The sequence below is a fragment of the Glycine soja genome, chromosome 3 (assembly GCF_004193775.1).
Source record: "Glycine soja cultivar W05 chromosome 3, ASM419377v2, whole genome shotgun sequence".
Lineage (NCBI taxonomy): Eukaryota > Viridiplantae > Streptophyta > Magnoliopsida > Fabales > Fabaceae > Glycine > Glycine soja.
The window spans coordinates 28,614,380-28,728,008 of record NC_041004.1 but is presented as its reverse complement, the minus strand read 5'-3'; the positions used below and the strand labels follow the sequence as shown (position 1 = coordinate 28,728,008).

Genomic DNA, 113,629 nt, shown 5'->3' with positions numbered 1-113,629 from the left:
TTAGATATTCTATATGCCCAGTGTCAAGTCCAAAATCACATTGGCAATCTTTGCCAAGGGAGGAAAATGAGTTTCTCAAGATTCAGGTCTACATGTTAAATTGTTTTTACTAGTTTTTTTTAAACTTTATTCAACTTACTAGTTCTATGTGTGTTTCTGAACATTATTTGGATATAGTTTTGGCCTAAATGTCACTCTCGACATATTTCTTTGCTTATTTTCCCTAAATCTAGGATCAATGTTTGACTACTTAATGGTTGGGTTCAGTACTTTAAATGGGATAAAAACAAAATTGAAGTGTCACATGAATCATCAGTTTTTCCCAATGATAAACCTCCACTTGAACTCACTGCGCATTTTTTGTGGATATTTTTCAGCTATGTCATGGATGAGCTAGGTTCAGCTTTGTGGCATAAGGATGAACCAAATTTCAGAGTGGCACCATTTATTTCTCTTGTTGCTAAGATAGTTTATGATTATGTTTTATGGTTAATGATCTATTATACAAGAATTTCAGGAAGTTTTGGAGCTAATTAGTTTACTGCTTTCAGGCATATGAGAAGCACCATCAGAAATTGTTGTCTAACTGCATAACTCATGAGAGTTTACAGGGTTCTAATCTTTTTTAGCATGCTTTTGGGATTCTAATGAGTGACTAAATTTAAGGGCTTCAAACACATAAGTAGGAGAAACTTTCTGCAAAACTAGAGATTGGTTAATGAGAGGAGACAAGGACACCAAAGCAGTGCTGCAACTTAATAGTTTGTGTTCCTATTTTCAATTTGTTATTCACTAGCATACAAGATATAAATAAAGTAATAAACCAATACATAGTATAAGTTGACCACTAAAACCTTCAAAATATAAATTCACACCAACCAAAATATCTTAAACAAGCATTATACAATATCATACATTATACAATACAAACCAAAAAGCCTGAAAACCAAATTTCAAACCAATATCAACTTCAACAAACAATTAACGCATAATTTGAAACTTATTTCATTACTCAATCGTACTCTACTTCAGCCTAAAACCCTCAAAACTATCCCTAAACCCTAATAAAAACAATTTTTCATAAATTATAACCTAATTGCCACTTTTAAAATTAAAATAGATTATTGTGGATCAAGTTTAGGGATCAACTACGTCCTATTGCGGATCATCTATTCCTATTGCGGATCAACTACATCCTAACCTATCTCTATCTCTACTGCAGATGACCTAAATCCCTATGTGGATCAACTACATCCCTACAAACTACACTACACAACCAAAAATGGAAGCAGAACGACACAAGAAAAGGGACAATAGGCTTACCTCGACGGTGGAACACCGCAATGTACGTCTTGCCGGTAGAGAAAAACCACCACGATAACGCTGCCAATAATGCTCACAAAGAACGGATGAAGAAGAGAGGTTAGGTGCGGGTTGAAGAACAAGAACAGGCTCAAGAAGAAGAGGCACTCGCAGTCACGGAACTGGCACTCAGGGTCGTGGAAGATGGAGACTAATGGGTCGCGGAAGAAGGAGACTAGCAGAAGAAGAAAAGGCTGGTGCAAAAAAGTTTTTAAAAAATACACATGGGTATTTTGGACTTTTACCATTAAGTGCTGGGTGCACCAGCAATAATTCTGGGTGCACCTAGCATCAGCCATGGCTCAGTCCTTGAAGGTTTCATGAAGGCCCGATAGTTGTTAGAAACGTTTTAAGATAATTATTTCTCTGTACATACAGAAAACACCTTATTTTATAAAGCATTGGATCAAGGACATGGATAAAGAAATAAGGTTTTATTATTTATTTGGTTCTTATATTTATACAAATTTTATATTTTAAAATTACCCCTTTTAACTTTTATAAATATTATTTTTAATCTTTTTTAGTTCCGGTGAATTTAAAAGGTAGGGACTTAATTTAAAGGGATTAAAAATGGTATGTACAAAAATTAAAATGGATTAAAAAAAAGGCATGTAAATGGAATAAAATGAATATTTTTTAAGTAATAGGAATAGAAGGTAAAGTTTGTATAGTGAGTCACTAAACCAAGAAATAAAAGTGAAGTTTTTATTAAAATAAATTTTTTTTTTTCTGGAAAAGATATCCTTCTTTGGAGGAATACTAATGTTATGTTGAATAAAACTAGCTGAAAAGTTAGTTAATAGTTGAAAGCTAGAAGCTGAAAGATAAAAATGTAGGTTACTAAATTGTAAGTATTTGATAAAATTAGTTGTTGAAGTAGTTAAAAAATATAAAAGTAATGAAACCATGATTTATTTTAAAAAGGTAATCAGAAAATTTGATAAATATATTAAAAATAAAAAAGGAAGGAAACATAAAAATTTAAAAGCTAGTATTTTAAAAGCACACTTCAATTAACATTTTAAAAAAGCTAGAAGCTATAAAAAAATTATTGTTTTTCAGCTAGTAAAAAAAATTAAAAATTAATTAAAATGTTTTATCAGCCTAAGACTATATTTAGCAAAACATTTCGGCTAGCTTTTAAATTTTTTTACTAGCTATTCGGTAAACAAATTTTTTTAATAATTTCTAACATTTTTTAAAATAATAGCTTCTAAGTTTTTATGTTTTTATCCTTAATATATTTTTCAAATTTCCTGATTATTTTTTTAAAAATAAATCACAATTTTATTATTTTTTTATCATTTTATATTTTTTAATTAATAATAATCACAAAATATATTAAACTAATTTTTGAGCTTTTCACTTTCGGGTAATTTTCATCTTTCAGTCAACCGTTAGATTTCTAGTTAGCTTTGAGAAACATAACTGCATGTCTCACATTTGTTTCTCATTATATGCCCCACGAATAAAAATATGCTATATCAATTAAAAATTACACATTGGATTTATTATCTTTTACGCACGCGTCCCCTTTCTCCATTGCCTAGATCCTCGTCAAACCACCAAATGCAAGGGGCTGCAATACGTTTTTGTCACTGATTTAAATATAACCGATCCAGATTTACCCTCTTGCATTGCAGATTTCCTCACATGCTGCACCGTTTGTAGTTCAAGCGTGTATTGATCCTTTTGGAATTCATTATAAGATGAACCTCAGTTCTACTGTTGAACAACAAAATCAATTGGACAAACCTCTTCCCATTGAACGACAATCAAAAACACTGGTTAATTTCTACCTTCGGTGCAGTGGTTTGACAGAGGAAGTAGGCATAAGTTTTTTACGGCGGAGAACACAAGGGGATTTTAATCCCTAAATATTATATGTTATAAATGTACTTTAATTGTTATATTTGATTCCTTAATCATTTCCTTAAAAAAGGATAGTAATAGTATTATTTTATTTGTTATAATTGTTAACGTCACTATCTCACATTTTTTTTATTCTTGAAATTAATTATAATCCATAAAATTTGAGTAGGAGTTATTAAACAAATAGTGAACCAGCAAAACGTTCATTATTTGGAAGGTTTTACGAGATGTGTAAAATAAAATTTAATGACTAGTTAAAATAATAATAATAATTTATTAATAGTTATAATTTGATAGGGAAGTGAATTTTCTCTCTAACTAGTGGTAGATTAAATTTCAATTAGTTTAAACTTAAAAAAATAACTTTAAAATAAGCGCTTATAAAAAATTAATAAAGATATAAAATTTGCTTCTTTAAAAAGAAAAAAATATACTTATTTTAACTATAACCAATTTAGACAAATACATGAGAATGATAGAAATCAACTTATTTTAAAAAAAAATGTTTTTTTAAATTAAAAAAAAACTTAAACAAACTGGCCCAATTACATTCAAAACTCATTTTTATTAAATTCTCTCATAATTAATAATTAATATGCATTCAATTGTAATTTGAAACGGGAATTATTTTCTTATTAATTAGCAAGGAAAATTGATGTTCTTAGTCAAGAAATTTACATCATTTTAATTGTTATTCTCTATTATTTAGTAACAGGTTTTAAAATTTTGTGATAGATCAAATTCTTCACAAGGTTTTAATCTCTCTCTCTCGCTTGTTTTATTATATTGAAATATGCATGGAAAGGAGTCAAGCAAGTTCGTTAGAGATGACAGTTCAAAACATGCTGAGGAAACTTTGATGGTCAAGTACATGTGTATGCTAGACTAATTAAGTTGTTTCTATTTAACAAAAAACTATTGTAGCTAATTACAAAATCTTGAAATGGAATAGAAACTATGCACAAGCCCATCACTCCAATCAAGTCCTTTTTTTTTCAAAAATGTATTTCGTCTGATTGAGATTGACGTCGTTAGATTATAAATTCTGACAGATTTTATTTACTAAGAATGACGATTTTGCTGCCACTATAAAAAAAACATTGTATCACAACCTGACAACATCAATTCAATTGAACAGAAAGGGTTAAATTCAATAAGTGTCTGGATGATGAAGTATTTTAAAATTTCAGGAATTTTAAAATTCAGCAAAATTAAAATGCATCAATTAAAATTCTTGGATTTTTAAAATTCTTTGTTTAGATAAATCAATTTAAATTTTTTGAATTTCAAATTTCTTGTTTGGATAAACCAATTTAAATTCCTTATATTTTTGAAGTCTTTTGTTTGAATTAACTAATTTCAATTTATTATATTTCATTTTTTTTTATTTTTTCTCCAATTATATTTTAAAAATATAAATTGTCATATAAATAAAAAAATTATAATAATTGCTTTAAAAATGTATATATATTCTTGTCCAATTATATTTTAAAAATATAAATTTAGAACTAAAGCATAAAAAATATATATTCCAACAAGAAAAACTAAAACAAAAGGAAGCATATATAAAGTACTGCTTTACATTTTATCATCATCAGTGTCATTAAAAATATAAAAATGAGAATAATTTGAACATTACTGATTCCAAAATACAACCTAAGACATCAATATATTTTGAAAAGCTTCATTAAAAAAAAGTAGCCCCCACATAAGTCAAAAGACATTATCACGATCTATCCCTGCACATCAACAAAAAACCATTGTATTAGTAATGATTGGTATAGAATTTTCAAACCTAGAAACATAATTAATCATAAGAAAAAATATAGGAGCTTATATTCATGAAAAGAAATTATAGGACTAAAATCAGATGGAATTACTAACTCGTGTAGAGTTTTCATCCTGAAGTACAAATTAGAATGTAGAATATATTGAATTAAATAAGTATATATAAAATGTACATATAGTTCAAATTTTGAACCAGGCAACCAGCCGACAACAACAATACTATGTCATGTGCTGATTAAAAAAAACAATACTATGGCATGTGTTATATATTAACACATTCATAATAACAATCAAAGACCAGAGTGATAAATTGAGGCAAAATGATGAAGGATTTCTATATATCATATTTTATGTATCATAGTACATAAATATGAGAAGATATAGGAACTTATTCATCCTATGAGATCTGCACTCATAAATATCTAGTGCTTCCACTACATATGATATGACTCAATGTAGATAGTGTATTTGCATATAATAATCAAACCATTGCTTTCCAAATGACCCAAAAAATGCATGGTGAATATGCCAACCACAATTAGAATCAATGAGGCACCAACACATGCGTCAAATTTCCAGTATGTAAGCATTCTATATGAGTGACTCCTAGCAAACCCACTTAACTGAAACCATAAATGCAGCACCGTGGTAATAACAGTATTAATTACTACTACTAGTGAGTGTCCGGGCAATTGGCATAACATAACAATATTGAACAGTGCATCTTATGGTAAGTCAGAAAAGTAAAAATAGAAATTCAACTCTTGCTGAAAAGTTTCACATTGATGACCACAAACCCAAAAATTATAAAACTGAAAATGGACTTGCTGAAGGATGAAGATGCATCTAAAGTCATGGTGGTTTTAACATTCCTATTGGTTAAGAACAGTATGGTTCAACTGAAAACTTTGTTTTCATTTCATAGAATCTAATTCTCCACCCCACCCCACCCCCTTCCCTTTCTGCATTTTCAAATATGGTGATTGGTATCTGTTAGCTACCTAATAAAATAAAAGGTACAAGAAGCAGGGTAAACAAAATAGTCAGAGGTATTATTAACTACACATTACTTCTATGCTGGGAAAGTATAATATTGTTGTATGTTCTCCCTATCTACAAGTTAAAAGCTTTTGAAATTAGCTCAGACTAATCTTTAGGATATCAACATTACATAAGAACAGTGGATAAGGACTAAAAATAAGTTACTATACATTTGAAAGAAAATGTACTTGCTACCAATTCTCAGCATTGATACTAAAATAGCAAACATACGGTGGCAGGCACAACGAAAGGCATAACCACTTAGACAAATCTTATAGAGCACTTAAAGTCATGATGATAATAAGGAATATATCCAAGGACTATCATTAACCTATAAAGTATTGTAACGTGTACAAACATACTTTATATGATAAAGATCGTTGCTTCAGCAAAATCAACAAAGGTGCAAATTGCTTGTTGGAATTTTCCATTTATGCACTTACTAGTGGAGGTGCCTTTCACTATGAAATAATATTAAACCTAATGGAAACTGAAAATAATATTAAACCTACTAGTGGAATTTAAATTATTTTCTCTCCCTCTTTCATGAATATTCACAAACACATGGTACTCACCACCTAGCTCAACCCCAAACAAAAAATAAAAATTTCAAACCAAAATAGAACCCCAAGCCCTCTCCCACATCTCCAATAGTGGAAGCAAATTTATTTAAAATTCAGATCCAGATAACACGACAATGAGAACAAAGCACAAATCGCAAATTAACCCTAGATAATTGAGATGAGAAACCAACCTTGTATGAAGAGAGTGTGCGATCTGAATCAAGAGAGAACGGAGGTCGTAGCCATTGTGAGAGTATGCAATCTGAATGAGGCAATAGCCACCGAGAGTGTGCGATTTGAATGAAGGTTTTCGTGACTGTGAGGGAGTGAGAACAAGGGTCGCAAGGGAGAGCGTGTGGGTGGAGAGGAATGAGTGAAAGCAAGTGAGGTGTAGGTGCAGAGTGATCGAGACCAGCCGTAGAGAGGAGTTGCAAAGAAATTGAAATTCTCTCATTTTTGCAAAGAATTTCAATTCATGCATTCTCTGTTGAATAAAATTCCTTATTAAAATGATTGAATTCAGTTTCTCTTTAAATGATTTATCCAAACGTGTAATTTCACCTTGAAATATTTCAATTACAGGATTAAAATGAATTACACAGTTAAAAGTCATCATCCAAACACACTCTAAAAGAATAATCTTTTCCCATAGATACTCTTTCACACACACAAACAACCAAACCTCATTGGGGAAGATCAGGTATTAACCAATGGAGAGAGGAGGACATTGTTGAGTGCTCAAAGTACACAACAACAAAGCAACAACAATCTTCGAGAAGTACAAGCGGCCATTGTCAACAGAAAAAAGGTACAAAGGAGAACACAATAAGGGATATGGAGTTGGAAATTAGGGAAGGTGAACAAAGTGATAAGGGGGACTTGATCGAAAAGGGCAAAAAAGCAAGTGAGAAGAGATAGGAGGCATTTGAATTTCAAATGCCTGCAAAGGAAAATGGTGAAAATGGGAACAAGGCGCAATCAAAGTGGAAAGGAGAAAAATGGGCCTATCAGTATGGGCCGCAGTCAATGCCAATTAGCGGAACGGGGGTTGTTATAATAGGAGGAAGGACGTGCCCATTGGGTAACCTGAACTTGTTAGGCCTAATTCTTCACTAGATAACTTCTCATGAGCTAGACTGGGTTATCCACACCACGGTTCTCCTTCAGTGGTATGCGAAACATCCCTTTGCCTTCTCCATTCACCAGTTCCAGGTAACCCTCTATCTAACAATAATGTGGTTAGATTTAGTGATATAAAGGTTGCAACAAGAAAATTATGGGGCATTGGGGTTAACATGAGGATCTCAGCAAAGCAAAATGAAGGCCCAGTTAAAGAAAAAATGGAGCTTATGGAGGTCAAGGATAAGGAAGAAGTAGTAGAGGCAGAGGGGAAATTTGAGAGGGAAATGCAAGAGTTATTAAATGAAGCTACTATCCTACAATGTTAGGGGGGTAGGGGGAGTTAAATGGAAATTCTTAAAAAAATTAATAATGAAGGAGGAGGTACAATTTATGTGTGTACAAGAAACTAAAAAAGAGGTGATTAATGAAGAGATATGCCAAGCTATGTGGGGTGATGCAGAGTTGCAATGGGTTTACCAACCAACCAACAATAAATGCAGTAGGGGGGTTACTTTGCCTTTGGTCTAAGGAGTCCTTTACTTTGAATAACTCATTTTAAGGTAATGGCTTTATTGGATTGGAAGGCATTTGGAAGGACGATGGAGTAGAAGTCACATTTATTAATGTCTATTCACCATGTGATATGGATGCAAAAAGAAGGCTTTGGGGAGATTTAATTCCGCATAAGGAGAATAAATCATGGTCTAATGTGGGCATTATAGGGGACATTAATAGTGTGAGAAGAATTGGGGAGAGGGAAGGTGAAAGAAAAGTGGATCATGGAAGAAGTGAAAGAATAGAATTTAACCAATTCTTACATGATATGGAAGTGGAGGACATCCCCTTAATTAGATGAAAGTTCACTTAGTATAGGCCAAACGGTAAAGCGAGAAGTCGACTTGATAGACTCATGGTGAGTAGAGAGTGGATTGTTAAATAGGGAATAAGTTCTAAATATGTGTTGGACCACAACATCTCAGATCATTGTCCAATTTTCTAAATACTGTGTATTGGGGGCCTAAGCCGTTTCATACACTCGATTGTTGGTTTGAGGACAAAGGGTTTAAGGGTTTTGTGGAAGAGTCTTGGAAAAATATAGTGATACATGGAAGATGAACATTTATTCTCAAAGAGAAATAGAAGGGTTTGGAGGTGTTGTTGAAGGAATGGAATCAAAATCAATTTGGTAATATACATAATAATATTGCTAGAATTGAGAAGGATTTAAATGACTTTGACAAGAAAAAGAAGGAGATGACCTTAACTATAGAAGAAATGGAAGCTAAAAGGAAATTGCAAGATTTTTGGAGCAATGCAATGTATAGAGAATCTTTACTCAAACAAAAATCAAGAATCAAATGGCTCAAAGAAGGAGCTTGGAACACAAAAACTTTTCACATTGTTGTAAATTAGAGAAGAAGGAAAAATATGATTAGTGGCATAAATGTGGAAGGGACTTGGAAGGATGAACCAAATGAAGTCAAGGATGAAGCATATAATTTTTTCAAAAGGAGATTTAGTGAGGAGTTTTTTTGAGAGAGGTCAACCCTAGAGGAGTCAAATATGAGAAAATCTCTTTGGAGGATAATAATATGTTGATAGGGAGATTTGAGGAAGAAGAAGTGAGGGAGGCAATTTGGGAGTGTGTCAATTCTAAAAGTTTGGGGCTTGATGGGTATAACGTTAAATTTTTTAAGGAATTTTGAAACATATTAAAAGTGGACATACTTAATTTCCTTGAGGATTTCCATGTTTCCGGAAATTTCCCAAGGGGTGCTAATGCTTCTTTTGTTGCTCTAACTCCAAAGGTCGAGGATCCAAAAGGTTGAGGAGATTATAGACCGATTTTATTGGTGGGATGTATGTATAAATTTGTGGCTAAGTTGTTGGCTATGAGATTACAAAAGTACATCATGGTGTCATTGATGAAAGACAAAGTGCCTTTTTGGGGGGAAGTAATCTCTTGCATAGTGCCTTTATAGCAAATGAAGTAGTGGATGAAGCAAGGAGAAAGAATAAAAAGTACTTGATCATAAAAGTGGATATGAGAAAGCATATGGTTCAGTATGTTGAAGCTTCCTCTTTTATATTCTACAAAGATTAGGCTTCAATGATATATGGATCAAATGAATATGTGGTTGCTTGGTATCTAGTTTGGTATCCATACTTGTAAATGGAAGTCCTTCAAAAGAATTCATGTTACAAAGGGGGCTAAGCAAGGAGATCCATTAGCACCATTCCTTTTCACAATTGTGGCAGAAGGTCTTAGTGGGTTGATGAGGGAAGTGGTATCTAAAAATCTTTTTAAAGGGTTTATAGTGGGGACGAAGGAGGTGGAGGTGAATTTGTTACAATATGCGGATGACACCATTTTTGTGGGGGAGTTTTCGTTTGACAATGTGATGGTATTAAAAAGTATGATGAGGTGTTTTGAGCTAGCTAGCTTTCAGTTTGAAAGTGAATTTCCATAAAAGTAGATTTGGTGGTATTGGTGTGGGGAGGGAGGAAGTGGAGAGGTTCTCAAATTTTCTAAATTATAGAATCTTGGCTTTCCCTTGTGTATATTTGAGAATCCCTATTGTCACAAACCCAAGGAGAAGAGAGACTCGGGAACCCATCATTGTTAAATTTGACAAGAACCTTGCAACATGGAAACATTGTTAATATTTGATTGTTGGAACTACCTAACAAATTATAGTAGATAAGATTTTTATGCTATTTTTTAGGAAAAAATAAAAGTCATGTTGACTGATAGGATAAAGCAGTTTTGATCCTATTCTCTAGGCATGATTTGTTAGTGGTGTTATCTTTCTGTTAGTGATGTTATCTTTTTGTTAGCAGTTACTATCTTTTCCATGCTTTTAAATACGTTGCTTCATATCAGAATAAAGCAAGCCTTTGCAGTCTCAATTTCTTTCTTTATGCTCCCTTTTATTGTTTAACATTTCTGCCTACTCTTATTAAAAAAAAAAAACAAATTGGTATCTAGAGCTCTTATCTTTAAGGGATCTGTGAGTTGAGAGAAATCACAATGGAGGGAGAAACATCATACACAGCAGGTTCACCACCAATTTTTGATGGTGAGGAGTACGAATTATGGGCTGCAAGGATGACTGCTCATCTTGAAGCTTTGGATCTTTGGGAGGCAGTAGAAGAAAACTATGATGTTCCTGAACTACCTTTAGATCCAACGATGGCTCAGATGAAGAATCACAGAGAAAGGAAGACCAAAAAGGCTAAGGCTAAAAATTGCCTTTTCTCTGCTGTGTCAAAAATTATTTTTACAAGAATTATGAACTTCAAGTCTGCCAAACAGATTTGGGATTATCTCATATCAGAATATCAAGGCTATGAAAGAACCAAAGGCATGCAAGTACTCAACTTGGGCAAAGAATTCGAGATGCAGAGCATGAAAGAGACTGAAACAATTAAAGGCTACGCTGACCGGCTGTTAGGCATAGCAAATAGAGTGAGGCTTCTTGGGAAGGACTTTCCTGATGAAAGAATAGTGCAAAAAATCCTGGTCACTATACCCGAGAAGTATGAATCGAAGATATCAGCATTGGAGGAGTCTAAAGACCTGTCAACCATCACCTTGGGAGAACTCATAAATGCTCTACAAGCCCAGGAGCAGAGAAGAATGATAAGACAAGAGGAGGTGGTACAAGGTGCGTTTCATACGAAAGCACAAAATTCAAGAGGTGGCAAAGACAAGAAGAACAACAAATGGAGGAACAAAAAACCAGAAGGCTCCAACAAGCAGTAAGGTGAGACCTTTCCTCCTTGTCCGCATTGCAAAAAGACAAATCATCCTGAAAGAAAATGTTGGTGGAGGCCAGATGTCAAATGCAGAAAATGTGGCAATATGGGACATGTAGAGCGAATATGCAAGTCCAAATCAGAGGAAGCAAAGGTGGTTGCGGAGGAACGAGAAGATGAGCAACTCTTTGTTGCAACATGCTTTGCCACAAGCAATAGTTCCAGTGATTCATGGTTAATAGAAAGCGGCTGCATAAACCATATGACCAATGACCTGAACCTCTTTAAAAAACTTGACAAAACCATTGTTTCCAAAGTAAAAATTGGAAATGGTGATTTCATCTCAGTCAAGGGAAAAGGGACTGTTGCTATTGAAAGCTTGACAGGTTTGAAATATATCTCTGATGTCTTATATGTGCCTGACATTGATCAAAATCTACTTAGTGTTGCTCAGCTTGTAGAGAAAGGCTTCAAAGTTATATTTGAAGAAAATTGGTGCTTGATCAAAGATGCAAAAGGAAAAGACGTATTCAAGGTGAAAATGAGGGCTAAAAGCTATGCTTTAAATCTAATGGAGGAGAAGCAAATAGCTTTTTCAAGCATGGCCACCAATGTTGAACTATGGCACAAAAGGCTCGGACACTTCCATCTTGCTGGACTTTTATACATGCAAAAACATGCCTTGGTGAAAGGTGTGTCAATGCTTGAAGACAAGTTAGCCGATTGCATGGCTTGCCAATATGGTAAGCTAGTCAGAAAACCATTTCCTCAATCAACTTGGAGAGCAACTCAAAAGCTGCAATTAGTTCACACAGATGTTGGGGGACCTCAGAGAGTATCATCTTTAAATGCATTGGTGGAGAATCAAAGTGATTGCAGGTTGCAAACAATAAGGTCTGACAATGGGAAGGAATACAAAAATGATGTTTTTGATAAATTTTGTGAAGAAGCTAGCATTGAGCACCAACTCACCGTACCTTACACCCCACAACAAAATGGTGTGAGTGAGAGAAAAAATAGAAGTATCATGGAGATGACAAGGTGTATGCTGCATGAAAAGGAGTTGCCAAAGGAGCTATGGGCGGAGGCTGCAAACACTACAGTATTTTTGCTGAATAGACTACCTACAAGAGTTTTGCACAAAAAAACTCCATTTGAAGGCTGGTTTGGTTACAAACCAGATTTACAAAATCTAAAAATCTTTGGTTGTGTTTGTTTCTCTTATGTTCCACAGGTTAAAAGGGACAAACTTGATAAAAAGGCAGAACCCGGAGTTTTCATTGGATACAGCAACACCTCCAAAGCTTACAGAATTTTCCAACCTCAAAATGGGAAAATTCTTGTGAGTAGAGATGTCAAATTTATGGAAGATCAACAATGGAGTTGGGATGAGCCAATAAGGAAGCAGCTGCCAGAAATCCCACAGTTCCTTGATGATGATGTAAATGACATTCCTGTCAGAGGTACAAGATCTTTATCTGAGATTTATCAAAAGAGTAATGTAGCTGTCCTAGAACCTGCAGAATTTGAAGAAGCTGAAAAGGATGACAAGTGGATAAATGCTATGAAGGAAGAGTTGAAGATGATAGAAAAAAATGACACATGGGAGCTAGTGGACAGACCTCAACACAAACAACCTATAGGGGTAAAATGGGTTTATAGAACCAAACTTAATCCAGATGGTTCTGTAAATAAATACAAGGCCAGGTTGGTGGTGAAAGGCTATGCTCAGGTGTTTGGAGTGGATTTTTCAGAAACCTTTGCTCCAGTTGCACGTCTTGATACAATTAGAATGCTACTTGCCTTGACTGCATATAAAAGGTGGAAAGTTTATCATTTAGATGTAAAATCCGCCTTTCTAAATGGTTACTTGCAGGAGGAGATTTATGTAGAGCAACCTGAGGGGTTTCAAATCAAAGGAGAGGAGCAGAAAGTTTACAAGTTGAAAAAAGCATTATATGGTCTTAAACAGGCTCCTAGGGCCTGGTACAGCAGGATAGATGATCATCTTCAAGATCTTGGATTTGTCAAAAGTCCAAGTGAGGCTGCATTATATGTGAAATTGGTAGATGCAAATTTAATCATTATTGCTGTCTATGTTGATGATTTACTTGTGACAGGAAGTGATGAGAAACTCATAAAGGAGTTTAAAGCTGAAATGTTTAAAGCATTTGAAATGACAGATCTTGGCTTAATGAGTTTCTTTTTGGGAATGGAGGTGAAACAAGATCATGGTGGAATCCTCATTCACCAAAAGAAGTATGCAAGGGAAATACTCAAGAAGTTTCATATGGAGGACTGCAAAAGCACTACATCTCCAATGAACCAAAAGGAGAAATTTAGCAAGGATGATGGAGCTGATAAAGTTGACGAAATGCATTACAGAAGCTTGATTGGTTGTTTAATATATCTTACTGCAACCAGACCTGACATTTTGTTTGCAGTAAGTATACTTTCAAGGTTCATGCATTGTGCTAGTGAAGTTCATCTTCAAGCTGCCAAACGAGTTATTAGATATGTTAAAGGCACTTTAGACTATGGTATAATGTACTCTCATTCTCATAATTTTAAGCTCCATGGATATTCTGATAGTGACTGGGCAGGTTGTATTGATGATATGAGAAGCACCTCTGGTTATTGTTTTTCCTTTAGTTCTGGAGTCTTTTCTTGGTGTTCTAAAAAGCAAGAAGTTGTAGCTCAATCAACTGCAGAAGCAGAGTATGTAGCTGCTGTTGCTGCAGTGAATCAAGCTCTTTGGATCAGGAAAATTATGACAGATTTGCATATGAAACAAGAAGAAAGCACACAGATTTTTGTGGACAACCAGGCTGCAATCTTAATTGCTAATGATCCAGTGTTTCATGGCAAAACTAAGCATTTCAAGATAAAGCTTTTTCTTCTAAGAGAAGTTCAAAGGGAAGGAGAAGTGAAGTTATTGTACTGCAAAACAGAGAATCAAAGTGCTGACATTCTGACCAAGGCACTTCCAAAAGCCAAATTTGAATACTTGAGACAAAAGCTTGGAGTTTGCAGTTCCAAAGTCAAGGAGGAGTGTTAATATTTGATTGTTAGGTAGTTCCAACAATCAAATATTAACACTCCTCCTTGACTTTGGAACTGCAAACTCCAAGCTTTTGTCTCAAGTATTCAAATTTGGCTTTTGGAAGTGCCTTGGTCAGAATGTCAGCACTTTGATTCTCTATTTTGCAGTACAATAACTTCACTTCTCCTTCCCTTTGAACTTCTCTTAGAAGAAAAAGCTTTATCTTGAAATGCTTAGTTTTGCCATGAAACACTGGATCATTAGCAATTGAGATTGCAGCCTGGTTGTCCACAAAAATTTGTGTGCTTTCTTCTTGTTTCATATGCAAAAAAAAAAAAAACAACAACAACAAACATAAACATCTTTTTTTTGCCGGAAGAATTTGCTTGGTAAATTTGGTAGTTACTTCTCTACCTTTTTTCTACTTACCCTTTTTTTTAAATACTGGAAAGTGTTTCTAGGAAATTGGATAGGTCTCAAAAGAGGTTTTAATGGGATTTTGAGAAGGGGAGGGAGAAAAATTCTTGGGTTGGGTGGAGAAAAATTTGTTCTCCAAAGGAGTATGGAGGTTTAGGGGTTAAGGGCATAAACTTGTTTAATTGTGTCTTGTTAGCTAAGCGGTGATGGAATTTATTCCATAATTAGGGGGAGGGGAGGGGGGGGGGGGGGCGGTGCGAGACTCTAAATACTTGGGTTGGCAAGGTTTGGGGGAAGGAGTTATGAGGTCTAGTGAATCTATTTGGTGGAGAGATACAAAATTAGTGTGCGGAGAGGGTGAGGATATGTGGTTTGAGGAGATGATGGAGTGAAAGATCGGAAATGGGTCACAAATTAGTTTTTGAAAGGATAGATGGTTGGGGGAAGAGTCCTTGCAACAAAAGTTTGGGAGATTGTTTCTTAATTCGGAACAAAGGGAGGAAAAAATACAAAGGATGGGAAAATGTGTGGATGGGAGATGGGTGTCGGGATTTAGATGGAGAAGAGAATGGTTTGAGTGGGAGAAACAAAGAGTGGAGGAGTTTTTGCATGAGATCAATAATGCTAATATTTGTGGACAAGGTGGTGACCAATGGATTTGGTGTGTGGACTCATCAAACAAATTCACCGTCAAATTCACTTACATTGCCTTGCATGATAGGAGGATCGGATCACATGAAGTGTATGAATTTAAATTCCTTTGGCAAATCAAAATTTCACAAAGGGTCTCGCTTTTTATTTGGAGGGTCTTGCATGATAGGTTACCTACAAAGATAACCTTTATAAGAGGCACATCCAAATTCAAGAAGAGAGTCTAACATGTATTTTGTGCAATCAAGTTAATGAAGGTATATCTCATGTTCTTTTCTTGTGTAAAATGGCACAAACAATTTGGTGGAAATGGTACAGGTTATTGGGCATCCACACTGTAGCCCCTGAAAAGGCTATTGATCATTTTAGGCATATCTCACTAGGATTACAAGGGGAGAAACCTAAATTATGGTGGGCAGTTGGATGGAGTTCTATCGTGTGGAACTTAATGGTATCACAGAAATAAGTTAATCTTTGAAGGGCAAGCGTCTGATTTGTAGAAGATATGACACAAGATTCTGTTTGATTTATGAGCATGGTTGAAGGCATACCAGAGCCATTTTGATACTTCTTATCAACAATGGCAAATTGATCCAGGTATTTGCCTAACTGTTTGTTGATGAGCTGCGGGCTGGAAGTCTTACACTAGTATAGGATTCGTATCTTTTCTTATGCAAATGCACTTGTATAGTTCAAGATTCCTTTTCTATTGTGTATAGAATGCCCTGCATCTATTCCTGCATGCACTCCCGAGAGCTAGTTACGTGCCTGGTCTTCCTTTCTCAGAGGTAATAATCTGTTGTTCATAGCTCTCGGATTCTATGTTCTTTTATATTTCTCATTTGCTGTATTACTTTGTGCACCCCTGGTGTTGTTATATAAATGCTTATTGCAGATTTAAAAAAAAAAAACAAAACCTCTAATCACATTTATGAGATATATACCATATCATTTTTTTTTTTACGGATATACCATATCATATTTGTACACCTCAAAAACAAAGTTAAATTTTGCTCTATGTAGAACGCTCAAACTCTTATTAAAATATTGGCACTCGTGTCAGCTCTTTAGTTCATCCAATAATTATGTTCCATTATATAGATGTAGTTCATCCAATAATTATGTTCCATTATATAGATGTAGTTAGTTACTCCTTCTAGTCTTAAATATAAGAAAATAATTTATATTTTTCTTAACTATAAATATAAAAAAATTTAAATTAATTTTATTTTATTTAATATTATTATCTAATTCATTAAAAAAATATTAATGTTATTATCTCTAAAATACTTTTTTATTTAATTGAGCTGATAATTTTAATAACTCTTATTTTTTATATCAAATTTTAACAAAGAATAAATTAAAGAAAATATTTTTAATTAAAATTAATCCAATTAAATGTGATTAGAAAGTTAACGTGACTTTTTTCTTTCTTTGGTCAGTACATGGATGATTGATAGTGCACGACTGTAGAATCTTGTTCGCCAATTAAAAAGAAATACATGATCCAAAATCTTATTCTACTAAACTCGGATTCGGTAGAGTAAATAAAAATTGTTAAACAAAGACATGCAATGAATAACAATCTCAACACACTGTTTTACAATATAGAAGACGACAATTGTATTAAGATTAAAATTCAATATTGATTTCACAATTTTCTTAACCGTACGAAAAAGTCATGCCTCTACTAATAAATCCGTGAATTAACAGCTTCATAATACAGTTCCTCTTTAGTGTTTAACAATGTATCAGGACTTTTAAGGGGAAAAACAAGAAAAAACAGATAAGAAAACCAGAACTCAACACAATCAAAACAAAAGACAAACAAGCAGGCAGTTTTCCCAACAAGATAACTGAAACAACTGGTTTTTGTTCATACTAATCACTGAATAGATAAAATGAAGAGTGTATATTCAAGTTTACAAATACCGACAAAAATTCAAGCAAGCAAAATACACTACCAAAACTATGATGAGGGTTAAAGTTCACCATATCTGTGAGAGCAGCTGGCCTATGCAGTGGCAGATTGCTTAGCAACACTGGAAAGCTTGGATCTCCTCTTTGCCAAACTCTCACTGCGGAGTTCCCTCTGCTCCTTCAATCTGGAGGCAAGAAGTTTCTGGTACTCTGCTGCCTCAGATTTTGCCTTTGCAATTCTCTTCTTCTTATCAGCAATTCTTGCCCGCTTCCTTTGCAGTGTCAGTGGAGTGATGAGTCGCTGAATCTTTGGAGCTTTGCTCACCTTTTTCCCTGCAACCAAAAATCCATCACTGAGACTTGAATTCATAATATGAACTGATCCAATTTTAATTGGATATCAAAGAGGTAACATCACATTTTGATTAAAGCGACTCTTCAATTCAAATGGATTTTGGTCGTAATTTGAAGTGTCATAAATATCCATGATTTTGCTTTTAAATTTGAATTGACAGGAGGCTGTTTCTTAACAGAGCATGGGATAAACTGTTGTTTCCCAAGGAACGAAGTCTCAAGCAGCATAATGATCATTTTTTATGACAGTAATAACTTCTGATACACCCTGTTGGAAATAAGGCTTTTTATGTTTAGGAAAAGTATTTAGAAATATTGGAGACTTTGAATAGAAACTTGATAGGAAGGAGAATTCTTTATGGAGGAGAGAACTTTATATTTTTGCTTGATACAAATGTGTAGGATTACATCTCTATTTATACTACTCTAAGGAGAACTCTAGACACACTAATTCTAGAGAGTTCTCAACTCTAGAGATCCAAAGAGTATTCTAGAGAATATTACAACTATAAGAAATATCTAGACACTCCAAACACTACAAGAATTCTCTAGAAACATGACCCATAATTACTTAAGCCCAATATAACTAAGTCCAAGGAACCAAATAATTAATTTGGGCCCAAATCAAGTTTATATTTCAACATCCCCCCTTAAACTTGATTTGTGACTCCAAGCATACTCCTTAGCTTCACGAAAGTTTCCAACTTGAGTGGCTTTGTGAAAATGTCGGCAGCTTGATCTTGAGACATCACATACTTTGTGAAAATGTCGGCAGCTTTGTCAATGTGCTTACTTTTTCCATGAAAGACTGGATTCTTTGCCAAAGCGAGTGCTGATTTATTGTCAACACATATTTCCATAGGTTCTTCTTGTGGCATTTTTATCTCTTTCAACAAGTTCCTTAGCCAAATTGCATGACAAACGCATGATGTGGCAGCGACATACTCGGCTTCACAAGTTGATAGTGTAACTATTGGTTGCTTCTTTGACATCCAAGTGAAAGCAGTATCTCCCATAAAGAACACAAAACTAGTAGTGCTATTTCTATCATTCAAGTCTCCACTCCAATCGCTATCACTATAGCCAACAATGTTATAATTGTCAGAAGAGTAATAGTGCAAGCCAAAGTTTGTTGTACCTTTAATGTATCGAAGGATTCTCTTTGCCGCCTTGAAGTGAGTTGTGGTTGGAGCTTCCATGTAGCGACTTACTACTCCTACAGCATAGAGAATATCCGGCCTTGTACATGTCAAGTAACGTAAACTTCCAATCAAACTTTTATAAAGAGTTGGATCCACATTCGCTCCTTTTTCATGCTTGCTCAACTTGCTGCCACATTCCATCGGGGTGCCAACTGGATTGGCGTCATCCATCTTGAACTTCTTAAGGACTTCTTTGGCATAGCCTTCTTGGGTGATGAAAATTCCTTTTTCTTCTTGTTTTACTTCGATGCCGAGATAATATGCCATGAGCCCCATATCCGTCATCTCAAATTCATTTGACATATCTTTCTTGAACTCTTCGAACATGCTTGGATTGTTCCTTGTAAAGATCAAGTCATCTACATACAAACACACAATCAAAATATATCCACTTTGCGCTTTGATATAGAGTGCATGCTCATATGGACACTTGATGAAATTCTTGTCTAGAAAGTACTTGTCGATTCGAACATTCCAAGCTCTCGGTGCTTGCTTGAGACCGTACAACGCCTTCTTCAACTTCAAGACTTTTTCTTCTTGCCCTTTTACTTCATAGCCCAGTGGTTGCTCAATATAGACTTATTCTTCGAGAAAACCATTCAAGAAGGCTGACTTCACATCCATTTGATAGATCTTCCATTTATTTTGGGCTGCCAAAGAAATGATCAGTCTAATAGTTTCAAGACGAGCAACAGGAGCAAATACCTCATCATAGTCAATTCCTTGTCTTTGACTATAGCCTTTAGCCACCAATCTTGCTTTGTATCTCTCCACATCTCCTTTAGCATTCTTCTTTGCCTTGTACACCCATCTTACTCCGATTGCTTTGTGTCCTCGTGGAAGTGTAGTAAGTTCCCACGTATCATTCTTCGTGATTGACTTGATTTCTTCGTCCATGGCGTCTTTCCACTTTATGTTTTCCGCTGCTTCTTGATAGCTTAGAGGCTCACAATCACCAAAAAGACAAAAGAGGTTAATGTCGTTTAGGTTTTTGGTTACCTCATAAATCTCTTCAATGCTCCTTAGTCGCGGTGTCCTCTCACTTGAACTTGTTTCATCCAGCCTTGGTGTCGGTGAGGCAGGTGGTGTAATATGTTCCTCTATGATTGGTTGTTCAATTTCATCATCTTCTTCAAAATAAGGAAGAAAATCATACTTATCTTCTTGAACACTCCAATCCCAACAATCTTCTTCGTCGAACTCCACGTCGCGACTTATGACGATCTTTCTACTATTTGGATTATAGAGCTTGTACCCCTTGGATCTGGAGTCGTAACCCACAAACACGTACTTCTCACTTTTATCATCAAGCTTTGTCCTCTTTTCGTCTGGAACATGGGTATAGGCAATGCTTCCAAACACTTTGAGGTGAGAGATCCCGGGCTTCCTTCCACTCCATGCTTCTTGTGGTGTCTTCTCATGCACGCTTTTTGTTGGGGAACAGTTTGTTAGGTAAACTGCACATGCCACTGCTTTAGCCCAAAACTCCTTCGGCATCTTCTTGCTCTTGAGCATGCTTCGCACCATGTTAAGTATGGTCCGGTTCTTTCTCTCTGCTACTCCATTTTGTTGTGGCGATCTTGGCACTGTCAGTGGGCGACGGATTCCATGGTCTTCACAATATTTGTTGAACTTATTTGAAGTGAACTCTCCTCCTCGATCAGATCTCATGGCCTTGATGGAAAGACCAGTTTCTTTCTCCACGAGGGCTTTGAACTTCTTAAAGTTTTCAAACACTTCTGATTTCTCCTTCAAGAAATAAACCCAGGTTTTTCTGGAATAATCATCAATAAAGAGGAGAAAGTACTTATTCTTACCAAATGAATTGGGTTTGATTGGTCCACAGACATCGGTGTGTATGAGCTCTAGCGGCTTTGTTGCTCTTGTTGTTGATTCCTTTGGAAAACTTTTACGAAATTGCTTCCCAATTAGACATCCTTCGCAAAGTTGGTCTGGGTGGTTGATGCTAGGCAAGCCTCTCACCATCTCCTTCTTCGCTAAACGTTCTAGACCGTCGAAGTTGAGGTGCCCGAACCGTAGATGCCATAGCCACGAAGAGTCGGTATAGCAAGCCTTGAGACACTTTGCCACATCATTTTGAATGTTCAAGAGGAACATTCTATTCTTTGACTTAGGCACCTTAGCAATCAAGTTATGTCTACAATCTCTTAAGAAAAGACTATGTTCTTTCAAATGGATGTCATAGCCTTTCTCTAATAATTGTCCCAAGCTCAAAATATTATTCTTCATGTTAGGCACATAGTAGACATTGGATATGAATTGATGACTCCCATTCTTCAAACGTATGAGAATTTTACCTTTGCCTTTGACTGGTATCTTTGAGTCGTCTCCAAATGAGACATCTCTAGTTGCCGCTTCATTGATCTCCACGAACATGCTTTTATCGCCGCACATGTGGTTGCTTGCGCCGGTGTCGAGGTACCACTTGTTTCTTTTCTCTTCAAATTTGTTTTGGCACGCGAGTAGCAAAGTTTCTTCTTCTCCGCCTTTTTCTTCTACAAAGTTAGCTTTCTCTTCAACCTTCTTCGAGAATCTACACTCGGATGCATAATGACCAATCTTGTTGCAATTGAAGCACTTGATTTGTGATTTGTCATACCTCGACCATGAATTTCCTCTTCCACGACCTCTTGTTACCTGTGGATTCCAACTTCTTTCTCCATTGTTGAATTTGTTGGAGTGGTTGTTGTAACCACCTCTTCCTTCTCCTCCATGTCCTCGTCCACGTCCACGATCTTGGCCGCGACCTCGTCCTCTTTGGCTCTTGTAATTTTCATAGTTTGCTTCCTTTACGTTGAGTTGTAGTAGTTGCTCTGTAGCCTCCTTTTGTTTAATTTTTCTCTTTTGTTTTTCTTCGTATGCTTGTAAGGAACCCATGAGTTGCTCAATAGTCATGGTCTTTAAATCCTTGTTTTCTTCAATGTTGGTAACAATGAAGTCAAAACTTGGATTTAAAGTTCGAAGTATTTTTTCCATGACCTTCACCTCATCAACATCTTCACCATTTCTTTTAAGTTGATTGACTACGGCCAATACTCGAGAAAAATAATCAGAAATTGACTCGGACTCCTCCATAAACAAATGCTCAAAGTCACCTCTAAGAGTTTGAAGACGAATCTTTTTTACCTGCTCAACTCCTTTGTTGCAAGTTTGAAGCTTATCCCATGCTTCTTTGGCCGTCGTTGCGTTGGATATCTTCTCAAATGTATCTTCATCCACCGATTGATAAATGAGAAAGAGAGCTTTCTTGTCTCTCTTTCTTGACTCCTTCAACGTCTCCTTTACACCTTGGCTTAGCGAGGCTTCATCTTGCTCCTCGAAGCCATTCTCTACGATATCCCACACATCTTGAGCTCCTAGTAGCGCCTTCATCTTGATACTCCAATTATCATAGTTGTTCTTTGTGAGCATCGGCATTTGGAAAGGAAAACCTCCATTCGCCATCTTTTGAGGATCTTGAAGCTCTGATACCACTTTGTTGGAAATAAGGCTTTTTATGTTTAGGAAAAGTGTTTAGGAATATTGGAGACTTTGAATAGAAACTTGATAGGAAGGAGAATTCTTTATGGAGGAGAGAACTTTGTATTTTTGCTTGATACAAATGTGTAGGATTACATCTCTATTTATACTACTCTAAGGAGAACTCTAGACACACTAATTCTAGAGAGTTCTCAACTCTAGAGATCCAAAGAGTATTCTAGAGAATATTACAACTATAAGAAATATCTAGACACTCCAAACACTACAAGAATTCTCTAGAAACATGACCCATAATTACTTAAGCCCAAAATAACTAAGTCCAAGGAACCAAATAATTAATTTGGGCCCAAATCAAGTTTATATTTCAACACACCCAAAGACTGAAGAAACATTCCCGAAAAAACATTACATGTCCAGCTCTTTCTTGATGCATGGACACGAAAAAAACAACACTAATGCAAATGTACCCCAGATGAAAAAATAAATTAGCCCTCTCAATGGTATGACTATCCAACTTCGGGACTAGATAAAAACTGGCTTATAGGCAAGATGATTATGACAAATGAAACAAAAAGATCTAGACAGATGAGTTACAGACAGGTTACAAAATATGAATGGTTCAACTCATTTTCTCATTATAAAATATCCATCCCCCCCCCCTCTATTTAATGGCTAGCACAATGAACTTTACCAGCTTTTGTTGTGAAGGATCAACGGTATGTGTTGACATAATTCCTCACATCATCTTCCTTAGACAGGTTGAACAGCTTACGGATTTTGGACACTCTCTTTGGACCCCTCATTCTTGGCTTTTCAACATCAGTCAGCCCTGGTAAATCATTTTCTCCCTTCTTCACAATTACCAAGTTCAGAACAGAGAGATCTGGGCTGACAATGCACCCAGGAACAGACTTCCTCCTACGCTCTCCATTGTGCCTTCCGTACCCACAGAAGCAAGGAGTTCCTGTTCACACAATCAGTGCAAAGAGAATTAAAAATACCTCTCAGGACCATCTTCAAAAGGAATAAAGTCATAGAATAAAAAGACATGCATCTGCCAGAAAAAGTCATTATATCAGTTAAAAGAATTATGCAACAAGTTCTTAAACAAAGGCAGTGCACATATTGTGGATGACAACCACAATTTACATAGCCACTTCTAATGCACAACAAAAGGGCTGCACAAATGCTACAGCTGATGCCACATTATAATATGTTAAATGCACACAAATAAAAAAATTGAAGCTTCATTAGTCATTACAGTTCTACCTCTGTGGAGCAAAAGACGAACATGGCCAGGTGTTAGCACCCCCTGCTTCATTGGGAATCCTTGTTTGCCACAACCACCAGTGATTTTGAAGACATATCCTTTAAACTCCTGTTAGTAGCAGAATTTTAAAGTTGACAAGATCAATAATTATCAATGCTCCTCAACAGATATCGAAACAGGTATTTGAATGTTCTGATCTATAGAGCATACCTCACCGAGAGCATCTCCGCTGACCTCCTGTGAAATCCTCTTGTCCCAAAAGGCCCGTCTGCAATTTCACATAGAATATTATATCAGGAAAATAAGTCACACAGCCCGATAATTATCACATGAAACAGAAGCAACTAGGTTGTATAACAGAAAAATTAAACTCCTATGAATATCGAGTCTGCTTTCATTTTCATTTCAGCACTAAAGGTTGACCAGTGCTTAAACCAACAAAATTTATGGTAGTTGGTCCAATCAACGCTTCTGTTAGAAAGGTAATACAGGCAAGAGTTCAGGAGAGGGTAAACCCAGTAAAACCAACACTGCAAGTAGGGGTGGGTAAGTGAGCCCGTCCACCCCGTGTAAGGTCCGCCCGCATAAGTCCGCATTGGCAGCGGACTGGGCCAGTCTGCCTCGCTTCTTACACGGACTAAATAAATTGGTCCGTCCCGCCCTGCGGACCCTGCGGGTCAAACGGGCCGGTCCGCGGGCCTAATTTTAAAAGAATTTCAATTTTAATAAAAATACAATACAATGAAATTAAGTTCAATACAAATATAAATAAAATCTCAATAATTAGTCAATTACATCAATAAAATAAATATTGTCTTAACAAAATAAAATCCAAACAATAAATCTAAAATATGAAATTTAAACATCTTCAACAACAAATGATTCCATATTTGAAGTAGCTTGAGCCTTCTCCATCTCTGATGTGAGCTATTTTTTATAATAAAAATATATTGAAATATCTTTAAAAATATTTATTTAACAATTATTTTTTGCGATAAGAATTGATATTTTTATTATTTATGGCTTACATATATGAAAATGATAGATTAAAAGAGAAAAAGATAGAGAAAATATCAAAAATGAAGATTTTTAACATGTTATCACTTATCTTTTTTATCTTAATCTTTTATTTCTATTATCTTTTATTTATCTTATCTTATCCATTTTTACCTTTATCATCTTTTAATTTAAATCTTTTATTTTTATCTTTAAATCTTTATTTTATCTAATATATTTCTTTATGTATTGTTTTAAAAGAAGAGTTTAAAGTGAAAAAGAGAAAATCAAACCTAATATAATTGGGTAAAGGTCACATAAATCAAACCTAATGCGGGCTGCGGGCAACCCGCGGACCCCGCGGACCAAACCCACATAGTCTGCGGGTTAAGCGGGGTGGGCCCAAAAATATGACATAACCATGAACCGTTTAAAAAAATTGGTCCGTAACCCGCACGGACCGCGGGCTCCGTGGGCCTGTTCATGGGCCTGGACCCGTTTATCCACCCCTAACTGCAAGCAGGATGCATGCTGCAGAAACTAATGAGGGTGTTTCCAATAATCACAGTTGAGGATGATGACAGTCACAAGGATCAGAGCCAACGTGAGGTCCAAGGACAGGAATGCATGCATCAACATTTCCTTTTCCCGATGTTCTATGTGTTACCTTTATAGATTCGGACAAAACTAAGATGCAGTTCCTTATAAGCTTTCAGTACTATTCTCCAATTCGAATCAGAGTTTCCCCTTAATAAACTATACTAACCTTTAATTCAAACCTTTATTACACTAATAACAAGGTGAAACTCTAATTCTAATTGGCTAACAGCATCAAGAGCACATAAAGAATTGCATCAAAGTGACAGTTTGGAACCACAGTGGACCATGTTGAAAAAAACATGGTAGCCTTAAAGCTATTCTTTGGTGTGGTGGGAAGTCGGTGGGACACCATGGTTTTTGAGTCCTTACCGCCAATCCAAACACACTGTAAAAGTATATCCTTCCTTTTCCTTTGTGCGTATCAAATTCATTAGCAGAAAGAAAACACAGTTCAAGGATGTCCCATTAAACCCACTTCCTCTTCAACACTTTTCTTAAGTTTCTAAGATACAATCAATTATACCCATAGCTAGAAGAAAACTCATCACAAAACAGTTTCATAAGCATTGTTCGATAGAAAGCTACCATAGCTCACTAACTACAGAAAACAACTCTAAGAAACTTTTAATTGAACTTAACAACTTTCTAGCTGAAATTACCATTGAAACGAAGCGTTTAACACGAAGAAAAACAACACACGCACCACATAACATTTGAAAAACCAAAATGAAGACAAAAAAACTGAAGGAATTACAGCTTCAGATCGTCATTGATCTCGAGCTTCTTCTGGCAGCTGTGGTTGGATTTGCAATGTTGAACTGCACAAAATAAAATTGCGGAAATTGATAACCCAACGCAACATGAATTAATCGAAGCGATACGATAAAAAGAAAAACTAGGGTTTGGGAATGAAACCTTCATGGTGTAGTCTCTTCCTGCAAGAAAAACGAAGAAACGAACGATAACTCTGTTGAGAGCTTCAACTCTGTTGAGAGATTCAACACTTGGAACATGCACGTGAAATGAACTAGGGTTTTACCCTACTTCGCGGAGTTTTGGGCACCGGAAACTGCAATGACAGTGGAGTTGTTTTGGGTGAGAAAAAAAATAGAAAGTTAGGGTGGGGACTGTGGCTAAACGTGGAGAGGGGAAGAAAACGAAAAAGGTATGCGAAAATGGAACTATGGGTAATCAAGTAATTGCAAACATTTGGTAGTACCAATAGAATTTTTTGATAGTGGCAATAGTAGTCCCATTTCTTATGACATTGTTTTAAAAGATACTTTGTCCGGGTCAAAATTAATCTCGCTCGTGGTGTATGGTTGCCGTTGATCCAAGAAAATTATGTAAACGGTGAAAATCGAACATGGGCTCTCTCGTTAAATTTAGTTGGGAAAAATGTTTTTTATTTTCATTTTCTAAAAACGGTTTTTATTTTTAAATTTTAGATAGAAAAGCTTTCAGTTTTAAAAAATAAAAATATTGAAAAATATATAGTTTAACTATTTTCAATATAGTAACAAAACTATTTTTAATAAAATTGTGAAATTTTTTTTATAAATATAAATTTTAAATAATAAGAATATATTTATGTTTTTTCATAATAAATAAATTTATAAAATATATCCTCAATAATATTAAGTTCAAGATTTAAATATATTTTTTTGTGCCCAAATTTTTTTCATATTTTTAATAATCTATGAAAAAATGCATTTATAGTATATATCCTCATAATATTAAATTCAAGGCTTTGATATATTTTTGGTGCCTCAAAATTTTTTAAATTTTGTATTTGGTGAAGTGAGAAAAGTACCAAGAAGGGGGTTGATTTGGTGTTTTGAAAAACTTTTATGACTTTTTTATTAGTTGGAAAATATTCCTAATGATTATTTAGAAGAAACTACTATAGCTTAAAAAATTGTTTGGAGCTCAAAATATAAATTCAAGTTGCTAAGAATGAAAATGCAACAATTCTATTAAAATAAACCCTTTTATTTCAAAGATGGGTATTCAACAAAAACCTTTTGATCAAAACCAAATTGTTTATGTTGTTTAAGATGTAGAGTAACAAATTTAATGTTCTTAATTAAAACCAGATTTTAGAGTTATGCAAAAGCAAAAAAGAAAGAGATGGAGAAGAAGAGTGCACAAATATTCTTATACTAGTTCACCCTAACCTTGGATTACATCTCATCCTTATCCTTTAAGATGAATTTCCACGAACACAACCAGTTCATAACTGCATCAGCAACCACTGGATTTCACAACCTTGCCAGCTTCCCATTGGACTTTCAACCTAGTTTTTGCCAAACCATCGCCACCATTGGATTTTACTCTTACTAGATAATTCTGGGTTTTACAGAATATGGGTATGTGCTTCTACTACACAGAGAATAAATTTTCTACTCACAAGAGGAATTATACTCAGGAGTCTCACTTATAACTAAAGTTATTACAAGTTATAGAGCTCGATACAAAAGTGGGTCACTCTCACAAAGAGGGTTGAAGCTAGAACACAAAATTTCTCACAAAGAGATTTTGTTCAAGATGTTGTAGAAATGGAGTGCTTTAACTTAGTTCTTCATAGCATTCGAAAATGCCTTAAAAGACTTCAAATAGACCATTGGAGAGGGCTCCGCACAACTGTCATACTTATGTAATAAGAAGAATCATTTCCCAACTATAATGATGTGATAGCTGTCAAAAACATTTTGAGGTTCCATTATGAGGAACCATTTTGAAGAACCTTTTTGATGGTCATTCTAAAAAACCATCACAATATTTATTCTGATGTTTTACTTAGAATGAATCTATGCTAGATGAATTCCTTTGATGAATTTTAGATTGATGTTTCATTCTAATGTAGTGTGACTTCATTACTTTTAACACTTCTTCATATCTTCAAGCATTCTAAAGTTGATTATTTCATAAAGACTCAGTAGAAATTATAATTGCTGGTGTGTTAGTGTTCTATCCAAGGTCAGACTGAGTATTATTGTTCAGTACTTTATCTTGAGGCTTCTTACCAGTGTTTTCCATGGACAACTATAGCTTTCAACAAACTTGCATCTTCTCATGCAGATAGATCTTACTTTATGATGTGCCCTCAATAATTGTGGCAGCATATGGAAATTGAAGAACTTTGAAACAACAATCTGGTCAAATTGTTCAAGTGATGCATTCTGAGTCTTTTTGAACTATTCTGATATTCAAGAAATCAGAGTCTTGGTCTTTATCATTATGATGTTGACTTAGAAGGTTAAGTGCTCCATTAGTTTTGAAGTTGAAATGCCAAATATTGATGACACCAATGGGTGGTAATGACTACTAAATGCATTCTTGACGATAGATGCCTATATACAGCACATGTGTTTGGTCCCTGAGCCCATCTTTCATTTTCGTCTGATACACCATCTACAGAGATAGAGTGAGAGTTTGGAAGAACCAAAACAAAGCAACTCTTTCATGACAATGACTGGAGGTATATTCTGATTCTAATTTCTGTATTTGTTAATGACTTGTGTTTCATTTTTGTTGTTTGTAACATCAAGATCAGCGGGACTTGTGGTATATAAAACAATATTATGCCTAATTCCTTATATGATCTTTAAACAACTTAATATATAATTTTAATCAAATTATAAATGTTGTGACAAATCCATAATTAATCAAAATTATAAAGATCACTTAAACATAAAACTTAGTCATATGAGAATAAATCATGTTATGCATTTCAAGATCAAGATATAATACAATGATGAATAAAATTCCCACATATAATTTCATAATTGAAACATAATATTATGCATTTGATTTCATATATATATCCATGGAATAAAATTTTTTCAGAATATATTCATGCATAAAATAAATCAAAACACAATAAATTGCAAAGGTAAATAGAAATACATAAGAATATAATAAATGAAAAACAAGTAAATATCAAGGAACTTGTAATGATCTAGTGGTTTGTGCAAATTCTAGTAACTTGTTGGTTGTGTGTTCAAAACCTAATTAGTGCAAAAATGGTGCATTTTCCTTTTTTATAGAACAAAAATACTATTCATCATCTTCAACCCCTGCTTCCTTTGGTTTTCTTTTAAATAAATAAATAAATAATAAAAATAAGATTAGGTCATTAGAACTCTCACTATATAAAAGAACTCTTAACCCTAGAGCAGTTCTACAAAACATTATGTTCTTTTTTCTTGGACTTTCAAGAACCCTAACAAAGCAACCGGATGAGGAGCTTTGGAGAGCACCAGAAATACCACCATTGCTAACAGAGAATGTAGAAGCAAATGACTTTGGTGTTTTGATGATGATCATGATGCAAATGATCCAAATGCGCTTTTCAAGTTTAAATTCAAGACAATGATTCAAGAATACAAGTCACAACATCAAGATGATCACTAGTATGTGAGGAATGGAATTCCTATTTGATATAGCAAAAGGTTTGGCCAAGTAATTTAAGTTAAAAAGTGTTTTTCAAGAGACTTACTCTCTGGTAATCGATTACCAGAGGATGTAATCGATTACCAGTGGCCAAAAATGATTTACAACAGCTACTAAATATTTGAATTCAAATTTTAGACTATGTAATCGAGTACACAATATTGGTAATCGATTACCAGCAGTTAATAAACGTTTTAATTCAAATTTTTAAACCTGTAATCGATTACACAAATCTTGTAATCGATTACCAAAGGAGAATTTCAGAAAATAACTTCCAAGAGTCACATCTATTCAAATGGTTTATGAATGGCCATTAAAGGTCTATTTATATGTGACTTGGAAACACAAATTGTGAGAGAGTTTTCATTGCCCAAAAAGTTTTATCCTCTCAAAAGATTAAGAGAGTTTTTTTGAATTGAAATGTCTTATCCTCTCAAAGATTCCTTGGTCAAACACTTGCATATTCAATAAGGAATTGTGATTGATCTTCATTGTACAATCTATCTCTTTCAAGAGAGATTTCTTCTTCTCTTCTTCTTACTTCTGAAAAGGGATTAAGAGACCGAGGGTCTCTTGTTGTAAAAGAATTCTGAACACAAAGGAAGGATTGTCCTTGTGTGTTCAGAACTTGTAAAACGATTTTACAAGAGAGTGGAAAATCTCCAGTGGGTTGCTTGAGGACTGGACGTAGGCACAGGAAGTGGCCGAACCAGTATAAATCAAGTTTGCATTTCTCTCTTCCCATAAACTTCTTTTATTTATTGCTATTTATCTTTGGCTTGAAAGAAGTTTATTTTAAATTGTCTTTTGAGTAATTCATGTTAAGGGTGCATTGTTAATCTAAAAAAAGAGAGTGAAATTTTAATTGGGGAATAGTTCTTGTTATCTTAATTCAACCCCCCCCCCCCCCCTTCTTAAGATAACTGAGGCCATTTGTCTAACAAGTGGTATCAGAGCAGGTTTCTTGTATAAAGTTTAAAAACTTGAAGAATAGATATGGCCTCATCCAACTTTCCATTTCTTGAGGGAAATTCTATTAATAGGCCTCTTATGTTCAATGGCGAGGGTTATCACTATTGGATAACCCAAATGCAGATCCTTATTGAAGCCATAGATTTAAATATATGGGAAGCCATTGAAGTTGGTCCTTTTATTCCTACAAAGGTAGTGGGAAATGCAACTATAGAAAAACCAAGAGAAGAATGGAATAATGATGAAAGAAGAAAGGTTCAATACAATTTAAAGGCCAAAAATATAATCACTTCTGCATTAGGCATGGATGAATTTTTTAGAGTCTCAAATTGTAAAAATGCAAAAGAAATGTGGGATACATTGCAAGTAACCTATGAAGGCACAATTGATGTCAAGAGATCTAGAATAAACACTCTCACACATGAATATGAACTATTCAAAATGTTTCAATATGAGACCATAGAAGATATGCAGAAGAGATTTACTCGTATAGTTAATCATCTTGCATCATTGGGAAAAATATTTCCTAATGAAGATCTTATTAACAAAGTGTTGATATGTTTAAGCAGGCAATGGCAACCAAAAGTAACAGCAATTGCAGAATCAAGAGATCTCACTAATATGTCTCTTGCCACTCTCTTTGGAAAACTTCGAGAACATGAAATGGAACTTATGAGACTCCATCAACATGAAAAGAATGATATAAAGAGAAAAGGAATAACACTCAGAGCTTCATCATCTTTTATTCAAGAAGAAAGTGACAAAGAGGACTTTACTTAAACAGAAGAAGAAGATGATGATTTCAGACTCTTTGTGAAAAGGTTCAATCAATTTCTGAGAAACAAAAGAAATAAAAGAGAATCAAACATCAATACAAAGAAGAAAGAAGAAGACTCCTCTTTAGCCCCAACATGCTATGAAAGCAATCAACCTGGGCACATGAGATTCGATTATCTTGTCTTTGAAAGAAGAATTGAAAAATCTGACAAGAGGAATCTCAAAGAAAAGAAAGCATAAATCACTTGAGAAGAAAATGACAAAAATTCTTCAAGTGATTCAGAAAAATAAAATCATAAATCTGGGTATCATGATGAAAGACTATGAAAACAGAGAAGAGCAAAAGCGATACATTGATAACAATTTCTCCAAACACATGGCATGCATCAAAGTTTATTCATAATGAATATGTGATTTATGGAGACAACAAACAAAGGTCACTTGATCAACAAGCCCAACAAGTAATATCAAATGATACCAACAGGTCACTTGTCTTTGATTGATTACTTTGATGATTTTTGTCTAACCTTTGATGATTTTTGTCTATTGTTAACTTTTGATTGAGTTTTGATGCTTGTTTACTCCTTAAATATTTAATTTTCATTAATATTTTTGATTGATAGTTATGTTGATTGTCTTTGATTATGCTTTGATGATTGCTTTTGTTTGATTGTGTTTAATTATAAATATTTGATTGGTGTGTGTTAATTGTTTGATTAATACTTGTTTGAATGAATTAAATACATATTAGTGATGATGATTGATAGTGTTAGATGTATTTAGCATAGACATAGGTAATTTTTTTTTAGGAACTAGCCTAGTTTATGCTTTGGTAATCGATTACCATCCAGTGTAATCGATTACACAAGAACAGGCAGCCTGTAATCGATTACAAAATCCTGTAATCGATTACCAGAAGGCTTATTACTCTTGTAATCGATTACCAAGCCTTGTAATCGATTACAACTCATCCTCGTCTATAAATACCTACGAAACCAGTGTTGCTACGCAGCCAAAGCTTCTCCTCGTGCCTCCTCCATCCCTAAATCTTCAAACCTTCATATCTTCCTCAAATCTTCACCAAAACACGTCCCGTATATCCCAATCTTCCTCTCTTTCACTCCTCTTTCACTTCCACCGATTGAAATTCACTAAAACTTCATCAAATGGCAGAACCATCGAAGAAGAGAAAGGGATCATCCTCCACCGCCGCTGCTGCTGCCCATCGCCGCCACGGACCATCCGAAGCACCCATAGCACCTATTCATCCCTCTTTGACATCTCCAAGATCATCCACTTTATTTTCATCCGATGATCAGCGTCTACGGTAACTTTCTCAATTTTCTTCTAGGATCATCTTAGACCCTAAATACCTAGACGTAGATTTCTTTAATGATGAAATGTTTGATTGCTATCAAGTGTTTCAAAATTCTGGCTTGGTTGGTTTCATGTCCTTAAAATTGCCACATTATCCTGAACTTGTAAAGGTCTTCTACTGCAATTTAAAAATTCAGGATGGCATTATTTCTTCTGAGGTGCATGGTATTCCCATAATCATTGATCAATCATTGTTCTTTTCTTTAACTCATTTACCCAGTCAAGGTGCACCTTTTGAGGGCACCATTGTTGATGACTGGAAATTTGATTATTCTAGTCATGATGCTCGCTGTATGGTCTGCAATGACCAGGCTGAAATGACCGGTAGATTGCTGGCCGGGTCATTAACATTTGATAATCGCATCATGCACTATATAATTGTTAGAATTTTTCTTCCCCAGTCTTCAAATTTGGCACAAGCCTCTGAGGAGGATTTGATTCTGATGTGGGCTTTCCTTACCGGTTGTCAGATCGACTGGGCTCACTTGGTTCGGTACCGAATGCATAAGACATTACGGGCCAATGCACCTCTCCCTTACCCTCAATTGATAACTTTATTTTTGCGTCATTTTCAAATTCCGCTTGATGATGAACCATTTGTTCAAGTCAAGCGTTCCTTTACAATTGGTGTTGGTGCAGTGACTTCCTTTGGATACCGTAAGGATCGGAATGGTCAATGGCTGAAGAAAGACGCACTCCCTCCTCAAGATGAGCGTACTCCTTCACCTCCTCCTCAGCGAGATGATTCAGCCCTCATGACTGAAGTTCTTTCTGAGTTACGGGGTCTTCGTTCTTATGTTGGTGAACGTTTCGACTCACTGGATACTCGTTTTGCCGAAATGGATATTCGCCTCACACAGCTTGAAGAAGATGTGAGTTACATTTGTCAGAGTTTCGATCTTCCACCACCACCTCCACCTTCTTAGAATTTAGTTTATAATTCTATGTTTCTTATAAGCCGTGTATTTTGGCTATGATATTTAGATTCTTGTTTTCAGTACTTTATTTATCTTTCAGTATTTGGGTTTTAGACTTTTATGCTTTAACTCTATGTGTTATGAACTGATTGGATTCTGTTTTTGGTTATGTCTTATTTATGATTTTGGTTGGTTATGATTTATAATTTGTCATTGATCTTTGTCCACTTCATTATTATATCTGTTTTGATTCCCACGTACTTTGGCTTTTTGATGTTGCCAAAGGGGGAGAAAAATGGGGTGTAGAGAAGCTTAGAAAAAGCTTAGAAATCAAGTGATCATCAATTCCAAAACATAGGGGGAGTGAACGCCAATTTTATACATTTACATTGTTTGCTTGTATCTTGATTTCAGGACTTATATTGTCATCATCAAAAAGGGGGAGATTGTAGAAGCAAATGAATTTGGTGTTTTGATGATGATCATGATGATTTGATGCAAATGATGCAAATGTGCTTTTCAAGTTTAAATTCAAGACAATGATTCAAGAATACAAGCCACAACATCAAGATGATCACTAGTATGTCAGGAATGGAATTCCTATTTGATATAGCAAAAGGTTTGGCCAAGTAATTTAAGTTAAAAAGTGTTTTTCAAGAGATTTACTCTCTGGTAATCGATTACCAGAGGATGTAATCGATTCCCAGTGGCCAAAAATGATTTACAACAGCTACTAAATATTTGAATTCAAATTTTAGACTGTGTAATTGATTACACAATATTGGTAATCGATTACCAGCAGTTAATAAACGTTTTAATTCAAATTTTTAAACCTGTAATCGATTACACAAATCCTGTAATCGATTACCAAAGGAAAATTTTAGAAAATAACTTCCAAGAGTCACATCTATTCAAATGATTTATGAATGGCCATTAAAGGTCTATTTATATGTGACTTGGAAACATGAATTGTGAGAGAGTTTTCATTGCCCAAAAAGTTTTATCCTCTCAAAAGATTAAGAGACTTTTTTTGAATTGAAATGTCTTATCCTCTCAAAGATTCCTTGGTCAAACACTTGCATATTCAATAAGGAATTGTGATTGATCTTCATTGTACAATCTATCTCTTTCAAGAGAGATTTCTTCTTCTCTTCTTCTTACTTCTGAAAAGGGATTAAGAGACCGAGGGTCTCTTGTTGTAAAAGAATTCTGAACACAAAGGAAGGATTGTCCTTGTGTGTTCAGAACTTGTAAAAGGATTTTACGAGAGAGTGAAAAATCTTGAGTGGGTTTCTTGAGGACTGGACGTAGGCACAGGAAGTGGCCGAACCAGTATAAATCAAGTTTGCATTTCTCTCTTTCCTTAAACTTCTTTTATTTATTGCTATTTATCTTTGGCTTGAAAGAAGTTTATTTTGAATTGTCTTTTGAGTAATTCATGTTAAGGGTGCATTGTTAATCTAAAAAGAGAGAGTGAAATTTTAATTGGGGAATAGTTCTTGTTATCTTAATTCAACCCACCCTTCTTAAGATAACTGAGGCCATTTGTCTAACAGAGAATGCTTGAGCGACTACCTCGAGGTAAATTATGAGTTACTCATGCTTGGGGATTAGAATGAACATGTGTAGGGATTCCTAGAAGATCAATTTTTGGGTTATTTTGGGTTGTTTTATGAAATGTAATTTTGTTCTTATATTTTAAATCACGGATTTATTGTGTTTGACGGACTAATTGGTATCCTGATGCAAAATTATTGTGAAATTGATGTGTTCCTCTATTGAGTGGGAATCCTAAAAAATTGGGCTTTTTTCTAATTGATGAATTAAGCAAGGAGGAATTTACCATAAGGGGAATGACCTCTTTCTGTTCCTCTATTGTATAATTTCTTTAGATACTCATAACATTTTCTCTTTTTTTGCCAAGGATATATTCTATCAAATTGTACTTTATTTCTGAAATAATTCTAAAAAAAAATTGTGATTAATTTCCGTGATGATGGTGCAGTGCTCGAAATCAAGCTGTTGTTTCTAATTGTTGGTTGAATTTTCATGATATATATATATATATATATATATATATATATATATATATATATTTATATTAAACTTACACTAATATTTTAATATATTTATATTAATGTTTTTAGTACATTTAATTACTTACATATATATAATATTTATCTAATGATATGTTTATTATTATCGTTATTATTAATTATATATATATATATATATATATATATATATATATATGTATGTATGTATATATTTAGTATTACATGTATTTGTATAGTGGGGTGTTATATATATTTGATGCATGTAAATATATTTATAAGCTTTGAAGTTAGATATATCTTATTATTATAATACATGTTTATCTATTTGTTAAGTATATTTTGTAGTTAATTAATTGTGGGATGTTAAATTATGGACATGGGATATAGTTGTGAAAAAGTGAGTAGTTAATATTTGATGTGATATTACTCATGTTGTGAATTGTGAATTATATAATAACCCGACTAGTGTTTATCTTGGAAAAAATGTTTATGTGCGAAGTGCTGAAAGAAAATTGTAGGTTCCAAGTTAGGAACCTAAAGTGTGAAATTGGGGGCAATGTGTTAAACATGTTTGAAACACAAGTGTGAGGTCATGGGTATTGTATAATTCATGAGCAGTGTATGCATGCAAAAGTTATTTTTAGGGGTTGGACCTAAATCAGGAAGGTGAGACCTTAATGGATTTTTGGAAGTCTAGGCCTTGGGGGTAAAGACACTTAGTTTGAGTGCTCCTTTAAACCTATGTTGATTCCATATGATTTGAGCAATCTTGCAAAATAGAATGACCCTGACTGGTCACTTTATGATTTTACTTTGTGAGAGTTATCTGACATACCCATTGTGTAGCGTGTCTTGTTATGTACTTCCAAGCGCGCTTGTGTGATTTTTCACTGACAAGGTACCACATTGCATATATGCTTGAGTCTCAGTATAATTGTTGCATAACGCTTGTGAATTGTTTATTATGAAATTGGTGAGTGTTGTTATGTCTTGACTCGAGTGTGTGATTAATGTGTAATGTGTTTAATGATTGAAAGATGAATTTTAAATGATAAAGTGATAAAGTAATGTGGATTGTATTAAGCTATGTTATAAATAATTGTATAATGTATTTTGCTAATGTTTTTGTTTATCCGTATTTTATTTAGAAATGTGATAACTCACTCCCTGTGTGTGTTTGTGTTGATTGCCATTTTGTTTCAGGTAAGGCAGCATATGATGAGTTCCATGATGAAAATGGAAAGGCTTAGCCTGTGCCAAGGAAATGCTCTGATAAATGTGACATCGGAACATAGGATTTTATTTCATATGTTATAATTTCATCAATAATATAGTTGTTTTATGTTTTCCACTTAAGTGCGACTTCTCTTCGGAATGGGCGACCTTGTTTTGAATCGAGATAATTTTATCATTTATTTAAACAAGTTCTATTATGATTTCACTAAGTGAATGTGAAAATTTTTACCCTTTTGAAATGTTTTTATTTAAATGTGTTTTAAAACTTTTAATCAATTCCGCATTTTTATTCCTTTTATTATTAGTATATATGTGTGTGTGTCACACAACACACCATAATTATAGACATCCACTTCGGCTGTGATAGGCATATTTTTAAACCATCCAAGTGCCCCATACCCTTTTGTTCCCCTTATGGCAGTGTTGGTTCTGCTTTGATCCATCTTCAAGAGCTTGGCCAATCCAAAGTCAGAAATTCTTGCATTATGATACTCATCAAGGAGTATGTTTTGTGGCTTTATGTCACAATGGATAATTTGAGTGATGCACTCTTCATGCAAATATGCAAGTCCTCTAGCAACCCCAAATGCAATCTCTAACCTTAGTTTCCAATCAGGTTTCATGTAACATCCCATTTTTTTCATAAATAAATTTAAAAAGTTTTTTAGTAAAAATAATAAAAATAAATAAATAGAGTAAATAATAGGTCTTAAATGCCCCTAGCTATAAGTAGCAATATGCTAGGTTTTTCAGACTGACTCATCAGCCTCATATGTCTCTCATTTTCGTTTTTCCCCTTCTCCTCTCAAAACCCTTTCTTTTTCCGTAGCTCACTAAACCTATCTCATAAAAACAACGATTTTGGACTCATTCACCGTTGGATCGTCGTGAAATTTAAACACCAGGTTCACAACCCAATTCCGAGAATTCTCACCGGTTGGAATTTCAAAATCATGTATGAGCTTATAGGAAAACCCTTCGCATTGTAGCCTTTTAATTTCCCGCAGATACCCAAAACTGTCTCGGTAAAACTATGATCCCGGTTTCTTTAACCGTTGGATTTTCATGAAATTTGGATATGTTGTTAGAAACCCAATTGTGAACACTTCCACCGTTGGGATTTGTGAGATAATATTCGTGGATGGAGAAAAAGGAATTTCATGAAGACAGTACAAGTGAAGGTTTCAATCTCTTCTACGTCTCTCTGACGTTTGGGAATTCTATCAGAGCAGTCGGAGGAATAACTGAAGGAATCTCAGGGAACCACTAGTGATGCTGCTATCGCTGGCTGAAGACACGTGAGTCCGCTCAGAGGTAAAGGATGAGTTATTCACAATTGGAGATTAGTGAGAACATGTGTAGGGATCCTTAGAAATATCAATTGGAATGAGTTTTGGGGTGTTTTTGCAATTTTCATTTTATCCTTATAATTATTACAGTGAATTATATATGTTTGACAGACCAATTATTGTGAAATTGATATGCTATTGTGTTGAGCGTGAATTCTATAAATCGAGCATTTTTCTAATTAATATGAATTGATGAAATACAGTAAGGAAAAATTTAGAGAGAGATATTGATTTTGTATTTTTTATTTTTCTTGCTTTTTTTAGGTTTTTATATATATAATTTAAAAAAAAAATAATATCATAATTGAAATTGACCAAAGTGTTCATATAATTATTTAGAATTTGTGCATTGAAAGCTTACTTTGATATTTGTGATTCAATATGATGTATGCTAGCTTATATATATAGAGGTAGTTATTTATATTAATAATTTATGTAAATAATATTGTAGAGTGTTATAGTATGATTCCAAAATTTATTAAGTGTTGGAGTTTCAGAATATTATGGTTAAATTTGATGAACATGTGTGTGTTGTACCTTATGAATATCATTAGGAATGTTATGAGATGGTTGATGTGATGTTATGAGATGTTAAAGTGTGGACATGATATTCGATTGTGAATAAGTGGATGTGTTTAACACTTGATGTTACATTAATTATATTGTGAGCTATGAATTATACAATAACCCGACCAGTGTTTATGCGCAGCGTTAAAGAGAAAGTATAGGTTCCTAGTTAGGAACCAGTGTTAAATTGTAGCGCAGTTGTGTTAAACATGTTTGAAACATGAGTGTGAGGTCGTGGTATTGTATAATTCATGAGTAGTGTTTACAAATGAAATATGTGATGAGTTATGGAATAATATGTTGCCTTGAGATTATAATATTGTTATTGAGATTAAGTAAAAGTGTAAAGTAGAACATGTGTTGAATTGTGAGATACGTGAAAACATGCGATGGTGGATGGTGACATTATGAGATGTGAAATTGTGAATGAGTTTTGGTTGTAAATAAGTGTGTGATTAACTCTTGATGTGACATTATTTGTGTTGTAAGCTGTGAATTGTACAATAACCCGACCAGTGTTATCATGAGAAAAGTGTAAATGCGCAGTGTTAAAGAGAAAGTGTAGGTTTCCTATTTAGGAACCAGTGTTAAAGAGAAAGTGTAGGTTTCCTATTTAGGAACCAGTGTTAAATTGTAGCGCAATATGTTGTACGTGTTTAACACACGAGTGTGAGGTCATGGGTATTGTATAATTCACGAACAGTGTCTGTGTGCTAAAATGATTTTAGGGGTTGGACCTGAATCAGGAGGGAGAGGCCCTGACGGACTCTTCGGAGTGTATGCCATGGGAGTCACTGGGTTTGAGTGCTCTTTTAAGCCTATGCTGATCCCATATGGTTGGAGCATTCTCGCAAAACATCGTGACCCTGACTGGTCTCCCTATGATATTACTTAGTGAGAGTGACCTGACAAACCCATTGTGTGGTGTGTCTTGTTATGTACTCCTAAGCGCCCCAGGGTGGTTTTTCACTGACATGGTACCACATTACATATAGGCTTGAGTCTTAGCATAACTGTCTCATGCACTTGCTAATTGTTTATTATGAAATTGATGTGTTATTATGTCTTGATTAGAGCGTGTGATTCTTGTGTAATGTGATTGATGATTGAAAAGTGAACTTTGAATGACAAAGTGGTGGAATTACGTGAATTACGTGTAACTAAGTTTTATTTGGTTTATATGATATGTATATCTAGTTGTCTTGCTTCTCTATTAGTTAGGAATGTGATAACTCACTCCCCGCGTGTTATTTGTGTTTGGATCCTGTGATGATCTTGAACTTTGTGTTCGGGGGAGCAGATGACTAGGTGAATTGCTTTAAGGTACCATGTGCTGAAGGACGTCGGGACACAACACTCTGATAGGATGTGGCATTGGGGTATAGGATTTTATAGATAGCCTTGTTTGAGCCGAAGTGAATTTATTATTTATTTAGAAAAGTTTTATGATGATGTTAGAAAGGTGAATGTGAGCCTCCTACCCTCTTGAAAGGCTTGTATTTAAATATGTGTTAAAAACTTGAATTAAGTTTATTTTTTTTAATTATTTCTATTAGTACATATATGTGTGGGGTAGAGGGTGTCACATTTCACCTTTTTGAAAAGAAGACTTGCCAAAGTGCCATTGCTCATGTAGTCATAAACCAACAATCTTTCTACTTCAACCTCACAAATAACCAATCAACCGAACCAAGTTCTTGTGATGAGTGAGACCAATGACTTGTAACTCATTCTTGAACTCCTTCTCAACCTGTTGGAAAAGCAAATTGTTCAGTTTTTTCACTGCTATTGGAATAGCTGAGCCTATGTTTATCACTCTTTCATAAACAACACCAAAAGACCCTCTTCCTAGCTCTTTTTGGAAACCATTGGTAGCTCTTTGAAGCTCTTTATAATTGAAGCAATGCAAATTAGTTTCAAGGGCCTTTTCACTTTTGCTAATTCCTCTAAGCTTCTTCTTGTACTGAAAAATGAAGAAAAAGATCCTACATAAGGCTCCAATTAATATGACATTGAGAAATGTAGAGCAGCCAAAAGCCACCCAAGCAACCACACTTTGTGACACCCTTTACCCATTACATATATACTAATAAAGGAATAAAAATTCAAATATTAATTAAAGTATTTTTATAATTTTTTTTTTCGAAACAAGTCTTCCAAAGGGGAAAAAGGCTCACATTCATTTTCTTCTACATCATATTCAAACTTGTCCAAATAAATAATAAAGTAATCTCGACTCAAACAAGGTCGTCTAAGCTTCATACAATTAATTTAGAACCTATATCCTAATGTCACATCCTATCAGAGTGTTGTGTTCCCGTGTCCTCTAGCATGAGGTTCTTCATAGTCATCCACCTATTCATCTGCTTTCCCGAACACAAGTTCAAGATCATCACAGGATCCAAACACAACAACACACAGGGAGTGAGTTATCACATTCCTAGCTAATAGAGAAACAAGACAATTAAATATACATATTATATAAATGAGATACCACTTGCTTAAACATAACTCACGTAATTTCACCACGTTGTCATTCAAAATTCACTTTCAATCATCAATCACATTACACAAGAATCCCACACTCCAATCAAGATATAATAACACATCAATTTCATAATAAACAATTAGCAAGCGTATGCAACAGTTATGCTAAGACTCAATCCTATATGCAATGTGGTACCATGTCAGTGAAAAATCACCCTAGGACGCTTAGGAGTACATAACAAGACACACCACACAATGGGTTTGTCACATCACTCTCACTAAGTAAGATCATAGGGAGACCAGTCAGGGTCACGATATTTTGCGAGAATGCTCCAACCATATGGGATCAGCATATTCTTAAAGGAGCACTCAAACCCGGTGACCTTCAAGGCCTACACTCCGAAGAGTCCGTCAGGGCCTCTCCCTCCTGATTCAGGTCCAACCCCTAAAATCATTTTAGCACACAGACACTGCTCGTGAATTATACAATACCCACAACCTCATACTCGTGTTTTAAACACGTACAACATATCACGCTACAATTTAACATTGGTTCCTAAATAGGAAACATATACTTTCTCTTTAACACTGGTTCCTAAAAAGGAAACCTACACTTTCACTTTAACACTGCGCATCAACGTTTTTCTCAAGATAACACTAGTCGGGTTATTGTACAATTCATAGCTTACAACATGAGTAATTTCACATCAAGTGTTAACTACACACTTATCCACAACTAAAACTCATTCGCAATTTCACATCTCATAGTGTCACAATCCATCATCACATATTTACACGTATCTCACAAATTAACACATGTTCAACTTTACACTTATACTCAATCTCAATAATAATATTATAATCTCAAAGCAACATGTTATTCCACAATTCATCACATATTTCATTTATAAACACTGCTCATGAATTACACAATACCATAACCTCACACTCATGTTTCAAACATGTTTAACACATTGCGTTACAATTTAACACTGGTTCCTAACTAGGAACCTACACTTTCTCTTTAACATTGCACATAAACACTGGTCGGGTTATTGTATAATTCATAGCTCAATATAATTAATGTAACATCAAGTGTTAAACACATCCAGTTATCCACATTTGAATATCATGCCCACACTTTAACATCTCATAACATTCCTAATGATATTCATAAGGTACAACATACACATGTTCATCAAATTTAACCATAATATTCTTAAACTCCAACACTTAATAATTTTTGGAATCATACTATAACACTCTACAATATTATTTACATAAATTATTAATATAAATAACTACTTCTATATATATAAACTATCATACATCATATTGAATCACAAATTTTAAAGTAAGCTTTCAATGCATAAATTTTAAATAATTATATGAACACTTTGGTCAATTTCAATTATGATATTAATTTTTAAATTATATATAAAAAACCTAAAAAGCAAGAAAAAGAGAAAATACAAAATCAATATCTCACTCTAAATTTCTCCTCACTTTATTTCATCAATTCATGTTAATTAGAAAAATGCTCGATTTATAAGGGTCACGCTCAACACAATAGCATATCAATTTCACAAAAATTGGTTTGTCAAACATATATAATTCACAATTATAACTATAAGGATAGAATAAAAAAAAAGACGGAAACACCCCAAAACCCATTCCAATTGATACTCTAAGGATCTCTACACATATTCTCACTAATCTCCAATTGTGAATAACTCATCCCTTACCTCTAAGCAGACTCACGTGTCTTCCAAAAGCGATAGCAGCATCTCTAGCAAGTTCCTAGGATTCCTCAATTTCTTCCTCTGGTTGCTCTGATAGGGTTCCCAAATGTTAGAGAGAATGAGAAGAGATTGAAGCCTCCATTTGTACTGTCTTTGTGCGATTCCTTTTTCTCCCTCCACGAATATTATTTCGCAAATCCCAACGATGAAGGTCTGCGCAATTGAATTTCGCACAACATATCAAACTTTCATGACAATAACCGGGATCATAGTTTTACCGAGACATCTCTGGGTTTCTGTGGGAAAGGAAAAGGCTACAATACGAGGGGTATTTCTCTTAGGTCAGACATGATATCTAAATTCCCAACGGTGAGAATGCTCGGAATTGGGTTGTGAATGTGGTGCTCAAATTTCACGATGATCCAACGGTGAATAAGTTGGAGATCGTCATTTTTCTGAGATAGGTTTGGTGGACTGCGGGAAAAAGAAAGAGTTTTGAGAGGAGAAAGGGAAAAACGAAAATGAGGCCAAGAGGAGACACCTGACTTAACATAGCTATTTATACCTAGGGTACTCCGCCTATTATTTTTTCTATATTTATTTATTTATTTATTTTTACTAAAAAGCTTTTTAAATTTATTTATGAAAAAAATGGGATGTTACACACTTAAAGTGCTCTTACTATTCTCATTCACTTTGGCTTGCGGAACAACCAAAGAGGAATTATCTTTCCTCACTTTCATGAAGGTCTTGGCACAATTAAGTCCAACAACATCAACTCAACCATTGGAAAGAGGTAACTTCTTCTTAAAGCAACTATTACCTGATCTGAAAATGGTAACTGCACACATCCAATCTTCTAAACATGACTGCTTACATTGTTCCTCAGTAAAAGGCTTAAGAAGCACATAATCTGAAAGAGGCCAATCTGTATTTATCAACACTTCAAAATCATATTCAGCCACATCTTCTTTCCTTCCAATCAGCTCATCTTCTGCACATCCTTGTATGAAATCAAGCTTGCTGCTACCATAGGGGTGATTAGGGTCAAGCAAAGAGTACCATTTTGGGCATTGACAACTTGACCTTTGATCACCTCCCAACGTGCAAAAACTATTAAACCCACAAACACCAAATAGGACTCCAAGCGTCACTCTCAGAGGAACTCTTTGCATGTTGATAAAGTGTGAATATCCCATCAAAATTAAGAGTTTCTCTAAAGGAAGATTCATTAGTAGAGGCTCCACTCCATGTTGACAAGTTGTATCTCTCATTGTTCTTCCTCAAAATATACACGTACCCTAATGGTTCAAACACCAACCGAGTTCCAGGACTCGATGTGTTGGACTCTTCAGTCCTAGTTTCACAGTAGTTTTCATTGGCATACTCAGAGGGTGAGTTCAAAGCATGAATCGAAAGAATACCATCCATTTGAAGAAGCAACTCAAACCTCCCCTTTGAGAAATTTGACTCTAGAAATCTCGATAAAAGCTTCTCACCCTTTTCAAGAGGTTGTGAGGGCAACAAGGTGTCCCTTGGATCCTTTAAAGTCTCCCACAACACACCTTGATGGTTTTCATCCACAAGCACAAAGTTGCCATTGTCCTTTTAGAAACCAAGTGAAACTTTACCATTATGGTTATCATTTTTCCACAATAGCTCACCATTTGGGACAGTGAGCACTGATTCATCATCAGCAGTGAGTTCAACCTTTGACCCCTTTGAAGCAGGAGTCTCTCCATTGGTATACCAAACAACAATTTTCTCAGGAATCTTAGCATACCAAATGAAAACCAAGAAATTATTAGTGTCCTCAAGTAGGACAAATCCAAAGGCAAAGTCACCAAGAGGTGAAACCACCCATGATGAGAGGTTGTTATTGTTGCTAGTTGTTTCGGCTAGAAGAGAATCACCAACAACTATGTTTCTTCTTGATTGACCATGAGGTGAAACCATCCATGAGGCTTTGCTAGTTTTTTTAAGAAGAGAGTGACCAATGATTTTGTTACTTCTGGTTTGAGCCACAACAAAGATTTGTAGCAAAACCATTGAGCAAGGCCATGTGGCAAGCTGAGGAGAAACCATGACTAGGTAGATTCATGTGTTTATTGAGATTCTGTTTATGTAATTCATGCAATGTTTTATAAACAAGCCTTGTTTTTTTAACCCACGATAATAATGTAAAGTATCCACCAATTTTGTTGATAACTAATTTCTATTAGAAAACCTAATTGATTATTTATAGTGAGATTTCTCCTTCCAATCACATTTTTTTCATCCATAAGTTCAAAGTTGACACCTTAGTTAAAAAGACCAATGATATAAACAAGCCTTATTAAAATATTAGTTATTGCTAACAATTATAATGAGTATTTATTTAATAAAAATTAAGTCTTTTCTTTCTTTCTTTTTACGGTATTATATCATGTTAGTCAATTCCAGCTGGATCCAAATTTGGTACGTATCCAACACGAATGAACAAATATGGCTAGCTATTATTTATTGCTTTCATTATGTTTCTATTGAATTCTACTGGAGCTTACTCTACTTTGTCAACAACATTATTTTAGTTACATACTAGTCATACACTCACACCCTAGACCAAATAAATCAATCAAAGATAACAAACTTCCATGATTATGATTTGTCATTTGCCAGCGGATTGAACACGCTTTTTCAAAGTAAACATGTCTATGCATCCTGGAAAGAAAGAAGGAAATTTAGCTTAAAACTTGTTTCAAAATTAAAAACTCTATTTTTGTTCCACATGCAATTAGTTTGGGAAGAGATCGAGGGAGAAGGAAATTAAGGCACGAAACTTATTTGTAAAGGTTAATTAGCTTCTCTTTTAAAATGTACTTTTTTCTTATTTTATTTTATAAAAATCAAGTTTCTTAATTTTTAAAAAGTTTTTCTCAACTTCTCTTTTTAAGAAGAAATATAAAGCCAAAAAAAAAGTTGGATTGATGGAAGTTATGAGTCTATTCAAACCTGTCATCACTCCAAGAGCTAGTCAACATTAAACCTTCCACCAAGCTAGTATTTACCTTTGCCTTTATTAAAATGGCCCCCACTTGAGCAAAGGAAAATAGACGGGCATGAATATATATATATATATATAAAATAAAAGAATAAGAAATCAGAATTAATTAAAAGTTTTAAAAAGATATTTAAATAAAAGTATTTCAAAAGGGTAAAAGACTCAAATTTACTCCACTATTACCAAATAAAACTTATCATAAACATTTTTGGTTCAAAACATCATGTAATTAAACAAAACTCATGCCCCAATGTCACAATCTATCAGAGCATTGTGTTCGATGTTCTTCAGCACAAGGTTCCTTAAAGCAATTCATCTAATCATTTGCTTCCCGAACACAAAGTTCGAGATCATCACATGATTCAAACACAAACAATACACGAGGAGTGAGTTATCACATTCCTAACTAATAAAGAGAAACAAGAAAACATGTAGATATACATATCATATAAATGACGATTCAACGGTTAATGAGTTTGAGATCATTGTTTTACGAAGACATATTTGAGTGTATGTGGGAAAAAGAGAAAGTTTTGGGAGGAGGAGAAGGGAAAATGAATTTGAGAAGAAAAGAAAGCGTAGTGAGTCTGACCTAATATGTTTCTATTTATAACTAGGATATACTCAGTCTTTTATTTACTCTATTTATTTGTTTATTTGTTTTATAAAAAAGAAGTCTATTTTATTTCTTATCAAATGAATAAATAAAATATCTTTTTTATTTTCTTTTAAACCATTATTTTAATTAATAAATATATTTTTCATTATTTATTTAATTATAAAAATCTCATCATTTTTCTCAAATTCTATTTATTTTTAAATAAAAAACTTTTTAAATTAATTTTATGAGAAAAATAGAGTGTTACACTCCAAGATTATGAGCTGTGTTTCACTGTTCTGATTTCAAATGCTAAGAAGTTTCTATTCGATTATTGTTGGAATACTAAAACAATGGTTATGATTGCTCAAGCAAGGATTGCTTGGGAGATTACTTAGCTGATTTGTAAGGCTTAAGAATATAAGTCTTGGTGCCTAAGTAGCGGATAATTAAATCAGAAAATTAATGGGAAAATAAAGATACGATTTCAATTAAATCATCTTGTAATCTTACTAATTGTAAATAAAAATGCATACCTCTTAATAATGCATGTTAGCATCTAAGATGCTAGTTTGTTTAGTTTATTTCTACTTCCTTCTCCCTATTTTTTCAGTATTTCTCCTCTACCAAACCAAGTGTAAGTGAAGATAATATAACAGCATCCTCCTTTAATTTTTCTTTTCATGTTTTTTGTATGGCAAAGATAATATATTGATAATATAGAAAAGCTCCTTTTTTCTTTTCATATCTGGTACTGCTGAGCTTATAACAGCATATATACCGTGTATTATTCAGCTAAAAGTGTAAGTTCCCTGTAATTACAAATCTTAATTTGATGTATTGTAATTGTGCTTGCATGTAGAACTTTAAAACTATTGGTAAATGGTAATTTGGGAAAGCTATCTAATAACAGTTATTTGTTCCATTTAAAAGAGAAGACTTCCATGTTCCAAGAGGAGAATATATAGTTGTGAGACTTTCAAGAATTAAGATGGTTTTGTCAAGGTTTAGTGGAGTTCAAGAATGAAATAATACCGCTAAATTATTTCAGCATTTTGAGAAAAAAGTTTTGTATTGTTTTAGTTTTATGTACTCTTGCAGAAGTTTTATTAGAATTCTGATATGAACTGCTACTATGTGAAATTGTTTAATTCACCAAGGTACCAGAACCTAATAATGTTGTTACAGTACAAGTTAGTGAGTAAACTTGGTTACAACTTCAATGAAGGAGTTTTAAGCTTTGGCCTTGCCTTGTAGGCTTGTACTAGTCCTTCAACGAAAAATACACACATGGAACAACAAAAAGTACAGCTAATTAAGAAAATGGAACATGTTAATAACCACATTTAAATTAGTGATGAATAAATATGATGGGAGATTAAATGGACCTGTGGCTAGTGAGTTTTGCATATCAGAAGTTGAACATAGTCCAATATCTTCATAGTACAATGAAAAAAATCATGTTTATCAAATTATATGTACAAACTATATTTTCAAACACTCGTTAGTTCTCCAACCCCTTGGCTGCTCTGTGATTACCAAAAATATATGAATCAGTCTCAAGTAATAAAGTGAGTAAGTCTATATTCTGAATTTGGTTCCTCTAAAGTGCAATGAAAACCTTATTTAATAGTTTATAGTTCTCATGCATGAACTTAATTTAATAGTCTATGCTCTATTTCTTTTGCTTAGATGTTTTATTGAAGTTATGCACATTTACTAAATCCAAAACGTGACTGGTTTATCAAGCTAGTTAATACAAAAGGTCAATTGATCTCAAACCCCGAATGCTATAATGCTGAAGGAACATAAAGCTTCAAATAGATACACATACATATATGTAAATTTTACAGTTCACACTAGAATCTAGATACCACAACTAGGATTAGCACCAACTGATTAGTCTAGAGAATATTGAATACTAAGTTGTGAGGAGGGGCATGGTGGAATTTGGACTTCAACAACACCTTCAAGCATCTGTGTCACATTTCTCATTGTTGGTCTAAGACCAGGATCCTCTTGCACACACCAAAGGGCAATCATCACCAATTTCTCCAAGGTCTTCATGTCATCCAATGCCTCTTTGTCATTCTCAACCAAGTCATGAAGAACACCTTCAGTGTAGCAGTCAAAAGCCCATTCAGTTAGGATTGCTTTCTCTTCATCTGCCTCAAATTCTACACTTTTTCTGCATGAAACTATCTCAAGTAGCAGCACCCCATAACTATAGACATCCACTTTGGCCGTGATTGGCATGTTTTTGAACCATTCAAGTGCAACATACCCTTTTGTTCCCCTTATGGCAGTGTTGGTTCTGCTCTGATTCATGTTCAAAATCTTGGCCAATCCAAAGTCTGAAATTCTTGCATTATAGTAATCATCAAGGAGTATGTTTTGAGGCTTTATGTCACAATGGATGATCTGTGTGCTGCACTCTTCATGCAGATATAGAAGTCCTCTAGCAACCCCAGTTGCAATTTGTAGCCTCAGTTTCCAACTTGGTTTCTCCACATTGAAAACAAGGCTTGCTAAAGTTCCATTGCTCATGTACTCATAAACCAGCAACCTTTCGTCTTGAGTCTCACAAAATCCAAGTAAACGGACCAAGTTCTTATGATGAGTGAGGCCAATGGCATTCAGTTCATTCTTGAATTCCTTTTGAACCTCTTCCAAGAGAAAAGTGTTCAACCTTTTTACTGCCACGAGAGTAAGGGAACCCATGTTGATGACTCCTTCGTACACAATACCAAAAGCTCCCTTTCCTAGCACTTTCTCAAAGCCATTGGTAGCTTCTTCAAGTTCCTCATAAGTGAAGCAACGCAAATTGGTTTCCACATTAGTGCCACTTTTGCCAACTCTTCTAAGCTTCTTCTTGCACCAAAAAACATAAAAACTGCTCAAGCAGATTGCTCCAACCAATATTAGATTGAGACAAGCAGAACCACTCAAAAGCACAATCAAAGTGTTCCTACTATTCTTTTTCACAATGATTGGAGGAACAACCAAGGAGGAGTTGTCTTTCCTCACTTTCATGAAGGCCTTTGCACCATTAAGTGTGGCATCAACTCTACCATTTGAAAGTGGCAACTTCTTCTTCCAGCAGCTGTCACCTAACCTGAAAATAGCAACAGAACACAAACAATCTTCCATACAAGATTGTCTGCATTGTTCTTCAGTGAAGGGTTTTTGCAGCACATAATCTGAACTAGGCCAATCAGTATCTATCAACACCTCAAAATCATATAGATCCTCTCTTTGACTAAGTTCATCTTCTGAACATGATTGTACAAAATCCGGTTTGCAGCTACCATTAGGATCATTAGGATCAACCAGTGAGTACCATTTTGGACACTTACAAATTGGCCTCTTATAATCTCCCAAACTGCAAATGCTATTATATCCACAAACGCCACTACTTGTAGCAGAAAGATAATCCTTACATATATTATCTGGATGAGACCACACTGGGGTCCAACCTACACTCCCAGAAGAACCCTTTGGATGTTGATAGAGTGTGAACACCCCATCAAAATCAAGAGTTGCTCTAAGGTAAAATTGAGTGGTGGAAATAGAACCCCCATCTGACAAGTTATACTTTTCTTTGTTGTCTCTCAAAATATACACATCTCCTGACCTATCAAACACCAATTGAGTCCCAGCACTTGATGTGTTGGACTCAATGGTTCCACTTGCATAGTAGTTAGCATTAACATACTCAGATGGCAAATTTATAGAGTGCATCACAAGATTACCATCATTTTGGAAAAAGAGCTCAAACCTGCCAATGTTGAAGTCATTCCTCCTAAGTTTAGAAGAAAGCTTCTGACCCCTTTCCATAGTCTGAGAAGGCAGCAAGGTGTCTCTATAATCATCAAAACTCTCCCAAGTACTGCTGGAGGCACCATCAAGAAGCACAAGGTTGCCAGTGTCATTGAACACACCACTAGAAACTCTAGCAGTGAAGCCACCAGTGTTCCATAACTTATCACCATTTGGGGCAGTGAGAACCAACCCATCATCAGCAGAAAGCTCAACTTTTGAGCCCTTTGGTGCAGGCTTGTTGTCCCTATTGGCAAACCAAACTATGGTTCTGTCTTGAATGTTGGCATACCAAATGCAAAGTATGAAATGATCAGGAGTGGCCTCAAGTGGGAGGAAACCAAAGGCAAAGTCACCAGAAGGTGATGAAACCAACCATGGGGTTGTGCTTTTTCCTGCAGTATGAGAATCACCAATGGCTATGTTGGTTTTGGTTTGAGCTACAACAAAGGGTAGCAAAATCACTGAGCAGAAGAGGAAAAAAAGAAGCAAAGAGGAAGCCATGGTGAGAAATGAGAATCAACTTGGTCCTTACGTTTTAGTTACATATATGGTGATGATTGATGAATAGAAATCAAATCAAGGACTAAGAAAAATTCCATTATGAATTTATGATGATGGTTTAGTCTTTGTCTTTGTTGAATATACTTGAATGCATGCGCTTGACTTTGTCAACGAAGGCTAAAAGTAAAACCAATCAGACACACACACCATATAACTCTTTTACTAGCAACAGTGTTCTGGAAATTTTGGTTCCTAATTACATCCACACAATACAAATTGGAAACAAAACCGTTATGTCAAAAGATCAAACACATTTTTATATATCAACATAAATCTTTTAAATGAATGTTACTAGAATCGATCTCCTTAATTAAGATTTTACATTTAAAAAATATGATTGAAAAAAAAAATTTAATTAAAGATAATTAGTTAGATTTTTCAACGAAAGTTAGTCATTGACAAATTCGACCATACTACGTGGCAATAACATACTAACATAATGGTTAAAAAAATATTTTTGTATCAGTAAATGAGAGAATTTCCTTTTCTGCATAGGAGACAGGTACACCTTAGATAATCAAATGATGACATCCCCATGGAAAACAAGCATCGCATACAACAAATTCCATGAAATAGAATAATTCTATTTTATCTTATTTTATTCTATTAATAACGTGTAAAAGTTATGTGAGTACCCTCCGTCAGTAAGCCTTATTATTAATTGAATAATTTACAATATATTTCACACAAATTACTTTATATTTTCTACGTGGCTGATTTAACATTTATTTAGGTCTAAGATCAATTTTAAGGTGAGATCTTTTTAAATCAATAAAAATTATATTAAAATTATTATTTTTATTTAAAATTTAATTTTTAAACTTTTTCAAATACAAAAAATCACTTATCTAGTTATTGGGTTTTACTCCTCTAAAGTGATCAAATGCACTTTAGAGAATAAAGTAAAATAATAACCTTTAACTAAAAAAGAAAATCATTGAGATTATAAACAATTTTAGATTTTGTTAATATGTATTTGTTTTTATCATAATTTTTAACCGTTGATTTTCTAATCACCAAATGTAAATGCACTTTATTTTCTTATCATCATGTTTTTTTATTCTTAGCCGTTAAAGTATTTTTTGTCCAATATAAAAGTAAAATGTAACCATGTGATATGAGAAAGTAATATAAACTAAAAAGGAGAATGATAGTAATTCATGAAAAAAAATGAAAAAGACAATATTTTTAGGGGATAGTAGAAAAGTTATTAAATTTAAAAGACTTATTCTCAGTTGGCCTTGTACATTGACGTGTATCTGTTTGAGTGTTGAGTTTTCAAATATATAAATCAGTCCCACCAGACCAGAACCGTCAAGTACTCAAGTTGGCCGAGTACGTACGTAACGGCTCTCATTGACCCATTTGGTCATTTACGCAAATTATTTTTTTAAATGAGATTTTCTTAAATTAATTATTGGCATGGTCTATTTTAATTCATATACCAAGTCAAACGATTTTTTTTTCTAAGTTTTATGGACAAAACACCCAAACTGGATATTAGTTAAATTTGAGTTTTGTACATCAGCACCCCCCGAATGATTGGGTTGCAAAACCAAACACACTATTATAAAAACATACATCAGATTGTATAGACAATTCATGTTTTGCAAATGAATATACTAATTTATTTGCTTCTCTATAAATATGTTTCAACATGCAGAGTTAGAATTTTCCTTGTAATTTACAATTCTTAGCTACAAGCTCTTTAAAGTACTCCCCCTCACTACTCCTTTCATCCAACACACTACTAAAAAAATGAGTTTTAACATCGTCCTATTAACATCGGTTATTTGAAAACCGATGTCGTTAAGCACTTACAACATCGGTTTTCAAATAACAGATGTTAAAACTGAATTTAGTATGATTTTAACATCGGTTATTTGAAAAACGATGTTGTAAGTGTTTAACCACATCAGTTTTCAAATAACCGATGTTAAATTAACATCAGTTATTTAAAAACTGATGTCGTTAAGCACTTACAACATCGGTTTTCAAATAACCGATGTTAAAATCATACTAAATTCAGTTTTAACATCTGTTATTTGAAAACTGATGTTGTAAGTGCTTAACGACATCAGTTTTCAAATAACTGATGTTAATATAATTTTTTAAATTATTTATATATTTTAAAAAAAATCATATATTGCGTTATTAATTATATTTTAATTAAAAAAATATAATAATTAATAAACAATAATAAATTCAAAAGGTAAACATTTAAAAATTAAACTAAATTTTTAAAATGAATTTCGTAATTTTAATTTTATTATTTCATGATTATCATTTAAATATAACACATATTTATATAAATTATTTGATATTAGTTAATTTGAAAAAAAAATTGTTTTTAATAATAGAGTTTAACTTTTATAGAATTTTTATAGAATGTTAGTAAAAATAATTATATAGTAAAAAAATTAAAATTTATTATTAATATATTATTATTTAATTATTATATTTGAAAAAAAATGATATTTTTATTATTTTTAAACAAATTTTTCAGAACAAAAATAAAATTATTTTCATGAGACATGGAAATTATGTTTTAAGTCTTTAAATATAGAGTTAATTATAATCCACATGTAATTTATTTTTATTATATTTGTCATTTTTTTATTATTTTTAACTTCATTTGTTAATTATGTGAATTTTTTGTTAATAAATTTTATAAAAAAATTATTTAGGAAAGAAGAAACAAAGAAAAAAAATTATATTTAAATAGTGATGAATATTTTTTGTCAAAAGTTATTTTAATACTCAATTAAATATTTTTTTTTTAGATTTACTTAATAAAACTTTAAATTTTAATTCACGAACTAAGTTTGAAAACATGAATAACATATTTGGTCTGGTAACCACGACACACTCAAATTTAGTATGATTATCATTTATGAAATGATTATCACCGAGTTCTTATTATAAAAAAGTCATCCTTATTAATATTTAATATTGTATTAAAACTTAAATTTAAAATCACTAGTTAAATTAAAACAATCTTATTAATTGATTTATATACTTAGTAGCAAACAAAAATTGTTACAATTTTTTTATAATATCAATTAATTGAAAAATATTTTGATATAATTTTTAATATAATTATTACAGAAATTTACGATACTATAACTTACTGTCAAAAAAGTCATAAAATGTATGCATACATTATTTATTTGATTAAAACGTATTTTTCGTTCTTCTAGTTTTTAAAAACTATAGTTTAGTAAAGGTATATCCTAATAAACATTAACAATTTTAGGACAAAATGAATCATAAGATAAATTCATTTTCTCTCTCGTGTGAGGATGGAAGAAAGTGACTATCATATATATATATATATACACGTCAATCAATTAATGAGTTAAAAAATAATAAAGTAAAAACACAAGATAATGAATCTTAATAATTTTCAGAGTAATTTTTAAAGAATAAAACAAATTATTTAATCACATTTCTCAAAAAATTTGAATGACATAAAGAAAATCTCGTATTGTATTAAGAATACAAATAATAAAATTTAATGATGCTATTTTAATAATGTAAAATAATTTAATTTTATTATTTAACCATAAATTAATATTGATATGATTTCTAAAATAATTTAAAATTCATATACCATATAAAATTATGTACACAGCAAATGCATAGTAAATTTTCTAAATCATAATAGTTTTAGAAAAAGTGTATTAGATAGTACCAACACTCCAAGGTACATCCACGCATCTATATAAACTCCGAGTTCATGATTTTTGTTTTTTTATTATTTAATTTATTGATTTATTGCTAGCTGCGTGAAGTGCACCTAACTAACGGGTTGATATGAATTTTATTAAACTTGGGGAATATACTATTGGGATTTGAAATGTTAAAAATGCTTATTTGATATTTGAAATTAATCATAAAATTGAAATTAGATTTATTAATTTAAATTTATATAGTTGAAACTTGAAAGTCTTTAAAAATCAAAATTATAATTTAATATCACGATTTTATCAATTAATAAAAAAATATTAATTTTAATTATCTAGCTGAAAGTCTTTAAAATCAAAGTTATAATTTAATATCATGATTTATCAAATAATAAAATAATTTTTTCACGTTCTTTCTAATTCTTACTTATGTTTGTTTCAGATTATCAAGAATTGATTTTGAAGAAATATATATTACATTAAAAATTCTTGTAAACATTTTACTAATTTTTAAAAAGTTTTTAAAATTTAAAAAAGGTTATCCTATATTAGGTTCAGTTGGGTCTACGTTAAATAAGACCCGAAACCAATTATAAAAATCATGGTGTCCAATTTTTGTCAAACCAAATTCTTAAATTGGGCCTATACGTCATTTCTCCTGTAAAACCCTAAACCCTCAAATTGGTCCCACAATTACTCCCACAATTACTGCAAGAACTCAGGTGTGTATTCGCTGCTCTCTCACAATTGCCGCCATAGAACAACCTTCTTCAAGCCAACATTCCATTTCCAAGAAAAGAAAAACCACCGCTTCCTTCCAGTTACGCTCTTCCGATACGCAGTTTCCCGACACTACCGTCTCGCCGGAAGCTTCCGTCAGTTCTACCGGCACGGTTGTTTCCGGCGATTTTTGCTCCGATCGCTCTTGCTGCAGCTCCAGCCACTTTAAGGACCTCCACTCCGTGCCGTCAGATCTGCAGGTTCGCTCCTCGAAATTCTGAATTATTATTATGAATTGTTAATTTACTTTCGTAATTTTCCGAGTTATAACCTGTCCAAATTTTCCTGTGTTTAATTTCTTTATATCTATTTATTTATTGATATTCCTCGCCGATTAATGCAGACCAAGGGTTTCCAAACGGTAGAGGACTCAACCAACCGCTACTTCAAACCGTTCAGGTTTTTATTCTACTTATTTTTTGTTCGAGTTCTTTCTCATGTACGCGCACACGATCAATCTTCTAACGAAACGTTGCCACCGAAACACTGCGTATACATACATTTATTTTATTTTATTTTATTTTATTTATTTATTTGCTTCGGTTTTGGTTGTTCAGTGAAAGTAGAGTAAATAATGTCATTTGTAGATAGAAAAAAAAGGTCAATATCCTATTATAATTATAATTTGACATATACGTGATATGGTGCAGTAAAAAAATATACACAATATTTTTTTTTTGGTGCTGATATATATGATGCTGATATATTCTTTAGTTCTTTGAAAAAGTGTGGCACTTGCGTACATATTTACAAAATCTTTTATGGAAGTCTATCCTGTAAAAATCACATCTTGAGTTTTTTATTGCTTAATTAATGTAAAAAGTCACATCTTTAGTTTTCTTTATTTAATAAAATCTATTTGACTTAACTATCAAGCACGATCAACTAGCATGACACATAATTTCTCATTTTAACGAGTGATTTCAAGCAAAATTATCTTCCAAAGATACACGTAGGAAAATTATATTTAACTTCCAAAGACAATATTTTTAGGGGATAGTAGAAAAGTTATTAAATTTAAAAGACTTATTCTCAGTTGGCCTTGTACATTGACGTGTATCTGTTTGAGTGTTGAGTTTTCAAATATATAAATCAGTCCCACCAGACCAGAACCGTCAAGTACTCAAGTTGGCCGAGTACGTACGTAACGGCTCTCATTGACCCATTTGGTCATTTACGCAAATTATTTTTTTAAATGAGATTTTCTTAAATTAATTATTGGCATGGTCTATTTTAATTCATATACCAAGTCAAACGATTTTTTTTTCTAAGTTTTATGGACAAAACACCCAAACTGGATATTAGTTAAATTTGAGTTTTGTACATCAGCACCCCCCGAATGATTGGGTTGCAAAACCAAACACACTATTATAAAAACATACATCAGATTGTATAGACAATTCATGTTTTGCAAATGAATATACTAATTTATTTGCTTCTCTATAAATATGTTTCAACATGCAGAGTTAGAATTTTCCTTGTAATTTACAATTCTTAGCTACAAGCTCTTTAAAGTACTCCCCCTCACTACTCCTTTCATCCAACAGATTTATAGCATCAAAAGAATATGTTTCCACCATTACTGATGATATCCTTTTGTCACAAGCCATATAAAATAGACCATAACTCTGCTTCTAAAATCGAACAGTGCCCCAACCTTCTAGAATAAGCCCCAACAAAGCTATCATTATTACCTCTTATGATATCACCTCATGAAGTTACTCCTACTGCTAGAAGATAAGCTCCATCATGGTTAAGTTTCATACACCCCTGTATAGGATTATTCCATATTCCAGACTCATCCGTCTACAAATTTGGATGAATCAGATTTAGTACATTCTACATATTTTGGCTACTCTTGATATCTCTCAATAGCGCCCAAACTTTGAACAAAATTTCATCTATGTTGTGCGAAGTATCTTGGAAGATAATCTCATTCCGTCTCCACCAAATACAATCAAGAATAACTCCAAATGCAATACTCCATTTGGTGTTTTCTAACATTTTAATTTATTGCTTTGAATATTGGTTTTTATCCAACTACTCATATATTGTTGGTAGAACAAAATAGTAGCAGTAAACTTGAAATGGCTCCAAATATGCTTCACCCAAGTACAGTCTCTAAAAGCATGTTCCATAGATTTAGCTTTATCATGGCATAACGGGCAAGTGTCTTCATCAGTCATATGGCATTGTTTCCTTAACACATCTCTAGGGAGAATTGTGTTGGCCTATTTTCCAAAGAAGATATTTGATGTGTTTCTGTCCATGCCTATGCCAAATATTTTGTTGGGCTCTGACCTAAATTCATATGGAAGTTTATTCTGTTATTTTTCTGTTTTGTCCTCTGTCTGTATAAGGCAAGAATGTCCTGTATTTTAAAAAAGCTTCCACTTGTATATTGCATCAGTAATAAAAAGCTTTATGCCCCCTCCCGTGGATGTAGCCTTGATCAAAGGTGAACCACGTAAATTTGTGTGTTCTTTCTCATCTCTCCCTCTCTCTTTCACCTTGCTGCAAAACTTTGTGTATGACATTTCTGTTCTGCTGCATCTCCTGATGTTGTTCTTGTTTGTTCTTCTTCACTTCCATATCAAATTGGTATCAAGAGCTCAAGTTGCGATCAAGGAAATTCAAGATTCTCGTTTGAATACGAAGATCAAGCTGTGGGAGTCTTGTTTATGGTATCTTTCGCTGCTTTACTGTGATCAAGAACACTTAAGAAATCATGTCAAACACAATCAAGATTGAGAAATTCAATGGAAAAAACAACTTCAATCTGTGGCGCATCAAGATGTGTGCTTTGTTGAAGGAACAACGTGTTTGGGCTCATGTTGCTTCTGCATCTGTGAAGAAAGAAGTGGCTTTTGAATCAAAAGAAAAGGTCTTTGTTTCAAAGATTGAAGAACTTGCAGAACAAGAAGAAAAGGCTCACTCACTAATCTTGCTTTCCTTGTCTGATGAAGTTTTATATGAAGTTGCTAATGAAGAAATTGCAAGTGGCTTATAGCTCAAGTTGGAAAAGCTTTATATGACCAAGTCAATCTGCAACAAGCTCTTCTTGAAGAGGCGTCTATTTGGTTTACACATGAAAGAAGGTACATTTCTTAAGGATCATCTTGATGAATTAAATTCTATTTTGATGGAATTAAGAGATATAGATGTTAAGATAGAGGATGAAGATGCTGCCATGATTCTGTTAGCCTCTTTACCACCATCATATGAGAGCTTTGTCAACTCTCTTAGTGTTGGTAAGGAATGTGTCACCATGGAGGAGGTGAAATCCAGCTTATACTCAAGGGAACTTCGATCTAAAGCACCTGGAAATTCTGAAGAATCAAATGGATCTGGTCTTGTGGTCTCTAACTCTAACAAAAACATCAAGAAAAAGGTGTTTAAAGGAAAGAAGAAAACTCATGTCAATCCAAAGGACATCTGTAACTACTGCAAGGAGCCAGGTCACTGGAAGAAAGATTGTCCTAAGAAAAAGGGCAAACCATCTGCTGCTATTGCCAAGGAAGGTTCCACATCTGAAAATGAGTTTGTTCTCTCAGTTGCTGATCATCACCAACATTCTGAAAATCAGTGGATATTAGACTCTGGTTGTTCCTTTCATATGTGTCCTAACAAAACCTGGTTTGACACCTATGAAGAGAAATCGGGTGGAAATGCCTTCATGGGAAATGTTGTCTTATGCAAGACAGTTGAAATTGGCACAATAAAAATCAAGATGCATGATGAAATTATCCGAACACTCACTCTGAAGTTAGGCATGTTCCAGAGCTGAAAAAGAATCTAATCTCCATAGGTATTATGGATGGAAAGGGGTTCAAACGCAGCACTGAAAATGGGGTCATGAAAATTCAGAAAGGCACCACAATGGTGATGAAGGGTATAAAGAGGGGTAATCTCGATATACTTCAAGGTACAACATGTATTGATGATGATCTAGTAGTTGTTGCATCAAAATCTAATAAGAGCATACCTGACTTAACTCAATTGTGGCACATGAGGCTTGGTCATATGAGTGAAAAAGGTCTGATGAGACTCCAAAAACAACAACTGTTGGGAAATTAGAAACTGGATGAACTTAAATTCTGTGAGCACTGTGTTTTCGACAAGCAACATAGGATTAAATTTCCTAAAGCAATTCACACCACCAAAGGAACTCTTGATTACATTCACGCTAACTGTTGGGGGCCTGCAAGAGTACCTTCACTAGGTGGTGGAAGGTATTTTTTGTCCATAATTGATGACTACTCAAGGATGACATGGATCTACATCATGAGTCAGAAGAGTCAAGATTTCAAATGCTTCAAAGAATGGAAGACATTGATTGAAAAACAAACTGAAAGGAAAGTTAAAAGACTCAGAACTGATAATGGCTTGGAGTTTTGCTCAACAGAATTTAACAAATTCTGCAGAGATGAAGGGATTGCTAGACAACTTACTGTTAGAAACACTCCTCAGCAAAATAGAGTTGTTGAACGAATGAACAAAACACTTCTGGAAAGAACAAGATGCCTATTGTCTAATGCTAGTCTCAACAGAAGTTTTTGGGGAGAAGCTATCAATACAACTTGTTTTCTGATCAATAGAACACCTTTTACTGCTATAGGACTTAAAACTCCTATTGAAATCTGGAATGGCAAAATAACAAACCACTCAAATCTAAGAGTATTTGGCTGCAATGCCTATTATCATGTCAATGAAGGAAAGCTGGTACCTAGATCAAGAAAGGGTCTATTCATGGGTTATGGTGATGGGGTGAAAGGTTACAGGATCTGGTCACCCTTTGAAAGGAATGTTCTTCTCAACGGAGATGTAATTTTTTATGAATCACATTTGCTCCATCCAAAAATTGAGATTCCAATTACTGGAACACAGAGATGCCACTCTCTTCAAGAAAAGGATGTATAATCTACAACCAAAGACTCAGAAAAGGGGGTCATACAGATACATCTCCTGTTCCTCAAGAAGGTGAGCAATCAAAAGATTCAAGTGCAAATGAGGCTCATCAGAATGCTAAACCCGAGCCTGCACACTTCAATCTTGGAATCAGTCAGAGACCTAAGAGGGTCAGTAAGCCTCCTGAGAGATATGGTTTTGAAGACATGGCTGCCTATGCATTACATGCAGCTGAAGAAATAGATTCAAATGAACCTGCCACCTACAAAGAAGCTATCAATCATCCTGAAGCTAAAAATTGGTTGTCAGCTATGAAAGAGGAAATGAAATCTCTATATAAGAATCAAACATGGAAACTTGTTGAACTACCTAAAGGAAGAGATGTGGTAGGTTACAAGTGGATATTCAAGAGGAAACCTGGTCTTTCAGAAAAGGAAGGGATAAGATACAAGGCTAGGTTAGTTGCCAAGGGATTCAGCCAGAAAGAAGGAGTATATTTCAACAAAATCTTTTCACCTGTGGTCAGACATACATCCATCCGGGTTTTGCTTGCTATAGTGGAAAACCAAGATTTGGAACTTGAACAACTTCAACGAAATCTTTTTCCAGTGTTGATGACTGTTGAGAAAATTTATAGGTCTTATCTGCGGCTATATGGGGGGCAAGCATCAAATCTCCCTTCAGATATTTCAAGCTTATTTGATTGCAAATACTGTTTGTAAAGGCTATTGTTCTTTGCATATAAGGTTATTGGAATGACATCAATTCCATGTACCTTGGTACCTGGCTCAAAATCTTTAGAAGCCTCTCCGACTTGAGACATTCTTGTTCCAACATTCTTAAATTTTGTACTAACCATAGACTGAAAATTTGATCTGAACCCTGCATTTTTTAGCACTAAATATTCATTCTTGTTGCACTTGAGAAGTTTCTGATCTGGCTGCTGAAGATGATGTAGAAGCAAGCTTCATTGCTTCATGATGATGAATCAAGATTGATTCAAGGTGTTTTGATGATAACAAAGATGATGACAAAAAGCCCATGAGAATGATTTCAAGATTGAGTCAAGAACAATTCAAGAATCAAGAGAAGTTTCCAGTTTCAAGTTTTCAAGAATCAAGAATCAAGAATAATCAAGAACAAGATTCAAGACTCAAGATTCAAGAATCAAGAAAAGACTCAATCAAGATAAGTACTAAAAAGTTTTTCAAAACATTGAGTAGTACATGAATTTTTCACAAAACCTTTTACCAAAGAGTTTTTACTCTCTGGTAATCGATTACCAGTTTATTGTAATCGATTACCAATAGCAAAGATTGTTTTCAAAAAGCTTTCAACTGAATTTACAACGTTCCAATTGATTTCAAAATGGTGTAATCGATTACAATGATTTGGTAATCGATTACCAGTGTGTTTGAATGTTGAAATTCAAATTCAAATGTGAAGAGTCACATCCTTTCACAAAAATGCTTTGTGTAATCGATTACAATAATTTGGTAATCGATTACCATTGATAAGTTTTGAACAAAAATCAAAAGATGTAACTCTTCCAATGGTTTTCAAGTTTTTCTAAAGGTTATAACTCTTCTAATGGTTTTCTTGACCAGACATGAAGAGTCTATAAAAGCAAGTCCTTAACTTGCATTTTCAAGACATTGATTACATCCTTTGAATCTCTTTGAACATCCTCTTGAATTTCTTCTTCTTCTTCCTTTGCCAAAAGCTTTCTAAAGTTTTATGGTTTTCCAAACCTTGAAAACAAAACTTGTGCTATTCATCTTTTTCATTTCCTTCTCCCTTTGCCAAAAAGAATTCACCAATGACTAACCGCTTGAATTCTTTTTGTGTCTTTCTTCTCCCTTTTCCAAAAGAACAAAGGACTAACCGCCTGAATTCTTTTGTGTCTCCCTTCTCCCTTGTCAAAGAATTCAAAATGACACAGTCTGAGAATTCTTTTGATTCTTCCCTTTCCCATAAACAAAAGATTTCAAAGGACTAACCGCCTGAGAATTCTTTTGTTTCCCCATTCACAAAGTTTCAAAGGACTAACCGCCTGAGAACTTTGTCTTAACACATTGGAGGGTACATCCTTTGTGGTACAAGTAGAGGGTACATCTACTTGGGTTTTTGTGACTGAGAACAAGAGAGGGTACATCTCTTGTGGATCAATTCTAGTGGAGGGTACATCCACTAGGTTATTCAAAGAGAACAAGGGAGGGTACATCCCTTGTGGATCTTTGCTTGTAAAGGAATTTACAAGGTTGAAAAGAAATCTCAAGGACCGCAGGTCGCTTGGGGACTGGATGTAGGCATGGGTTGTTGTCGAACCAGTATAAAACTCTTGTGTGTTTATCTTCTTCTTCCCTACTCTTTTAATTTCCGCTGTGCACTTTAATTACCGCTTTTACTTTTGGTTAAGTTTATATTTTTGTTCTTTACTTTCTTAACAACATAGTAAAAGCCTAAGAAGGGTAAATTTTAATTAGTAAAGGTTCATTAATAATTAATTCAACTCCCCCTTCTTAATTATTCTGAGGCCACTTGATCCAACAGATGATGATTAGGATTTTCAAGATTAAGAACCAAAGACTTGTCCTCATCTTGAGTTGATTGTGAGCATCCTTTGATCATGTTTGAAATCAAGTTCTTGAATGAGCTATCCGGTTTAACATAGGATTTAGAACATGTTTCTTGAGTTTGCTTTTTGAATTTTTTACTCCCAATTATCACTTGTTGCAACTTGCTTCTCTTCTTACCTGCCAAAAACAACCCAGCACTGTGGAAGCTTTCAACACTTAAATGGCACTCTTCCTTTTAGTTTCAATTTTTTATCTTCTTTATAACCAAATGCTTCTTTTTTAGTTTCAAATACTTATAACCAAATGCTCTGAAAAAGCAGTACACCACAAGCAATATCAATCAAGCTATTCCCTCCTAACTCCCTCCAAATTCAACAAGAAACATTGATAAATGTAAACATGTTGTGATATCATACACATATTACTAAACCGAATACACATAAGAAAATTATAACAGTAACAACCAGAATAGAACAATTGCTCAGGTGCAATTGGCCCTTTTCTCCTCAACCTGTTTCTTTGTGTTGTTAAAGAAACTTCCTAGTCACTGAAGAGGGGTATGTGAATTTACATGCTGTAAACATGGGTAGAGACAAGCCTCTCCAGCAACATAAGGGAGAGCATTGGGCGTTGTTGCTTCCTTTTTTTTCTGTTATTTTTCTTAAAGAATAAACATCTTTGATGTTAGAGGATAGGAGAATAACTGTCTAGATCTAAATCTGAAATAGATTCAGTTTGTGTTATCAAATTTGCATCCTGATTCTTTAGTTGTGTCATGAACAACTAAAAATGAAAGTCTTACCATTTCTCCTTTGCTTGTAGGTTGCATAATTTCTGATGATATATAGGTAGTTTGTGGCTTAAAAACTATAGGTCCAGATTTTCAAATTGATTTTGCAGCAACTTGATTGAGTTTTCCAGGTAGGGTTTGGCAGCATCTTTTCTTCCTTTTGCTGAGATTCTTCCTTTGCTTCTTTTTCCTGGATTTCTTCCTTCATTTTGTTCAATTTCCAAAAACTTGGGCTTCTACTTATGCACGATGGCTCGATCTCATACTTATCCATCATCAGTGCAAAATAATCCCTTGCTTTTTCTACTGCTTCTATACTTATGCTGTCATCATCTATGTTGATAATCTGTGTTGTCCCCCCATTGTTAATTTCAGCCCTAACTTAATTCCAATTCCTAATATATACCCATCATTGTTGTTGAAAATTTAGGACTACATTGCTTAAGGATTTGAGATACTCCAGAACTTGAATTTGAATGAGTGGAGATAATTGTCACACTCAACACAAATTAGCTTTTTATTAACACATAAATATAGTATAGAGAAAGAGAAAGAGAAGGGAAAGCTTCCTTTGGATAAGGATTAGATACTCAGCTTCCCACACACTCAACATGATAACACGTAAATCAGTATACACACTCAACCTCACACACATACACACTCAAAACATCCCTTTACCTACACAATTGTGTACACAATACACTTGTCTACAATATATATTTTACAATTGTCAATAATCTGTGTTGTTTCTTGCAGGAAGTAGCTGCAGAGGTGGTTCAAAAGTTGCAACCACATGAAGCATCAGCTGTGTTTATTGAGGTGAAATTTGAAGACCAAGGTATTTATCCCATTTTGTTTTGGATTGCTTAGCCTAAAACCTTGTTAGTTGTTACTATAAATTGAATTCACTAAAAATGAAATAAAAACTATATGAGAAGTAAGGATTGCCTTAAAGTTTGTGTTTGGTGGTACTCCTAGGCTTAGGATGTCATAGTCTATGTAAGAGATTAGGACCATGTCTCTACTTAAAGCAATATTTATAATTAGAGCAATATTTATGATTAGGACCACAATGTAACATTCACATTCCCTTCTTCCACCATCTTAAAAGCAATATTTTTGATCATTTTCATAAGTTTCCATCTTTGAGTCAAGAATCTTTGTCACATTCCCTTCTTCCACCATCTTAAAAGCAAAAGATGGGAACTAGGATTTCTCTAAAGTTTCACTAGGATCATAGTTTTTCATTCCCCCAATGATCTCTACCAACACCATACCATAGTTATAAACATTACTTTTCTCTGATATGGCAAAGTTTGTGATCCACTCAGGTGCAAGATACATTGTAGTGCCTCTAAGTGTCGTGAACACATGCCTTTGTTCACGTGTCATGAGCTTAGCCAAACCAAAATCAGAAACCTTGACCCTAAAATTATCATCTAGGAGCACGCTTTCTGGTTTAATGTCACAATGAATAATGTTTGACTCATAATCTTCATGTAGATAAGCAAGTCCTTTTGCTGTTCCAAGTGCTATGTTATACCTTGTATCCCAATCCAACACAAAATCCTCTTTGTTCTTGTTGAATATCCATTTATCCAATGAACCATTAGCCATGTACGCATAAGCAAGAAGTCTATGTACCATAAGCATTGTCTTCATATTATCTTCATTCATTGCAACTTGAGCATGGTTCTCTCTAATATTTGGTGCTTTAACATGATATTCATTGCAACTTGAGCATGGTTCTTTCTATTGATTGATCCAGTTTTGCAGTTTTACTACGTAATTTACTCAAATTACCAATCCTGTGGTTTAGATAAGATGGACCTATAACTAGGATAACATCATTAACATAAATGGACATTGTTTCAAACTCTTTGTGACAAAGGAAATTAGATTCTAAGGTTTTGTGAGTAGCTCAACAAAACTAATTGAATGTGAGAAATCAAACTAAAGCTTTAAAGAGTAGATTGCATGCATTTAGTGAATCAAGTTTGTCAATTATAAGGAAAGAAGGACTTAATGAGGAAACTAGAAAGTAATTGTTTCTAGGAAAGGGGAAAAAATGATTGCTTTGTGATTGGGGTATTTGTTGAGTTAATTTCTTTGTGATTAATGGCCAATTGCTTCTGTGACTAGTGCTGAGTTTTGAATGATGTTTTTTCATTTTTCTTCATTCTGTAGCCTTATGGTTAGTGCATTTGTGGCAACTATTTTGGCTTTTGCTTGCTTCTCTGCGGCAGCTTTAGTTGCAAGGCGTAGGGAGTACCTCTACTGCTTGCTTTTAGGAAGCCCTTGCCACCATTGTGAAAGTTGAAGCCATGTTTTAATCTCTATAATATTTACTATTAATTAGCAGCAAGATGTTAAGTAAGTTACACAACTGTCAACAATACAGCTTTATCTATATTCATGTCAGATTTTAGAGCATTATAAATCTAAGATTGCAACTTTCTTTGTATCAGTTTTTTGCATGTTTCAATAAATGTTGGTTTTTTTCTGGTTTATTAGCACTTGTTTATCCATTAACAATCTGGTCATTATTGCACACACACACACACACATACACACACACACGCACATAGCCACACACACATACACACTCACACACACACACACACACACACACATAACCTACTCATTTGATGAAGCACTTAAAGCAAATTTAAACTTTAAGCCTACTGTTCAGAATTTCGACAAGTGCACCGGATTGCACAAGTAGTATAAAACGGTAAGAACCGAGCATCGAACTCTCAAGAAACTTGTGTTATTTGGTAAACTATTTCAGCAAATAGGTGTCTGGTGTGTAAATGTAAGTGTGAATATGAACAGGTGTATAAACTATATGTGCAAAAAGAAAGAAAATCACGCGAGAGAAATGATGTGTAAAAACAAGTAGAAACACGTTGGTCTTCCTAATAGGTGCTTGATGCTAAAAAATACTCATGTGTTCTTATGGTGTCTCCTGAGATACTAAACCTCGATTCCTTATGATAGTTTAGCCTAGTCCTAATCAAGCATCGTCCGCAGATTCCTCTTGTAAGACTAAACTTAACCAGGACCGCATTAAGACACACATACACAACTAAGTTATCACACCCCGATTCCTCGTGATAGTACGACAACTTAGCCCTGCACTATCAAGGACTTTAGAGTCAGACCAGTTTCCACTGTTGAATGACCCTAACAAAGCATGCATCTACTTGATCAAGGTAAAGGCATACTGGAGTGAAAAACAGATAGCACAGAGAACACACAAAACATCATTAAATAGATAGAAATATATTTACATCAGGTACCTACAGGGAAGATCCAATAGAGGATTTAGCTTTCCATACCATGAAGCCTTCTTTACAACAAAGAGAAGAACAAGATAAAAGATTGCAAAAATACAAGTGGTGAGGATGTCTCCTTCACCTCTAGGATCTCACAATCACTCACAAACTCATTTCAAGCTCTCAAACCAGCTCCTACTTCAAGCTCTGGTCTCTGCAGATCTTCACATAACAAAATCTCTCAAAACTCTCTAGAACTTGGACCTTTCTCTCTCTAGAAACTCTAGACATGCAAAGCTCTGAATCCTAATCCAAACTCTCTCTCTAAAATCTGATTTCAGGCTTAAATAGGTGGCCTTGTTCGTGCTCGTGCGCTTAGCGCACTTATGAACCGCTTAGCGCACATTAGTGAATTTCGGCTTAGCGCGTGCCTTTCTCGCTTAGCGGATGAACTGAAGCGGTGCACTTAGTGAGATGAAACGGTGCGCTTAGCAAACATGTACAACTCATCTTCTTCCAGAGCCTTCCTCGCGCTTAGCCCATGAGTGTTGCGCTTAGCAAACGCTTGCTAAGCCAGCAGATTGGCTTAACGAGAAGGTGAAAAACAGCACTTTCCAAAGATTGCCTAATTAATCTGAAATTGAGAGAAAATGATTATTAAACACACAAAATGGAAGTACTAAGTATTTATTATCTATACTTAATAGAAAATACTTATAACACTACAAAATAACCATAAATTGGAAGAGTTTGATACAATTTACACAAGTTTTATACACAAAAGTTAGTCGTTTTCACCAACTAACAACTCCCCTAAATTTATAGTTTTGCTTTTCCTCAAGCAAAAAGAGAACAACCCACTTGTCCTCAAGTGACAATGACATGCAGTGATATGTACAAAGGTGTATGCAATAAAAGTTACTGATTGCATGATAAGAGAATGGAATGGTCCGTCATCCGGCTGATTGCTCCCAGTGGAAGAAGATTGATGGTTTGTATCCAGATTTCGGCAAAGAGGCAAGAAATCTTAGGCTTGGATTAGCTAGTGATGGAATGAATCCATATGGCAATTTAAGCACTCTACATAGTTCATGGCCAGTTCTACTAGTAATTTACAATTTGCCTCCTGGGTTGTGCATGAAGCGAAAATATATGATGTCGTCTATGATGAGAATTGATATTTTTATTATTTATGGCTTACATATATGAAAATGATAGATTAAAAGAGAAAAAGATAGAGAAAATATCAAAAATGAAGATTTTTAACATGTTATCACTTATCTTTTTTATCTTAATCTTTTATTTCTATTATCTTTTATTTATCTTATCTTATCCTTTTTTACCTTTATCATCTTTTAATTTAAATCTTTTATTTTTATCTTTAAATCTTTATTTTATCTAATATATTTCTTTATGTATTGTTTTAAAAGAAGAGTTTAAAGTGAAAAAGAGAAAATCAAACCTAATATAATTGGGTCAAGGTCACATAAATCAAACCTAATGCGGGCTGTGGGCAACCCGCGGACCAAACCCGCATAGTCTGCGGGTTAAGCGGGGCGGGCCCAAAAATATGACATAACCATGAACCGTTTAAAAAAATTGGTCCGTAACCCGCACGGATCGCGGGCCCTGTGAGCCTGTTCATGGACCTGGACCCGTTTATCCACCCCTAACTGCAAGCAGGATGCATGCTGCAGAAACTAATGAGGGTGTTTCCAATAATCACAGTTGAGGATGATGACAGTCACAAGGATCAGAGCCAACGTGAGGTCCAAGGACAGGAATGCATGCATCAACATTTCCTTTTCCCGATGTTCTATGTGTTTCCTTTATAGATTCGGACAAAACTAAGATGCAATTCCTTATAAGCTTTCAGTACTATTCTCCAATTAGAATCAGAGTTACCCCTTAATAAACTATACTAACCTTTAATTCAAACCTTTATTACACTAATAACCAAGGTGAAACTCTAATTCTAATTGGCTAACAGCATCAAGAGCACATAAAGAATTGCATCAAAGTGATAGTTTGGAACCACAGTGGACCATGTTGAAAAAAACATGGTAGCCTTAAAGCTATTCTCTGGTGTGGTGGGAAGTCGGTGGGACACCATGGTTTTTGAGTCCTTACCGCCAATCCAAACACACTGTAAAAGTATATCCTTCCTTTTCCTTTGTGCGTATCAAATTGATCAGCAGAAAGAAAACACAGTTCAAGGATGTCCCATTAAACCCACTTCCTCTTCAACACTTTTCTTAAGTTTCTAAGATACAATCAATTATACCCATAGCTAGAAGAAAACTCATCACAAAACAGTTTCATAAGCATTGTTCGATAGAAAGCTACCATAGCTCACTAACTACAGAAAACAACTCTAAGAAACTTTTAATTGAACTTAACAACTTTCTAGCTGAAATTACCATTGAAACGAAGCGTTTAACACGAAGAAAAACAACACACGCACCACATAACATTTGAAAAACCAAAATGAAGACAAAAAAAGTGAAGGAATTACAGCTTCAGATCGTCATCGATCTCGAGCTTCTTCTGGCAGTTGTGGTTGGATTTGCAATGTTGAACTGCACAAAATAAAATTGCGGAAATTGAGAACCCAACGCAACATGAATTAATCGAAGCGATACGATAAAAAGAAAAACTAGGGTTTGGGAATGAAACCTTCATGGTGTAGTCTCTTCCTGCAAGAAAAATGAAGAAACGAATGATAACTCTGTTGAGAGCTTCAACTCTGTTGAGAGCTTCAACACTTGGAACATGCACGTGAAATGAACTAGGGTTTTACCCTACTTCGCGGAGTTTTGGGCACCGGAAACTGAAATTGCTTTGACCACCCAACAAATTCTTGTAAATTTCAAAAGTATCCATTCTAATAAACATATGGATTTGATAAGAGTAAGTTTACAAATTCGTAATTCATAAGGCTTACGAATTCGTAATCCATAAGTAACACGTAATCCGTATACGGATTGACAATCTGTATGTACATATTATAGTTTTTAAAAAAATATATATTTTATAAATTAATTTAAAATTAATGATCCATGCAGGATTCAAACATGTGACTTTTACATTACTAACACAACCCTCTAACCAACTAAACTAATAGACCAATTATATTATAAAATAATTAATGTCGTTATATATAACACTAAAATTTCTAATCTATATTTAATATACATATAAATTTACATAATAAATTTTGTGATAATTAATTTTGATCTAATAATTATTTTCTTTTACATACATCAATTTTTATGAAATCTGTGATTTTTATTTAAAATTTATATATGTAAAAAAATACATTATTATATTAAAATTAATTGTAATGGCAAACATTTTGCTATTAGCACAACCTACATTGGTGCCTTTTAGCTATATTTCCAAATTGCCCCCTGATAGAAACATGATAGAAACGTGTTTTCATTTTATAAATGGGGGTTGAAAAAACAAGGGACAATGAAAACACGATTTCGGTGTACAAGTATGCAACGAAATCTTGTTTTCATTATTATTTGGGGGTGCAAACAAAAAAATAAAGCAATAGAATACAATTTTGTTGTAAAGTGTACAACAGAATCGTATTTCTATTATACACTGGGGGTAAAAAAATTAACTCAACTAAAATGCGATTATGTTTTTATCCTGTACAATGAAATCATATTTTCACTACACACAACACAATGGACATACAATTTCATTGTTGTATGTACAATAATGAAATTGTAAGTCCGTTGCAATTTTTTCACCCTTTATTCCAACAGCAAAAACAAGATTTCATGTAAATCCAATAAATGGAATCGCATTTCCGTTGAGTCCATTTGTCGCCCTCAACCCCTTTTCACTCTTCCTTCTTCCTCCCATAACTCACCCATCACCTCCCGACTTCTTCCATTCTTGGTCTCCCTTAACTCGCACATTCTTGGTCTTCATCCACAACAACACAAATGGCACAGATGAACACACAACAACACAAATTGCAAGTGGAATCATTAAACCCAAAGTCAATCTTCCAAACAGTGCAATCATACACACAAAATCAAATGAAGAATTGAAAAGCCTATGATGGGGAAAACCTCTTTTGTAGTGAAAAGCCCAATTCCAGCAAAGGATCGACAACCGATTAGTGCCATTCGCGATGCGGCATGATGCAATCTCTATCCTGGGTGGGGTGGCCAGCACAATCTGGAAATAGATCTAGCTCGGATCAGATCTGGAAATAGATTTGGAAGAGGAAAGGACGATGATGGTGGTTGTGATTGCAAAGGATAACAACGGTGATAGTGACTGCAATGACAGTGGAGTTGTTTTGGGTGAGAAAAAAAAATAGAAAGTTAGGGTGGGGACTGTGGCTAAACGTGGAGAGGGGAAGAGAACGAAAAAGGTATGCGAAAATGGAACTATGGGTAATCAAGTAATTGCAAATATTTGGTAGTACCAATAGAATTTTTTGATAGTGGCAATAGTAGTCCCATTTCTTATGACATTGTTTTAAAAGATACTTTGTCCGGGTCAAAATTAATCTCGCTCGTGGTGTATGGTTGTCGTTGATCCAAGAAAATTATGTAAACGGTGAAAATCGAACATGGGCTCTCTCGTTAAATTTAGTTGGGAAAAATGTTTTTTATTTTCATTTTCTAAAAATGTTTTTTATTTTTAAATTTTAGATAGAAAAGCTTTCAGTTTTAAAAAATAAAAATATTGAAAAATATATAGTTTAACTATTTTCAATATAGTAACAAAACTATTTTTAATAAAATTGTGAAATTTTTTTATAAATATAAATTTATAAATAAATTTTAAATAATAAGAATATATTTATGTTTTTTCATAATAAATAAATTTATAAAATATATCCTCAATAATATTAAGTTCAAGATTTAAATATATTTTTTTGTGCCCAAATTTTTTTCATATTTTTAATAATCTATGAAAAAATGCATTTATAGTATATATCCTCATAATATTAAATTCAAGGCTTTGATATATTTTTGGTGCCTCAAAATTTTTTAAATTTTGTATTTGGTGAAGTGAGAAAAGTACCAAGAAGGGGGTTGATTTGGTGTTTTGAAAAAATTTTATGACTTTTTTATTAGTTGGAAAATATTCCTAATGATTATTTAGAAGAAACTACTATAGCTTAAAAAATTGTTTGGAGCTCAAAATATAAATTCAAGTTGCTAAGAATGAAAATGCAACAATTCTATTAAAATAAACCCTTTTATTTCAAAGATGGGTATTCAATAAAAACCTTTTGATCAAAACCAAATTGTTTATGTTGTTTAAGATGTAGAGTAACAAATTTAATGTTCTTAATTAAAACCAGATTTTAGAGTTATGCAAAAGCAAAAAAGAAAGAGATGGAGAAGAAGAGTGCACAAATATTCTTATACTAGTTCACCCTAACCTTGGATTACATCTCATCCTTATCCTTTAAGATGAATTTCCACAAACACAACCAGTTCATAACTGCATCAGCAACCACTGGATTTCACAACCTTGCCAACTTCCCATTGGATTTTCAACCTAGTTTTTGCCAAACCATCGCCACCATTGGATTTTACTCTTACTAGATAATTCTGGGTTTTACAGAATATGGGTATGTGCTTCTACTACACAGAGAATAAATTTTCTACTCACAAGAGGAATTATACTCGGGAATAGGATGTCTCACTTATAACTAAAGTTATTACAAGTTATAGAGCTCGATACAAAAGTGGGTCACTCTCACAAAGAGGGTTGAAGCTAGAACACAAAATTTCTCACAAAGAGATTTTGTTCAAGATGTTGTAGAAATGGAGTGCTTCAACTTAGTTCTTCATAGCATTCGAAAATGCCTTAAAAGACTTCAAATAGACCATTGGAGAGGGCTCCGCACAACTGTCATACTTATGTAATAAGAAAAATCATTTCCCAACTATAATGATGTGATAGCTGTCAAAAACATTCTGAGGTTCCATTATGAGGAACCATTTTGAAGAACCTTTCTGATGGTCATTCTAAAAAACCATCACAATATTTATTCTGATGTTTTACTTAGAATGAATCTATGCTAGATGAATTCCTTTGATGAATTTTAGATTGATGTTTCATTCTAATGTAGTGTGACTTCATTACTTTTAACACTTCTTCATATCTTCAAGCATTCTGAAGTTGATTACTTCATAAAGACTCAGTAGAAATTATAATTGTTGGTGTGTTAGTGTTCTATCCAAGGTCAGACTGAGTATTATTGTTCAGTACTTTATCTTGAGGCTTCTTACCAGTGTTTTCCATGGACAACTATAGCTTTCAACAAACTTGCATCTTCTCATGCAGATAGATCTTACTTTATGATGTGCCCTCAATAATTGTGGCAGCATATGGAAATTGAAGAACTTTGAAACAACAATCTGGTCAAATTGTTCAAGTGATGCATTCTCAGTCTCTTTGAACTATTCTGATGTTCAGGAAATCAGAGTCTTGGTCTTTATCATTATGATGTTGACTTAGAAGGTTAAGTGCTCCAGTAGTTTTCAAGTTGAAATGCCAAATATTGATGACACCAATGGGTGGAAATGACTACTAAATGCATTCTTGACGATAGATGCCTATATACAACACATGTGTTTGGTCCCTGAGCACATCTTTCATTTTCGTCTGATACACCATCTACAGAGATAGAGTGAGAGTTTGGAAGAACCAAAACAAAGCAACTCTTTCATGACAATGACTGGAGGAATATTCTGATTCTAATTTCTGTATTTGTTAATGACTTGTGTTTCATTTTTGTTGTTTGTAACATCAAGATCAGCGGGACTTGTGGTATATAAAACAATATTATGCCTAATTCCTTATATGATCTTTAAACAACTTAATATATAATTTTAATCAAATTATAAATGTTGTGACAAATCCATAATTAATCAAAATTATAAAGATCACTTAAACATAAAACTTAGTCATATGAGAATAAATCATGTTATGCATTTCAAGATCAAGATATAATACAATGATGAATAAAATTCCCACATATAATTTAATAATTGAAACATAATATTATGCATTTGATTTCATATATATATGCATGGAATAAAAATTTTTCAGAATATATTCATGCATAAAATAAATCAAAACTCAATAAATTGCAAAGGTAAATAGAAATACATAAGAATATAACAAATGAAAAACAAGTAAATATCAAGGAACTTGTAATGATCTAGTGGTTTGTGCAAATTCTAGTAACTTGTTGGTTGTGTGTTCAAAACCTAATTAGTGCAAAAATGGTGCATTTTCCTTTTTTATAGAACAAAAATATTGTGGTATCCCCAAAATAATGACTGGTTTAATAGTAAGGATTTAATTAACAAAAACCATGGTAAATTTTTTTTTCTTATTTTTCTTTTTCATTTCTTTCTCTTTTCACCATAACTAGGTTTAGAAGGAAAATTCTCACTATAGAGTCCTGAATGGCCAGTTCACAACTCTATTCGGAGTCATTTCTTTCTTACCGCTCATAATCTCTAAACTATTTTGCTGTCTCAAAAGGAAGAATGTACCAGTCATTACTTTAGGTCATCACGTGAAAATAAAAGAATAAAATACGGTCGATAAACTCTTTTACAAATAAATTTGCTAATGCTTTCATTTCTAATAACAAGATTGATCATAAATGCATTAATCATTTAAAGCTGTCCAAAATATGGGAGTTTTACAAAATACATAGTGTCATCCAGAGCAAAGGTGTCCACAGTGATGGCTTCAGCCACATGTATACAATCATCAAATTCCTATACAACAGGTCTACCCATACAAAAACCAAAGAGTAAAGCATTGTACCCCAGTTCCCCTTGACTGGCTCATGTTGGAGGTAGCCATAGGTTGCTTCCCCTTGTTGCTAGCATACGGCTTCATCCTCTTGTTACCATTTCCTCTGAAAGGATGGTTTCTATGAGGTCCTCCAACACCTCTAGCTTGCCTCTTCTTCATCTTATCTTCAAAAATCCTGCACTTTGTCACCAGCTGGTTAAAATCCATGATCTGCATGTAGCTAATCGCCTGTTGGATCTCCAACCGAAGCCCATTCTCAAACTGAGCACATAAATCTTCCTCATTCCGAGCATCTTGGTATTGAGGCCAATACTATAGAAGCTCATTAAACTTGGCCGTGTACTCCCCAACGGACATGTTTCCTTGCTTCAAATCCAGAAATTCTCTCGCCTTCCTCTTCCTGAGATCTCGTGGAAAGTAATTCTCCAGGAATTTGTCCTTGAAGGCATTCCAAGGAATCACGCCTCCAGGTGCAACAAACAAAGGCTTCACGAACTTCCACCAATTCTCGGCCTCCCCTTGGAGCATAAATGTCGCATAAAGGACCTTATGCTCCTCAAGGCAACCCATCGCCTCGAAAATCTTCTCCGTCTCAGCTAACCACAACCTAGCACCTTCCGGATCATAGTCTCCACTGAACTTTGGCGGGTGGTTCTTACGGAAAGCCATGAGTCCTCGATACTCCGCCAGCTCTACATCACGTTAGAGTTTCCAGCACAGCGGTGATGCGGTCGAGGACATCACGGTTATGATCCCTACCACGTCCTGCCATACCTATCCTGTAGGAAAACTATTAGTACCCAAGAAATCCTAATGAGAGAGTGTACCACACAGGCTATGACAGTTATAACAACATCCTTCTCTTTATACATACTTATACACACAACAACCCTATGAATCAGTCACACATCCATGCTCAAGACAAAAAGGCAGAAATACACACAATGTGTGACTTAACGTCACTCCCCGAAACCTACTTCCAAGTTTCAGAGATACACAACATTCACACAGCAAGACCATAACAGGTTCACTAGAATCCAACTTTTGCTCTGATACCACCAATTGTGGCGTCCCCAAAATAATGACTGGTTTAATAGTAATGATTTAATTAACAAAAACCATGGTAATTTTTTTTTCTTATTTTTCTTTTTCATTTCTTTCTCTTTTCACCATAACAAGGTTTAGAAGGAAAATTCTCACTATAGAGTCCTGAATGACCAGTTCACAACTCTATTCGGAGTCATTTCTTTCTTACCGCTCATAATCTCTAAACTATTTTGTTGTCTCAAAAGGAAGAATGTACCAGTCATTACTTTAGGTCATCACGTGAAAATAAAAGAATAAAATACGGTCGATAAAATCTTTTACAAATAAATTTGCTAATGCTTTCATTTCTAATAACAAGATTGATCATAAATGCATTCATCATTTAAAGCTGTCCAAAATATGGGAGTTTTACAAAATACATAGTGTCATCCAGAGCAAAGGTGTCCACAGTGATGGCTTCAGCCACATGTATACAATCATCAAATTCCTATACAACAGGTATACCCATACAAAAACAAAAGAGTAAACCTAACAATCAGTCCTAGATACACCCACCCTCAAAAAGTATATAAAACTAGTCCATGGAACTGTCCACTATGATGAAGAGCCTCCACTGGTCGCCATCTCTCTCGGTCCACTATCCTCCGTAGAGTCTGCCTCAGATGCCGACATGACTTCCTCGGGAGAATCCACCTCAGGAAGTGGGTCCTCATCGCCCTCTAGAAAGTCAAGAGCATCCACCGCAGGCTCAGGAGGTAGCTCCTCGGGATCCTCCTCAGGGTCTTCCTCGGATGACGTCACCTCGATCACTTGGACTGGCTCCACTAGACGATATGGTGTAGGCGTGGGTAGTATCCACTCCACAGTGCGCTGAAGCGTGCGCACGGGTTCATCTGGATGCACCAAAGAAGTCGCCGTAAATCGAATCGTGCCCCGAAATCGGCACCTCGTGTTGCCTTCGAGGGTCTCCCAAGCTCCCTCTAGGCACTCCATCTCTACTCGATCATGGATTAGCTGCGCCGCCATCACGATCTACAAGGAAGAAAAGAAAGGGGTAGACTCTTTCACAAGAATCTAACCATGCCACAACACAATACTTCTCATAACCATTACATGCAAGTAAGAGGGGTATCTTTAGGCTTTTCATCTCTGGTAATCGATTACACAACCTTGGTAATCGATTACCAGAGGCCAAACTCGAATCACACAGCTTCAGGACATGAAAACCTGAAAAAGGCACTGTGTAATCGATTACACATACCTGGTAATCGATTACCAGTGACCCATTCCTCTGTGTAATCGATTACACAGACTGGTAATCGATTACCAGAGGCCTCTACAACCTGCTACCTTCATTTCTAAGCCTGGTAATCGATTACACCCCCTTGGTAATCGATTACCAGAAGCCCTCATGACTTCCTGATCTCGTTTTCAAGCCTGGTAATCGATTACACCCCTTGGTAATCGATTACCAGAGACCATCTTAGCCTCCTGTCTTCATTTTTAAGCCTTGTAATCGATTACCCACCCTTGGTAATCGATTACCATAGGCCATATCTCACATATCAATCAAATTTCACAGCTGGCCAGCCACCACAAGCCCCCATGCTTTGTGGTCTTTGTTCCTTTTATCTGTTGACTGCCAGGAGCTCGTCTGTTTAGGTACATCACAAGTTCTCACTGACTGACTATGCCCGGGTTGGGTCGGGATTGGTCAAGCTTGGTTTTGGGCAATAGCACCCCACCTGACGTCCCCAAGGTCTCCTGACCCCCGCGACATATCTCCAGGTACCACTCTGTGGTCAACGAATAAAAGCAGGAAGTTCACCCTTCTACACTTCCTCATCTCAAGCTTGTAGGATTATGGGGTACCCATCACATGTGGTACTAGGTGGCGGTCGGGCGATGGTGCACAACAAGTTTTCCACATCCACAAAGCGCGCATAAACCCATCATCCCCTGTTGCCCACCTCCAACTGAGCTCACGTACTCCCATGTAGCCCATATCCTCGTTTCTCTCAACACCAGGTCCCTATCAATCCTCCCAAGCTTCCCCAACATTCAAGTAATTCAACAATCAAACACCACAAACTATCACAGCCAAGAAAACAGGGCAAAGGCAGAAAACTCTGCCCAAAACACCAACCAAAATCACAGCTTTTCTCACTTAAAGACCCCAGTAACAATTCCTCCGTTCCAATTCGTTAACCGTTGGATCGACTCCAAAATTTTACTGGAAGTCTCTAGTACATAAGCCTACATTTTTACCGTTGGGATCTACTAGCAAACATCCAGAACTCATTCTACATTACTCTTTCCACAACCAGCAAATACATGGCATTTTTCTGCACTTATGCAAAATTCTGCTGCACAATTTCACAGCAAAATTCTGCATAAAGTGCAGATTTCGAAAAACCACACTTCCTCTGATCCAATCTTGCCCAAATCAAATCCTACAAGTCCCAAATCATGTATCAATCATGTCTAAACCAAAGTCAAGCTTCAAACCACAGCAACACAAAATCTAGGTGTCCAAAACCCCTCAATTCAATGGTTTTTCTAGGTTTGAAAAGTGAAATTGAGAATGAGGTAAATTTGAAGCAAACTCTCACCTCACACCAGTCCATAACATCAATCTAAACTTGCTCAAACTGGATTTACGCTTAAAATCTCACCGAATCAAAATTTGACTCTACAACACCCAAATTTACCCTAGAAATGGCTCTTTGTTCACTTTGGTCATTTGTTTTTCTCTCTAGCTCAGCCTAAACTTTCTCATAAGTCCTAAATGGCATTTCAAGCTAGGATTAACTCATTTTAACCTCCATTTACCACAGAATCCAGATTTAACCTTCCAACTCTCAAAGCCTCACTTTTTTTTCACTCATAACACCACATTCTCACTTTCTAACCCTAGGTTAACTCTACCCTTCATCTCTAACAGTTTTCCATAAGCAATTTCAGCACATAAACATCACAAGCATCATCATAAAAACCCTAGAACTGAATGGGTAAGCTTAACTCATCCAAACATGGCAAGTTCGACATGCTTTCAACAAATTCCTTCACAAATAACTATCATGAAGCAGAAAACTAGCAAAACTACCCATCATATCTCCCAAAACCCCATACCCACGAAAATCAAGAGAGAAAGAAGTCCACCCAAACCTGAAATTTCGAAGTCCCACACGTAGAGACGCGCTTCACGACTCCGAAAATGCCCTCCTTTCGTGATTTGGAGCAGAAATGATGGCCAAAGGTTGGAGCTTTGTTGGGCGACAATGGTGGAGGAAGAAGAAGGAGAAAAGCAACGTGAGGGAGAGGGAGAGAGAGAGCTGTCTGAAATTGGGCTGAGTGAAGAGAGAGAGAGTTGTTTTTTAGTTTTAAAAGGCTTTTTCCCTCTTTTATTATTATTTTATTTAAGCTATGCCACATGTCTTCATTTGAGTGGAGAAAGAAGGGCCCACTTTCTCTTTTGATTGTGACCCATACTCAGCCACAAAAAGTGAGAAAAATATGACCTTTGAAACGCTAAAATCCTACCTCGGTTTGCGTGTCATTTCTCCGGTTCCAGTTCCTCGCGTTTCTCTGCGTCCGTCGGGGCCAGTTTTCGAAAGTAGGCAATATATATATCAAAACGCTCAGAATAAGATCCCGAGCGTGGCTCAGAGGTTGGTTTTGTTAAATTTTAATTCGCACGCAAAATGATGATTTTTAAACTAATTAATTAAGAATTAACCCATAACCTCCCAGTTATGGATTTCTCTTCCTTAATTAGCCTAACCCGCATATCTTGCCCCCACTATTCCTACTTCTATCAAGAACATATATGCATATACACTGAATAATACTTATATATATATATATATATATATATATATATATATATATATATATATATATAATCATTCAGAATACATCGTTTCCAAAAATTCCGGGTAGAAATTTCCAGGATGTCACAAATACTATTCATCATCTTCAACCCCTGCTATCTCGAGTAGCTCATTCCTTTGGTTTTCTTTTAAATAAATAAATAAATAATAAAAATAAGATTAGGTCATTAGAACTCTCACTATATATAAGAACTCTTAACCCTAAAGCAGTTCAACAAAACATTATGTTCTTTTTTCTCGGACTTTCAAGAACCCTAACAAAGCAACCGGATGAGGAGCTTTTGAGAGCACCAGAAACACCACCATTGCTAACAGAGAATGTAGAAGCAAATGACTTTGGTGTTTTGATGATGATCATGATGATTTGATGCAAATGATGCAAATGCGCTTTTCAAGTTTAAATTCAAGACAATGATTCAAGAATACAAGCCACAACATCAAGATGATCACTAGTATGTCAGGAATGGAATTCCTATTTGATATAGCAAAAGGTTTGGCCAAGTAATTTAAGTTAAAAAGTGTTTTTCAAGAGATTTACTCTCTGGTAATCGATTACCAGAGGATGTAATTGATTACCAGTGGCCAAAAATGATTTACAACAGCTACTAAATATTTGAATTCAAATTTTAGACTGTGTAATCGATTACACAATATTGGTAATCGATTACCAGCAGTTAATAAATGTTTTAATTCAAATTTTTAAACCTGTAATCGATTACACAAATCCTGTAATCGATTACCAAAGGAGAATTTCAGAAAATAACTTCCAAGAGTCACATCTATTCAAATGGTTTATGAATGGCCATTAAAGGTCTATTTATATGTGACTTGGAAACACGAATTGTGAGAGAGTTTTCATTGCCCAAAAATTTTTATCCTCTCAAAAGATTAAGAGAGTTTTTCTGAATTGAAATGTCTTATCCTCTCAAAGATTCCTTGGTCAAACACTTGCATATTCAATAAGGAATTGTGATTGATCTTCATTGTACAATCTATCTCTTTCAAGAGAGATTTCTTCTTCTCTTCTTCTTACTTCTGAAAAGGGATTAAGAGACCGAGGGTCTCTTGTTATAAAAGAATTCTAAACACAAAGGAAGGATTTTCCTTGTGTGTTCAGAACTTGTAAAAGGATTTTACAAGAGAGTGAAAAATCTCAAGTGGGTTGCTTGAGGAATGGACGTAGGCACGGGAAGTGACCGAACCAGTATAAATCAAGTTTGCATTTCTCTCTTCCCTTAAACTTATTTTATTTATTGCTATTTATCTTTGGCTTGAAAGAAGTTTATTTTGAATTGTCTTTTGAGTAATTCATGTTAAGGGTGCATTGTTAATCTAAAAATAGAGAGTGAAATTTTAATTGGGGAATAGTTCTTGTTATCTTAATTCAACCCCCCCTTCTTAAGATAACTGAGGCCATTTGTCTAACAGAGAACGCTTGAGCGACTACCTCGAGGTAAATTATGAGTTACTCACGCTTGGGGATTAGAATGAACATGTGTAGGGATTCCTAGAAGATCAATTTTTGGGTTATTTTGGGTTGTTTTATGAAATGTAATTTTGTTCTTATATTTTAAATCACGGATTTATTGTGTTTGACGGACTAATTGGTATCCTGATGCAAAATTATTGTGAAATTGATGTGTTCCTCTATTGAGTGAGAATCCTAAAAAATTGGGCTTTTTTTCTAATTGATGAATTAAGCAAGGAGGAATTTACCATAAGGGGAATGACCTCTTTCTGTTCCTCTATTGTATAATTTCTTTAGATACTCATAACATTTTCTCTTTTTTTGCCAAGGATATATTCTATCAAATTGTACTTTATTTTTGAAATAATTCTAAAAAAAAAATTGTGATTAATTTCCGTGATGATGGTGCAGTGCTCGAAATCAAGCTGTTGTTTCTAATTGTTGGTTGAATTTTCATGACTTCGTTAGAATACACTTAAGATATACGTGTATGTGTGTGTGTGTGTATATATATATATATATATATATATATATATATATATATATATATATATATATATTAAACTTACATTAATATTTTAATATATTTATATTAATGTTTTTTAGTACATTTAATTACTTATATATATATATATAATATTTATCTAATGATATGTTTATTATTATCGTTATTATTAATTATATATATATATATATATATATATATATATATGTGTATATATTTAGTATTACATGTCTTTGTATAGTGGGGTGTTATATATATTTGATGCATGTAAATATATTTATAAGCTTTGAAGTTAGATATATCTTATTATTATAATACATGTTTATCTATTTGTTAAGTATATTTTGTAGTTAATTAATTGTGGGATGTTAAATTATGGACATGGGATATAGTTGTGAAAAAGTGAGTGGTTAATATTTGATGTGATATTACTCATGTTGTGAATTGTGAATTATATAATAACCCGACTAGTGTTTATCTTGGAAAAAATGTTTATGTGCGAAGTGCTGAAAGAAAATTGTAGGTTCCAAGTTAGGAACCTAAAGTGTGAAATTGGGGGCAATGTGTTAAACATGTTTGAAACACAAGTGTGAGGTCATGGGTATTGTATAATTCATGAGCAGTGTATGCATGCAAAAGTTATTTTTAGGGGTTGGACCTAAATCAGGAAGGTGAGACCTTAACGGATTTTTGGAAGTCTAGGCCTTGGGGGTAAAGACACTCAGTTTGAGTGCTCCTTTAAGCTTATGTTGATTCCATATGATTGGAGCAATCTTGCAAAATAGAATGACCCTGACTGGTCACTTTATGATTTTACTTTGTGAGAGTTATCTGACATACCCATTGTGTAGCGTGTCTTGTTATGTACAACGATCTCGAACTCATTCACCGTTGGATCGTCGTGAAATTTAAACACCAGGTTCACAACCCAATTCCGAGAATTTGCACCGTTTGAAATTTCAAAATCATGTCTGAGCTTATAGGAAAACCCTTCGCATTGTAGCCTTTTAATTTCCCGCAGAAACCCAAAACTGTCTCGGTAAAACTATGATCCCGGTTTCATTAACCGTTGGAGTTTCATGAAATTTGGATATGTTGTTAGAAACTCAATTGTGAACACTTCCACCATTGGGATTTGTGAGATAATATTCGTGGAGGGAGAGAAAGGAATCGCATGAAGACAATACAAGTGAAGGTTTCAATCTCTTCTACGTCTCTCTGACGTTTGAGAATTCTATTAGAGCAGTCGGAGGAATAACTGAAGGAATCTCAGGGAACCACTGGTGATGTTGTTATCGCTGGCTGAAGGCACGTGAGTCCGCTCAGAGATAAAGGATGAGTTATTCACAATTGGAGATTAGTGAGAACATGTGTAGGGATCCTTAGAAATATCAATTGGAATGAGTTTTTGGGTGTTTTTGCAATTTTCATTTTATCCTTATAATTATTACAGTGAATTATATATGTTTGACAGACCAATTATTGTGAAATTGATATGCTATTGTGTTGAGCGTGAATTCTATAAATCGAGCATTTTTCTAATTAATATGAATTGATGAAATACAGTAAGGAAAAATTTAGAGAGAGATATTGATTTTGTATTTTCTGTTTTTCTTGTTTTTTTTAGGTTTTTATTTATATAATTTTAAAAAAAATAATATCATAATTGAAATTGACCAAAGTGTTCATATAATTATTTAGAATTTGTGCATTGAAAGCTTACTTTGATATTTGTGATTCAATATGATGTATGCTAGCTTATATATATAGAGGTAGTTATTTATATTAATAATTTATGTAAATAATATTGTAGAGTGTTATAGTATGATTCCAAAATTTATTAAGTGCTGGAGTTTCAGAATATTATGGTTAAATTTGATGAACATGTGTGTGTTGTACCTTATGAATATCATTAGGAATGTTATGAGATGGTTGATGTGATGTTATGAGATGTTAAAGTGTGGACATGATATTCGATTGTGAATAAGTGGATGTGTTTAACACTTGATGTTACATTAATTATATTGTGAGCTATGAATTATACAATAACCCGACCAGTGTTTATGCGCAGCGTTAAAGAGAAAGTGTAGGTTCCTAGTTAGGAACCAGTGTTAAATTGTAGCGCAGTTGTGTTAAACATGTTTGAAACATGAGTGTGAGGTCGTGGTATTGTATAATTCATGAGCAGTGTTTATAAATGAAATATGTGATGAATTATGGAATAATATGTTGCCTTGAGATTATAATATTGTTATTGAGATTAAGTAAAAGTGTAAAGTAGAACATGTGTTGAATTGTGAGATACGTGAAAACATGCGATGGTGGATGGTGACATTATGAGATGTGAAATTGTGAATGAGTTTTGGTTGTAAATAAGTGTGTGATTAACTCTTGATGTGACATTATTTGTGTTGTAAGCTGTGAATTGTACAATAACCCGACCAGTGTTATCTTGAGAAAAGTGTAAATGCGCAGTGTTAAAGAGAAAGTGTAGGTTTCCTATTTAGGAACCAATATTAAAGAGAAAGTGTAGGTTTCCTATTTAGGAACCAGTGTTAAATTGTAGCGCAATATGTTGTACGTGTTTAACACACGAGTGTGAGGTCATGGGTATTGTATAATTCACGAGCAGTGTCTGTGTGCTAAAATGATTTTAGGGGTTGGACCTGAATCAGGAGGGAGAGGCCCTGACGGACTCTTCGGAGTGTAGGCCTTGGGGGTCACTAGGTTTGAGTGCTCTTTTAAGCCTATGCTGATCCCATATGGTTGGAGTATTCTCGCAAAACATCGTGACCCTGACTGGTCTCCCTATGATCTTACTTAGTGAGAGTGACCTGACAAACCCATTGTGTGGTGTGTCTTGTTATGTACTCCTAAGCGCCCCAGGGTGGTTTTTCACTGACATGGTACCACATTACATATAGGCTTGAGTCTTAGCATAACTGTCTCATGCGCTTGCTAATTGTTTATTATGAAATTGATGTGTTATTATGTCTTGATTAGAGTGTGCGATTCTTGTGTAATGTGATTGATGAGTGAAAAGTGAACTTTCAATGACAAAGTGGTGAAATTACGTGAATTACGTGTAACTAAGTTTTATTTGGTTTATATGATATGTATATCTAGTTGTCTTGTTTCTCTATTAGTTAGGAATGTGATAACTCACTCCCCGCGTGTTATTTGTGTTTGGATCCTATGATGATCTTGAACTTTGTGTTCGGGGGAGCAGATGACTAGGTGAATTGCTTTAAGGAACCATATGCTGAAGGACGTCGGGACACAACACTCTGATAGGATGTGGCATTGGGGTATAGGATTTTATAGACGGCCTTGTTTGAGCCGAAGTGAATTTATTATTTATTTAGAAAAGTTTTATGATGATGTTAGAAAGGTGAATGTGAGCCTCCTACCCTCTTGAAAGGTTTGTATTTAAATATGTGTTAAAAACTTGAATTAAGTTTATTTTTTTTAATTATTTCTATTAGTACATATATGTGTGGGGTAGAGGGTGTCACATTTCACCTTTTTGAAAAGAAGACTTGCCAAAGTGCCATTGCTCATGTAGTCATAAACCAACAATCTTTCTACTTCAACCTCACAAATAACCAATCAACCGAACCAAGTTCTTGTGATGAGTGAGACCAATGACATGTAACTCATTCTTGAACTCCTTCTCAACCTGTTGGAAAAGCAAATTGTTCAGTTTTTTCACTGCTATTGGAATAGCTGAGCCTATGTTTATCACTCTTTCATAAACAACACCAAAAGACCCTCTTCCTAGCTCTTTTTGGAAACCATTGGTAGCTCTTTGAAGCTCTTTATAACTGAAGCAATGCAAATTAGTTTCAAGGGCCTTTTCACTTTTGCTAATTCCTCTATGCTTCTTCTTGTACTGAAAAATGAAGAAAAAGATCCTACATAAGGCTCCAATTAATATGACATTGAGAAATGTAGAGCTGCCAAAAGCCACCCAAGCAACCACACTTTGTGACACCCTTTACCCATTACATATATACTAATAAAGGAATAAAAATTCAAATATTAATTAAAGTATTTTTATAATTTTTTTTTCAAAACAAGTCTTCCAAAGGGGAAAAAGGCTCACATTTATTTTCTTCTACATCATATTCAAACTTGTCCAAATAAATAATAAAGTAATCTCGACTCAAACAAGGTCGTCTAAGCTTCATACAATTAATATAAAACCTATATCCTAATGTCACATCCTATCAGAGCGTTGTGTCCCCGTGTCCTCTAGCATGAGGTTCTTCATAGTCATCCACCTATTCATCTGCTCCCCCGAACACACGTTCAAGATCATCACAGGATCCAAACACAACAACACACAGGGAGTGAGTTATCACATTCCTAGCTAATAGAGAAACAAGACAATTAAATATACATATTATATAAATGAGATACTACTTGCTTAAACATAACTCACGTAATTTCATCACGTTGTCATTCAAAATTCACTTTCAATCATCAATCACATTACACAAGAATCTCACACTCCAATCAAGATATAATAACACATCAATTTCATAATAAACAATTAGCAAGCGTATGCAACAGTTATGCTAAGACTCAATACTATATGCAATGTGGTATCATGTCAGTGAAAAACCACCCTAGGGCGCTTAGGAGTACATAACAAGACACACCACACAATGGGTTTGTCACATCACTTTCACTAAGTAAGATCATAGGGAGACCAGTCAGGGTCACGATGTTTTGCGAGAATACTCCAACCATATGGGATCAACATAGGCTTAAAGGAGCACTCAAACCCGGTGACCCTCAAGGCCTACACTTCGAAGAGTCCGTTAGGGCCTCTCCCTCCTGATTCAGGTCCAACCCCTAAAATCATTTTAGCACACAGACACTGCTCGTGAATTATACAATACCCACAACCTCATACTCGTGTTTTAAACACGTACAACATATCGCGCTACAATTTAACACTGGTTCCTAAATAGGAAAAATATACTTTCTCTTTAACACTGGTTCCTTAATAGGAAACCTACACTTTCTCTTTAACACTGCGCATCAACGCTTTTCTCAAGATAACACTAGTCGGATTATTATACAATTCATAGCTTACAACATAAGTAATTTCACATCAAGTGTTAACTATACACTTATCCACAACTAAAACTCATTCGCAATTTCACATCTCATAGTGTCACAATCCATCATCACATATTTACATGTATCTCACAAATTAACACATGTTCAACTTTACACTTATACTCAATCTCAATAACAATATTACAATCTCAAAGCAACATGTTATTCCACAATTCATCACATATTTCGTTTATAAACACTGCTCATAAATTACACAATACCATGACCTCACACTCATGTTTCAAACACGTTTAACACATTGCGTTACAATTTAACACTGGTTCCTAACTAGGAACCTACACTTTCTCTTTAACATTGCGCATAAACACTGGTCAGGTTATTGTATAATTCATAGCTCAATATAATTAATGTAACATCAAGTGTTAAACACATCCAGTTATCCACAATCGAATATCATGCCCACACTTTAACATCTCATAACATCACATCAACCATCTCATAACATTCCTAATGATAATCATAAGGTACAACATACACATGTTTATCAAATTTAACCATAATATTCTTAAACTCCAACACTTAATAATTTTTGGAATCATATTATTTACATAAATTATTAATATAAATAACTACTTCTATATATATAAACTATCATACATCATATTGAATCACAAATTTTAAAGTAAGCTTTCAATGCATAAATTTTAAATAATTATATGAACACTTTGGTCAATTTCAATTATGATATTAATTTTTAAATTATATATAAAAAACCTAAAAAGCAAGAAAAAGAGAAAATACAAAATTAATATCTCACTCTAAATTTCTCCTCACTTTATTTCATCAATTCATGTTAATTAGAAAAATGCTCGATTTATAAGGGTCATGCTCAACACAATAGCATATCAATTTCACAAAAATTGGTTTGTCAAACATATATAATTCACAATTATAACTATAAGGATAGAATAAAAAAAGACGGAAACACCCCAAAACCCATTCCAATTGACACTCTAAGGATCTCTACACATATTCTCATTAATCTCCAATTGTGAATAACTCATCCCTTACCTCTAAGCAGACTCACGTGTCTTCCGAAAGCGATAGCAGCATCTCTAGCAAGTTCCTAGGATTCCTCAATTTCTTCCTCTAGTTGCTCTGATAGGGTTCCCAAATTTTAGAGAGAATGAGAAGAGATTGAAGCCTCCATTTGTACTGTCTTTGTGCGATTCCTTTTTCTCCCTCCACGAAAATTATTTCGCAAATCCCAACGGTGAAGGTGTGCGCAATTGAATTTCACACAACATATCAAACTTTCATGACAATAACCGGGATCATAGTTTTACCGAGACATCTCTGGGTTTCTGCGGGAAAGGAAAAGGCTACAATCCGAGGGATATTTCTCTTAGCTCAGACATGATATCTAAATTCCCAACGGTGAGAATGCTCAGAATTGGGTTGTGAATGTAGTGCTCAAATTTCACGATGATCCAACGGTGAATGAGTTGGAGATCGTCATATTTCTGAGATATGTTTGGTGGGCTGCGGGAAAAAAAAAGAATTTTGAGAGGAGAAGGAGAAAAACGAAAATGAGGCCAAGAGGAGACACCTGACTTAACATAGCTATTTATACATAGGGTACTCCGCCTATTATTTTTTCTATATTTATTTATTTATTTATTTTTACTAAAAAGCTTTTTAAATTTATTTATGAAAAAAATGGGATGTTGCACACTTAAAGTGCTCTTACTATTCTCATTCACTTTGGCTTGTGGAACAACCAAAGAGGAATTATCTTTCCTCACTTTCATGAAGGTCTTGGCACAATTAAGTCCAACAACATCAACTCAACCATTGGAAAGAGGTAACTTCTTCTTAAAGCAACTATTACCTGATCTGAAAATGGTAACTGGACACATCCAATCTTCTAAACATGACTGCTTACATTGTTCCTCAGTAAAAGGCTTAAGAAGCACATAATCTAAAAGAGGCCAATCTGTATTTATCAACACTTCAAAATCATATTCAGCCACATCTTCTTTCCTTCCAATCAGCTCATCTTCTGCACATCCTTGTATGAAATCAGGCTTACAGCTACCATAGGGGTGATTAGGGTCAAGCAAAGAGTACCATTTTGGGCATTGACAACTTGACCTTTGATCACCTCCCAACGTGCAAAAACTATTAAACCCACAAACACCAAATAGGACTCCAAGCATCACTCTCAGAGGAACTCTTTGCATGTTGATAGAGTGTGAATATCCCATCAAAATTAAGAGTTTCTCTAAAGGAAGATTCATTAGTAGAGGCTCTACTCCATGTTGACAAGTTGTATCTCTCATTGTTCTTCCTCAAAATATACACGTACCCTAATGGTTCAAACACCAACCGAGTTCCAGGACTCGATGTGTTGGACTCTTCAATCCTAGTTTCATAGTAGTTTTCACTGGCATACTCAAAGGGTGAGTTCAAAGCATGAATCGAAAGAATACCATCCATTTGAAGAAGCAACTCAAACCTCCCCTTTGAGAAATTTGACTCTAGAAATCTCGATGAAAGCTTCTCACCCTTTTCAAGAGATTGTGAGGGCAACAAGGTGTCCCTTGGATCCTTTAAAGTCTCCCATAACACACCTTGATGGTTTTCATCCACAAGCACAAAGTTGCCATTGTCCTTTTAGAAACCAAGTGAAACTTTACCATTATGGTTATCATTTTTCCACAATAGCTCACCATTTAGGGCAGTGAGCACTAATCCATCATCAGCAGTGAGTTCAACCTTTGACCCCTTTGAAGCAGGAGTCTCTCCATTGGTATACCAAACAACAATTTTCTCAGGAATCTTAGCATACCAAATGAAAACCAAGAAATTATTAGTGTCCTCAAGTAGGACAAATCCAAAGGCAAAGTCACCAAGAGGTGAAACCACCCATGATGAGGGGTTGTTATTGTTGCTAGTTGTTTTGGCTAAAAGAGAATCACCAACAACTATGTTTCTTCTTGATTGACCATGAGGTGAAACCATCCATGAGGCTTTGCTAGTTTTTTTAAGAAGAGAGTGACCAATGATTTTGTTACTTCTGGTTTGAGCCACAACAAAGATTTGTAGCAAAACCATTGAGCAAGGCCATGTGGCAAGCTGATGAGAAACCATGACTAGGTAGATTCATGTGTTCATTGAGATTCTGTTTATGTAATTCATGCAATGTTTTATAAACAAGCCTTGTTTTTTTTAACCCACGATAATAATGTAAAGTATCCACCAATTTTGTTGATAACTAATTTCTATTAAAAAACCTAATTGACTATTTATAGTGAGATTTCTCCTTCCAATCACATTTTTTTCATCCATAAGTTCAAAGTTGAGACCTTAGTTAAAAAGACCAATGATATAAACAAGCCTTATTAAAATATTAGTTATTACTAACAATTATAATGAGTATTTATTTAATAAAAATTAAGTCTTTTCTTTCTTTCTTTTTACGGTATTATATCATGTTAGTCAATTCCAGCTGGATCCAAATTTGGTACGTATCCAACACGAATGAACGAATATGGCTAGCTATTATTTATTGCTTTCATTATGTTTCTATTGAATTCTACTGGAGCTTACTCTACTTTGTCAACAACATTATTTTAGTTACATACTAGTCATACACTCACACCCTAGACCAAATAAATCAATCAAAGATAGCAAACTTCCATGATTATGATTTGTCATTTGCCAGCGGATTGAACACGCTTTTTCAAAGTAAACATGTCTATGCATCCTGGAAAGAAAGAAGGAAATTTAGCTTAAAACTTGTTTCAAAATTAAAAACTCTATTTTTGCTCCACATGCAATTAGTTTGGGAAGAGATCGAGGGAGAAGGAAATTAAGGCACGAAACTTATTTGTAAAGGTTAATTAGCTTCTCTTTTAAAATGTACTTTTTTCTTATTTTATTTTATAAAAATCAAGTTTCTTAATTTTTAAAAAGTTTTTCTCAACTTCTCTTTTTAAGAAGAAATATAAAGCCAAAAAAAAAGTTGGATTGATGGAAGTTATGAGTCTATTCAAACCTGTCATCACTCCAAGAGCTAGTCAACATTAAACCTTCCACCAAGCTAGTATTTGCCTTTGTCTTTATTAAAATGGCCCCCACTTGAGCAAAGGAAAATAGACGGGCGCGAATATATATATATAAAATAAAAGAATAAGAAATCAGAATTAATTAAAAGTTTTAAAAAGACATTTAAATAAAAGTATTTCAAAAGGGTAAAAGACTCAAATTTACTCCACTATTACCAAATAAAACTTATCATAAACATTTTTGGTTCAAAACATCATGTAATTAAACAAAACTCATGTTCCAATGTCACAATCTATCAGAGCATTGTGTTCAATGTTCTTCAGCACAAGGTTCCTTAAAAGAATTCACCTAGTCATTTGCTTCCCGAACACAAAGTTCGAGATCATCACATGATCCAAACACAAACAATACACGAGGAGTCAGTTATCACATTCCTAACTAATAGAGAGAAACAAGAAAACATGTAGATATACATATCATATAAATGACGATTCAACGGTTAATGAGTCTGAGATCGTTGTTTTACGAAGACATATTTGAGTGTATGTGGGAAAAAGAGAGAGTTTTGGGAGGAGGAGAAGAGAAAATGAATTTGAGAAGAAAAGAAAGCGTAGTGACTCTGACCTAATATGTTTCTATTTATAACTAGGATATTCTCAATCTTTTATTTACTCTATTTATTTGTTTATTTGTTTTATAAAAAAGAAGTCTATTTTATTTCCTATCAAATGAATAAATAAATTATCTTTTTTATTTTCTTTCAAACCATTATTTTAATTAATAAATTTATTTTTCATTATTTATTTAATTATAAAAATCTCATCATTTTTTCTCAAATTCTATTTATTTTTAAATAAAAAACTTTTTAAATTTATTTTATGAGAAAAATAGAGTGTTACACTCCAAGATTATGAGCTGTGTTTCACTGTTCTGATTTCAAATGCTAAGAAGTTTCTATTCGATTATTGTTGGAATACTAAAACAATGGTTATGATTGCTCAAGCAAGGATTGCTTGGGAGATTACTTAGCTGATTTGTAAGGCTTAAGAATATAAGTCTTGGTGCCTAAGTAGCGGATAATTAAATCAGAAAATTAATGGGAAAATAAAGATACGATTTCAATTAAATCATCTTGTAATCTTACTAATTGTAAATAAAAATGCATACCTCTTAATAATGCATGTTAGCATCTAAGATGCTAGTTTGTTTAGTTTATTTCTACTTCCTTCTCCCTATTTTTTCACTATTTCTCCTCTACCAAACCAAGTGTAAGTGAAGATAATATAACAGCATCCTCCTTTAATTTTTCTTTTCATGTTTTTTGTATGGCAAAGATAATATATTGATAATATAGAAAAGCTCCTTTTTTCTTTTCATATCTGGTACTGCTGAGCTTATAGCAGCATATATACCGTGTATTATTCAGCTAAAAGTGTAAGTTCCCTGTAATTACAAATCTTAATTTGATGTATTGTAATTGTGCTTGCATGTAGAACTTTAAAACTATTGGTAAATGGTAATTTGGGAAAGCTATCTAATAACAGTTATTTGTTCCATTTAAAAGAGAAGACTTCCATGTTCCAAGAGGAGAATATATAGTTGTGAGACTTTCAAGAATTAAGATGGTTTTGTCAAGGTTTAGTGGAGTTCAAGAATGAAATAATACCGCTAAATTATTTCAGCATTTTGAGAAAAAAGTTTTGTATTGTTTTAGTTTTATGTACTCTTGCAGAAGTTTTATTAGAATTCTGATATGAACTGCTACTATGTGAAATTGTTTAATTCACCAAGGTACCAGAACCTAAGAATGTTGTTACAGTACAAGTGAGTATAACTTGGTTACAACTTCAATGAAGGAGTTTTAAGCTTTGGCCTTCCCTTGTAGGCTTGTACTAGTCCTTCAACGAAAAATACACACATGGAACAACAAAAAGTACAGCTCATTAAGAAAATGGAACATGTTAATAACCACATTTAAATTAGTGATGAATAAATATGATGGGAGATTAAATGGACCTGTGGCTAGTGAGTTTTGCATATCAGAAGTTGAACATAGTCCAATATCTTCATAGTACAATGAAAAAAATCATGTTTATCAAATTATATGTACAAACTATATTTTCAAACACTCGTTAGTTCTCCAACCCCTTGGCTGCTCTGTGATTACCAAAAATATATGAATCAGTCTCAAGTAATAAAGTGAGTAAGTCTATATTCTGAATTTGGTTCCTCTAAAGTGCAATGAAAACCTTATTTAATAGTTTATAGTTCTCATGCATGAACTTAATTTAATAGTCTATGCTCTATTTCTTTTGCTTAGATGTTTTATTGAAGTTATGCACATTTACTAAATCCAAAACGTGACTGGTTTATCAAGCTAGTTAATACAAAAGGTCAATTGATCTCAAACCCCGAATGCTATAATGCTGAAGGAACATAAAGCTTCAAATAGATACACATACATATATGTAAATTTTACAGTTCACACTAGAATCTAGATACCACAACTAGGATTAGCACCAACTGATTAGTCTAGAGAACATTGAATACTAAGTTGTGAGGAGGGGCATGGTGGAATTTGGACTTCAACAACACCTTCAAGCATCTGTGTCACATTTCTCATTGTTGGTCTAAGACCAGGATCCTCTTGCACACACCAAAGGGCAATCATCACCAATTTCTCCAAGGTCTTCATGTCATCCAATGCCTCTTTGTCATTCTCAACCAAGTCATGAAGAACACCTTCAGTGTAGCAGTCAAAAGCCCATTCAGTTAGGATTGCTTTCTCTTCATCTGCCTCAAATTCTACACTTTTTCTGCATGAAACTATCTCAAGTAGCAGCACCCCATAACTATAGACATCCACTTTGGCCGTGATTGGCATGTTTTTGAACCATTCAAGTGCAACATACCCTTTTGTTCCCCTTATGGCAGTGTTGGTTCTGCTCTGATTCATGTTCAAAATCTTGGCCAATCCAAAGTCTGAAATTCTTGCATTATAGTAATCATCAAGGAGTATGTTTTGAGGCTTTATGTCACAATGGATGATCTGTGTGCTGCACTCTTCATGCAGATATAGAAGTCCTCTAGCAACCCCAGTTGCAATTTGTAGCCTCAGTTTCCAACTTGGTTTCTCCACATTGAAAACAAGACTTGCTAAAGTTCCATTGCTCATGTACTCATAAACCAGCAACCTTTCGTCTTGAGTCTCACAAAATCCAAGTAAACGGACCAAGTTCTTATGATGAGTGAGGCCAATGACATTCAGTTCATTCTTGAATTCCTTTTGAACCTCTTCCAAGAGAAAAGTGTTCAACCTTTTTACTGCCACGAGAGTAAGGGAACCCATGTTGATGACTCCTTCGTACACAATACCAAAAGCTCCCTTTCCTAGCACTTTCTCAAAGCCATTGGTAGCTTCTTCAAGTTCCTCATAAGTGAAGCAACGCAAATTGGTTTCCACATTAGTGCCACTTTTGCCAACTCTTCTAAGCTTCTTCTTGCACCAAAAAACATAAAAACTGCTCAAGCAGATTGCTCCAACCAATATTAGATTGAGACAAGCAGAACCACTCAAAAGCACAATCAAAGTGTTCCTACTATTCTTTTTCACAATGATTGGAGGAACAACCAAGGAGGAGTTGTCTTTCCTCACTTTCATGAAGGCCTTTGCACCATTAAGTGTGGCATCAACTCTACCATTTGAAAGTGGCAACTTCTTCTTCCAGCAGCTGTCACCTAACCTGAAAATAGCAACAGAACACAAACAATCTTCCATACAAGATTGTCTGCATTGTTCTTCAGTGAAGGGTTTTTGCAGCACATAATCTGAAAGAGGCCAATCAGTATCTATCAACACCTCAAAATCATATAGATCCTCTCTTTGACTAAGTTCATCTTCTGAACATGATTGTACAAAATCCGGTTTGCAGCTACCATTAGGATCATTAGGATCAACCAGTGAGTACCATTTTGGACACTTACAAATTGGCCTCTTATAATCTCCCAAACTGCAAATGCTATTATATCCACAAACGCCACTACTTGCAGCAGAAAGATAATCCTTACATATATTATCTGGATGAGACCACACTGGGGTCCAACCTACACTCCCAGAAGAACCCTTTGGATGTTGATAGAGTGTGAACACCCCATCAAAATCAAGAGTTGCTCTAAGGTAAAATTGAGTGGTGGAAATAGAACCCCCATCTGACAAGTTATACTTTTCTTTGTTGTCTCTCAAAATATACACATCTCCTGACCTATCAAACACCAATTGAGTCCCAGCACTTGATGTGTTGGACTCAATGGTTCCACTTGCATAGTAGTTAGCATTAACATACTCAGATGGCAAATTTATAGAGTGCATCACAAGATTACCATCATTTTGGAAAAAGAGCTCAAACCTGCCAATGTTGAAGTCATTCCTCCTAAGTTTAGAAGAAAGCTTCTGACCCCTTTCCATAGTCTGAGAAGGCAGCAAGGTGTCTCTATAATCATCAAAACTCTCCCAAGTACTGCTGGAGGCACCATCAAGAAGCACAAGGTTGCCAGTGTCATTGAACACACCACTAGAAACTCTAGCAGTGAAGCCACCAGTGTTCCATAACTTATCACCATTTGGGGCAGTGAGAACCAACCCATCATCAGCAGAAAGCTCAACTTTTGAGCCCTTTGGTGCAGGCTTGTTGTCCCTATTGGCAAACCAAACTATGGTTCTGTCTTGAATGTTGGCATACCAAATGCAAAGTATGAAATGATCAGGAGTGGCCTCAAGTGGGAGGAAACCAAAGGCAAAGTCACCAGAAGGTGATGAAACCAACCATGGGGTTGTGCTTTTTCCTGCAGTATGAGAATCACCAATGGCTATGTTGGTTTTGGTTTGAGCTACAACAAAGGGTAGCAAAATCACTGAGCAGAAGAGGAAAAAAAGAAGCAAAGAGGAAGCCATGGTGAGAAATGAGAATCAACTTGGTCCTTACGTTTTAGTTACATATATGGTGATGATTGATGAATAGAAATCAAATCAAGGACTAAGAAAAATTCCATTATGAATTTATGATGATGGTTAAGTCTTTGTCTTCGTTGAATATACTGGAATGCATGCGCTTGACTTTGTCAACGAAGGCTAAAAGTAAAACCAATCAGACACACACACCATATAACTCTTTTACTAGCAACAGTGTTCAGGAAATTTTGGTTCCTAATTACATCCACACAATACAAATTGGAAACAAAACCGTTATGTCAAAAGATCAAACATATTTTTATATATCAACATAAATTCTTGAAATGAATGGTAATAGAATCGATCTCCTTAACATTTCACATATAAAAAAATATGATTGAAAGAAAAGAATCTAATTAAAGATAATTAGTTAAATTTTTCGACAAAAATTAATCATTCACAAATTCGATCATACTACGTGTCAATAGCATACTAACATAATGATTAAAAAAATATTTTTGTATCAGTAAATGAGAGAATTTCCTTTTCTGCATAGGAGACAGGTACACCTTAGATAATCAAATGATGACATCCCCGTGGAAAACAAGCATCGCATACAACAAATTCCATGAAATAGAATAATTCTATTTTATTTTATTCTATTAATAACGTGTAAAAGTTATGTGAGTACCCTCCGTCAGTAAGCCTTATTATTAATTGAATAATTTACAATATATTTCACACAAATTACTTTATATTTTCTACGTGGCTGATTTAACATTTATTTAGGTCTAAGATCAATTTTAAGGTGAGATCTTTTTAAATCAATAAAAATTATATTAAAATTACTATTTTTATTTAAAATTTAATTTTTAAACTTTCTCAAATACAAAAAATCACTTATCTAGTTATTGGGTTTTACTCCTATAAAGTGATCAAATGCACTTTAGAGAATAAAGTAAAATAATAACCTTTAACTAAAAAAAAATCATTGAGATTATAAACAATTTTAGATTTTGTTAATATGTATTTGTTTTTATCATAATTTTTAACCGTTGATTTTCTAATCACCAAATGTAAATGCACTTTATTTTCTTATCATGTTTTTTTATTCTTAGCCGTTAAAGTATTTTTTGTCCAATATAAAAGTAAAATGTAAACATGTGATATGAGAAAGTAATATAAACTAAAAAGGAGAATGATAGTAATTCATGAAAAAAAATGAAAAAGACAATGTTTTTAGGGGATAGAAGAAAAGTTATTAAATTTAAAAGACTTATTCTCAGTTGGTCTTGTACATTGACGTGTATCTGTTTGAGTGTTGAGTTTTCAAATATATAAATCAGTCCCACCAGACCAGAACAGTCAAGTACTCAAGTTGGCCGAGTACGTACGTAACGGCTCTCATTGACCCATTTGGTCATTTACGCAAATTATTTTTTTAAATGAGATTTTCTTAAATTAATTATTGGCATGGTCTATTTTAATTCATATACCAAGTCAAACGATTTTTTTTTTCTAAGTTTTATGGACAAAACACCCAAACTGGATATTAGTTAAATTTGAGTTTTGTACATCAGCACCCCCCGAATGATTGGGTTGCAAAACCAAACACACTATTATAAAAACATACATCAGATTGTATAGACAATTCATGTTTTGCAAATGAATATACTAATTTATTTGCTTCTCTATAAATATGTTTCAACATGCAGAGTTAGAATTTTCCTTGTAATTTACAATTCTTAGCTACAAGCTCTTTAAAGTACTCCCCCTCACTACTCCTTTCATCCAACAGATTTATAGCATCAAAAGAATATGTTTCCACCATTACTGATGATATCCTTTTGTCACAAGCCATATAAAATAGACCATAACTCTGCTTCTAAAATCGAACAGTGCCCCAACCTTCTAGAATAAGCCCCAACAAAGCTATCATTATTACCTCTTATGATATCACCTCATGAAGTTACTCCTACTGCTAGAAGATAAGCTCCATCATGGTTAAGTTTCATACACCCCTGTATAGGATTATTCCATATTCCAGACTCATCCGTCTACAAATTTGGATGAATCAGATTTAGTACATTCTACATATTTTGGCTACTCTTGATATCTCTCAATAGCGCCCAAACTTTGAACAAAATTTCATCTATGTTATGCGAAGTATCTTGGAAGATAATCTCATTCCGTCTCCACCAAATACAATCAAGAATAACTCCAAATGCAATACTCCATTTGGTGTTTTCTAACATTTTAATTTATTGCTTTGAATATTGGTTTTTATCCAACTACTCATATATTGTTGGTAGAACAAAATAGTAGCAGTAAACTTGAAATGGCTCCAAATATGCTTCACCCAAGTACAGTCTCTAAAAGCATGTTCCATAGATTTAGCTTTATCATGGCATAACGGGCAAGTGTCTTCATCAGTCATATGGCATTGTTTCCTTAACACATCTCTAGGGAGAATTGTGTTGGCCTATTTTCCAAAGAAGATATTTGATGTGTTTCTGTCCATGCCTATGCCAAATACTTTGTTGGGCTCTGACCTAAATCCATATGGAAGTTTATTCTGTTATTTTTCTGTTTTGTCCTCTGTCTATATAAGGCAAGGATGCCCTGTATTTTAAAAAAGCTTCCACTTGTATATTGCATCAGTAATAAAAAGCTTTCTGCCCCCTCCCGTGGATGTAGCCTTGATCAAAGGTGAATCACGTAAATCTGTGTGTTCTTTCTCATCTCTCTCTCTCTTTCACCTTGCTGCAAAACTTTGTGCATGACATTTCTGTTCTGTTGCATCTCCTGATGCTATTCTTGTTTGTTCTTCTTCACTTCTATAACAAATTGGTATCAAGAGCTCAAGTTGCGATCAAGGAAATTCAAGATTCTCGTTTGAATACGAAGATCAAGCTGTGGGAGTCTTGTTTATGGTATCTTTCGCTACTTTACTGTGATCAAGAACACTTAAGAAATCATGTCAAACACAATCAGGATTGAGAAATTCAATGGAAAAAACAACTTCAATCTGTGGCGCATTAAGATGCGTGCTTTGTTGAAGGAACAACGTGTTTGGGCTTATGTTGCTTCTGCATCTGTGAAGAAAGAAGTGGCTTCTGAATCAAAAGAAAAGGTCTTTGTTTCAAAGATTGAAGAACTTGCAGAACAAGAAGAAAAGGCTCACTCACTAATCTTGCTTTCCTTGTCTGATGAAGTTTTATATGAAGTTGCTAATGAAGAAATTGCAAGTGGCTTATGGCTCAAGTTGGAAAAGCTTTATATGACCAAGTCAATCTGCAACAAGCTCTTCTTGAAGAGGCGTGTATTTGGTTTACACATGAAAGAAGGTACATTTCTTAAGGATCATCTTGATGAATTAAATTCTATTTTGATGGAATTAAGAGATATAGATGTTAAGATAGAGGATGAAGATGCTGTCATGATTCTGTTAGCCTCTTTACCACCATCATATGAGAGCTTTGTCAACTCTCTTAGTGTTGGTAAGGAATGTGTCACCATGGAGGAGGTGAAATCCAACTTATACTCAAGGGAACTTCGATCTAAAGCACCTGGAAATTCTGAAGAATCAAATGGATCTGGTCTTGTGGTCTCTAACTCTAACAAAAACATCAAGAAAAAGGTGTTTAAAGGAAAAAAGAAAACTCATGTCAATCCAAAGGACATCTGTAACTACTGCAAGGAGCCAGGTCACTGGAAGAAAGATTGTCCTAAGAAAAAGGGCAAACCATCTGCTGCTATTGCCAAGGAAGGTTCCACATCTGAAAATGAGTTTGTTCTCTTAGTTGCTGATCATCACCAACATTCTGAAAATCAATGGATATTAGACTCTGGTTGTTCCTTTCATATGTGTCCTAACAAAACCTGGGTTGACACCTATGAAGAGAAATCAGGTGGAAATGCCTTCATGGGAAATGATGTCTTATGCAAGACAGTTGAAATTGGCACAATAAAAATCAAGATGCGTGATGAAATTATCCGAACACTCACTGAAGTTAGGCATGTTCCAGAGCTGAAAAAGAATCTAATCTCCATAGGTATTATGGATGGAAAGGGGTTCAAACGCAACACTGAAAATGGGGTCATGAAAATTCAGAAAGGCTCCACAATGGTGATGAAGGGTATAAAGAGAGGTAATCTCGATATACTTCAAGGTACAACATGTATTGATTGTGACACCCTCTACCCCTCACATATATATTAATAAAGGAATAAAAATTCAAATATTAATTAAAAGTATTTTTAAAACATTTTTAAATACAAGCCTTTCAAATGGGTAAAAGGCTCACATTCACTTTCTTCTTCATCATATTCAAACTTGTCCAAATAAATAATAAAGTCATTTCGGCTCAAAGAAGGCCATCTGAGTTTCATACAATTAATATATAACCTATATCCTAATGTCACATCCTATCAGAGCGTGGTGTTCCCGTGTCCTCTAGCATGAGGTTCTTCATAATCATCACAGGATCCAAACACAAACAGCAAACCGGGAGTGAGTTATCACATTTCTAACTACTAGAGAGAAACAACACAACATATAGTAGCCAAATACAATTTACTTAGCATATCTCACACTATTTCATCACTTTGTCATTCATCAATCACACTTTTCAATTATCAATCACAATACACAAGAATCACACACTCCGATCAAGACATAATAACACATCAATTTCATAATAAACAATTACCAAGCGTATGAAACAGTTATACTAAGACTCAAGCCTATATGCAATATGGTACCATGTCAGTTAAAAACCTTGTCGGGCGCCTAGGAGTACATGACAAGACAAACCACACAATAGTAAGTCAAGTCACTCTTACTAGGTAATATCATAAGGAGACCAGTCAAGGTCACAATATTTTGCGAGAATGCTCCAACCATATGGGATCAACATAGGCTTAAAAGAGCACTCAAATCGTGTGACCCCTAAGGCCTACACTCCGAAGAGTCTGTCAGGGCCTCTCCCTCCTGATTCAGGTCCAACCCAGAAAATATTTTAGCACACAGACTCTATCTATGAACTATACAAAACACACGAGTCCTCAATTGTTCTCAAAATAATTTTAACTCGTCGCCCTTTAAGGGTCTTATCATTAACTCGTCGCCCGTAAAGGGACTTAACATTAACCCGTCACCCAAAAAGGGACTTAGCATCAACTCGTCGCCCGAAAAGGGACTTAGCATCAACTCGTCGCCCTAAAAGGGACTTAACATCAACTTGTCGCCCTAAAAGGGATTTAGCATTAACTCGTCGCCCTTGAAGGGACTTATGATCGTGTGATTGTACAATTCATAGTTCACAACTCAATGCACATATATATCTCAATCATATACATACTCAATTTATCACATACACTTAATCCCAATCACAATGATATAATCTCAATTTAACGTGTTATCACACCTCATGAATCATATACACTTTACCTATGAAATATGCAATACACACATCTACTCAATTGTTTTCAAAATCATTTTAACTCGTCGGGTTCCCACAGTGGATCCCATCACAATACTCGTCGCCCTTAAAGGGTCTTACAATTGTGTGATTGCACAGTTCATAGTTAACTCAATACACACATCTCATCTCAATACACATGTATTTCATCATCCGTCACATGTTCAATTTATCACATACTCACAGTTTGAATCATCATTTCATAACCTCAACATAACAATTTATACAAAAGATTTTATCACAACATGGAATGTAAAACCTCTGAAATAGTTCCTCACAATTGTATCAAAATCAATTAATCAAAATCATGGGTTAACACAAAGACATCAAGAGCACTCAAGTTTATCAATCAATTCTCATCAGGACATCAATTGGTACATAGAACACAATAATATTGTATTCATAATCATAAAGAAAAATAATAATTCAATAAACATCCCAAAATAAACCCAAATTTAGTTCTCTAAGGATCCCTACACATGTTTATTCTAACCCCCAATTGCGATAAACTCATCCCTTACCTCTGAGCAGACTCACGTGTCTTCAGCTAGCGATAGTAACATCTCTAGCAGTTCCCTGAGATTCCTTCAGTTATTCCTCCGACTGCTCCGATAGAATTCCCAAACGTTAGAGAGACGGAGAAGAGATTGAAACCTCCACTTGTACTGTCTTCATGCGATTCCTTTTTCTCCCTCCACGAATAATATCTCAAAAATCCCAACGGTGGAAGTGTGCGAAACTGAATTTTGAACAACATATACAAATTTCATGAAAATCCAACGGTTAACGTAACGGTGATTGTAGTTTTAACGAGACAGTTTTGGGTTTCTGCGGGAAATTAAAATGCTACGATGCGAAGGGTTTTCCTCTAATCTCATATATAATTTTGAAATTCCCAATGGTGAGAATGTTCGAAATTGGGTTGCAAACATGGTACTCAAATTTCACGACGATCCGACGGTGAACGAGTCCGAGATTGTTGTTTTTCTGAGACAGATTTGGTGGGCTGCGGGAAAAAGAAAGAGTTTTGAGAGGAGAATGGGAAAAACGAAAATGAGGCCAAAGAAGGCACCTGACTTAACATAACTATTTATACCTAAGGTAATCAACCTATTATTTGCTCTATATTTATTTATTTATTTATTTTATAAAAATAAACTCTATTTTATTTTCTATCAAACAAATAAATGAAATACCCTTTTTATTTTCTCTCAAATTATTATTTTAATTAATAATTATATCTCCTTATTTATTTATTTATAAAATCTCATCATTTTTCTAAAAATTTATTTATTTATAAATAACAATCCTTTTTAATCTAGATTACAAAAATTGGGATGTTACAATTCCACCCCTCTTAAAAGAAGTTTCGTCCCCGAAACTTTGCCGAAAGATCGAGAAAATGATATTACACATATAGTTTTCAATATCAAGTTGTGTGCTTTGTTGAAACACTTATCTGTGACTTCGATCATAAGAGTTTTCTACACTTGACGATAAATCAGGTGATCCTCGTTCCCTCAATGATAGTTTTTCATGAGTTAAGTTGTGTCGCAAGAGTAACATCTCAACGATAATAGAATGTGAATGACATACTATTTGGAGTATAATAATATCATAGGAGACGCTAATGACAATTTGAAATGAACAAACAAACACAAGAAGACACGACTGATCACATGGTCGACTCTTTTTCGAACATCAGGCGTTTCAAGAAAAATAATGAGTTTCGATTCTTTTAACTATCCTCAAATCTATCCCTCTTCCCTGAGCACGATCTTCCTTACTTATGTATACTTGACTCATAACACTCACTTAGGTCCAAGAATTGTAACGATTCAACTCTAAGGTTGCCTACCTGATACTAACTGGGTGCTAATTAGATAAGCAATACAGATTACTCCCTACTTCTGTAAGTTTGTTCACCTTAAGGTAATCTTCACACATATATACTCATGTCACCCTATAACTTTGCACTTGAACTTGAGGTTTCGATTGTTGTTTACAATATCTAACTCTATAACTAGGACACTAGTCATGTCATCGGTTTCCTATTCAAGCTCTAACTGCTAAGCTAGTTCTAACGTTTAAAACTAAACTCACAAGAAGATTCTTGAGAATTTTACCCATCTCTTTTATCTTGGATTCAACTCCAAAGATCCTCACAATGTATCAAACTAACGGTAATGTCTCCCAAAATATTATGGTGAACCCCATGGTTACCTATTCTAACTCACATATAGGATAAATCTTTTCACAAGTCTTAAGTTGTCAAGAAACATTGATCACTATTTGTCCTTTTACAAGCACTCCTCTAAACTTAAAAATTATTTCAAATATTTTACTACTCCAATAAGGACCTACGCGGCTAAGATAGCATTCAACATTTTACAGTGGTCGACTTCTCTATGAACTTATGGCTTACTCCTTACAAGGATCTCACTCAAAAACTTAAACTTACTTGAGTCATCTCCAGCAAGCATTAAGGTTAATCCAATGAGTCCTAAAATAACCTTTTGGTTCGACTACTAGTTAAGAGCATTTCATCTTAATCTTAGGTTTCCTCTCATCTCAAAACAACTTCTTCCCAAGAAGGATTTGTAGTTATCTTTCACCTAGGCGTAGCATACTCTAAGGGTCATCTTCATCTAACTAAAATGCATAACAAAACTCTTAGCTCGGAACATGATGCCCAAGGGTCTATAACAACCTTATAATGCACATCATAATTCAACTTAACTGGAAACATACTAAACACTAATAATCAAAACCACAACAAGAGCTAACTCAGGGTGAGAGATCCTGTCACGCATTCCACGAACACACATGGACATCTATCATATTATGACATGACCAGGTACGCATAGAGGTCACAATAGGTACTAAGGTATTTCTTAAAGCATCCACAAACTTTTTCCATATTAAGGTAAAAAGAACTAATATTTATCTTGCTAATCATACAACTATCATCAATAATCTTTTAGGTCACCTACCTTACGCAAGAACACTCACTCTTGAATCCTTCTATGCTTAACAATTAATGTCTTACTAACTACCTTACTCTCTTCTTAAGGTTCCACATTAAACCTCTTAACTATACTTCATAACTTTTCCAACTACACTATGTTCTCCAACAACTCTATACTAGATATTTCCCACGAACTACGGTTACAAGTTTCTATGGGTATTACACTTATAAGATTTTCAATCTTGCACTTAGGTGGTAACTAAGCATATCCTCAAGGAACACAGGTACACGTCTTACTAAGTTTGACTTTTGTCTATAGGTAACAATGATCATGTCTACTCAAGTATTTCCTCTCAAAACATCTTAACGTGATTGTCAAAGGCGAAGTCTCTCTTTATTCGTATTAGAAGTAACAACAAGAAAGATTATCAAGCAGTTTAACTAGACATGACTGGAAGATGAGCAGCCAATAATAAGATGAACACTCGATTGATTAGAAGACAATAATTTTAAATCAAGAAGGATCACTCATCTAGAATCAACAGTAGATACTCCAAATGAATTCTAGAAACGAAAACATAATCACAGTGTACGCACATATGGAGACATCAACTATCACTTGATTGTGACAGAAACATCAATAATCCAATTGTTTGATGTAGGCTCATAACACAAACAATGAATTATACTCAAGCTTGCAAGTGAAATCGAATTACTTGACTTAAGTACGCAACACAAAGAATAGTTTACACTAGAATCAGAAGGTATGGTCAAAAGAGTATTCTATATGAAATATATCTCGATACAAGTCCTCGAACTATAGAGTATCAACATTGCTAAGAACAAGAAATCACGAACAACCATACTATCTATGCAATTAAGGCAAAACACCATACTACTAACATACCCAGAATTATAAGGTTCTTATAATAAGTATACAACGTACATATAAGAAGTAAGAATTTAATAGTTAATAGGGATGTATTAAAGAATCACAAACTTCAACTACTACATTCACGACACAAAATAAAGTGAGTTAACTAGTCATGCGTTTACACATCAAGAAAGACATACTCATCCAAGACATATATATGGTTTAAAAAGTTTTCACAACATTAATCCACACATCAAGATAGAAATAAGTTATTAACAACATACATGCAAGAAGATAAGGGCTCATTAAAGCATTATCCATCAGTATCAAGGCTTCTTGCATCACCTAACGGCTTGCCATAATGTCGAACCGCACTTCACAAATTATAGAGATGGCCAGTCTCATAACTCATGACTCAACAGTGGATTTATGGTATAGCAAACATTAAGGATGCAAGGCACATATAACTATTTTTTTTAAGTCTCATTCGATCATGCAAAGGAAAAAAAATTAATAATTCAAACATGTTCATCAAAACTAGTCATAAGTAACCATACAGAGTGCACACCAGAATATGGCAAGCATATAACACACTGGCCAAAAGGTTCGACCTGCTCTGATACCACTAAATGTGACACCCTCTACCCCTCACATATATATTAATAAAGGAATAAAAATTCAAATATTAATTAAAAGTATTTTTAAAACATTTTTAAATACAAGCCTTTCAAATGGGTAAAAGGCTCACATTCACTTTCTTCTTCATCATATTCAAACTTGTCCAAATAAATAATAAAGTCATCCCGGCTCAAAGAAGGCCATCTAAGTTTCATACAATTAATATAGAACCTATATCCTAATGTCACATCCTATCAGAGCGTGGTGTTCCCATGTCCTCTAGCATGAGGTTCTTCATAGTCATCCACCTATTCATCTGCTCCCCCGAACACAAAGTTCAAGATCATCACAGGATCCAAACACAAACAACAAACCGGGAGTGAGTTATCACATTTCTAACCACTAGAGAGAAACAACACAACATATAGTAGCCAAATACAATTTACTTAGCATATCTCACACTATTTCATCACTTTGTCATTCATCAATCACACTTTTCAATCATCAATCACAATACACAAGAATCACACACTCTGATCAAGACATAATAACACATCAATTTCATAATAAACAATTACCAAGCATATGCAACAGTTATACTAAGACTCAAGCCTATATGCAATGTGGTACCATGTCAGTTAAAAACCTCGTCGGGCGCCTAGGAGTACATGACAAGACAAACCACACAATAGTAAGTCAAGTCACTCTCACTAGGTAATATCATAGGGAAACCAGTCAGGGTCATAGTGTTTTGCGAGAATGCTCCAACCATATGGGATCAACATAGGCTTAAAGGAGCACTCAAACCGTGTGACCCCCAAGGCATACACTCCGAAGAGTCCGTCAGGGCCTCTCCCTCCTGATTCAGGTCCAACCCAGAAAACATTTTAGCACACAGACTCTATCTATGAACTATACAAAACACACGAGTCCTCAATTGTTCTCAAAATAATTTTAACTCGTCGCCCTTTAAGGGTCTTATCATTAACTCGTCTCCCGTAAAGGGACTTAACATTAACTCGTCGCCCTAAAAGGGACTTAGCATCAACTCGTCGCCCTAAAAGGGACTTAGCATTAACTCGTCGCCCTTGAAGGGACTTATGATCGTCTGATTGTACAATTCATAGTTCACAACTCAATGCACATATATATCTCAATCATATACATACTCAATTTATCACATACACTTAATCCCAATCACAATGGTATAATCTCAATTTAACATGTTATCACACCTCATGAATCATATACACTTTACCTATGAACTATGCAATACACACATCTACTCAATTGTTTTCAAAATCATTTTAACTCGTCGGGTTCCGACAATGGATCCCATCACAATACTCGTCGCCCTTAAAGGGTCTTACAATTGTGTGATTGCACAGTTCATAGTTAACAACTCAATACACACATCTCATCTCAATACACATGTATTTCATCATCCGTCACATGTTCAATTTATCACATACTCACAGTTTGAATCATCATTTCATAACCTCAACATAACAATTTATACAAAAGATTTTATCACAACATGGAATGTAAAACCTCTGAAATAGTTCCTCACAATTGTATCAAAATCAATTAATCAAAATCATGGGTTAACACAAAGACATCAAGAGCACTCAAGTTTATCAATCAATTCTCATCAGAACATCAATTGGTACATAGAACACAATAATATTGTATTCATAATCATAAAGAAAAATAATAATTCAATAAACATCCCAAAATAAACCCAAATGTAGTTCTCTAAGGATCCCTACACATGTTCATTCTAACCTCCATCGAAGAGGAAATCAGACCTACGTAGTTCTTTCTTTAAAGGTGAATTAAGCGATTCTTTTTACTTGAAATGTGATCATTTGAAGGTGTTGGGCCTTAAAAATGATCCTTTTTACTTGGTAAGAAACTGAAATGATAAACTTTCAAACCCTATTTTTTGTGGACGAGCTTGACTAGGCGAGTTGATTTTAGCCTTAGTTTCACTTTAGTTATTAGTCAATCCAATTAAGAATGAGAAATCCCAAAGAGAAAACGTCCGATTGATTTTTTCGCTTCATTTTACTAAAAGATATTTTTTATTATTATATTATTATTTTACCTCTTTTTTTATTTCCAACGTGGTTACGGCACGACCGAACGGTCGGAATTCATTTTAACCGAAATTAACGGATGATACAATTCAAATGATCGGTGGGAATTTATTTTATTTTTTGATTAAGCGAGAAATGACTTAAATAAATGACTGAAGCACGTCAAAAGGGGGTATAGAAAGCGAATGAAAACGAGAATAAAAATACATGAAAGCGAATTTATCTTTCAGGAGCGGGCTCTGTGCATTATTATAGCTCGTGCCGGGGGCCGTATTGTTGACTGGTCGGGGCGTGGCTGGAGCTGTGCGTTGGGCCGGCGTTCTCTCTGCCGCGGGCGGTCCTTTTACTTGAGTCAGGGGGGAACTCTCGGCTCGGATTGAAAAATTTGGGGGATTGGGCTGGTATGAGCTTTGGATATTTTGGGATGCTTTCATCCACATCGAGGCGGTGGTGACCGCATGGGCGTCTCCTTCCTTTTTCTTCGCGCCCACTACTGGGGCTCTTCTGTTGTTGTTGGGGGCCACATTGGAAGCATATTCGAACTTGCCTTTTCGTAGTCCGGATTCAATCCTTTCTCCGGCGAAGACAAGATCCGCAAAGTTAGCTGGCATGTAGCCTATCAGCTTTTCATAGTAGAATGTGGGTAACGTATCTACCATAATTGTGATCATCTCCCTCTTCGTCATGGGCGGTACGACTTGGGCTGCGAGATCTCTCCGTCTTTGGGCATATTCCTTAATGGACTCATGCTCTCGCTTAGTCATACTCTAAAGCTGGTTCCGATCGGGAGCCATATCCGTATTGTACTGGTACTGCCTAATGAAGGCAGTTGCCAAGCCCTTCCTTGATCGGATCTGGGAAGCTTCCAGATTGGTATACCATGCTACAGCTGCTCCGGCCAAGCTGTCTTGAAAGAAATGGACCAACAACTTTTTGTCCGCAGAATACGCCTCCATCTTTCGGCAATACATCCAAAGATGCCCTTTCGGACATGTCGTCCCTTTGTACTTATCAAAGTCCGGTACTTTGAACTTGGGAGGAATTACGATATTGGGTACGAGACATAAGTCCGCTAAATCCGAGAATGGGTAATTGCCGAGGCCCTCGACTGCTCTTAACCTCTCTTCAAGCGCCTCAATCTTTCCCTTATCTTCCGCGAAGGGAACAGATTCTTTTACGAGTGTGGCTGAAGCCGGGATATGGTGGACTATGTTTGGTTGGGGTAGTTCATCGGGGGATGGATCTTTGAGGTGGAGCAGGGGGCCGAGATGGGTATCTCCTTCCTCATCGTCTTGCCCGGGATAGTCGTCATAAGGTGGGAGTTGCCCCTCGAAGGTAGGGGCTTGGCTTAAATCTTCCAGGGTGGCACGGGGAGTGAAGTCCGAAGGCAAGCCATAAGGATAAGCTTGCGGGCTATACCTTCGACCAAACATTGCCGTGTTTCTGTCTCGGCTCGGATTTAAGGCGGGCTGCAGCACCGGCTCCGCTTCCCTAACTGTATTGGAGGCGGTTGCCGTGGCTTTATCCTCTATAGTTTTCTGGAGTTTTAACATGACCTCCGAGATGGAAGCCATTTGATCTTTTAAGGCCGATAGATCGGCCTTCATCTGTTCCTGCACGCCCTCTTCATTATCCATTTTTCTGGATCGAGTGTTATAGGGGTGCCTTTGTGCTTTCTTAGTTATGATGAAATTCCTAAAGAAATAAACAACGGTGAGTATGCCACCAAGACATGAATATGCAAATGAATGATCGGAGCACTTGGATCCACCCCAAGGTTTTTTAGATAGCGTGATAATTCAGAACTTCTCATTTTATAAAAAGAACAAAGCTTTCATTTAGCCAAGATTATACAAAGGTGTTACAAGAGAACCTAACGGTTTCTAATTATATGGGTCATCAAATCTATCATGTGTTGACAGTAATTGATTAGCCCATGAATCTCCTCGGGGGCTGTACACACTTCGGCCATGGCTTTTGCTTTGGCTAATAGACACGGGAGGTCTTGACTTCCATTCAAGGTCAAGGCGAACCTATCCATCCACATAGTCGCTTCTTGATGCAATGCATCAATCACCCTCCCTCTTGCTTCTTTTTTGACGTACACTTGTGCAAAATCCTCCGCTAGCTTTTGTTCATGGGTCATAGACTGGTTCAATTCTTCCTTGTACTGCCCTATGATAGCTAGCATGCTTTGCTCCGTGGCTTCCAAGTGTTGAGCCAAACTCCTTTTGGACCTTGCGCAAGCAGCTAACTCTTCTTTTAAGATCATGCCATGCACCCGTGACCGGTCTCTTTCCTCTCTTCGGAGCTTGAGCTCATTGTTGCTACCCCACAATGCTCCTCGGAATTTCTCTCGGCCATATTCCTCCTTGCGGACCCTTTTGGTTTCTTGTTCAAAGGCTCTTGCAGTGGCCGCGTTTTCCTCTTGTAACTCGATATACTCTTTCCGGATGTGTGTAGCGGCTGATTTGAACCTCTCCTTGGCGAGTCTTGCCTTCCCTAGCTCTAATTTTAGAGCTTGGACTTCTTCATCTTCCTCCGGAGCTTCGAAGTTCTCCTCATTGATAACTTTCAATTTGGAGAGCCAATCTAACCCTCGCGTGTGAACTCTTAGCCATCCATGATAACCACCGATGACGCCATTTCGGATGCCTCTAAGCTCCTTGTCTTTCCTCAACGGACTTCTCCACGCCTTGTGGACTCTTTGTATCACCTTGAGACTTTGCGCGCCTAGATCCCTCACAAGGAAAGGCGAGAGACTTTCTTCTGTTGGCGCTCCCCTCATGGGGTACCCTAGCTGTCTTATGGCGAGTGCGAGATTATAATTAATACAACCCCTAGTCCCTATCAATGGAACATTAGGGTAGTCCCCACACGAGAAAAGAACTCCTTCCTTGCCTTCCTTCCAATGAGGAAACCAATTGATTGCGTTGCCTCCTATCCCAGCCAAATGTTGGTCCCAATCGACTCTTCCTTTTTCGGCGCATGAGCAATAACTTTGAAGTGGACACGGGTGTCTTGTGTCTTGTTGGAATAGGTGTGAAACCAACCACACACAGATAGTGGGTAAACAACAGACAATCCGTGCACTGTTTTTCTCACACCTCCGGTCAAAGGTGTCAAACAAATCTGCCAAGATAGCCACCACTGGACTCTCCTTGTTATGGTGATATGCGAGGAAAGCATCAATGGCGGCTAAGTCCACCAAACCGTCAACGTTCGGAAAGAGGACAACCCCAAAAATCAACAAAGCTAATATATCCGCAAACGGGCCCCACTTCTCTTGGCTCGCCATATCCCTTGCCTTGCCTTCCAAGTATTTCCGAGGCAGGCCCACTACGCCGTTCCGAGTTTGCTTCATGCGATCCATCTCTTTTGCCGAATCTCCAACCACAGCTGCAATCTTGCTCAAGGAGGGAAGAAACCCGGAGAAAAGATACGGTTTTCTCCCCCTAAGAGGGCATCCTAATATTTCCTCAAACTCTTCAATAGTCGGTACCATTTGGAAGTCCCCAAACGTGAAACACCTCAACGGCTGGTCATAGTATTGGGCGAGGGATACGACAGCTTCCGTAAATACCGCCGCTGCGGTCAAATCTAGAATCTTCCCGTACACTTTGCAGAAGGCTTACCTTTGGAGAGGTCCCATCAATCGTCCCAATTCCTTGAGGCTGGTGATATCTAGACTTTTAACCTTGACTTGATAAAACCTTTTGCCATTTAGATTTATCCCCATCATTTACCTAAAAAAGGGGTGGATCAAGACTCCAACATGAATGATGCAATGCGTATGCATGAAACGGAAAAAAAACAACACAAATGGGTAATTCACACATACGAGACCGCAGAGATCCAATTTTAATGCTACGTTTAGGGCATGATGGCGCCTCAACGTAGTATTAAAAAGGTTACGCATTACTCTGAAGAGACCAAACATCACTAGCAAAACTATAAACTAGTGCTATTTATCAAAAGATGCATGAGAACAAATGGCACGGAGCGTGTTTGCTCTCTGCCCCTATTTTGGGAACCTATATGACAATATCTAGGGGTCTCTAATAACTACTCCCCAACAATTCATAACTCACACGGCTGTTTTCTAGAGGTATCATCACTCAAGATAATAATATTGTGGCGGTATGGAATACCAGCGACAACACATTATAAAGAGAGAAAGCTCTAGACGAGGTTTCACTATTATCAAGCAAGTCGGAGACCTAGCATGATGATAGATTCACCTCCACTCCTTAAATTTCCATGAACCCGGGTGTAGGGCCCCCTTTTTTACTCAAACCCGTGGGTGCTTAGAATGCAGTGTAAAGAATGCGAAATAGACAACAGTTATTTACATTTTACACAGTTCAACAAATGCACACACAAAGTTTCACAAATCCACAATTCCTTAAAATAGGCCTAACTCACAAAAAGTCCCCAGTGGAGTCGCCAACTGTCGCAACATGCCCCTGTTGCGGGCGAGCGAGGCGAGGCTCACGGGTGCACTTTCCAAAGGAGGAAAGATGCGCGGAGTCGCCACCAACGTTTATTTGTGGAAAACATTGGAAAAACCGAAGGAAACCGGTCAAAAATGAAAATTCTAAGTTCGGGAGTTGTATTTACGTTTGAGGAAGGTATTAGCACCTCTCACGTTTGTCTCGAAGGACAACAGCCTATTTTTTAGAATTGTGGGAATTGTGTTATCTTAACTTTTATTTTCTTTTTATTTTTGAGGTCGACAAAAGCGGGGCTCTTGCTCCTACGTACCCTCCATCGAAGAGGAAATCATACCTACGTAGTTCTTTCTTTAAAGGTGAATTAAGCGATTCTTTTTACTTGAAATGTGATCATTTGAAGGTGTTGGGCCTTAAAAATGATCCTTTTTACTTGGTAAGAAACTGAAATGATAAACTTTCAAACCCTATTTTTTGTGGACGAGCTTGACTAGGCGAGTTGATTTTAGCCTTAGTTTCACTTTAGTTATTAGTCAATCCAATTAAGAATGAGAAATCCCAAAGAGAAAACGTCCGATTGATTTTTTCGCTTCATTTTACTAAAAGATATTTTTTTATTATTATATTATTATTATACCTCTTTTTTGATTTCCAACGTGGTTACGGCATGACCGAACGGTCGGAATTCATTTTAACCGAAATTAATGGATGATACAATTCAAATGATCGGTGGGAATTTATTTTATTTTTTGATTAGGCGAGAAATGACTTAAATAAATGACTGAAGCATGTCAAAAGGGGGAATAGAAAGCGAATGAAAACGAGAATAAAAATACATGAAACAAAA

General features: G+C 34.9%; 4 protein-coding genes and 3 pseudogenes across 4 annotated transcripts; 1 reads left to right on the top strand and 6 right to left on the bottom strand.

Moving 5' to 3' along the window:
* Nucleotides 1-17,443: 17,443 nt before the first annotated feature.
* LOC114406377 (40S ribosomal protein S6-like) lies at nucleotides 17,444-17,941 on the bottom strand. The gene has a single exon (XM_028369070.1). It carries the CDS (start codon nucleotides 17,909-17,911, stop codon nucleotides 17,636-17,638), a length of 276 nt encoding a protein of 91 aa, XP_028224871.1. The 5' UTR covers nucleotides 17,912-17,941; the 3' UTR covers nucleotides 17,444-17,635.
* An 8,273-nt stretch (nucleotides 17,942-26,214) lies between these two features.
* Nucleotides 26,215-41,247, bottom strand: LOC114405091 (annotated as a pseudogene).
* Nucleotides 41,248-44,059: 2,812 nt separating this feature from the next.
* On the bottom strand, nucleotides 44,060-45,485 carry LOC114405090 (annotated as a pseudogene).
* Nucleotides 45,486-48,758: 3,273 nt separating this feature from the next.
* LOC114406376 (G-type lectin S-receptor-like serine/threonine-protein kinase LECRK3) lies at nucleotides 48,759-51,421 on the bottom strand. Its single transcript, XM_028369069.1, has one exon. The coding sequence runs from the start codon at nucleotides 51,359-51,361 to the stop codon at nucleotides 48,938-48,940; it is 2,424 nt and encodes an 807-aa protein (XP_028224870.1). The 5' UTR covers nucleotides 51,362-51,421; the 3' UTR covers nucleotides 48,759-48,937.
* A 2,833-nt stretch (nucleotides 51,422-54,254) lies between these two features.
* LOC114405089 lies at nucleotides 54,255-56,458 on the top strand. The gene is made up of 3 exons (XM_028367766.1): nucleotides 54,255-54,275; nucleotides 55,830-56,087; nucleotides 56,231-56,458. The coding sequence occupies exons 1-3, from the start codon at nucleotides 54,255-54,257 to the stop codon at nucleotides 56,456-56,458; spliced, it is 507 nt and encodes a 168-aa protein (XP_028223567.1).
* An 8,912-nt stretch (nucleotides 56,459-65,370) lies between these two features.
* LOC114405088 lies at nucleotides 65,371-90,468 on the bottom strand (annotated as a pseudogene).
* A 3,221-nt stretch (nucleotides 90,469-93,689) lies between these two features.
* Nucleotides 93,690-96,353, bottom strand: LOC114406375 (G-type lectin S-receptor-like serine/threonine-protein kinase LECRK3). Its single transcript, XM_028369068.1, has one exon. It carries the CDS (start codon nucleotides 96,290-96,292, stop codon nucleotides 93,869-93,871), a length of 2,424 nt encoding a protein of 807 aa, XP_028224869.1. The 5' UTR covers nucleotides 96,293-96,353; the 3' UTR covers nucleotides 93,690-93,868.
* Nucleotides 96,354-113,629: the final 17,276 nt, after the last annotated feature.

Bases quoted from the DNA above. Each gene is read 5' to 3' on its own strand.
- LOC114406377 (XM_028369070.1), bottom strand. From the start codon at position 17,911: ATGAATTCAAGTCTCAGTGATGGATTTTTGGTTGCAGGGAAAAAGGTG.
- LOC114406376 (XM_028369069.1), bottom strand. From the start codon at position 51,361: ATGGCTTCCTCTTTGCTTCTTTTTTTCCTCTTCTGCTCAGTGATTTTG.
- LOC114405089 (XM_028367766.1), top strand. From the start codon at position 54,255: ATGAATAACATATTTGGTCTG. The intron at 54,276-55,829 runs GTAACCACGACA...GCAAGAACTCAG, and splicing joins TGAATAACATATTTGGTCTG to GTGTGTATTCGCTGCTCTCT. The intron at 56,088-56,230 runs GTTCGCTCCTCG...CGATTAATGCAG, and splicing joins CCGTGCCGTCAGATCTGCAG to ACCAAGGGTTTCCAAACGGT.
- LOC114406375 (XM_028369068.1), bottom strand. From the start codon at position 96,292: ATGGCTTCCTCTTTGCTTCTTTTTTTCCTCTTCTGCTCAGTGATTTTG.